Source organism: Periophthalmus magnuspinnatus, chromosome 2 (assembly GCF_009829125.3).
Source record: "Periophthalmus magnuspinnatus isolate fPerMag1 chromosome 2, fPerMag1.2.pri, whole genome shotgun sequence".
Classification (NCBI taxonomy): domain Eukaryota; kingdom Metazoa; phylum Chordata; class Actinopteri; order Gobiiformes; family Gobiidae; genus Periophthalmus; species Periophthalmus magnuspinnatus.
The window spans coordinates 15,190,500-15,303,512 of NC_047127.1; the positions used below are offsets into that span (position 1 = coordinate 15,190,500).

The 113,013-nt window shown below is 41.5% G+C and overlaps 7 protein-coding genes across 9 annotated transcripts; 4 read left to right on the forward strand and 3 right to left on the reverse strand.

The window, feature by feature from the left end:
• The first annotated feature begins 10,297 nt into the window (after nt 1-10,297).
• Nucleotides 10,298-16,186, forward strand: LOC117381999 (tubulin alpha-1A chain-like). The gene is made up of 5 exons (XM_033979069.2): nt 10,298-10,363; nt 12,258-12,480; nt 14,147-14,295; nt 15,069-15,221; nt 15,301-16,186. The coding sequence occupies exons 1-5, from the start codon at nt 10,361-10,363 to the stop codon at nt 16,126-16,128; spliced, it is 1,356 nt and encodes a 451-aa protein (XP_033834960.2). The 5' UTR covers nt 10,298-10,360; the 3' UTR covers nt 16,129-16,186.
• A 1,726-nt stretch (nt 16,187-17,912) lies between these two features.
• On the forward strand, nt 17,913-20,714 carry LOC117381991 (tubulin alpha chain-like). Of its 2 annotated transcripts, XM_033979057.2 has the most exons (5): nt 17,913-17,998; nt 18,874-19,096; nt 19,252-19,400; nt 19,476-19,628; nt 19,741-20,714. In XM_033979057.2, exons 1-5 carry the CDS (start codon nt 17,996-17,998, stop codon nt 20,560-20,562), a joined length of 1,350 nt encoding a protein of 449 aa, XP_033834948.1. In that variant the 5' UTR covers nt 17,913-17,995; the 3' UTR covers nt 20,563-20,714. The 2 variants fall into 2 exon arrangements, with proteins under 2 accessions (XP_033834948.1, XP_055083158.1); XM_055227183.1 differs by having other exon boundaries at nt 19,252-19,628; nt 19,741-20,645.
• A 380-nt stretch (nt 20,715-21,094) lies between these two features.
• On the forward strand, nt 21,095-43,140 carry rpgrb (retinitis pigmentosa GTPase regulator b). Its single transcript, XM_055227152.1, has 18 exons — nt 21,095-21,211; nt 21,456-21,581; nt 21,681-21,773; nt 22,270-22,332; nt 28,177-28,332; nt 28,659-28,808; nt 29,560-29,718; nt 29,866-30,021; nt 30,381-30,505; nt 30,872-31,063; nt 31,270-31,450; nt 32,000-32,082; nt 32,675-32,734; nt 40,756-40,818; nt 41,100-41,210; nt 42,238-42,280; nt 42,339-42,457; nt 42,889-43,140. The coding sequence occupies exons 1-18, from the start codon at nt 21,181-21,183 to the stop codon at nt 43,120-43,122; spliced, it is 2,145 nt and encodes a 714-aa protein (XP_055083127.1). The 5' UTR covers nt 21,095-21,180; the 3' UTR covers nt 43,123-43,140.
• Nucleotides 43,141-47,031: 3,891 nt separating this feature from the next.
• Nucleotides 47,032-68,988, reverse strand: LOC117382781 (transmembrane protein 198-B-like). Of its 2 annotated transcripts, XR_008648965.1 has the most exons (7): nt 68,880-68,988; nt 55,369-55,647; nt 52,065-52,345; nt 50,747-51,047; nt 49,929-50,122; nt 49,141-49,511; nt 49,052-49,107 (listed from the first exon to the last, which is right to left on the reverse strand). XR_008648965.1 is itself a non-coding variant. In XM_055227219.1 (6 exons), the coding sequence occupies exons 2-6, from the start codon at nt 55,526-55,528 to the stop codon at nt 49,377-49,379; spliced, it is 1,071 nt and encodes a 356-aa protein (XP_055083194.1). In that variant the 5' UTR covers nt 55,529-55,647; nt 68,880-68,988; the 3' UTR covers nt 47,032-49,376. The 2 variants fall into 2 exon arrangements, 1 of the variants encoding a protein (XP_055083194.1); XM_055227219.1 differs by having other exon boundaries at nt 47,032-49,511.
• A 1,018-nt stretch (nt 68,989-70,006) lies between these two features.
• On the reverse strand, nt 70,007-91,600 carry LOC117382545 (sterol 26-hydroxylase, mitochondrial). The gene is made up of 10 exons (XM_033979757.2): nt 91,139-91,600; nt 88,633-88,725; nt 88,449-88,546; nt 88,029-88,228; nt 87,005-87,202; nt 82,577-82,740; nt 79,374-79,540; nt 78,622-78,703; nt 76,756-76,995; nt 70,007-71,190 (listed from the first exon to the last, which is right to left on the reverse strand). The coding sequence occupies exons 1-10, from the start codon at nt 91,370-91,372 to the stop codon at nt 71,074-71,076; spliced, it is 1,593 nt and encodes a 530-aa protein (XP_033835648.1). The 5' UTR covers nt 91,373-91,600; the 3' UTR covers nt 70,007-71,073.
• A 1,832-nt stretch (nt 91,601-93,432) lies between these two features.
• On the reverse strand, nt 93,433-108,701 carry map3k2 (mitogen-activated protein kinase kinase kinase 2). The gene is made up of 17 exons (XM_033981042.2): nt 108,306-108,701; nt 107,100-107,171; nt 106,904-107,022; nt 106,336-106,376; nt 106,149-106,248; nt 105,702-105,809; nt 105,524-105,617; nt 104,925-105,052; nt 104,763-104,842; nt 104,617-104,681; nt 104,120-104,212; nt 103,412-103,639; nt 102,943-103,091; nt 101,568-101,699; nt 100,259-100,388; nt 99,470-99,647; nt 93,433-98,441 (listed from the first exon to the last, which is right to left on the reverse strand). The coding sequence occupies exons 2-17, from the start codon at nt 107,152-107,154 to the stop codon at nt 98,222-98,224; spliced, it is 1,920 nt and encodes a 639-aa protein (XP_033836933.1). The 5' UTR covers nt 107,155-107,171; nt 108,306-108,701; the 3' UTR covers nt 93,433-98,221.
• A 454-nt stretch (nt 108,702-109,155) lies between these two features.
• sumo1 (small ubiquitin like modifier 1) lies at nt 109,156-112,551 on the forward strand. The gene is made up of 5 exons (XM_033979424.2): nt 109,156-109,274; nt 109,798-109,875; nt 109,970-110,047; nt 110,883-110,954; nt 111,127-112,551. Exons 1-5 carry the CDS (start codon nt 109,263-109,265, stop codon nt 111,193-111,195), a joined length of 309 nt encoding a protein of 102 aa, XP_033835315.1. The 5' UTR covers nt 109,156-109,262; the 3' UTR covers nt 111,196-112,551.
• The last annotated feature ends 462 nt before the right edge of the window (nt 112,552-113,013 follow it).

A 113,013-nucleotide genomic window follows, 5' to 3' on the forward strand; every position in this document is an offset into this window, starting at 1 on the left:
GAGCTGACCTTTGATCAAACTGATTACATGATTAAGTCCATTTATTCTTCAGGTAATGATCCGAGTGTTTCTCTGAAACTTGCAGTAATGATGAAGGAGAGCGACAATTTTGGTATTTTTCTCCTCTGTGTGTCTTAATTAGGAGAGTGGACCACACAGATGAACTGACTTTTAGTTGTGGTCTCGCTGATTACTGTGCTCTGATTATCTATCCATTATCTGTTTGAACAGCCACTGTATTAAAGCAATGGAAAAGCAGTAACTTCAGTGTTAATGGAGAGGCTTATAAAAAAAAATAAAAGTTGAATTAGACATTGTATAATTTTTTATTTATTTTTTAATAGTAGTTTTTCAAGCTTTGCAACAAGTTTCTTATTTTTTCATATTACAGAATCCTTTGGTTGCAGGTTTGTGCATGTTTAGACATGAAATAGACCAGATGCCTGTCTGTCTGACTCATGTCCCCTAAGGTTCCCTGGTGGCCTCAGATGGAACTGCGTGGGACAATCAAGTCCTAAATCCGAGACAAAAAACTGTAACACTAAAAGCAGTCCTTTATGTCAAGAGGAAAAGAAGCTTTCAAGCTTTTTAGCTGTTAGCCATGTGTATCCTCATCAAAACCATACCTGGAGCTGTATTTTTAAACCCATAAGCCATCTCTATCTCACAACGCCTCCTAGATGCTAAAAAGCATTCACGGGGGACAGAGGACCCCTAAGGTGTGAGTGGGACATCCACCACTTATGGATACCAATACCACAAATGTTTATATGAGATCAATAAACATACTAGTATTTAATAGGAGGCGGGGTTTACAGTGCATCACGTGATGTTACACAGAGAAGGCAGGGTTTACAGTGAATCACATGTTACACTCAGAGGAGGCGGGGTTTACAGTGAATCACATGATGTTACACAGAGAGGAGGCGGGGTTTACAGTGAGTCACGTGTTACACATAGAGGAGGCGGGGTTTACAGTGAATCACATGATGTTACACAGAGAGGAGGAGGGGTTTACAGTGAATCACATGATGTTACACTCAGAGGAGGCGGGTTTACAGTGCATCACATGTTACACTCAGAGGAGGCGGACTTTACAGTTAATCACATGATGTTACACTCAGAGGAGGCGGGGTTTACAGTGCATCACATGTTACACTCAGAGGAGGCGGGGTTTACAGTGAATCACATGATGTTACACTCAGAGGAGGAGGGGTTTACAGTGAATCACATGATGTTACACTCAGAGGAGGAGGGGTTTACAGTGAATCACATGTTGCACTCAGAGGAGACTTTACAGTAAATCACATGATGTTACACTCAGAGGAGGCGGGTTTACAGTGCATCACATGTTACACTCAGAGGAGGCGGACTTTACAGTTAATCACATGATGTTACACTCAGAGGAGGCGGGGTTTACAGTGCATCACATGTTACACTCAGAGGAGGCGGGGTTTACAGTGAATCACATGATGTTACACTCAGAGGAGGAGGGGTTTACAGTGAATCACATGATGTTACACTCAGAGGAGGAGGGGTTTACAGTGAATCACATGTTGCACTCAGAGGAGACTTTACAGTAAATCACATGATGTTACACTCAGAGGAGGCAGGGTTTACAGTGCATCACATGTTACACTCAGAGGAGGCGGGGTTTACAGTGCATCACATGATATTACACATAGAGGAGGCGGGTTTACAGTGAATCACGTTACACTCAGAGGAGGCGGACTTTACAGTGAATCACATGATGTTATACAGAGAGGAGGCGGGGTTTACAGTTAATTGCATGTTACACACAGAGAAGGCGGGGTTTACAGTGAATCACGTGTTACACAGAGAGGAGGCGGGGTTTACAGTGAATCACGTGTTATACTCAGAGGAGGCAGACTTTACAGTGAACCACATGATGTTACACTCAGAGGAGGCGGGGTTTACAGTGAATCACATGATGTTATACAGAGAGGAGGCGGGGTTTACAGTGAACCACATGATATTACACAGAGAGGAGGCGGGGTTTACAGTGAACCACATGATGTTACACTCAGAGGAGGCGGGGTTTACAGTGAATCACATGATGTTATACAGAGAGGAGGCGGGGTTTACAGTGAACCACATGATGTTACACAGAGAGGAGGAGGGGTTTACAGTGAATCACATGATGTTACACTCAGAGGAGGCGGGTTTACAGTGCATCACATGTTACACTCAGAGGAGGCGGACTTTACAGTTAATCACATGATGTTACACTCAGAGGAGGCGGGGTTTACAGTGCATCACATGTTACACTCAGAGGAGGCGGGGTTTACAGTGAATCACATGATGTTACACTCAGAGGAGGAGGGGTTTACAGTGAATCACATGATGTTACACTCAGAGGAGGAGGGGTTTACAGTGAATCACATGATGTTACACAGAGAGGAGGCGGGGTTTACAGTGAACCACATGATGTTACACTCAGAGGAGGCGGGGTTTACAGTGAATCACATGATGTTATACAGAGAGGAGGCGGGGTTTACAGTGAACCACATGATGTTACACAGAGAGGAGGCGGGGTTTACAGTGAATCACGTGTTATACTCAGAGGAGGCGGGGTTTACAGTGAACCACATGATGTTACACTCAGAGGAGGCGGGGTTTACAGTGAACCACATGATGTTACACTCAGAGGAGGCGGACTTTACAGTGAATCACATGATGTTATACAGAGAGGAGGCTGGGTTTACAGTGCATCACATGATGTTACACAGAGAAGGCGGGGTTTACAGTGAATCACGTGTTATACTCAGAGGAGGCGGACTTTACAGTGAATCACATGATGTTATACAGAGAGGAGGCGGGGTTTACAGTGAATTGCATGTTACACACAGAGAAGGCGGGGTTTACAGTGAATCACGTGTTATACTCAGAGGAGGCAGACTTTACAGTGAACCACATGATGTTACACACAGAGGAGGCGGGGTTTACAGTGAATCACATGATGTTATACAGAGAGGAGGCGGGGTTTACAGTGAACCACATGATGTTACACAGAGAGGAGGCGGGGTTTACAGTGAATCACGTGTTATACTCAGAGGAGGCGGGGTTTACAGTGAACCACATGATGTTACACTCAGAGGAGGCGGGGTTTACAGTGAACCACATGATGTTACACTCAGAGGAGGTGGGGTTTACAGTGAACCACATGATGTTACACTCAGAGGAGGCGGGTTTACAGTGAATCACATGATGTTATACGGAGAGGAGGCGGGGTTTACAGTGAATTGCATGTTACACACAGAGAAGGCGGGGTTTACAGTGAATCACGTGTTACACAGAGAGGAGGCGGGGTTTACAGTGAATCACGTGTTATACTCAGAAGAGGCGGACTTTACAGTGAATCACATGATGTTACACTCAGAGGAGGCGGGGTTTACAGTGAACCACATGATGTTACACTCAGAGGAGGCGGGTTTACAGTGAACCACATGATGTTACACTCAGAGGAGGCGGGGTTTACAGTGAACCACATGATGTTACACTCAGAGGAGGCGGGGTTTACAGTGAATCACATGAATGCTATAGAGGGTTCTGGGTTTATAGTCAATAAAGAATGTTACACAAAGTTTTTACAATGGAACACATGTTACAAAATGTTACAGACAGAACAGGTTTACAGTGAATGATAAAGCAGTGCATGTTTAGACACTATGCAAACCGACAAATTAAAACATGAATAAATTAAAATTACTGTTGGTGAGTAGTTGAAATTAGAGTAATAAACTTGCTGAAATCATCAAATAAGACTAAGCAGTGCTTTATCAAGTATTTAGTATTTAGGGCTATGTAAATTTGTTAGATTTTTGTTACCAGTAAATGGCAGATGTGAAACATGTTCCACCCTCTTCTCCCCTTGTTCAGACTCACCCGTGCTCTTGGTCTTCTTCTGTCACACCAAACCTGGAACGTTATCAGACAAATGTATCCAGTCATGGCCATCACATAACTTAATTGCAGATCAAATTAATATTACACAAGGACACAGAGGAGGTGGGTTTTGCAGCAAATTCTGTTGTACAAAGCTAAATGTGCATTTAAATTAATCTGCCAACTGAATCTGCCAACACTGCTTGGTTGTCACACTTTAGCAAAGGATAACAATTTTGTGGTTCTTGTAGATTCTTGTGACCTGTGAACCTGCCTTAACCCTAATATGACACATACACAGAAGAAAAATATCACCGGTCTCCATATGTGCTCTAGATAAAAAATCTCTAAATTATTATGTAAATACCAGCACAAGTACAGGAAGGAGGTTAGCTAAGTCACATGGATGCGTACAGAATTCAGAGTTTTATAGAGAATCAAATGAATGTGTTATAACGCTCAGCAGAGGTAGGACCAAGAGGGCAAGACTCGGGGGAAGATGAACAGTGTTTATTTACAATATGTGAATTTAAGTTCAAACATAGAAATAGATCCGGCGGGGAACAGGGCCCAGAGACAGGATCCAGGAACAGAGCGGGCGGTGCGGTGGAGCCGACGACGCGGGCAGGAGCAGGGTCGGAGGCGGGGAAATGGAGCAGGTCCAGGAGACAGAGGCGCAGAGAACAGTGCGTGGTAGGAGATGAAGCGGCTGTTACTGGCAGGGTGGAGCTGGAACAATGGCGAGAGAGCAGAGCTGGTTCAGGAGGCGGGAGCGGGATCTGTTAGGAGCAAAAATATCCAGTTTAAGTAAAATGAGCATGAGGCAAAAACGAGAACAGAGCCAAGCGTAACTACCACAAAGGTACGAGGACGACCTGGTGCTGAGTGTCAGGTCCAGGCTCTTCTTATGCCTCCCATGTCCCCCAGGTGGAGCTGATTGCCAATCCGCCACAGGTGCGCACGGGAGGAGACAGCTCTCCGCCCCAGCTCCAAACTCCGCCACGTGACCCACAGACAGGGAGGGGTAACAAAAGGTGACAGCACCAGCAGGATTATGACAGAGGCCGTGTCCCAATTCGCCAAACTGGCCTTAGAATCACCATTCGAAGTGTGCATCGAAGGGCAGTTACGTAATTTCCGCCGCGACAAGGGCTGTCCCATTTCAACGCACCCTACTGAATGCGGCCGACAAACCTGCCCTTCCCTTTGCACCGTTTCCATGGAGATCGAACGTAACCGAAGCGTGCATCCGTGCACACTTCACGCACTTCTATATCCCATCATGCACCGCAGCTACGCAAAAAAGAGAAGAAAATGGAGTCCGTTGCACAATACACGTTCAAATGTTCGTACTGGTTTACCTCATCAGTGCGACATGAATCTGTTAAATCTGAATAAAGATCTGTACAGTGTGTTTTAATGATTAAAAAGGAGGGGAGTTACATGGAATAAAGGAATGTGGAGTTAACAATAAGGACAATAAGAAGACATTATTATCATAAAAAAAATATTCTTACATTATTCTTGTTGCAGTAATGTTTGTTTCTATTGTAAGCGTCAAAGAAACATGAGTCAGAAGGTTTAATGAGTTGCACACAGGTAATGTGAACAATGAAGCAACGGACTCTGAGGAAAGGACAGAAGAGAGTCCAGAGACGTGCACAAAATCTTCATGAGTTCTGGTACATTCCATAGGTCTGCGCCCCTCGTGGGCACGTGTTATTTACCTTAGTGTTAGTAAATCAAGACACTAGCTTGATGTAGCGCTGCACTGCTAGAAAATACCTTATAATAATAAGATGGAAAGAACTGGCACGGTATAGAAGGGAAACAGTGCCCTCTACTGTTATTAAAGTGGTGTAGCCACTGGCCAAAATACCAAACCATTAAACTGCAATATCCCACTATATGTACACCTAATCATTGTTCTCTGGTTTATAGACTATGAATGTCAAAATGATATTGTTACCTCTGTCTCTGTTATTACGTTTTCACAAGGTATATTTTGTTATATTAAGTTATAGTTATTTAGTTAAGTAGCTACAATTGAGTAAAAAAATCACCTCGAACGTTGTAATTGCCTATTGATACTCAATCTAAACAGAAAGAAACGGCTGCGACGACGACATCTTGACTTTTCTTCTATTAAATAATACATCATTAAAAATAACGTACGTAATGTATGTATCGTACGCTCAAAGACAGTGGTGGAAGTGCGGTCCGTGGTGTAGGCCTGTCCCACTTCAGCAAGATGGCGGCTACACTGAGGAGGGCAGATTCTCTTCCAGAACCTTCACACTACACTTTGAAGAGTACTTCGAAGGGCACCTTCAAAAGTTGCATTTGGCGAATTGGGACACGGCCAGAATGTTAGACACAAAAAAGAGGCAGGTTTTACACCAAAGCAACCCTCTCCATTTGTCCAGACTGGGGACTGGCACAAAGGGGACACACAGCACCCCTTTGTCACTGGATTAAACATACAGACCTATGATTATTCAGGGTTAGTGTTAGTAGTTCAATCGTACACATGCACAAAGAAACTGCAGTCACAAAACTTGAAAATCCAACAGTCACACATTATCATACACAACCTGAAAATTAAAAGTATTAGTCACTGCAATCCACACAATTTGAGAGTTCTGCAAAGCTTAAAAGCAACTCTCACAAGACATTATGAGCAGCACGGTGCTACCAATACAACTACTCCTTCCAGACAACCCCAGTCCATTTTGTAGACCCCCATCCATCTTGACACCCCCCTTCACTTGTGAACCTGTCTGAACCTACCCCTTACCCTACCTTGTGTTTGTGCATGTGCCAGGTTTAAGCAACTGGGGGAAAAGCATGCATCACACACTGCAAACACTGAAACAGGGTTAGTCGATGTAAGAGTTGCATTTGACCTCCAACATGAACAGCATGTGAGCGCGATGGCATTCTCCATCTTGAAGCCCCCTCAACCTGCCTGACCCTTCCCTCATACTCTATAATTCTAATACTACTACAACTACTGCTGCTGCTGCTGCTAGTACTAATATTGACCTTAATCCTACTATACAATATACTGTCGTAACCAGCAAGACGGAGGGACCAAAAGTGCGCGACTCAGGAAGGTTTAACAAAGTTTTATTCACAAAATATGCAAAGTCAAAATTCATAAATCCACAAGGACGGGGAACGAGGATGCTTCACAGGATACTGCAACAGGTTTACATAGTTCGTGGATCCAGAGGTGCTGGGGAGCGTGGGTGCGGGTACGTGACCAGGAAGAGACACGAGGGCTAGACGAGGACAACGTGAGACGATACCAGGGTAGACGTGCAGGTGCAGGAGCGGGGGTTCTGGAGCTGGTACTCGGGCAGAGGTCTTGGGAAGAGCAAAAATTCCAATAAGTCAAAAGTTCACAAGAATACCAAGATACAAGGCCAGGCAGTAGTAGTATTCACATGCGACACGCGGACATTCCGTCCCCGAGTGTCTGGTCCTCACTCCACTCCTCTTATCCGCAGCAGGTGGTGTTGATTGCGTAGATGGGCTGCAGGTGCGCGCAGGAGGAGCAGGACTCCGCCCACCTCGGTAGACAGGCAGGTGAGGGAGGGGGAAACACAGCACGGGAGGACAGCGAACAGGGATCACGACATATACTCATCCATCTTAAAGACCCCATGCATCTTAAAGTCCACTCTCCTCTGCAATTTAGCTATTTCCTGAATTTAAAGTAAATAGTATCCATTGAATTTTGTCCTACTTTGGCTTAGTCCTACTCTGGAGACCTTGTTTACATTATACTGTGCAAAATGACATTGAAAAACATGCATTCTTTCTTTGAGCAGGCTCACCTCTTCACAGATCTGGCCTGTAACTTAACCTTGTGGCACCATCTGCTTGTATTTATGTAGATGGATACGCCCTACTATGAAACATTCCAGCCAATGCAATAGCATCTCCATGGAGTCAAGCAGTTGGAGTGCCCGCCACTATAAGCGTAAGCACCTGATGTGGATAGAGTTCAGTTTGTGTTTGCAGAAATGTAATATGAAGAAAGAGCAAAAGTTAAAGATATGTGGTTATTCCACCTCAACAGGCTTGTGTCTCCCTCGTGGTGAGGGACCCAGACTGAAGTTAAAACAGTAGGAGGAGGTGTGTGTGGAGAAGTATGGGCATCCCTGCTTTTAAACTTCTTCCCCGGATAAAGTAGAAGAAAATGGATAGATAGTTTCAGAACATGACATATTATTACAAGTACAACTATGTCCTAGGGCCTTTTCTTAACTTCTTGTTTATTTCACATTTCCCTGACAGATCAGATACACACTGGGTATTGAGTATGAGTTTTGTCATTCTTTGAGTGACTTCTCGCTTGCAGTTCCTTCAAGAACTATCTGCACCTCAGCCAGACCGACGCAGCCAGTACCAGTAAGTACCAGTAGAAGCTTTTTGTTTCACAGTATTTTTTTCTCAACTATTGGGTCTGTCAACATTTTCTGAGAGCACTGTAGATAACAGGGAGATAAACTATTGTAATTACAACATTATGAGATGCATTCAAATGCACATTTTTATACTAGTGATTTTGGCCAGAGAAAAGTGTGTGTGTTTTACTTTAAGCCCAGGTAGGCCTAGAGTGTGCAGTGTATATACATCACTGTAACATTAGAGCTCTGTCTATGTGTTTGCAGTGTAACTGTAAAAAGAGACAGTAAGTGCAGCTCAGATTGCTCTGGACATGTTTGTGCTGCTGAACAGAGCTTTTCACTAGACATCCAGGCATCAAATCAACAGTTTTGCAGCACACAGGCTGCAAACACAAGCAGGTGAGACAAATAAAACAACCATATGTTCATATTTCAATTACACATTTGGAGTAACTATATTTGGGTACTCTTTCAAACTTCATGGTATTATTAAGAGAAAAGGGGGATAAGATTACTTTCTTTGAAATGTCACGCTGGTCAAGGGTAGTGCTCGACCAGGACATACACCATCACAGTTGTAAGGGGCGTGGTTTGTCATGCTTATTACAATTCTCTAAAGACAACTGACATAAATGGGCCCAAGTGTGTTTAGATGAGTGGATTTCTTGTGTTACGAGTCTGTCCATTGTTCTGTTGTCTCCATGGCATGGCAACAGGGACAATTCTTTAAACAATAATTAACTCAAACCTCCACACAGATAATTGTCAAGGTGACCACAAACAAAGATGGAGTTTTGTTCCTTTGGATTCGAATGCTGTGTTAATGTGGTCCTGGAAAGATCGAAAGATGAGGAGTCTGGGTTTCCATACATATACATATACATATATATATATATATATATATATATATATATATATATATATATATATATATATATATATATATATATATATATATATATATATATATATATATATATATATATATATATATATATATATCCTTACGCATTAATAATAGGCATTAATAATAGGCAGTTTCACCTAAAGCCACTGGTGCCCCATTGTGGCACCTGGTATTACCTGTGGTCTTCCATCCAAGTAGTAACCAGGCCCAGCCCTGCTTAGCCTCTCAGATCTGGTGAGATTGGGCATTGACAAGCAGAAATAGCACAGTAGCAGAATTTCCTTGCATTCTCTAAAAGATGAAGAATAACATGACCACTATTTTACTTTTGCATTGGTCACATTTTTATTTGCTTCTGTGAGCACAATAATCTAAAGATCCCTTCAAACCTCGACATGTTAAGTCATGTATATCACATGTTATAGATGCGTGTCTGCTCAGGTGTGTCTGAGTCTGTGTGTCTCTAATGTGCTTGCAGTACTCTGGTCTGTAACATAACTCTAACTGTGCACAGGCCTTTTCCTGTTTAAGCCTTAGGTCTTTTCTACTACTGATTCAAAGAAGTATAGCAATAGTAGTATGATTAAGTAGTATTGTGTTAACTTCCAAATAATATTAAGTACATGCTGTATAAAAGTGTGGTTTGTTACACTACCAATAATCTCAATGCAAGTGAGTAAATGTAACTAATAGCTAGTACTCTTCTCAATTAAAATACAGAAACAACTAGTACAAAATTTGACCCTCTGTGATCAACATCATATATTATTCAGTATGCAGCCCTGAATGAAAACATATCATCTACACAAGCCTACACAGCAGACTATAGAAGTAAAGATGTTATATTTGTTTGACATAGCATTGTATTGTGTAGTGAAAACACATTTTTACTTTAGTATTAAGCCTCATTTTGGCGTTAAATTGTGAGCTCTCCCTCCTCAGTTGGTTGATGAGTGAACTGTTGTTTGTTAATCAGTGGGGATCCAGTTACTAAAAACGCCGTTGCCGTAGCAATGCCCTGGTTTATAAAGCACAAGACCAATCGACCTGCACTTCCTCCACCACTCACCAGCTACAAACAAGCGGATACTACTACTACTACTACTACTATAACTATTACTACTTCAACATGGTAAGTCTTTGCTTTTACCTGTAAAATTATGTAGTGAAAAGGGCCACAATTGTGTTACAACAACTCAAAATTGTGTAATGTTACCAACTTTAATGGATGATACAAAAGTAAATACGTTGTTAAGTTATATTAAGTTATAGTTATAAGACAAATGTTCAACCAATTCAACCTCCGTCAAACTCGATCTTTGCCAATCAGGTGACAAAAGGTACCTCAGCGCCATAAAGATCCTTTTCATGGAGCCGCCCAGATACTTCAGGTTCTCTCAAAAAGTGTGGAGCCGCTCTTCTCTTTGAGGATTTAGTCTTCCAGAAATACATCAAAATTTAAATATCAGACCACAAACAGCAAGTCACAGCTGGATGATCATGCTAAGAGCTTTACAACAATGTGAGGAAACCTATGTGATTATAAAAGTAGCAAAAGGCAAAGTTGAATCTGTCAACTGGACAAACATTTGTAGGAGTGAAGATGTTTTCACTGCTCATCCAAGTCGCTTCTTCAGTTCTGGTCAGATTACTGCTGGATACTGCCTTATATCCAACTGAAGGGAAGAGCTAACTACACTGAAACTGTAAACAGCTTTTGTTCACAGCCAAAAATAAAAGTAAGGTATTTGTCTTAGAGGTAATGCTAACCTAATCTAGATCTCAAAATAGAACACAAAACTGCTTTACGAAAATACATCTAATGACAAGTCCATAGTTTTTCTGTGCAAAATCAGTACCATTAGTTGTAGCACGATTTTAACACCACTAATTCATTTTAATTTCAGTTAGATTAGCTTCAAGACATAAACACCTGCATTTTTAAACACAGACCCTTCCTCCTGTGAAGTGATTATCTGTCCACTGCCTGGTATTTAAATTTTAGCAGAACTCAGCTAATTTCCAAAGCACAATGAAATGGAGCAGGAAGTGCATTTAGAGAACCAGAACTACCCAGGTGGCTCAGTGAAAAGAGCTGATTGAATAAGGTTTAGAGACTGGGATGACTGGTAAAAAAATCTTTGTCCTCAGACTTAACATCCATAGAGGAATATTAGATCAAACAATATTAGATCAAACAATTACACAAGAGCGTGGACAACCTCTGTAACTGCTGGGCTGAGCTGTTCAATCCAATATTTTATGGAGCTTAACAGTACCACGCACTCTGGAGTCTACACCTGGTTCTGGAAGTAAATTTTCCATTCATTTTTGTTAAAAGATCAAGGGTTCAAAGACATTACAGAGTATGACCAGCTATATGCTAACTAACATCCATAACAAGCACAAGCACATTTAAAATGCAAATTCAGTGAAATGTTTTAATAACTTAAGGTTTATAAAGTTTCAGAAATAGATTTTACATCAAATTGTAGCTCTCGTGGTCATTACCGGTAGTTACCACATAGCTGATTATGCCTGAGCTTTTAAACTTTTAGTGGCATTTTTTTTTGGGAATGTCTATGGGAAAAATTAGAAATTAACTTCTGGAGTCAGGGGGTGGGTGGTCACTGTTAAGCTCCATATCCTACATTACTGATACAAAGCGGTTTTCAAGCTGTCCAGAAAAAGGGTGCATTGTTGACTTTGTACACAAAACAGGCTGCTTAATATGTTTTAACAGCAAGATTTTCTCACTGAAATTAATGGAATTCACTCTTAATCAGAAATCAGACTCAGAAGGGAAACTGGGTATGGCTGAACAAATGAACAGAGTACTTTTGTGTGGACACTGTCTCCAGGGAGGAATTGGCTTTAGTTTGCTAAATGGCAAACAGGAAATTCACTGGGGTGTGAAATTCTAATTACATTTTTGGGATTTTGCTGTTGTTTATAGACTGTGTAGCAGCAGGGACAATTGTTTTTCCATTGATTTGGATTTGAACTTTTTTTTTTTCCTCCCACAGCGTGAATGCATCTCTGTGCACGTGGGCCAGGCCGGTTCTCAGATTGGCAATGCATGCTGGGAGTTGTATTGTCTGGAGCATGGCATCCAGCCTGACGGTCAGATGCCCAGTGACAAGACAATCGGAGGAGGAGACGACTCGTTCAATACGTTTTTCAGTGAGACGGGAGCGGGGAAACATGTGCCCAGAGCTGTGTTTGTGGACCTGGAACCAACTGTCATAGGTGAGAAGTGGAATTTATACATTCACTGCACAAAAACTCTGAGCTGTTGTCAGGTCTTTGCCAGTCATGCCATTTCAGTCTGCCGTGATTGACAGGTGGATTATCCAGTCAGGGGACACGCAAGGTCAGTCCGTATCAAAACAACTATGACTGCTTACGAGGAAAAAGTAAATGGAAAAAATAACACATTTTGCACATAACAGCCCTCTGTGTAAAAAAGAGATGTCATTCTGGATTTGCCAGGGAAGTGAATTCCAAAACATCTTCTAGCAACTGAAACATTGTTCTTTCAGATTGAAAAGTGACTTCGTTTAATACGTCTGTAAAAAGCCATGGAAAAATCAGTTCCATAGATAGCTGGCAGTATGTCGTTGACTGTCTTATGTGGCAAAAATTGATATGTTACTCATCCAGTACCAGTTTCTTCAGTAATGCTACTTGGATGAGTGGCAAAACTGTGTGCAATTGGCAGAACTCAACCCTTTTTTATAATCTGCTGCTTCTCCAAAATGCCTATCCTTTCACAATTTTTCTACACCTCAATGGTAACAGCAACTTGGCAGTCCCTTTTCAATCTAGCTGTGATGGGATTGTTAACTAGTGATGTCTGGGTCCAACCAGCAATGTCACAGATCATTTTAGCTTTGCTTTCCATCAAACAAGAGACAACTGCTTTTCAAAAATGTATATGTTTAACGTCTGTGAAATCCCTCATATTCCAGGTTTGATCCATAGCAAAAGATTAAGTTTAAATCTGTCAACTGGACAAATTGTTGTAGCAGTGAAGATGTTTCACTGCTCGTCCACTTCTTCAGTTCTGGTCAGATTGCTGGTGGACACTGCCTTATATCTATTTGAAGGGAGAGGCTAACTACACTGAAACTGGACCCCAATTGCTGTACATCTCCATCTCAAAGATGCTAACCACTCCTTTGAAGATAGTGAGGTTCAGATTTTAGCCAGAGAAAAGAAATGGTTTGAGAGAGGAGACAAAGAAGCAATTTTTTTTAGGAAAGAAAATCCTTTCTTAAACAGGAATGGAGGCCTGAGAAATAATCTCTCACAGATCTATGATTCCATCTTCAGACCCAAAGCAAACAAAAAGAAACAAGAGAACAATATGAGGAAATTAAAAGTTGAATAGGGTCGTTAAGGCTGAAACTGGAGACAATAGCTGTTTACAGTTTCAATGTGTAGCTCCTCCCTTCAGATAGATATAAGGCAGTGGCCACCAGCAATCTGACCAGAACTGAAGAAGTGGCTTGGACGAGGAGCAAAATGTCTTCACTCCCACAGCAATTTGTCCAGTTGACAGATTTAAACTTCATCTTTTGCTATGTATATGTGATAAATAAAAAATATATAAAAAATATATATGTGTAAATAATGCAGCCTAGTGATAATTATAACCATAAAATAGTATTACCAGTGTATCTCACTAACTGCTGGTCACCACTAACGTTAGCTTAGCCTAGCCTAGGTTCTTACCTCAACCTTGTAGCGACTGCCTTTTTAACGTGAGATGTGTAGTTGTTAAAAAAGAGTAAATTGTAAATATGTATGTTTTCAATCAGATGATGCATCACACTTCCCAATCCTACTGCACTACACTTACAGTATTTTTAAACTGTTAAACTGTTAATCTGTGGTTCCACTTATCTGACAGATGAGGTGCGCACTGGGACGTACCGGCAGCTGTTCCACCCTGAGCAACTCATAACGGGGAAAGAGGATGCAGCGAATAACTACGCCCGCGGACACTACACCATCGGCAAAGAGATCATTGACCTGGTTTTGGACCGCATCCGGAAACTGGTCAGTCACTTTCACCAGTGTGGGAGACAAATGTGGTGTCAAGTTCTCACCTAAAATGTGTCTAACAGTGAACAAGCAATCTTCTTTGTAATAAATTGCCAATCCTTCCAATACCTTTCTGTAGTCATTAAGCCCAATTGGCTGTTTGGATTCTAGGGTTATTCCATAAAGAACCGTATTTTTGAACATATACTTGCGTTTTTATAAACCTCCAGCCATACCAACTTCCCACTTTCCACTCAGTGCTTGGATATTCTAGATATTCAGATGAGACTTTGTCAAGTTGTATATTGGATAGTGAGTGTCATGCTTCTTTTTTTGATACCGCAATGAGTTTCTCCACCAGAGAAAATGCCACCACCTAAAATCAAAACCGGACAGTAAAGATGACAAAAATAAAAAATGGCATGTCTGGGGTACCAGCCTGCCTCCAAGCCAGGTCAATCACTTCCACACTGCTCGTCACCCTCCAATGGGACTGCACGGGAATTGGCCAAACCATAGTCAATACCAAAACATAACCTACGCACAAAAACAGCCCCAAGCTCCTTCATACAAGTCCCTTGATTCTAAGAAAAAAAAGCAAGCAAAAGTGGGCTATGATTGCATCTTTGGCAAGTTGACCTCACAAGTAGAATTTTTCCCAAAAGTATGAGCCATAATTGTTAAAATTTTGTTTCAGTGTTTCTGTGGCATCATCATCATTGAAGTAACATCAACCGTTCATGTGGGTATTATTGTTTAATGTCTAATAGTTTTATTTGTGTCAACAGGCTGACCAGTGCACAGGGCTGCAGGGCTTCCTGATCTTCCACTCATTTGGAGGAGGCACTGGCTCTGGCTTCACCTCTCTGCTGATGGAGCGTCTCTCAGTTGACTACGGCAAAAAGTCCAAATTGGAGTTTGCGATTTACCCAGCTCCACAGGTACAACTAATCTAAAAAACAGATTTAGTGCCCTGACCACTGTTGTAGTTGTGTTAGTATTGATGCATTCCTCTCCCAGGTGTCCACTGCTGTGGTGGAGCCCTACAACTCCATCCTGACCACCCACACCACTCTGGAGCACTCCGACTGCGCCTTCATGGTGGACAATGAGGCCATCTATGACATCTGCCGCAGGAACCTGGACATTGAGCGTCCAACTTACACCAACCTCAACAGGCTGATCGGGCAGATTGTGTCCTCCATCACTGCCTCTCTGCGCTTCGATGGTGCTCTGAATGTGGATCTGACAGAATTTCAGACCAACCTGGTGCCCTACCCTCGTATCCACTTCCCTCTTGCCACCTACGCTCCAGTCATCTCTGCAGAGAAGGCCTACCATGAGCAGCTGTCTGTGGCTGAGATAACCAACGCCTGCTTTGAACCAGCCAATCAGATGGTCAAGTGTGATCCCCGTCATGGTAAATACATGGCCTGCTGTTTGTTATTTCGTGGAGATGTCGTTCCCAAAGATGTCAACTCTGCCATTGCCACTATCAAAACCAAGCGCACCATCCAGTTCGTAGACTGGTGTCCCACTGGGTTCAAGGTTGGCATCAACTACCAGCCACCCACAGTGGTGCCAGGAGGAGACCTGGCTAAAGTGCAGCGTGCAGTCTGCATGTTGAGCAACACCACAGCCATCGCTGAGGCCTGGGCACGTCTGGATCACAAGTTTGACCTGATGTACGCTAAGAGGGCCTTTGTGCACTGGTACGTGGGAGAGGGCATGGAGGAGGGCGAGTTCTCTGAGGCCAGAGAGGATATGGCTGCTCTGGAGAAGGATTATGAAGAGGTGGGCTTGGACAGCATTGAGGGAGAAGGGGAGGAGGAGGGAGAAGAGTTTTAGTGTATCAGTGATGTGTTGGGGTAGCATAAACTTTTAAAGATGTACAATGTATAACACCAAAATAAATATAATAAAGTAAGTGTGGTCTCTATGTCCCTCATTGTCCCTTTAATGTGATAAGCATAAGCATGTAAATGCGATGCAGTGTGGATATTGTAGTCACTACGTTACATGCACAGCTAACTCTGAGTACGATCTGTTTTTTCATTAGCAATAAGACTTTGAAGCTATAATTGCTAATAAAGTTATCAGTAATTGATTGGTAGGTATGCAAGAATTGTGTTGTTCACAGGTTGCTTTCCGGAGCACATTGAATACACCATGACACCAGTAGTTTTTTACTTTCTTTAAAAAAAATGCTGTACCTGATTTTTTCTTGGTTATCAATAAAAGCTTTATAATTAGATGCAAACAGCACACAAGGGGACATATTTTGACCTCAAGCGCTGCCTCAGTGTCTGTACTGGGGCAAAACAAGTTTTTTTAACAGACAAAAACTGAAACAACAACCAACAAAGAAACAACACAAATGAGTACACATAATTTGTCCAAGCACAAATTATAAGTGATCCTTGCTCTGCGCAGTTGAATGCCTCTCCTAGTTGTATACATGCAGTGTTAAGACTACCTTCTTAGTTCCATGTTTTCATGAATTTCAAAAATCCTGTTCAAATCGGAGTTGGTCAGAGATTGTTTTCTTGGTTGACTACCTAAAGTAATGAAGTAAAAAATATCTACTATGAAATTTACTGAAGTCAAGCACAGACACCTACATGACTTACTAAAGTAAAGGACTGTTACATTCCACTACTGTTTTTAACAAAGAGTAAGGTTATGAGTTACCTCTTTAGACTGTCCTGTCTTGCAGGATTTTCTTGCTAGACAGAATTACAAAAGTCATAAGACTAAAAAACATGTGTGCCCCCCTGTAAGCCTCCTACAGAAAAGAGATTCTTAACTAGGGTGACCAGATTTTCAAACTTAAAAACTGGGATACCTGGGTTGCGATGGTTGATATGCATAAAACTGAAAAGAGCATGTAATAATGTCCATCCTCGACTCACTTGTGGGTCAGCATATAAGCAACTTCTTATATACTGACCCACCCGTCTTATCCTCATTTTCAAGCAGTTTTCAGTATTTTGGCTACACAAATGACAATATACCCCCCTCTTTACTGGTGGCAGGTATCAAATCGATCAAAAATAGGTACACCTGCGAAATTAGAAAATGTTTTTAGATAAATCTGTTGGGTCAGGGGACACAGAGCTCAAAACTGGCACTGTCCCAGGTAAACAGGGAGGTCCTGTCACCCTATTCTTAACCTCAGGGGACTTTGGTTAATTAAAAGCAAATAATAAAAAGCCGGGTAACCTCCAAAATGCATAAGTCAGTGACTGAACAGACTTTTGCTTACATTGGAGTGAAAAGGAAACCACACAGACATAGGACCACTGCAGGGGATCTCCACTATGACCACGTGGCATCTCTAGGTGAACACTGTCATCTTCATCACTTTTTAATATTAAAAACTGTTGGCCTTGGATCTATGTCAACACTGTGCTACTGTATGTTTGGCTGTATGTTTGCCAAGTCCAATATTGTTTTAAATTAAGATTCTGTACATTACAATGAATATGTTAAATATCATGACTTCAAATTAACTTGTTTTTTTTATACGAGCATGGATCCACGAGACACAGATGACGTCATCAAGATTCGCTCCCGCAGCGGCGCGTACGTCTGACGCATTGGCCACACCCACTGCCCCAAATGTATAAATAAAAGGCGTCGCCCCACTCCGCCAGAGTGAGCTGCCTTTACCAGAGACTCTTTGACGTCGGTGTAGAGGAGAACAGTCATAAAAATGGTATGTACTAATGACCTATTTACAGCATACATGTGAGCAGAACACGGTCCTCTTTTCTCAATTATCGTCCAAATAACATTTATTTAACCTACGTATTTAGCAGGAAGGTTGTTGCGCAAGTTGAGACTGACGCAGTTCAGGAAGTGCGCGGTAATCCGTGAAAAACGCGCTACTGTTCATGATTCTTGTACATCTATGGCTCTAACCAAGCATTGGTTTGTGCAAATGTATAGTTTTATGTGCCCAAGTATTTAAGCTATTTGTTTAGCCAAGAAAAATGCTGGACTTGTAACTGACGCAGTGTAATTTGTATAGTGTCATGACGCAAGGTTGTTGTTCCGAGCTTCAGGGTGGCCTAAAGTGACCATGTCAACTGCTCCAATCCTAAAAGCCTTAAAATCCCTGGGAGTATTCGGCCTCAAAGTTTTAAGCCTAAACCAGAGGCGCCATCAGATAAAGAGGCCGTGCTGTTCGCTGCAATGGGGGAGGGAGGCACCTTTTCCGGCCTGTGTGGGCTCCTCCTTCCCTCCCGGGTGGTGTGGTACGGATTTGCTGGGCCTCTGTTTGGGGAGGGAGTACTACAGGCTCAAACCGGTCTGCTAAACCTTACGTGACGCACGTAATGGCGCCACAGACCTGACTACATGGCATGCCAACAAACTTCCCGCCAAAACTGCCATACTTCGGTGGATTATCAGAGACTACCAAAAATTTAGACTTGGCTTTTTTTTTTATCTCAACACATCACAAATTAATCACACCTCAAGAGTTTTGTTTAAAGTTTGTACATGGTCAGTGGATTGATGTGACTGTATCCTGTATCAAATGTGATAAAATGTTTTGAGTATTAACAACCTTTGTCCTGGTCTTTCCAGCGTGAGTGTATTTCAATGCATGTGGGCCAGGCTGGAGTCCAGATGGGCAATGCCTGCTGGGAGTTGTATTGTCTGGAGCATGGTATCCAGCCTGATGGTCAGATGCCCAGTGGCAAGACGCTTGGAGGAGGAGATGACTCCTTCAATACGTTTTTCAGTGAGACAGGAGCAGGGAAACATGTGCCCAGAGCTGTGTTTGTGGACCTGGAACCAACTGTCATAGGTAAACTATGTAACATGTAAAGACACTACCAAGGGTAGTATTTAAAGTAATATAGTCTGTAATCTGAAAGGCATTTTGTTTACTGGTAACCTCATTTAGATAAACTGAATATGTATGAACTGGTAATTTAATGATTGCTTGATGTTTGCCTTCAGATGAGGTGCGCACTGGGATTTACAGACAGCTATTTCACCCTGAACAGCTGATCTCTGGGAAGGAGGATGCTGCCAATAACTATGCTCGTGGGCACTACACAGTTGGGAAAGAGATCATTGATGTCGTCCTTGACAGAACTCGTAAACTTGTGAGTACGAGTCAGACTATCTGTCGTATTAAACAAAGTGCTTTCATTAAGTTAACTTGTTTCCTCATTCTCCAGGCTGACCAGTGCACAGGGCTGCAGGGCTTCCTGATCTTCCACTCATTTGGAGGAGGCACCGGCTCTGGCTTCACCTCTCTGCTGATGGAGCGTCTCTCAGTCGACTACGGCAAGAAGTCCAAATTGGAATTTGCAGTTTATCCAGCTCCACAGGTGAGGAGCCTTGAAGCCTTTTAAAGTTGTAGGCTCAAACGTGAATCTAGAATGTATAAATTAATGCCTGTGTCCTCTCTGGCACTTCCTAAACAATCCATTGTTTTCCCAGGTGTCCACTGCTGTGGTGGAGCCCTACAACTCCATCCTGACCACCCACACCACTCTGGAGCACTCCGACTGCGCCTTCATGGTGGACAATGAGGCCATCTACGACATCTGCCGCAGGAACCTGGACATTGAGCGTCCAACTTACACCAACCTCAACAGGTTGATCGGGCAGATTGTGTCCTCCATCACTGCCTCTCTGCGCTTCGATGGTGCTTTGAATGTGGATCTGACAGAATTTCAGACCAACCTGGTGCCCTACCCTCGTATCCACTTCCCTCTAGCCACTTATGCTCCAGTCATCTCTGCAGAGAAGGCCTACCATGAGCAGCTAACTGTTGCTGACATCACAAATGCTTGCTTTGAGCCAGCCAATCAGATGGTCAAGTGTGATCCCCGCCACGGCAAATACATGGCTTGCTGTCTTTTGTATCGTGGAGATGTTGTTCCTAAAGATGTCAACTCTGCCATTGCCACCATTAAAACCAAGCGCTCCATCCAGTTCGTAGACTGGTGTCCCACTGGGTTCAAGGTTGGCATCAACTACCAGCCACCCACAGTGGTGCCAGGAGGAGACCTGGCTAAAGTGCAGCGTGCAGTCTGCATGTTGAGCAACACCACAGCCATCGCTGAGGCCTGGGCACGTCTGGATCACAAGTTTGACCTGATGTACGCTAAGAGGGCCTTTGTGCACTGGTACGTGGGAGAGGGCATGGAGGAGGGTGAGTTCTCTGAGGCCAGAGAGGATATGGCTGCCCTGGAGAAAGATTATGAAGAGGTGGGCTTGGACAGCGTTGACGGAGAGGAAGAGGGAGAAGAGTATTAAAACATGAAAACAGTTCAGCGTCATTTGCAGACACATTCCGAAGTTATGTCCAGTTTTCAAACTGAATAAACGAGTCTAAACAAATGTCATGGCTGTCAGTTCTTGTATTAACTCAAAATTACAATACCCAACATAAAATGCTAATTTTAGCTGGCTACAGTGTTAAACTCATGGTGCACATTTTAAGTAACTAAATCGCTAAAATGCTAATCAGAAGTTTGGGCAGGGTTAAAGGAGGAAAAAATCTTGATACTCAAGAAGACGAGCTATGTCCCTGACCTCGCTTTGGGTTTTTTTTCCCCCCAATTTAATGCTTCTTAAATTACCTGACGCCTGGATAGAAATGTGTGGTTGGTGCCCGTAGGTCTACCTATGGGAATAAAGGTCTTACTGTAGATTGTATAGGTCGTCTTGTAGCTCTTATTTCCCACTAACCTACACGTACACTGTATGGGCCTAGCACGGCACACCCCATGAGGCCGCCATGTGCCTTAGAATGTCACGTGACGCGGCCGTTGCCTAGGAGACTGATTGTATTCTTCCGGGTTGGGATCCAGCGACAACAACACGTTCCCGAGTCGAGGAAAAGCGGATTAAAGTCCCTCTGAGAGGCGAGAGATGGCGGGGGAGGTGGAAGACGACATTCCCGGTAAATCTAATTATTTACTCTTTTTACCACAACACATTTTCAACCGCGTCGTTTGTAGTTGTGTAAAGTCGGTTTAACTAGCGTTAGCTTTAGCCACAGCTGCCGCTGCATCTCAGTTATACTTCAACATAGACCTGAACGGTATGAGCAGATTTGATTTTTATTACACTTTTTTTTTTAGCACTTCAGTAACACGTTGTTCCAGCATGTTGTATTAGGTACAAATTATGTTTGTTTTATTTAGAATCGGGAGCAGTTTTCACTTTCGGAAAAAGCAAATTTTCAGACAACGTTCCCAGTAAGTTTTGGTTAAAAAATGACGTCCCGCTGAAACTGTCCTGTGGAGATGAGCACACCGCCTTCATCACAGGTAAACTACTTTATAATCAATGATTTATGTATGAGAACCAATAAAGTCCCATAGCCCAGTTTACTTATCTCAGATGTGTGGTTTTCATGTTCCAAACAGAGAATGGGAAGCTGTTTGTGTTCGGCAGTAATAACTGGGGCCAGCTGGGTTTGGGCTCCAAAGCCACTGTGAACAAACCCACTTGTGTCAAAGGTCTGTTTTAAATAACATTCTGTTGTTTTTATTCGCACCTCAAATACTCTGCCAGGAGGTGTCATTAGCAGCTGATTTTAGACAGGGCTCTCAGATATAGGCTTAATGCTTAATAGAAGCAAATGCAACACATGATACCATTCTTCATATTGACTGCTGGCTGCTGCTGGCAAAGGACAGATTTCCCTACAAGGATAATAAAGTAAACCTTAACCATAAAGATCAGATGTATATTCTGTTAAAATTCTTTATTGAATGAATTTTATGCTTTATCAAGCAATAATAAAAGTGTTTAAACATTACATGACCTAATTAAAATAAAACTTACTGTGAAGAAATAGATGAAATAAATGCAATAGCTACATGGTTTATTAAGATTAGAGTTTGGGTTCGAGGCAACTAACTGGAAGTGGAGCTAGTGGATTCTCTCCATCACTGCAACAATCAGACCTTTTTCTATGAAGTTGGCAAAGCTGTCTAATTTGTATTTTTCCAGCTCTGAAATCGGAAAGAATCCACCTAGTGGCTTGTGGGAGGAATCACACACTTGTGTGCACAGGTCAGTCTGCCTGCTTTGTATTTTTAATATAATCCATTTTAATCTTTGATGAATGCATAACTTATTATTATATATTGATAGCATATCTATAACAGTGTTTCACTGAATTCAGAGCTAACTAGATTGTGTAATCAGATTTTGTGGTATTATAATAGGAACTCTGACAAGGTTACTGCATTTAATACAGTAATATGGAATGTAAATCTGGGCGCTTCCGGGTCACCACCAGTGATGGCAGCGTGAAAAGTCCGCAGCGACAAATTGATTAAAAAAATCCCCTAAACGAACTTATGAAGCGTGTTCTGCCACACTAGGAATGTGTTAAAAGGGGAAGAAAATGACATCCAAGAAAAGTCAAAGGAGGAACGCTCCACTACACGAGAAAAACTTTGAAGATGAAGACGCTAACTCTGTTAGCCAAGATGAGGGCAGCGGTGAGGCCGGCGGCGAGGATAAACTGTCATTAATCCTGAAGGAAATTAGAGAGATGCGAGAGGAGAATAAAAAACAATTTGGCGACTTAAAACAAGATATTGCACAGACAAATGTGAGATTGGACGAAGTGGAGCAAAGGTTTGTAACTATCGATGATCGTGTGCAGGGGGCGGAGGACATCATTACTGAATTAGTGAAGCAACAAGTGCAACTTCAACTAAAAGTATCTGACTTAGAGGGACGCTCCCGTAGGAAGAACATAAGAATTGACGGTGTCCCGGAGGGGGCTGAGGGGTCCACGGCTCTATCAGTTATCCCGTTTGTGGAGCAGTTACTGCGTGAAAACCTGGATCTCCCAACTACTAAAGATTTGCTAATCGAGAGAGCGCATCGAGCCTTGGCGCCGCGACCCCCGGTGGACAGCCAGCCCAGATCTATAATCATCAGATTCCAAAGTTACCGGATCAAAGACAAAGTGCTCAGAGCGGCCTGGCAAAGGAAAGGCTTCACATGGAAGGGGAGCAAAATCAACCTGGATCACGACTATGCGCCAGATGTTTTGGCAAGAAGAAAGGAATACGGAGAGATCAGGAGGGTCCTTAAAGCAAGCAGCATAAGATTTCAAACGCTGTATCCAGCTCGACTTAAGGTCTTCCTGAAGGATGAGACGAAGATATATGATTCAGTAGAGGAGGCTGCGTCAGATCTGGCTGATAAAGGTTTACCTGTAACGAGGGTGGAGCGCCCGGTTTCCTCTCTGGAGAAACTACAGCGGTACAGTTGGATGCCAGCGCCAGGACGACGTAAACGGGGTTTTAAAGAAAAGCTACAGGTGTTCAGGCGGGAAGTATCTGAAGGTACCAGCAATTGAAGGAGCAATAATGGACAGGTATGGAGTGGATATATTTTGAGAAGGACTTAAGAACTTGGATGCAGGACGTGAAATATTTAATGTCGGGGACAATAGTAAAATGACTGTTTCAGAGGGCCCTCGACGCCAAGCAGGCCAAAGAGGATATCCCCTGGAGCCGAGGTCCAATAGAGTTGGGACCTCATCCTTGGAAGTGGGTATGAATGTTCGCGGTTTAATTGTTTTAACTACTACAAGGTTTAGTTGTAGTTTTTATGTTCGTGTTTGTTGTTTCGTTAAAAGGGGTAGCTACACAATAGTTCTGATTGGAGTTGTTTACTTTACTAGACTAAGGAAATATGCATAGTGATGTACTGAAATGCATTTCTTTTAACGTGAATGGAGTATTAAATCCAATTAAGCGATCTAAAATTCTTTCTAAACTTAAAAAAGAAAAGGCCCAAATAGCTTTTCTCCAGGAAACACATATGTCTGGGTTAGAGCACGCTAAGCTTCAGAGGCAAGGTTTTAAATATGTATTTGCCTCATCATACAAACAGGCTCATAAAAGAGGAGTTGCCACATTAATATCTAGTGAACTGACATATGAACATGGGTCCGAGATTATAGATGAGGGAGGACGATTTATTAAAATTACTGGTAGATTAGAGGGCATTGATATAACTTTGATAAATGTATACGCTCCACCAGGGAGTGATTGGCCCTTCTATAAAAGCATCTTTGAGCTGATGGCCACGTCCCATGGTCTGGTGATTTGTGGCGGAGATTTTAATATCAGGCTAGACCCAAACCTGGACTCATCACGGAGGAGCACCCAGAGTAACCCACTAACAAAAAAAGTTAGATCCTTGATGGAGGAGCTGGGTGTTATAGATGTATGGAGAGATATGCACCCAACAACTAGAGATTATACACATTTTTCAAGCCCACACTCAGTTTACTCAAGGATTGATTATTACTTTGTCTTTAGTTCTGATAGACTTAAGATAAAGGATTCTCAAATATTAACGATCGACATATCAGACCATAGCCCAATAATCCTGCTGCTAGATTTAAAAAAAGATACAAAGAGAACCTCGTGGAAACTTAATTCAAATATTCTCAATGACTCCACAACAGTAGAGAAACTTAAAAAAGATATTAAAGAATATCTGGAATTTAATGATGATGGTATAATTAAGCCCACAATCTTATGGGATGCATTAAAAGCAGTTTTAAGAGGGAAACTTATCTCCCTAACAGCGTTCATGAAAAAAACTAGGGGTCAAAGTCTGGCAGATCTACAGGCAAAATTGAAACGGATGCAAAACAGGGACAGCCAAAACATCAATGTCCAGTTGAGAGCTGAAATAAAGAAAGTACAGAAACAAATAGATGAGATTTATAATTTAGAAGTGCAAAAAAAGTTGACGTTTTTGAAACAGAAACACTATGAGGTTGGAGCAAGATCGGCAAAAATTTTGGCCTATAAACTGCGAAAACAACAAAGGGAGAATACAATTTATAAGATAAAAAATCCTACTACTGGTCAGGTGATAGATTCGAGGGAGAAAATTAAAGAATGTTTTGGGAAATTCTATCAAGAATTATATACTCAACCACCAGCAGCTAATGAGAAGAGTATTGATAGGTTTTTGAGTGGCCTTGAGCTGCCCAAAATCCAAGATTCACAAAATGAGATGTTAGTGAAACCAATCACAATCAAAGAAGTTAACCTTGCCATAACAAAGTTGAAGTCTGGTAAATCCCCAGGCTCTGATGGGTACACAGGAGAGTGGTATAAATGCCTGAGGGCAAATCTAACACCACTGTTGCTGCGGACATTTAACTGGGTATTACAAACAGGTGAAATTCCTCCCTCATGGTGCGAAGCCATTATATCACTGATCCCAAAAGAAAATAAAGACAAACAAGAATGTGGAAACTATAGACCTATAAGTGTCCTCAATGTGGATTATAAATTATTTACTTCCATATTGGCACGTCGATTAGAAAATATTCTGCCAGAGATAATTAATCTAGACCAGACAGGATTTATTCATCAAAGACAAACATTGGACAACATCAGGAAGTCACTACATATTATAGATCACGTAACACGTCAAAAAACTGAAGCATTAATAGTGGGGCTAGATGCAGAAAAGGCCTTTGACTCTGTAAGGTGGCTTTTTCTCTATAAAGTAATGGACAGATTTGCTTTTCATGGCAAATTTACCAGAGTGATCCAATCTCTATATTCAAAACCAACTGCACAGGTAAAAATTAATGGTGATCTCTCAGACTCATTTCAGTTGGAAAGGGGAAGTAGACAGGGCTGCCCAATTTCTCCGCTGTTATTTTCTTTATTTATTGAGCCTCTTGGACAATGGATAAGACAAAGCTCCCAGATTAAAGGGGTGACAATGGCAGGGGTCGAACATAAGGTGGCAATGTTCGCAGACGATGTACTAGTTTACATGGAGGATCCTGAGAAGTCATTTAATGAGCTGATGATTATGTTGAAAGAATTTGGGAATTTATCTGGTTACAGGCTTAATATTGCCAAAACACAGGTGATGGCCATAAACTTCACTGCTTCAGTAAAGCTACAGGAAGGATATAATTTGAACTGGGAAGCAACGGGAATGAAATATTTGGGTATCACAATGACTAAAGATCTTTCAAATCTGTTTCAAATAAACTATGAACCGCTGTCATTAGCAATCAAAGAGGATTTGTATAGATGGAGTCTCATCCCTTTTTTAAGTTTGACCTCCAGAGTGAACTCCATCAAAATGTCCGTACTTCCTAAATTGCTATACTTGTTCAGAACACTCCCAGTGGAAGTACCGGACAATTATTTCAGGGAGTGGGACAAACAGATATCACGTTTTATCTGGGAAGGTAAGAAACCTAGGGTGCGGTATAGTACAATGCAATTAAGAAGAGAAAAAGGAGGCATGGCCCTTCCCTGCTTAAGACATTATTACTATGCATCTCAGTTGGTTCCGCTTCTTTATTGGTGCAATGATGATTACAAAGCAAAGTGGAAGGAAATGGAGTTTAAAATGATAAAAAAGTTCCCTTTGCAGGCCTTTATAGGGGATAAAAATCTATGGTCACAGGTGGGTGAAATGGGCAACTGTTGCATGGGTTTAACTTTGAAGATCTGGCAAAAGGTGGTAAATTTAACTCAAATTCAGAAAATGATAACTCTATTTAGATGGTGTGCTTATGACACAGAGTTTCCCCCGAACAGAAGTGATTGTGTTTTCAAAGCTTGGATAGACAGGGGTCTGACCACCTACTTGTCATACACAGAGAGAAACACTTTTCTCAGCTTTCAGGCAATGCAAAGTGGATACAATCTGCGGGCAAATGACTTTTACAGATACTTACAAATCAGACATTATTTTAACTCAAATTGCAGTTTAACAAACTTTACACAATCTGAAGAAGCTTTTTTTAAAATATTGAAATCGGCATATGGGCTATCTACCCAAAAAATGATTTCTAAAGTATACAATGCACTTTATGTGACTGACAAGTGTAATACGCTATATGTGAAACAGAAATGGGAAAAGGAGGCAACAATTAAAATGACTGAGGAGGATTGGGACAGCATCTGGTCATTCCAGTGGTCATCGACGGCATCCCTGTCCTGGAGAGAACACTGCTGGAAGAACATTATTAGATATTTTAGAACTCCTGCACAGGGGAGCAATAAGTCGGCATGCTGGAGACAGTGTGGTTCTGAGGAGGGGAATCACTACCACATATTTTGGGCTTGCTCCAAATTAAAACTGTATTGGAGGGAGATCCATGTGCGGTTAAACTTAGTTTTTGGAGTGAACATGCCATTCAACTTTGAAACTTTGTACTTAGGTAGGGTTGCTCTTTTGGAACGGAGAAGTGATAAAAAGCTGTTGCAAGCCCTCCTGGCAGCAAGTAAAAAGAACATCACTAAAAAATGGCTAAATTCTGCTCCGCCTTCAGTGGATGGCTGGATTGATATAGTAAATGAAATATTTAAGATGGAAAGGCTAACGTACACAATAAACATTCAAAGGAACAAATTTTATTGTATTTGGAACAAGTGGATTAAGTATATCGCTCCAATTAGAACAGACTTTTTGTGACTTCTCCATTTTGGGTGAAGATTTATATTTTTACGGTATAATGCATATATAAATGTTGGACTACACTTTATTTTTCCATGTAAGCTCCCCAATTCTTGTAAATAGTTTTTGGTGTGTTTTTGTTTTTTGTTGTTTTTGTTTTTTTTGTTTTGTTTTGTTTTTTGTTTTTTGTCTTTTTCCTTTCTACTCCTTTATTATATTAAAATGGGATGGGACTAACCGACCACGGTATAGTTTTGACAAGCACTTTTCTTAGGGGCTTTGATCAATAATGTTTTATACAATACTTGTACTGGAAAAATGTGCCTGTGATATGTGTTCTTCCTGAAATAAAATATTCATTAAAAAAAAAAAGGAATGTAAATCTGTGATGGAAGTGCTAGGGTTTCTTGGATGTAAATATTGTGTATTTTCTTGTAGTCGATGGGAAACTTTTTGCAAGTGGTGGAAACGGTGAGGGGCAACTCGGGATCGGAGACTGCGAAGAACGCTCCACTTTCCATAGAATCAACTTCCCCTCCCATGGACCAATCAGATCGCTTGCTGCTGGCTCCAATACTTCCGCCGCACTCACAGGTAAACACCTCTGTCCTTCAGTCTATTGGAAAATATCATGCTTTATTATTATAGAATAGAATAGTGCTGTACTCTTTATAATAATAATACACTCAAATTTACTTTACAGTTTTGTGCATTAAAGTCTGGATTTTTTTCATTCATTTATTTTTTTCAAATACAAAATTCCTATCCCTATGACTGTCAACTTGTTCAAAAGGTCAAAACCTGATCTAAACTAGGACTAAACTATGTCTTTAAGAATAACTACAAACTCAGGACCAAACTCAGGAGCAAACCTGCTCTAATATTTTACATCTCATGTATTCTGTGTTCTTGATTGACAGAAAATGGGAAGCTGTTCATGTGGGGCGATAACTCGGAGGGTCAGATTGGGCTGGGCAAACAGAGCCACGCCTCCACCCCTCAGGAGGTGTGTGTGGGACGACGTGTGAGCGACGTGTCCTGTGGCTACTACCACTCCGCCCTCATCACAGGTGAAAAACTCCCAAGCGCCGATTTATGCACAATTTTGAAAAAAAAATTGCTTTTTTTTTTTTTTTTAGATAAGATTTGTAGTTTGTTTAAAAGAAGCATTCAGGTCAGAGGGCCCATTTTAAACAACTGAGAGAAGACTCGAAAACTAACTAATAATAAATATATACAACAATCTCATGCATTTCAGAAACTGGTCTAAATCACAGATACAACTAGATATGGGTTATTTTGTTCTTTGGATAGGACATTATATTATCAAATTATTGCAACCTTTGTGATTGTGCCAATTCAAATTGCAATTTTTATTAAATTACATTATAATCTACTAAAATGTGCCCACAATGCTTCAAATACAAAATCTGGACCCAAAGAATGTTGATGACATCATTTGACATCAGCTATTTATTAGATTGGGGACAACAAGCATGTTCTCAATCATTTCCTCCAAATAATTTGATTTCTTTTCCTGTTCTGCGGGGCATTTTGAAGACTTTGCATCATTCATAAGATAGAAAAGCAAGGTTGTGAATTTTTTACTGTTATGGCAGTGGCTTTTCCTTTTTATTTATTGAAACTCATGCATCTCAAGTCTAAACTAGTACCACTCTGAAGTAATGAAGACAAAGAAGAGCAAAGTTTAAACATGAACTTGTCTTCTTGACTTGAACAGAACAAACTAAAAACAACAAATATCTGAATACATCCACAAATATAAATCATTAACATAAATGGGTCTTTTTTCTTCCACAGATGACGGGGGCCTGTACATGTTTGGGGAGAGAGACTGTGGTAAGCTGGGTCTAAGCACAGATCAGCTGGCAGGACACAGACTCCCCCAGAGAGTCAAAGCCATCACAGACCCAGTGAGACAAGTGTGCTGCGGAGGAGGCCATACTGTAGCACTAACAGGTAACTACGACATCACCACATGGACAGAGGAGGGAGACGGAACAGAGGAGGGAGAGTGAATATATGATACAGAAGAGGAAGGAGAGTGAACAAAAAAAAATCAAATATTGTCATTGGTTCCTTGTATGTTTTGGGGTTTTTTGTCAGATGAGGATGTGTACACTTTCGGCCTGGGTCAGTACGGGCAACTGGGACACGGTACTTTTATATTCGAGTCTCGACTTCCTCGTCATGTGGAACATTTTAAAAAAGGACGAGTCTGTGACGTGAGCTGCGGCGAGAACCACACGGCTCTCATCACAGGTACTGATACTGCAGTCTTCATGTACTTTAATTCAATTTACTGTGAATACTGTATATACTTATCACCTTCTTAATGTCAGATCTTGCCCTATCTCTGAGGTTACGTAGAATGGCAGATTTCACAGTGGAGTAGCAGTGGCTGGTGTTGTGTCCTTAGGCAAGACACTTTACCCACCTTATACAAATGTTGTGTGAGAATAAGTGATTGATGGTGGCCGCAGGAGCGATTATATATGATTATAAACTCCTTGCAGTGAATAATTAGGATGTTAGGATAGCTGCAGACTGTTTTGAAAAAGTAAAAAACAGATCTAGATCATTCTAAGACATTTTTAATCTCTATTCTTTTGTCTCGTCAGACAGTGGTTTGCTGTACACTTTTGGAGATGGCCGACACGGGAAGCTGGCTCTTGGAGAGGAGCACTTCACAAACCAGTTCAAGCCCACACTGTGTCCGCGCTTCCTCAAGTTCAATGTCCGAGCAGTGAGTTTTTATCAAATGTTTTTGCAGGCGAGAAAAGAGAGTATGAAACTGGTTGAATGTGGTGTGTGGATGATGCTTTGACTACAACAACATTATATAGTAAAAATATCCAAACAAAAAAATCCAAAAACATTGTAACTTATTGTTTTATTTGAATAGGCCCAATAATTACAAAGGTATCGACCATAAACCAGGTAAAAAAAAATCTGTAATTGTACAAATAAACAGCAAATTCCACTGTTTTTGAATTCTGACGTGTCTCCAGTTCAATTTTAAACTATATCCAGATTAACCATAGTAAGTTTAACCAAACCTATGCATTTACCATGTCTTGGTCTAAACATATTCTGTGTTTTTCTCCCATAGGTGTCGTGTGGTGGATGTCACATGGTGGTTTTAGCACGACCCAGGCAGGACTCTGAGATGGAGCTGAGTTTGGAGGAAGACGACAGCACAGAGGAGTTTTTGGAGAAGCCCTACGTGGAGCTGTTAGGCCACACCACGGACTCCTCCTGCCTGAACAAAAGCCTCTCTGCTCGGGTGCGCCGTCGCGATAGGGTGGGTCTGCTCTGGAGGTCAGACCGGGGGACTGGACCGGGGGACTGGACCGGGGGACTGGACCGGGGGACTGGACCGGGGGACTGGACCGGGGGACTGGACCGGGGGACTGGACCGGGGGACTGGACCGGGGGACTGGACCGGGGGACTGGACCGGGGGACTACCTCTCTACTTTACCTATGGTTGGTTGTTATTTTTGTTACAGGAGAAATCCCCAGATCAGTTTGGATCTATTTTTCGAAGTCTTCCCATGTCTGTGACCACAACCGGGCTCCTACCTCCTCCCTCGACCAATCAGACGTTTCTCCAGCCTCCGTCAGCCAATCAGAGGCACCGATCGTCCGCAGAAGAAAAGAGAAAGGTGCAGAGCGGCACACGGCAGCAGGGTACAAGCTTCACCACACTTCACAAAACAATCATAAAATAAATTAAAATAACGGGAAACCCCCAAAATACTGGTGTCAGTCTAAAGTTGGAATAAAGTTGGACTCAAATGCACATAAATCAGTCTAGTATAGGTCCAAAGAAGGACTAAACACACAATGATTAAATTATAGTTTTAAATTATTTATAATTTATGTGTTTATATTTTTAAATTATAGTATACATTTTGTCAGTAATGGATTAAGTTGGTAAATTATTAGTAGGTTGCATTCATGGTATAGAATTTCAGATTACGGTACGGACTCTAATGGGGGAAATGTTGAACCTTATCATTTGTTAGAAATTGGATCCACAAATTTACCATATTATACTTGGGGCTTAAAGTATTGATTATGCCACCACTTAAAACTACATCATGTCCGAATTCGCTCTAAACAGGGACTAAAACGGGTCTAAATATTAAGTCTGAACCATAACTAAACCAGGACTAAATCGAGTCTAAACTTATTCTTGCCAAGTCTCACTAAAGACTACTAACTCTTTTGTTTCAGCTGAGACAGCCAGTATTGCCGAGAGCTTTATGGACACAGAGAGCGTGGCTGGTTTGGGGGAAACCACAGACTTCCTCAACATGGTGAGAGACAAAGAACAACTTTGTTAGTGTTATTTTACATTCTGTGTTGGTAATGTCTCAAACTCAGATGATTGGTTTAGTTTCAGGGCCTCAAAAATACAGCAATATCTATTTATCTGTAGTTGTGCGCACTTTGGTAACATCTTTGATTTTCTAATTTGTGACAATTATTATATTATCTCAATATATTAAAGTTACACTTTTCTGTTGGAGGGTCCATCATGTGTTTGTCTCCTTGGAGATTTTATTGCTTTGAAAGTATGACATTAAACTTATCTATCTCTGGAGAGGTATCAGGTGATGCTGTCGGGCCAAGTTACATGTCAGATTTATGGAGAGGCGACCCCATTCACAGTAATGATGCAGGCATTTTCTTTGTGATAAAACACTTTAAATTAATGCAGGATGATATTTAATGCCATGCTGTGGAACATTCTAAGCAAAGCAACAGTATTTTCACAGAGACAATCGGGTAGCATGCCCTCCACCACAAAAGTCTCATTATGGACCTGTAATCTATGAGGCTTCTACAACACATGAATATATAATCTTTCTGTTTTGAAAATGCTTTTTTTTAATCCTTTTTCCTCAGACTCATGTGATGGCAATGGATGCTAGTGATAAAACGCTCACCCTGTCTCCAGTTCAGAAGGTGAACACACTTTTAGCTTATTTGACTTTTTTCATTTTTATAATCCAATACAAATACTACAATACAACACACTGTAATCCATACTTTTGGCAAACATTCATTTAAAATGTCGTCATAACGTTCCAGTTAACATTACCTTTTTGACCTGTACTATGTGCCAGAAAAAGTAATAGATAACTTTATAGAAACACTAGCCACACCAATTATTCCCTTACATGTAGAAAGGTGTCAAAGGTGAGTTAAAGTGGCTTTAAAGGAGCTGTACCTGATTTTTACTGTGGTGAAAAACAGAAATATTTCATTTTAAACAGTTTGCAGTTATTTCTCATTTACCTTATGCTTCCCACATCCTAATGAGTCAGCGTGATGAGTTTATAAGTGCTTTTCACTACTTTCAGAGACCAGTGCAGAGTTTAGCCGTGACAGTAAAGTTAACAACAACTAGCATGCTACTAATTATTGGACGATAAAACACTTTTTAATTAGTAGTAAAAGAAAAACTGCAGCATACCTTGACAACTTGAGAATTAAATGCACATCAGACTTTTGACCTTCAGAGCTCCTTATGCAATATGTCTGTACTGGAGCAAGACATATTTTGCCAAAATACATGAAAACAATCTTTATTTTAGAGTATTGCTTCTTATTTATTATAATTTCCCAATGAAAATGGCCATTTCTTCATTCATCCATTTATTTTCATGTTTTAAGCTATCAGAAATGTACAAGAAATTAAATTGTCTAGTTTAGTCTGCTCCATTTAAACATACTATATATTTTTAAGTATTTACTTTTGAATTTCCTCTTTTGTTTTCATTTTGTTGCAGTGTGCATTGTTTTGTGTGCTATTTCCTGTTGCATTTCCTCTAATGCATGCACCTCTTTCTATTCCTGCTCTCTGCCGTTGGACAGAGGAGAGTTAAAACTGGTAAGGAAGCGAAACTTCAGAAAGACCAACTTCGAAATGAGAAAAACTCCACTTCTACCACTTCTAATGTAGCCAATAAACCACAGAGACTCAAACGGACCAATCAGAGCTCACCTGGGCCAAAGACAGCCAATCAGAAGCAAGATAAAGAGAATAGGCATGTCTTGGGGAAAAGTCAAAATGCCAAAGAGAAAATAAATAATAAACAAGAGGCCAGAGATAGAGTTTTGAATGTGCGTTCTGAATCTAAAAAAGAGTTGGAGCCTGCGAGCGTAAAGCAACAGTTAAGTTCTGAAAGTAGTGTGACGGAGTCGGCTCATTTAAAACGCCAAAGAATGAAAACAAAAGTTAGAAAAGTAACTTCTGAGGATAGCAGCACAAGGACAGAATCTCCGTTTAAAGATGTGTCAATCACTCCCCCAAAGGTCTCCAAAAAACAAGCAGCTAAAGATAATAAAAACAGTAGCAAAAAGGTGGAGGTGTCAAAGAAGTCAGAAAAGGTGAAAAAATCCAAAAATGAGAAAAACGATTTGAACGAAGCGCAGACCAGCCAATCAGAGAGCACTACTGGTTTGGGTTTGTTGGCCGGAGCAGCCACGTTGGCTGCAGGAGCCACTTTAATGCACGAAATCATGTCAAGAAGCGAATCTCTGACTCAATCCCAGAGCCCTAAACGCACCGCGGTGAGTTCACAGTCAGATGGAGAGGCCAGTTTAAGCCACAAGTCCACTGTGAGTATAAACGTCATCCCAGAGACTCCAGATGTGAAAAAGAAACGTGGAAAAAAGCAAAAGAGCGAAGAGAGTGAGAGAGAGGAGGATGACCAGAGAACGAGTGCAGATGTCAGTGAAGTGGAGGAAGAAGAGGAGGAAGAGAAGAGTGAATCTACAGCTAAGAAATCAGATGGAGAGGAAGGGGAGGAGGAGGAGGAAGAGGGGAGTGAAAGTACAGTTAAAGAAAAAGCAAGTGAAGATGAAGGGAGTGCATCTACTGTTAAGAAATCAGATGAAGCAGAGGAAAGTGAGGAAGAGGACGAAGAAGAGGAGGAGGAAGAAGGAGAGAGTGAATCTACAGTTAAGAAATCAGATGAAGGAGAGGAAAGTGAAGGAGAGGAGGAGGAAGAGGGGAGTGAAAGTACAGTTATTAAGAAAGAAGAAAGCGAGGAACAGGGGAGTGAATCCACTGTTAAGAAATCAGATGGAGAGGAAAGCGAGGAAGAGGAGGAGGAAGAAGAAGAGAGTAGCAATGACAAAAGTGGAGAGGAGGAGAGTGAAGCGGTTAGCGAAAGCACTGCAGGTAAAAGCGTAGACGAGGAGAGTGAGGAAGAGGACGAGGAAGAAGGGAGTGACAGCACTAATGATAGAAGTGTAGAAGAAGAGAGTGAGGAGGAGAGTAGCGAAGAAAGCGAATCTGAAGAGAAAAGTGGAAGTAGTGATATAGAGGAGGGGGAAGAGGAGGAGGAAGAGGAAGAGACAGGGAGTGATGAAGAGGAGGAAGAAGGGAGTGAGGAAGAGGAGGGGGAGAGCAGTGAAGAGGAGGAATCAGAGGAGGAGAGCAGCGAAGAGGAAGAATCAGAGGAGGAGAGCAGCGAAGAGGAGGAGACAGCGAGTGGAGAGGAGGATGAAGAAGAGAGTGATGAAGAAGAAGAGGAGGAGGAGAGCAGTGATGAAGAAGAGCAGCAGAGGAAGAAGAGGTCGCGGAGGTCAGGGGTCAGAGGTCAGGCCGCGGATGAGGCAGAGGAGTTTTGGGACGACGTGTTACCGCAGTATCTCACGCTCAGATAAACCCGAAACTTACCTTTTAAGGAAAGAAGGATTCAAAAAAAGTGAAGCGGTTTAAAATCAGGCTGTGAACAATAGCTGCCAGTTTCAAGGTTGAGTTGTCCTCATTTATAATCAAAATTTAAGTTTAGCTAAATATTGGCCCTGCTGCAAAAAAAAACCTTTCCATTTCAGCCTTCGTTCACCACAACTTTGCTTTTCTCAAATTTTGCTGTTTTTTCATAGTAATTTTTGTGTTTTTCTATTTTCCATCTAATCTCTTGTCTCGTTTTCAAACTTCTGCCTCGGCATTTTTACAATAAAAGCCTTTCATTGATTTTACATATCATTATTTCACTGTCTGCTCATTTTTCTGGACATTTCTAAAACCACATTTGTCAGTCACATGTCTGGATAAACTTAAAAAGCTTAAAATAACATGTCATATCAATCTTAACATTTTAACCTTTGTTGTGGAAAAATTACAGTTCTAGATGAAAAGTAATCCATTTACGAAGCTCGGTGAGTTTTGCAATACAGGAAAAAAAGGTTTATTGTTTGTTGCAGCAGATACAGACAGGACAGGGCCCAGGCCTGCCCTGGCCACAGACTGGTAGCCTCCCAACCTCTCCCCCAGTTCCCCTCTCCATCTAAGTCCAAGTCTCAACCAACCCAACCAACCACCCACCTCCACCAGCCACCTCCCCGAGCCTCTGAGCTCTGACTATTTTATACCAGAATAACAATGCTACATACATTTCAAAGCAGAGTGACTTTTGTTTCACACCCATATGATAATGAACTTTTACACTTAGACAGGTAGCGAGTTTCTTGTGGGATGGAGACAGAGCTTCACACATGTTAATGTCTCGTCTGGGTCTGGCAGACTGACACAGATCAAATGCTTTTTAAATACACAACATGACTATACTTAAATTTCTATCACGCTTTCTCCCTTTTGATTATTCATTAATCATACTTCATAAACAATCATCACAAACAGAACATGCACAAAAACATTCATTATTGTGGATCCAAAACAGATCCATTATTGTTGACTGAGATGGAGGGAAATTCAACAGTTCATTGTTGTGTTCAGTTCAGTTTGTCCTTACCCAATATGATTTGTAGTCAGACAGTGAATGCTGTTTTAACATGATGGTGGCGGTGTTCAGTTAAATCTTTCCCATCACCTGTCCTCTGTCCCTTTGTCCTCCCTCTGACCACACATGTCTGTTCTCTCCGTCCACACGCAGCTCGGCGTCTCTCTGGCCGCAGCTCGTCTCTGGAGTTGTCCTTTAGCCGATGTGTCGATTTCAGGGCTGTGGTTGGGGACACGAGGAACAAGTCGAGTTCTTCTGAGTCACATGAAAAGAAGTGAATAGCTGAATTTTTCTGAAGTTTTTTTTCTGGTGACATTGAAACAGAAGAATGGTTTTAATGATGTAGGTCTGATTCAGTCCAGGGGAAGACCATGTGTCCTCCAGCTCAGGAGAAGACCATGTGTCCTCCTGCCCAGGAGAAGACCATGTGTCCTCCTGCCCAGGAGAAGACCATGTGTCCTCCTGCCCAGGAGAAGACCATGTGTCCTCCAGCTCAGGAGAAGACCATGTGTCCTCCTGCCCAGGAGAAGACCATGTGTCCTCCTGCCCAGGAGAAGACCATGTGTCCTCCTGCCCAGGAGAAGACCATGTGTCCTCCAGCTCAAGAGATGTTTTTGTTTCAAGTCCAGGTGGAAACTTATCCCCGGCTTCAGATGTTGTCAGGTTACAGGTCTTATAGTTAATGGAACATTCTCTAAATGATAACATCTTTTTTCACACAATCCAGTTTTGAAAACTAAAATTAAATTTGTAATATCCCCCTTTGACACATTTATATATCTATATATGCATGTGTCAATTTTTGGCTTAGCTGTCTTCTGCTGCAAGAGAACAGTCAAATTACTGTTGCTGAAATAACCATTTTGTGAAGCCCAAAACTATTATTGGTTAGTTGTTAGTGTTGTTAGTGTTGCTAGTGTGTGATTATTTCATAGGAACATGTAAAGAAAAAAGAAGAGAAATTATGCAGCATCTGCATCTCCTGTAACAAAAAAAATTATTAACGAAATCGCAGGCGCTTAGTCTTCAAGGATGGTCAAGTCAGTTTGGATTTGTGATCACTATTAGCTTTGATTAGGCCTTCATTTTGTTTTTAAGAGAGCTTTTTAAGATTTTTGGGAATTCATGGAAGAATTTGGTTTCTTCTTCCTAATTACCATTGAGGAGGGTTTTTTGGTATCAGCTGGACTTTTCTTAGGACATGCATGTCATTAAACTCACTGCAGTGATGATGCAAAAAACACCAAAAAAATACAACATTTTTCAAAAAGGAAATATAAAGAAACAAAGAAATGTAGAAAATGAGTGGATCAGTTGAAACTGCATCCTGTCATTTTCTTGTTGACACGGTTTACAATGGTTTAGCTGTTACACACATATTTTCTGATGTCGCATAATTCACACCACACAGTTTGGCTGATCAGGTCTAAGGACACACAAATGTACAGTTCACTTCTTGTGTCACGCTCTGTACTTAACCATTTTCTTTCTTTTCTTTTTTTTCAGATTTTTTTGTTCATTTTTTTGTTTTTCTTTTTGTTTTTCATTTTTTCTCTTTTGTTTCTTTACTGTTTTTTTTTCTTTTTTTCACACTTAACATTGCGAGTGAATTAGAGCATACTGTTGACATTACGTTAATTTACATTTGTCTGCATTTTGCTATCACATATCTTCATTCTTCTGAATTTACTCTCCCTCATGGAAAAAGTTTATCTGTCCTTACACTCAACTACACAGGGATTGTCACCCTTTTGCCTTTTACCAGTTAGTAACCCTAGATAGGAGTTTCACCTAGTGACTGTTCGCTAAGTAGCAGGGACTTTCACCCGTTTGACTGTTTACTAGCTAGTTACAACTAGAGGGGAATTTCACCCATGACTGTTTGGTACTTTACTGTAATGACTCCTAAACCTCACTCTGGAGAATAAATTCAAGTATGTCCCAATACTAGATATTATACAAAGCAAAAAGTAGCACAACTAAACCCATGCACCTTTAAAATGCAGAGGGCTTATGGCGTAGAGGGCACTCCCGTCTCCAATGTCCAGCTTGACAACAGATGAAACAAGGTTCATTGGAAAATCTTCTCTTGTTTTTTCGATGGGCTGTCCTCCCATATTTGCTGTGCTTATGTGTTGGCTGATGAGTCTGTAGTTGTCTATGTAATTGTGAATTCACTCTGTGATTTTCATGTTGTTGGGTCTTATTGTACATAGTCACTGCTGCCATATGCAGTTCTTTCTGAATTCTTTCTTGCTTCATTATTTTCTTTCTGTTTAGCTGTTCATATGCATGTGTGGCGTGTCTTTTCAGTTCAGTTAGGCGAGCAGCTTTCCAGCCAATGCAGGTTTTCTTCACAGCTGAAGAAATGTCTGTTTTTAGTCCATTAATGAAATAGTTACACAAATATGTTTCCCAAACATCACGAGTTACACCTATGTGATCAGGTCTTGTAAATCCACTGTGCGTGTTATATACTTCTGTTAAACGTGTGAGAAACTCTTCAGGGTCCTCAGTGTCTCTTTGCAGGATTGGATTGTGTCAGTATCGATAGCGGCAGGAAAGGCTTTTGTGATAGCTGTGCAGATGTTGAGATGCTGCAGATATTTCAGAAGAAATTCAAGGGCGGAAAACTAATGTTGAACCTTGTGGACCAAAGACTTCAACCATTGGCATAGAGTACATTGTGTCTTCTTCAGCACAGCTCACTTTGCTTGTTTCCATCTGTACCTGCACGTGTCCATTACTGTCCTGCATTGTAGAGTTATTTGGTGAAGGATCAGACAGACAGGTTGGAAGGGGGTTGTTCAGATCTGGGTCAAACTTTAGTACAGTCAACTGTTGAGACAGAGTTCTGCGAGTGGGGCAATTTCAGCTCACACATTTCAGTTGCATCTTCAAAGAGAAGAGGCTTGTGCATAGTTTTTCTGATTTTGACTTCAGCTTTGTCTTTCCACATTTTTAAACATTCCTTGTAATTTTCGATGTTTTCAAATTTTTTTTATCAAAAAAGTTATTTTTTCTCTCATGTCGACTTCAATTTCACATAATTTGTTTTCCAATGCATGAACATTTTTTAAACTGAATGCACCAAATTCTGAAGACATGTTTCTTCATGTTTTCTTCTAATAAAATCAACAACGGGGCGTCCTGGAGGGGAATACTCCCTTGATGTTTTGCTCCCCATTTTAGATGTTTTAGCACTCGTAACTTCCAGTAGTCCCAAAAGTGAGGAAATCAGGAGTGGTGGAGAGCCATTGTTGCTTGGATTGTATTAGCAGCACGTTGTTAGGGCAAAGACTGAAAAAGTTGTGAGATGAATCAAAAATGGCATAGGATCAGAACTATGCCCGTTGGGTATGTTTAGTTAAGCATTTTGCATTTCCAAAATACATTCTCCTTTGATTTACCAGTCTTTGTAGATGAAGATTTTCTTTTCAAATGGAAAGAAGTCTGTATTGGGAAAGCTCACCAAGTAAACCTTGTTCGAATCCAGCGGTGGTGATCCAGGACAGAAACCAATGTCCATCCATGTTCTTCTTTGAAAGATCTGTGCATCAGGACAGAAACCAAAAGGAAGACAAAATCCGATCTTCACTGTGTTCTGGACGACCACTCGTGGATCCCACTTCTGACACCATTATTGTTGTGGAAAAATTACAGTTCTAGATGAAAAGTAATCCATTTACAAAGCTCGGTGAGTTTTGCAATACAGGAAAAAAAGGTTTATTGTTTGTTGCAGCAGATACAGACAGGACAGGGCCCAGGCCTGCCCTGGCCACAGACTGGTAGCCTCCCGACCTCTCCCCCAGTTCCCCTCTCCATCTAAGTCCAAGTCTCAACCAACCCAACCACAGATCAAATGCTTTTTAAATACACAACATGACTATACTTAAATTTCTATCACACCTTTAAACAAAGAATCAGTCTGAACCATGATTAGATCTTCTTGAATTTAAGGTGAGATTTTTGTGAGCCCTGTCACCCTAAATCCCTGTAGATACTATATTTTTAGCCCTGAAATACAAATAAAAACATGTCACCTGTAATATTCCCCTCTGACCCTAGTATCGTGCTGTGTTCACTTCCCGAAAGACGCCTTTAATCCCCTTGAAACTCTTACAGTCTAGTAGTCACAACAACAGTAGTCATAGTTACACACTACAGGGATCCAGGAGGACGGGAGGGCATCTGACACAAGAATTTGCTGTTGATACATGTGTTTGACAGAGGTGGCGCCAGAGGGATTCAGAAGAGCAGGGGGGAACAAGAGAAGAGCAAGAGGAGAATGAGGTTTGTTAAAGCCCTGCTGTGGAACCTTTTAGCCAAAAAAATTGATGTAGACATAGATAAGATTGTACTCCTCCATCTCCACAGAGTATGTTCTTAAGAATGGTTTTAAGTTTCTTGACGACTCCTGAAAGTTACACACTGTAGCTTTAAATAAATGCCTAAATGTTCTGTTGTTCCATGCATTCTTTTCATTTATGCTGGTTGTTATTTGTGTGTTTGTGTTATTTCTTTTGAATAACAGTAATCATAATTGTGTGTTTTATTTTTGTTTTTGATTACAGGATGGAGAAGAAGAGGAGGAAGAGGAGGAGGAGGAGGAGGAGAGAGATGAAGAGGAGCCCAGAACAGACGAGAGCTTGGACGAATCAGGGCAAACTCCCGTTCAGGAAGCAGTGGGTTTAACCTTCACATTCAAAATATTACATTTACTCTACATATGTATGGTTTTTTTCCGGACTATAAGTTGCACATTTTTTTTCTTTTCATAGTTTGTCCAGGGGTGCAACTTCTACTCAGATGTGACTTATATGTGAAATATAAGTTGCCTCTGAGTATATAATTTCACATCTTTGTTACGGTCACACTGACAATGTTTTTTCTTCATTATTATGCATTTTTGGACTTATACTCCAGAGCGATTTATTGTCCAGAAAATGCAGTATTTACATTTATTAACATTTAGTACACATTTAGTTTACTATTTAATACAGATTTTACCAGGGCAAGTAAAATGAATATTGTTCAAATGCACATTTTTATTGTCATATAGTGAGTTCTTGGGGCTAGTCATTAATAGAAATGATCAGGCACATTTGTGTATAACTTTTAATATTTCAACTCAAAGCACATTATAATCAAGAGGAAAAATCTGGCTCTTGCGCCCCCATCTGGGAGTATGATGTCATCACATCCTAGAGTCTGAAAAACACCAGTATATCACCTGTATTGTACTGCTGTAGTCCCTGTTTGAGTACTAACGTTTTGAAGTAACAATGCATACAGCTGTTGGTTACTCTGCCTTACTTTTACACTAGTTTATTTAAGTTTTAGCTCTGTGTTTTAACCAAAATTCTGTCTAGTTTTAGTTGTTGGTTAATAGACATTTTGAAAACATATCGACTACACAGCCCTGTTCACATGTACAGTGACCAAAAGTTTTCTGTCAGCAGTGAGTTGGTCTGTGCTCTGGTCAAAAAGAATACATTTCATAAATTCAGTGGGAACTTACTTGACTTAAAGATGCTCTATGTAACATTTCTCCTCGTCTCCAGGGAGATGTTAAACGTATCTACCTTGTATGTTTCATTACTGGAGTTTTTACTGCTCAAAAATACCTTAAAAACATGTATTTTTACTCACTGAATCAGTAGTTTTTCAGTAACTTTTAAATAAATATTGATGACTTTGTTGTTCCTGCAGAAATCTGACGAGGAAGAGTCTACTACAGAGGAAGAGCAGCAAGGTAAAATTATTATTATTAGAAATATAAATTATACTTTAAAGTTCATGTTGTATTTTAGAAACGGATGCGCCTGAAGAAGTAAAACCCAAAGAGGAAGAGCAAAGCGATGAGATCGTCCAACCGACCAATGAGACGACAGAGGGCACTGCTAACAGCCAATCAGGACTCTCCAAAAAGGTAGTGTCAAAGTTCAGTATGTTGAAATGTTGTTGCTTATAGACGGGTAAAGCAATGACATCTCCATAGCAACAAGAGAGCTGTCATTGCTTTACCCAGAATGTCACTCTTGCTGTAAGTAGACTCGCCTCCCCACAGATCAGACATGTAGCTTGGGCTGATAGTAGCGTCACCTGCTTCTAGACAGGTAAGTTTAATGCAAAACTGTGGAACATTACAGGCAAAGTTTTAACATCATCATGGTTTTACGCCATATTAATGTTTTAGTTGTTTTTAATGAAAAGATGTAGTTACTTAAATATTTAATGAAATTTGTAGAAAAAAAGATTTCTTAAGGAGTGCACAAAATGGCACATTAAGATTGATTACAAACCATTTTAGCACTAAATTTACAAGCTAATTCTATTTTATTTAAACCTCTTTCTATCCAGCTGTCTCTGTTCAGAAAGCTGTCCTTCTCTCGCTCGAAGCAGTCCAGTGATAAGGACCAGCCTGCTACTCCAGACCTCCCTCCTGCTCCTGTGTCTAGCTCAGCAGCGAGCGCTTTCAGTGGGGACATGCCGCCAGCACAGGCCCCTGATGCTGGAGACAGAGAGAGCAAGGGCACAGCGAACAGAGCTCTGCCCAGGAGGAACACCACATCTGGGGCTTGTGCGCTGCTCTGAGCCTCTGGACGTGTCTGGAGAGGGACAGATGGTAAACAGTACAGCTCTGTTAGAGCTGGGTCTGGAATCTGCACCTGCAAAAATATTATGTTGTTTTCATGGCAAACAGAATTCACATTTGAGAGACTGAAATCTGAACTTTAAACTAATCCAAGAATCCCATGCATTTTAGAACATGTTTGTAGATGTCTAAACTACAGAGTTAGCAGCTTTTACACAGAAGGTCCCATGGACATGATTACAAGTTTCCTAAACACTGGTACTTTGAGATTCAGACTGTTCTTCGTTTTAGAAGGATCACTTGTTAAACTCAAATAGCATTGCAGATCTGCAGATTTAGGCACTGGCAACCCAGGTTCAGATGTGACTGCAGTACCTTTATAAAAAGAGAGCAGACTACATACTGTTCCATTTAAAGCAGGGGTCACCAACCTTTTTTAACCTGAGAGCTACTTTATGGGCACTGAGTCATACGAAGGGCTACCAGTTTGAGAAAATTTGTTATTTCAGAAGAGCGTCTCAGTTTGCCTTTAGTTATACATTATTAATAACGATAAATGATACTCATCTATGTGAACACACTGATCACGTTGCAAGACACTGATCACATTAATGATTTCTCAAAATAATTATCAACAATGAGCAAGGAGGGAAACAGATATCAGTATTCAGCACTTTAACTTTACTAATCTTAGTAATTGTTAAATTTCCAGATGACACTTACATCACTACATCTCATAGGAAAAGTGTCCCATTTTCACTATCCATTGACAAACCTTTTTAACAAAACATAAATAAAATACATTGCACCATGTTTCATAAAGTTATCAATTATGTAATGTTAAAGAAAAATAAGCTTACATATTTTTAAATAAATCTCGGTTGCGTTGTGTGACTTTTTCACCGGTGTCGTGGAAAAAGCCTGTTGTTTACCCAAAGCTGCGTTTAGCTCTGGGCTTGTTCTGCCCATAGTGTGCGCCCCCGTGGGGAGTGTGCGTCCCCGTGGGTAGTTAGTGTGGAGCTTTGTGAGACGTAGTGAAATGTCCCTCCACATTGTGCCGCTTTGCCGTCACCACAGTCGCTCCGCAGATGAGATACGCGCAGGTTTCTTTTACGGTCTTAAATCGTTGTGAAAGTGATCTCTTTATTTTCTTCCATGTTTTGGAGTAAGAAACTGCATTCAGCGCATCCTCACAGCGCTCGTGAGAGGAGCACTGGTTTTGTCACGCGCACAATACTGACCTTTGAAGTGAGTAGGTCAAAGTTCGCGGGCATAGGGTTGGTGACCCCTGCTTTAAAGGATGTTTGAGGTTTCTAATGTCATGTTTGTTTGTATTGTTTTTATATTAAAGATTTTATACGTTTTCACATCTATGTTGGTGATTTAGTGTGTGTGTGTGTATGTATATATATATATATATATATATATATATATTTCCATCCATTTTCTTCCACTTATCCGGGGCCGGATCGCGGGGGCAGCAGTCTAAGCAGGGACTCCCAGACTTCCCTCACCCCAGACACGTCCTCCAGCTCCTCCGGTGGGACCCCAAGGCGTTCCCAGGCCAGCCGAGAGACATAGTCCCTCCAGCGTGTCCTGGGTCTGTCTCTCTCTCTCTCTCTCACAGACAGACAGACAGAGAGACAGACAGACAGACACACACACAGACACCCCGACAGACACACACACAGACACACAGACACACAGACACACAGACACACAGACAGCCACACAGCCACACAGCCACACAGCCACACAGCCACACAGCCACACAGCCACACAGACACACAGACACACAGACACACAGACACACAGACACACAGACACACAGACACACTGACACACTGACACACTGACACACTGACACACTGACACACTGACACACTGACACACTGACACACTGACACACTGACACACTGACACACTGACACACTGACACACTGACACACTACTATTTTTAATCAAAGAAACTGGCGGACAAAGACGTGCCTTTGTGGATGTGTGCCGTTCTTCCTTTTGTCCACACGATGGCGCCAAATTACGCTGAACAAAATTTTAGGAAATTAAACCAATTTAAGACCTGTTAAAAAGCTATATATATATATATTTTATAATTTCACTATTTTAAAAATTCTATTTTTATTTTTTGCAAGTTAAATAGTATGAAAAATGTATAATAGACAAAACAAACTAAATCATGAATGAATACTAGTATAACTTATTTTATTATATAAACATTAGGTTGTAATTATTTTCATATGTATTTAATATGTTCTATTTCTGTAAAATATGCATGTTGTAAAAGGCATTATAAGGACAACAGCATAAATGAGCCCGGGTTATACGAGGACACAAAAAGCCTTTACCTTAGAGCACGCGGACAGAAGCGCGAGCTCTCATTAACTGCAGGTTCTTCAACAGCAACACGAACACGTATATTAAGCGTTCAATGGCAAAAACATATCTTCTTTTCTGAAAAAATGTTTTTTGTTTTTTTTTTTACCATCTTCTAGAGATATAATCCAGTCCAGTGTATTTTTTTATCAAGAAAAGAATAATGATATTTTGCAGTAAAAATACATTTGGCTTTTGAAGATATTACTATGTTAGGAGTACACTACAAGCCTTTTTCAAATGGCACTTATCACAAAAATTCACCACTTTGGGACAAGATGGATCATTAGTGAACGTTCAACAAAACGGTGAAGAACTACAGCCTGTATTTTCCGCACTGACTGATCTATTTATCTGAAAATAATTGATTTATGTTGTAGCCATGCACAGTGAATGTTTGTAGCACATGTAGCAATATACTTTTGTACACAGGAGGGCGCCAAACTGCACATAGGACACGGGCCTCTAACCTTTTCTTCCGGTGAGTTTCCTTTACAAAACTAAAACATCACGACCAATTTTAGTGTTTGCAAGAAATTGGGGCTATTTTAATAAAATAAAAGACACCACAAAATAAAAACTAAATATTTTTCAGTTTTAGCCACAATTGCTGCAGATAACACTTTTATCAGATCTATCAGTGCGCGCTCCCGTTGTCATGACAACAGTAGAAGCTCTAGGGAAAGTCCCATAGTCTGGATGTGAGGGGGTAGTGTGAAAGGTCTAAGTCTGGATCTTGACGTGGACTTTCTGGTGTAAATCAGCCCTTTTATGATCAGCCTAAATAACTTCACGTGCAAATACTTTCCTATTGTAGAAACATTGATTTGTATTTTTTGACACGCTGCAGTTGCTCCCTCTGAAGGTCCCATATGTGCAGTAGGAGGTGTGAGGAGGACACTGAGCTCTGCTTCAGAGGAGCTCACTCTAGAGGAGTGCTACACAGTGCTCTATGGAGGACAGATCCTGGGGATTAAGAGCATCCATAGAACATCCATAGAGCATCTATAGAGTATCTGTAGAGTATCCATAAAGTATCTATAGAGCCTTAGTAAGTCTTAGATAGAGAACAGTTAGATGAATATAAAACATAAACCATTATCTATTTATTAGGACAGAAAGGTAGGCTGCAAAATGATACATTTATTATGGTGATATGCAGTTAATTCAACAAGTCAGATATTCAGCACAATACACAGAATTCAAAAATCTCTGAACTACTGTGAAGTGTGTAGAGACCCCAACATACAACATCCAGTTATGTCACAGCTTCTTTGTTTTACTTTGTTTTAATTTATATTATTTTTTCTTAAATTCTCACAAAATGCTCTCAATCAGATTTCAGTCCAACTCATTATATTAATATAAAAATATTTATATTATATTTAATAGTTCAGAAGCATTTTAGCCAATATTTACATGATACTTAGCACATTTTTGTGTTAAATCAATGGGAAAAGGGGTTTTCTTTAGAATTTCTCATTAGAATAATCCTGAAAAAACAAGACCTGTTTGGAGACACATGCTTTGATTTATTTAATGTTGAAAAGCACGGCCGACAGTGAAGACAACGCACCAAAAATGAAACTTAAATTAAATAAATACAGACAGACACTGGAGGAAGGTCCCAGACATAGACTGTATATGTTTACACAGTCTAAGGTCCCAAACAAATCTAGAATAACATGTTTAAATACAAATGAGTCAAAGATACAAAAGTTAGTGTTTTATACAGAGTTCACATTATGGTTTCACACAAAGGGAAACGCCACAGGACGCCTACACAGGACGCCACCCAAATATAATCATCATTACGTCTTTACATTTTAAAATTGAAAGGTTAGGTTTTCGTAGCACTTTGAAGTTATATTTTTTAACATACAAATTGCATTTCTTTTAGGTCCAGAAATATTTAGATATCTGTTTATCAAACCCATAGACTGTATATATAAATGGACATAGATAACCTGTTAAAATGTCCATATTAACTTGTTTTTATATCACAATTTTGTCTGTAAAAGCTGCTAACCCTGTACTAGACGTCTACAAACATGTTCTGAAATGCAGGGGATTCTTCTATCAGTTTAAAGTTCAGATTCCAGCCTCTCAGATGTTTTAAATTCTCCTGGACGGGTTTAAAACGTGACTGAATCTTAAAAAGTCCAAATATTTCTGGCCCTTGTGGTAGGATCTCTGCAGTACCTCAAGTGTCCACAGCATGGCGCCTGTGAGTGGGGGCGTGGAGGAGGTGGCTCATGCAGTTTGTTATAAATAAAAAAAAAGACAATATTCACATTTCATTTGTGATTTCTGTTTCTGGTTTAAAAAGTGACACGTTGACCTGATAGAAACGCAGATGTTTGGCCTCAGTTTGCGATTTAAAAATATTTATATCGATATCTCGGTCTTGTTTCTTAAAAAGTGTCGGTAATAATCTCATTCCGCGTCATCTCATCTTTTTAAAGCTATTGGGTCAAATCTTAAAGCTGTACTGTGGAACTGTTCTGGAAAAGAGTACGCCACGTGCTGACCTCCATGGAATCGTATTGTTTCTATCTGGAATATTTCACGGTATAGGATTAAAAGTGTCTATCGCCATGGAGATAGAAAGGCGATGCTACCGGGACGAGTTACGGGACGGATGTGTTACAAAGCGGCGACATGTCCACACGTCCCGAGCACACGCTTCGAAACTTTATGAAGTTGTGAGTCTGGTCCAAGAGGAATCTCCCAGAGTTCAGTTGGGCGTGATTGACAGGTGGATTAGCCAATCAGGGACATACTTGGTCTGACGGTATTGAAAAAATAAAAAAGGTCGATCGTGTTTGGGTTTGACTTGGTGCGTAACAGAGGGAGTGGAAACCAGAGGTAGAGTGGCATACCCTCAACCAGAAAAGTTACACAGCGCTGCTTTAAATCTATATTAAATCAGTACAAATGTTATTAGTTGTAGAGTGAGATGTCGGTATAAATATTCTGTCTTCCGTTTCAGCCACAAATGTATTTAAACTGTCTGTTACCCTGTGAGTTTTATTGTTTTCACATTGTTTGAAAAAAATCGATCCACTTCTGCTGGTTTTGATGCTGGCAAGGCACCGAGACCGCCCCTTTAAGAGTATGAGCAGCACCGACACCACCCCTTTAAGAGGATGAGGAGCACCGACACCGCCCCATTAAGAGAACGGGAGCACCGACACCGCCTCGTTAATGCTGCGTTCAAACCGGGGCGCCAGGAGCGTTAGTTTACACGCAAAGTCTATGGTGGACGTGTGTCTAGACCGCCCTGCGTTTCTGTGGCGAGTTTTCAAGCGTCAAGTGTGTATCTGACGTTGGATGCTCTGCCACCACCGAGTCAATCCCCTTCATTGATCCTGGTCTGCCATCGTTCATAAAGACACCAGGAAAACAAAACAACCAAAGGCACTCGCTGAGACCGCAACGGACGCTTTCGATGCACGGGAGCCGTCTGCCTCAAATGCAAAGGCGTCCAACCAGAGGCCCACGCATTTTTGACGATGCGGTCTGAACACAGCATATGAGACCGAGCAGCACCAACACCTCCCCTTTAAGAGAACGAGCAGCACCGACACCTCCCCTTTAAGAAAAACGAGCGGCACTGACACCGCCCCTTTCAAGGCGAGATCACATGGCACGCGAGATAAAGGCTTATATTACACAATCCGAGATGTCCCCTGCGCTCCTCCTCAAAAACCGTGAGTACTTTTGTGTTTTAAGTGCATCATGCATCTGTGTGCCTCCACCCAATGTCCAGTGGTGTTGCATCGTGGGTAATGTAGTCTCTTTCAGCCTGGTTTTACAGTATTAAAGTCTTTTGGGGAGTTTTTGTTGGTCCTTGTGGTTAGACTCGGAGCTGGGGTCCAGAGGCTCCAGTGAGGGGGGTGTTGGAGCTGCAGTCGTATCCCAGGTCCACCACCAGGCGACTAGGGAAGGGCTGGGCCTGCACCTGCCTGTCCCGGAAACTCTGGATGTAACTCTGGAAGAGACAGAAAGAAGAGAGATAATTTAGTTAATAGTAATAGTTTAAGCAAGTAACATTTATTTATTCTGAACCTGATCTTGTGCTGAAGTAATAGAAGAAGTAGTTTTAAAGGTGCACTATGTAACTTTTCTGGTAGAAGGTCTTTACCTGTTTAGATCTGTGGAGAGGCGACAGCACTCACTGTAAGAATTTACAATGTGTTTTTGAGCAATAAAAACACTTAAAATTGGATAAATGCGAGATTGACATGTTTAATGCCATGCTGTGGAACATTCCAGGCAAAGAACTAACTAACCTTTATGTTTTTTTAATGATACTGTAACTTTTTGTGTATTTTTGGATTGTGTCAGTGGATTAAAGTAGTTTCAATATTGTAATAATCATAATAATTTAAGTGTGTGGGGGTCTTACAGGTGACAGCACGTCAGTGTCATAGCGACGGATTGGGTTGGGCTTCCTCCTGTACACGGGCTCGGCGGTGGCGGCCATCTTGGACTGACCCGACCCCCCGCTCGGCGCCTTCTTCTTCTTCTTGTGTCGATAACGGTCGTCTCTCTGCCTGATCCGCATCACCTGCATCCTCCTCTGCTGCCGGCTGATTATCACTGATGTAGAAAGAACAGAGAACTGTTAAACCAGGACTAAACCAGGACTAAACCAGGGCTAAACCAGGACTGAACCAGAACTAAACCGGGACTAAACCAGGCCTAAACCAGGACTGAGCTAGGACTGAATCAGGACTAAACCAGGACCGAACCAGGACTGAATCAGGACTAAACTAGGACGAAACTAGGACTAAACCAGGACTAAACCAGGACTGAATCAGGACTAAACCAGGACCGAACCAGGACTGAACCAGGACTAAACTAGGACTTAACCAGGACTGAAACAGGACTAAACCAGGACTAAACTAGGACTAAACCAGGACCGAACCAGGACTGAACCAGGACTAAACTAGGACTGAATCAGAACTAAACCAGCACCGAACCAGGACTGAACCAGGACTAAATTAGGACTGAACCATGACTAAACTAGGACCGAACCAGGACCAAACCAGGACTGAACCAGGACCAAACCAGGACGGAACCAGGACTAAACCAGGACTAAACCAGGACTGGACCAGGACTAAACCAAGACTAAAGCAAGACTAAACCAAGACTAAACCAGGATTGAAGCAGCAGTAATAGTCGTAGTATTAGCAGTAGTATAATAATGAAATATGACCTGACCTTTAGTGTGTGAGTATCCCTCTGCTGTGACCTTCCACTGCACCAGGACCCCGAGCACGGTGAGCGCAGGCCACACCCCCAGAACCACCCATGTGACCCAGCACACAGGTTGCCCCGGCGACGCCTTCAACCGCTCAAACATGTACAGCACCAACGCAAACAGTTCGACGAAGTAATCTGTCGCCACGGTGATCACGGCCGCCCCGAACGCCGCCGTGGAGAGCGTGGTGAAGAGACGCTGCCACTGGAGGGTCAGGACGGCAAAGAGCATGCCCAGACCGAGAAGCACACCCAACGGGATCTGAGAGAGAGAGGGGAGAGGGGGGGGGGGGGAGAGGGTGAGAGGAGGAAAGAGAGAGGGGAAGGGAGGAGAGGGGAAAAAGGAGGGAGAAGGAAGGGAGGGTATAAGAGAAGAAGAAGAGAGGGAGGGAGGAAGGAGGGAGAGACAGAGAAGGGAGAGAGGAGGAAAGAGGAGGGAGAGAGGAAAAAGAGAGTCGAGAGGAGAAAAGGAGGGAGAGAGAAAGAAGGGGGGTAAGAGAGAAGAAGAGAGGGAGAGAGGAGGAATGAGGGAGGGAGAGGAAGGAGAGGAAAAAGGGAGTAGGGAGGGAAAGAAAGGGGAGAGAGAAGGAAGGGGGGTAAGAGAGAAGAAGAAGAGAGGGAGAGAGGAGGAATGAGGGAGGGAGAGGAGGGAGAGGAGGGAGAGAGAAGGAAGTAATGGTAAGAGAAGAAGAAGAGAAGGAGAGAGGAGGAAAGAGGGAGAGAAAGGAGGAAGAGGGGAAAAAGGAGGGAGAGAGAAGGAAAAAGGGAGGGAGAGGAGGGAGAGAGAAGGAAGGGGGCATAAGAGAAAAGAAGAGAGTGAAAGAGGAGGAAAGAGGGAGAGAGAAAAGTGAGAGAGGAGGAGAGAGAGAAAGGGAGAGAGAAGGGGAAAGAGGAAAAAGGGAGTAGGGAGGGAAAGAAAGGGGAGAGGAAAGGAAGGGGGTATTAGATGAAGAGAGGGAGAGCAGGAGGGAGGAGAGAAAAAAATTTCAAGGAGAAGTACTTCAAATTTTCATCTGATAACAAGTTTTGAGCAAATGTCTAGAAATCAAAAAATACTCAAACTAAAAAGGTAGGGAGTAGGGGATAGTATGAAACCTTTAAAAATATAAATAAGAGTACTGCTACACTGTACAGTATATTACTCAGGTAAGAGTAAAAGTATGTGGTCTGTAAACCAGAATACTCAAGTAAATGTAACTCAGCCCATCTCTAACTGAAACCATATTTTGACTTGTGGTAATTGTAAAACTATGGTATGAATGTAAAGGTGAACAGTTACCCAAACAGATCTGGGCGGGGCGTTGGACAGCTCCTCCATGCCCACCAGCGTTGCGACAGCGACGAGCAGCCCAAGCAGCAGCCCGACCATGAAGAGCCCGACAGAGCGCACCAGCATAGTGACCAACCCACAGAGGGTCCCTATGCCCAGCCCGATGCCCACCGCCGCCTCCACGCTCAACTGAGTGTCCAGGACCCGCTCCTTATAACACAGCATGAAGATGACCACGGAGCCGAACATGAGGCCAGTCAGAAACATCACGGCCTTAAAGCAACGATAACCTGCACAAAATACAGCAATATGATGTAAAAGTACAGAATATAAGAGGATGTACTATGCTCTGACGTGTTATATCATTGTTCTCTCATCAAAAACATGTCTGAAGAGGTTTTAAATGTCATCTAAGCATGTTTGAGCAATCTAAACGATCTCTCCTGGGCCTCCTTAGATCAGTACAAGGCTCCGCCCACAAGCCTACATCACCCACACTCATCCATCTGTCCAGCCATTTTCTTCCGCTTATCCGGGGCCGGGTCGCGGGGGCACCAGTCTAAGCAGGGACTCCCAGACTTCCCTCACTCCGGACATGTCCTCCAGCTCCTCCGGTGGGACCCCAAGGCGTTCCCAGGCCAGCCGAGAGACATAGTCCCTCCAGCGTGTCCTGGGTCTTCCCCGGGGCCTCCTCCCGGTGGAACATGCCCAGAACTAGGGAGGCGTCCAGGAGGCATCCTGAGCAGATGCCCGAGCCACCTCAACTGGTTCCTCTCGATGTGTAGGAGCAGCGGCTCTACTCCGAGCTCCTCCCGTGTGGCCGAGCTCCTCACCCTATCCCTAAGGGTGCGCCCAGCCACCCTAAGGAGGAAACCCATTTCAGCCGCTTGTATCCGCGACCTTGTCCTTTCGGTCATTACCCAGAGCTCATGACCATAGGTGAGGGCAGGAACGTAGATTGACCGGTAAATCAAGAGCTTTGCCTTTGGGCTCAGCTCCTTCTTTACCACAACGGACCGATACAGCAACCGCATCATTGCAGACGCTGCACCGATGCACCTGTCAATCTCACGCTCCATCCTTCCCTCACTCGTGAACAAGACCACGAGATACTTGAACTCCTCCACTTGAAGCAGAGACTCACCACCCACCCAGAGAGGGCAAACCACCTTTTTCCGGTCGAGAACCATGGCCTCGGATTTGGAGGAGCTGATTCTCATCCCAGCCGCTTCACACTCGGCTGCAAACCGCCCCAGTGCCTGCTGCAGGTCCTGGCTCGAAGAAGTCATCAGGACAACATCATCTGCAAACAGCAGAGATGAAATCCTGTGGTTCCCAAACCAGACCCCCTCTGGCCCCTGGCTGCGCCTAGAAATTCTGTCCATAAATATAATGAACAGAACCGGTGACAAAGGGCAGCCCTGGCGGAGTCCAACATGCAACGGGAAAAGGTCTGACTTACTGCCGGCAATGCGAACACAGCTCCTGCTCCGGTCATACAGGGACCGGACAGCCCTTAGCAAAGAGCCCCAGACCCCATACTCCCAGAGCACCCCCCAAAGGACACCACGAGGTACACGGTCGAATGCCTTCTCCAGATCCACAAAACACATGTGGACTGGTTGGGCAAACTCCCATGAACCCTCAAGGACCCGATGGAGAGTATAGAGCTGGTCCAGTGTTCCGCGACCAGGACGAAAACCACACTGCTCCTCTTGAATCCGAGCCACCACCCGATGTTGCAGAGACGTGTCAGCCAAGACAGTCCCACAACATCCAGAGCCCGAGGCCACCGAGGAGCTTGTCAACCACCTCGGTGACTTCAGCCAGGGTGATGGATGAGTCCGCCTCCGAGTCCCCAGTTTCTGCTTCCTCTTCGGAAGACGTGACAATGGGATTGAGGAGATCCTCAAAGTATTCCTTCCACCACCCGACGACATCCCCACTTGAGGTCAGTAGCTCTCCACCCGCACTGTAAACAGTGTTGGTGAAGCACTGCTTCCCCCTCCTGAGGCGTCGGACGGTTTGCTAGAATCTCTTTGAGGCCGTCCGATAGTCCTCCTCCATGGCCTCCCCGAACTCCTCCCAACCCCTAGTTTTTGCCTCTGCGACTGCCCGAGCCGTGGCACGCTTGGCCCGCCGGTACTCGTCAGCTGCCTCAGGAGTCCCACGAGCCAACAAGGCTCGATAGGACTCCCTCTTCAGCCTGACGGCATCCCTTACTTCCGGTGTCCACCACCGGGTTCAGGGATTGCCGCCGCGACAAGCACCGCAGACCTTACGACCACAACTACGAGCAGCCGCATCGACAATAGAGATATAGAGATGGAGAACATGGCCCACTCAGAGTCCGTGTCCCCAGCCTCCCCCGGGATCAGGGAGAAGCTCTCCCAGAGGTGTGAGTTGAAGACCCCTCTGACAGAGGGCTCTGCCTGGCGTTCCCAGCAGACCCTCACAATGCGCTTGGGCCTGCCAGGTCTGTCCGGCTTCCTCCTCCGCCAGTGGATCCAACTCACCACCAGGTGGTGATCAGTTGACAGCTCAGCCCCTCTCTTCACCCGAGTGTCCAAGACACGCGGTCGGAGGTCAGATGACACGACAACAAACTCAATCATCGACCTCCGACCTAGAGTGTCCTGGTGCCACGTACACCGATGGACACCCTTGTGCTCGAACATGGTGTTTGTTATGGACAAACTGTGACTAGCACAGAAGTCCAATAACAAAACACCACTCGGGTTCAGATCGGGGAGGCCATTCTTCCCAAGCCTACACTCCCACATGACAATTCTCCATAAGTATACAAAAGCAAGACACAAAATAATACTGTACACTACAACTTCACAAACCTGATGCAACGGGCAGCAGTTTTAACAGTGGGATGCAGCTGACTGTGTTGTGATAGCGCTCTGAAAGGGGAGTGACTTAGCGCAGAGAGCAAAGGGAGGGGGTTATCAGAATAAAACTGAAACTTATCAATGCTATACAGTAATCCGTTCTTTTGGGCAAATATAGCCTTCTCTAAGCAATAAAAGATAATGTGGTGACCTAAATATGTTGTGACCTAAATATGTCTGTGTTATACGGTCGATTTAAAGCAACAGTAAACTGAAAAATACAACAATACAACATAAAAATACTGTATGTTAACAAGGTGCATCAATATACCACAAAAATACAGTACTAGACCCATTATGATCTTAAAGCAACGGTAAAGAAATCAGGATGAAACCAGGACAAAACCAGACACGACTAATTAAGGACTAAACCAGGACTAAACCAGGACTAAACCAGGACTAAGTCCAAAACTGACCAAAGAAGCAGTAGATGATCCCGAAGAGGCAGCACATGGAGCAGACCACAGATGGGACCACCTTGTAGCGCCCCCTAGAGTCCAGACACGGGTCCAGAGCGTCTGGCCTCACCACGGGGTTCACCAGCGCCGGGTCCAGGGGCTCCAGGGTCGTCTCCATGGCAACGGCACTGGCAGAGGGTCAAAGGCCGGGAGGGGAGGAGAACCAGGAAGTGCAGATCAGGTGGGAGGAGACGGACAGGGGGCGCCGTAGAGCTCCAGCCACAAATACACAGACACCTGAGAGAGAAAGAAGGAATTTATCATGGTAAACGTCATCACTTTGCCTTCTATTGATCGCTGCAATGGCTACGTGACACTGTCGAATTCTACATGTATCACGGATTAAGAACATAAGATTGGAGAATGAACAAGTACAGAGCAGTGGGTGGGGATAGGGGGTAGGTGAAAACAAGGATTTTCTGAGCCCGCAAATCTCAGATGCAGGACAATACATGACTGAAACATGCAGAAACTGAATGTAAACTAATGAGGGAACACTGTTATAGCATGTTTAAAGCTCATGAAAGTTGATTTTACAGAATATGGCCCCTTTAATGACCTCCTTCATTCATAAACTGTCCTTAAATCAGACTTATTCTGCAAAATTGCCTTTTTTTTTAGAGCTTTCAATCATGTTATAGTTATTTTTCCTTCCTACTTACCCTCTTGAAGTTGTATTTGAAGTGATTTGTGCATGTTTGTGCAATCTTTAATTGCTTATTTTCAAGATGCCATACTGCTCGCTAGCATGATGTGCAGCTATCCATAAGGCCACGACAGTATACCACGCTTCATTGTGATGATGTTTAGGGCGATGTCGGCTCCCGCTGGACACCGCAGTTTTCAAGTCAGCGGATTTTGCATCTTTAATTAGCGTAAGTTGTTTTAAATCAATATTGTGTTTTAAAATGTCCAAATTATCATCGATTACAGATGATCATAGAGTCATAGATTATAACTACACAGCAAACACCAGCACAGTCTGTCCACTTTAACCTCCATCACCCTGGTCACCGGGTTCATTCATAAACTGTCCTTAACACAGTCTGTGTCTGGAGCAGGAGGCTTTAGGTCGCGGTTCGCTGGTTCATTGGTTTGTTGGTTTTTTTATGTAACTCATGTCTGAGCTTTTGTCTTATTCATGAGTCTCTGTGTTTCCTCGTGTCCTGCATCGACCTCTGAAGATTCACCTCATCACAAACAAATATACAACACACTCAAGGTACAATGTTTAAAATGTACTTTTTCTGTTCAGGGTTGACACATTTTAGGGGTAGTAGTAGTTGTAGTAGTTTGTAGCAGTAGTAGTAGTTAGTAGCAGTAGTAGTAATTGTAGTAGTAGTAGTTTGTAGCAGTAGTAGTTAGTAGCAGTATTAGTAGTTATAGTAGTAGTAGTAGTAGTAGTTAGTAGCAGTAATAATAATTGTAGTAGTAGTAGTAGTTATAGTAGTTATAGTAGTTATAGTAGTTATAGTAGTTGTAGTAGTAGTTAGTAGCAGTAATACGAGTTGTAATAGTAGTAGTAGTTGTAGTAGTAGCAGTAGTAGTTAGTAATAGTACTAGTAGTTATAGTAGTTGTAGTAGTAGTTAGTAGCAGTAGTAGAAGTTGTGGTAGTTAATAGCAGTGGTAGTTGTAGTAGTTAGTAGCAGTAGTAGTAGTGGTAGTAGTTGTAGTAGTTAGTAGCAGTAGTAGAAGTTGTGGTAGTTAGTAGCAATAGTAGTAGTTGCAGTAGTAGTAGTAGTTATAGTAGTAGTGGTAGTAGTTGTAGTAGTAGTGACAGGAGTTGTAGTAGTTAGTAGCAGCTGTAGAAGTAGTAATAGTAGTAGCAGAAGAAGTTAATAGTAGCAGTAATAGTAGTAGTAATAATAACACATTTGATTTACATTTTAAGAAAATCTCAAAGTGCTACAGCAGGTAGATTTAGTAGTTGTAGCAGTACTAACAGCAGCAGTAGTCATAGCATTAGTAGCACTAGTACTAACAGCAGTAGTAGTAGCAGCATGTCCTGATAAGTCCTTTCTGCTTTAGTTCATAGAGTTGTCCGGGTGAAACCAGGACTTGGGGATTTTCAGGACAATAGTCAGGGATACATTTTGTTTGTGTTACTATAGCAACGCTCTGATCCCCAACAGCAACAGCAAAAAGTTCACGAGAGGAAAACTTCCACATCTCACTCTACAGACAAAGAAGCAGAAAGCAGAAAGAGGCTGTCTGGGCTTGTTCCAGCACACACAACCAGGAAAATCTTTAACAAACCAACTATCAGGGGTTTGAAGTAGATACAAAAGTAAAAGTACTTTCCTTTAGTATAATTTGAGCTATCTATACTTTCTACTCCACTACAACTTATGCTAGTTGTTTTTAATTCTCCAGTTCATTCATTTTGAAGAAAAACTAAGACAAACAGACTCGGCATTTAAAGGGATGTTTTGGAACATTTCTGATAAATTGCAAAAAAAATACAATTATTTGTAATTTTTCTCTTGTTCCAAACCTTCATAATAATCAAAACCATGTCTGCTCCTCTGTCTCGTCTCCACTTCCTGTCTGGATGCTGGATACAGGAACGCATGAGGACACGGAGAGCCAATCAGAACACAGCTCACAACCCCATAGCAACAGCCTCCTCTCGGCATCAAGAGCCAATCAGAGAGCAGCCTTCAGGTCATGTGACAGGAACAGGACATCAACAAGTGAAGGAGGGAAAAGCTAGGATGGGGTTTGATTTTTGTGGTGATGTTTTTGTAGGAAGTAAAGAATTTGAATATATATATTTTTGCACAAAAGTGGCAAATTTGAAAGTCTATTTATTGCTGATGTATTGTAACAATATGGAGAAAGAGAGAGACATATTTATTTTTGTCAATATTACCCAGCCACATATAGATCTAATAGTAGCAGTAGAAGTAGTAGTAGAAGTAGCATTAGTAGTAGTGATGGTAGTAGTAGAAGTAATGGCAGTAGCAGAAGTACTTCCATCTAAATGCTGTGCTAATGCAACTTGTAGCCTGGAGACTTGAGTTGGCATTTGAGGGAAAAACAACTCTCCCAGCAACAGAGAAGGAGGAGAGAAAGAGAGGGGAGGGGGAGAGACAGAGAGAAAGAGAGGGGTTAGGGACAGAGAGAGAGGGGGAAGGAGGAGAGAAAGGGAGGGAGAGACAGAGGGGGAAGGAGGAGACTGGGGGATATAGAAAAGGCATGAGAGAAAGAGAGGGCGGGGAGACTGAGAGAAAGAGGGGGGGTTAGGGACAGAGAGGGAGGAGGAGAGAAGGAGTAGACTGGAGGATATAGAGAAGGAGTGAGAGAGGGAGAAGAGAGAAAAAGAGAGGGGAAAGGAGGGGCGAGAGAAGGGGGAGAAAGAGGAGACTGAAGGATACAGAGAAGGTGTGAGAGAGGAAGGAGAGAGAGGGATTGAAGGAGGAGGCTGGGGGATATAGAGAAATGAGCGAGGGAGGGAGAGAAAGGGAAGGGGGGGGGAGACAGGGGGAGAGAGAAACAGATAGGGCCTGAGAGGGAGGGAGCTAAAGGGTGTGAGCGGGAAGGAGAAGACTGGGGATATAGAGAAGGGGTGAAAGAGGGAGGAGAGACAGAGAGAAAGAGAGGGGAGGGGGGGTTAGGGACAGATAGAGAGGGGAAGAGAAGAAGGAGAGAAAGAGAGGGGAGAGAGAGAAAGAGGGGAGAAAGAGAAAGAGAGGGGAGAGAGAGGGATAGGGGGAGAAGGAGAGTGAGGGAGAAAGACAGAGAAATACAGAGAAAGAGTGAGAGAGGGAGGAGAGAGCGATGGATAGAAATAACAGGAGATGGTTGAGGGAGAAAAAGGGGAGAGGGGGAGTACAGAATATTTCACTGAAAAACAACTCTCCTAGCAACGGGGAAAGAGAGAATACACAGAAAACACAGTACCGGAGAGAGGAGAGAGAAAGAAATGGGAAGAGAGAGGGCCAGGTATGGAGAGAATACAGAGGAGTGAAAGGGGGAGGCAAAGAGGTGAAGAGAGAGAGACAAGAGGAACAGAGAGAAAAGGGATGTGATGTAAGGACAAAAAAGTGATAAAAGAATAGAGGGAGCGTGAGAAAGGAAAGAAGAGGAAAGGAGATGTAGAAAAGGATAGAGAAGAGACAGAGGAGAGAGAAATACAAAAGAAGAGAAAGGGATAGAGAGAGAATGAAAGGAGGAGGTGATGTGAGGTTCAATTCAATTCAATGCATTTTATTTTTGTAATGTCCAAAATCACAACAACAGTTGTCTCGAAGGGCGTTCATGTTTTGGTTGATGGGGGAAACCGGAGTACCCGGAGGAAACCCATCCAGACACGGGGAGAAACATGAAAAACTCCACACAGAAAGGCTTGGTGACCCGGGATCGAACCAAACCCTCTTGCTATGAGGCATGAGTGGCAGAGTCAGAGGAGCAGAGCCAGAGGAGCAGTTTAGCCAGTTTAGAAAAAGAGCTGCATTTTCCCCAGTACAGATATTATATTATTGCATAAGCAGCTCTTGAGGTCAAAAGAAATTAAAATAAATAATTAGAAAGCATTTTATTGTTCAAGAATCAGGGAGCGCATGTTATGCTAGTAGCATGCTAGTTGTTGTTAGCTTTACTGTCATGGTAAAACTCCGCTCTGGTTTCTGAGCTCTAAAAAGAACTGAACGCAGTGAGTGGATTTCCGCGACAGCAGGTGACACAGTTTGTCCGGAGGTAAACTCAGGGACCTGATCATGTCCAGCTCCTCCTCCACAGCCAGCGCTCCCTTTCTTTATCTCTTTTTCCCTCTCTCTCCCTCTCTTTCTCTCTCCTCCCTCTCAGACTGCAGAGGAGTGTAGCCTATATATAAATGCTAACAGACTTAAGTGAGTCAGGATTATGAAACTCGGGGTTGGCGTGTGCGTTCGGGACAGGAGGAGAGCAGGAGGGGAGCAGGAGGAGGCCTTACTCATTCACAACATCACGACAGGAGCACAGCCGCATGACACGGAGGACATTAAAACTTCAGACTAGTGTTGCTAACGTTTCAAACTCATTTTCGATACTAAGGAATAGACTCAATACTCAATACTGATGCAAATACCACGATGATAATAAAAACACTCTTTTTTTAGACAATAGAATGTGATTTTCAATATTACATAATAGTACTTTGTTTTCTTTTCCCGTGTGGCCTTATATCTGTGTAATCTCTCAGAGTCCAGGTAGGTTCCATAGGTGTATACTAGTCTATGTGTCTTATACTTGTAAATCTATTCAGGAAAGGTTCATTTTTATCCTGTGATTGTGACTTTTTTTGTATTGATACCTGTGAAAAATTTGTATCTAGTTTTGATACTAGTTTTAGTGTGTGTTTTTTGATAGTTTTGACACCACTACCAAAGACACGCTGAACATTCACTAAACTACTAAACTGGGACTAAACATGGATCTAAACCTAGACTAGATCAGATCTTTGCATGGCCATAGCACGAAGGAGGGCCGATCTCATCTGGAGATAAGCAGGGATGGGCCTGATTAGTGTTTGGATGGGAGACCGCTGGGAGCCACAAGTGAATTATACGTATTGGGACTATATCAGGATCTAACCAGGACTATACCAGAACTGAATAGGACCAAATAAATTTCCCCATATTTCAACCTTTATTTGGTTAAAAATGTTTCCAAAATCTCAGTGTACAATAGAAATAATAATTTGACAAGTCGAATAATGTAAACTCTCTGTACCGCAATGTCGTGTTATCAAAAGAATCGAAAATCAAAACTAGATACTCCTTTGAGCAGGTGTCGATACTAAAAATTCGTATTCAAGTACTGCTATTTAATGTTGAAAATCACAGTATATTGACTAAATAAAATAAAGAGTGGTATCGGAATCGGTATTGAGTATCAAGTCTACTCCTTAGAATCAAAATGTTAGTATCGTGACAACACTAGCTCCACTAAACCTGTTATTAGCAGCAGCTCTCGTGTGAAGGCTCTGTACTACAATGAAAAACAAAGTAACAGAAATAGGAGGTGTGATCAAACACAAGATGCCCACTTTTTCACTGTAATATCAAACATGACCAAAAGGAAGAGCTGCTGGTGAAAGGTGAAGAGGAGGAGGGACAGCTGCTCCTCTTTTACATAACAGCGCCGAGGTCTGACTCACGGTTCACACTGAGTTACATCCAAAACCTGCCATCTCTTTGACTCCGAGACACGACACATGACAAGAACAAGACATGAGATTCTTAATATATAAATAAATCCAGACTCCAATTTGGGCTTTGTAGTTTTTATTTCAATTTTTTGTAGAAATTCTAGCACTGTTTTTGGTTGTATAGGAGATGTAACTCACCAACACATAAACCCAATCCAGTCCAAAAGTGTTTTAATGAATAAATAACGGGAAAGTGTATGAACTAAAGTCTTTATAAATAACTGAAATAAAAATAATGTCATGTTTTCTATGCAAATAAATAACTGCCACTGTATGGGACACCAAACCTGAGTGATTGAGAGGATTCAGAGGAAGTTAAGTTTAACGTTTTTTTTGTAATATTTATGTTAAATCAGACCTATTCTGCAAAATTGACTTTTCAGAGCTTTTAACCATGTTCTAGTATAGTATATTCTTCTCATTGACCCTCTGAAGTTGTTTTTGGAGTGATTCATGCATGTTTGAGCAAGCTTTAATCGCTTATTTTCAAGACGCCATTTTGCTGATCAATCCCCATTTTCACGTCCACCGGTACACACCAACTGTGACGTACGCACTTCGTTTATTTTCTTAATCGGTGATACATGTAGGGTTCGGCAGCGTTGGTACAAATGAAACAAATCTGCTGCTCACTAGTGTGATCTGCAGCTACATGGCTCTTTGTTGTGACAATGTTTACGGCGACGTCAGCTTCTTGTTTCTTTTATTACCGTATTTTCGGGACTAAGTTGCACTTTTTTTCATAGTTTGGCCGGGGGTGTGACTTATACTCAGATGCGACTTATATGTGAAATATATGTTTTTTTTTCTTCATTATTATGCATTTTTTTGGCGGGAGCGACTTATACTCCGGGAAATACAGTAAGTTATTTTAGATCAGGGGTGTCCAAACCTTTCTCATTAAGAGCCACATATAAAAACCACAGACAAAGCTGAGGGCCAATTGAGGGCTATAGACTGGTCACCAGTACAGTGAATACTTCAAATCTGTGATATTATTACAAGTTAAACTGAACCACTAGGCCTTTAATCATGCTTACATCCTCAGTGGGACACATTAAATATTTGACTTGTTTGGCTTGTTAAAGTAGATTTTCAGAAATGTACAGTAAAAAGTACTGTTTAAGGTAATATGGGCCAATTTACCCGGAAGCTTGAGGGCCAAGAAAAATTGGTCTGAGGGCCGCATTTGTACTCAGTAGTTAGTCCCTTTTGTTCGATCTGAGCTGATTCTTCTAGGTGATTTGAACTGGGACATGCTAAAACCACCTGAAAATGTCCTTTTACAGTTTGACTCATTAAACCTCACACAAATGATTTCTCAGCCAACTCGCTATGACTCTAAAAATCCAGATAAACAACATTAATTGATGTAATTCTTACTAACTCCCCCCACATGTATACTTCTGGTACCTTTTGCAGTGACATTAGTGATCACTGTTTCATTGCTTGTATCCTTAAGAGTCACTTTATCAAATTGCCAGGTCTTGTTAGTCAGAGGCGTGTTCTAATGAATTTCAATACACAAGCTTTTTTACATGATCTATCAGAAATATGTTGGGAAAGATTAGTACTTATCCCAACAGTCCATGAAGCATGGACTGCATTCAAAAATAATTTCAGTACAATTATCAATAAGCATGCCCCATTAAAAAACATGCGTATTACGAATCGCATTAGTCCTTGGTTCTCTAATGATTTAGCCTTGCTGCTCAGGGAAAAAAAATGCTGCCTGGCGCAAAGCTAAAAAATCAGGTTTAGAAAAAGACAGACTAGTATTTTGTCAAATTCGTAACAAGGCCACACAATCAACCCGCCAGGCAAAGACAAGCTATTTTAAAGAGAAATTAACAGATACCTCAAACTCACACTTATTTTGGAAAACAGTAAAACAGTTGGAAAATAAATCAGTTGGTACACCTGTGTCTATTACATCAGATAATATTGTGGTTACAGATAAACTCAGTATGGCTAATTTATTTAACCACCACTTTACAAAGTTAACCCCTTTTGATGTAAACATAGGCTCTGTTGTCTCCCCAAGTGTAAAACCTGTTGGAACTCAAAAACTCTCTTTTAAACCATTGACTTTTAAAGAAGTGAAACAAGAGCTGTTAGCTCTAGATTCAAAAAAGCCAGCTGGAATAGATGGAGGTGCACCATTTTTTTTAAAAACAGCCGCCCCTATTATTGCAGCTCCACTTGCTAGCATTTTTAATTTGTCTCTTCAAACTGGTGAAATACCTACAGAGTGGAAATCTGCATTGGTTCTCCCACTTTTTAAAAGTGGTGATCGATCTGACTTGAACAATTACAGGCCTATTTCTATATTACCATGTGCATCTAAAATTATGGAAAAACTTGTCAATCAACAATTGTTAAGTTATATTGAGAATGCTAACATTCTGACTCACGCACAGTCTGGTTTTCGTTCAGGTCATGGACTGTAGACTGGACTTGACTTGACACTAAATACAAAAAAAACAAGGGCAATCTGGTTTAGTCGTATTAAAACTGCAAATTCTCATAAACTTTTTCTTAGCACAGCAGTTGGAACCACCCTTGAGCAGGTTACAGAATATAAATATCTGGGAATCTGGCTAGATAGTACGTTAGCTTTCCATCATCGCATCGCTGTCTTACAGGCAAAGGTAAAGGCTAAACTGTTTTTTTTTTACAGAAACCGCTCCTGTTTTACAATCCCAGCTAAACGTGCCATTGTTGAGATGTCCATTCTTCCACAATTTGACTATGGCGACATCATTTATTGACATGCTTCCAAAAGTAACCTTGTAAAATTAGATACCATTTATCATTCTGCGATCCGTTTTGTTACAAATGCCCCCTTTAGGACACATCACTGTCTGCTGTACACTCAGGTGAGTTGGCCCTCACTGCAGTCTCGCCGGAATATGCATTGGCTTATGTTTGTCTATAAAACCATGCTAGGGCTCACACCTTCCTATCTAAGTCAGCTGCTTGTACAAGAGTCTCCCTCCAGATACAACACTCAGTCCTCACAGCGCATCAAACTGAAAGTTCCTAAGTCTAGGTCTTCTCTTGGCCTCATGTCATTTCGATGTGCCCCTGCTAATGATTGGAATTTGGCTCAAAGCTCACTTAAACTGGACTCCTTCATTTCTCTGTCTGCTTTTAAATGTAAACTGAAGGTAATTTTTAAAGACATATGTAAATGTTTTACTAATGATACAAAAGGAGATTTTTAGAGACAGATGTAAATGTTTGTTTTATGTTTTAATGAAATGATGTTGAGTGTCTAATTGTGTTAACTCCCCTTCCCCTTCCCTTGGCTGCTCTGGCATGCCCAGGCCAACATTGTAAATAAGAAATTGTTCTTAATGATTTGCCTGGTAAAATAAAGGTTAAATAAATAAATAAATAAATTTGGCTCCCGGGCCACAGTTTGGGCATGCCTGTTTTAGATTAATATTGAGATTTAAAATGTGCAAATTCTAACATAATGAAAAACTCAAACTCAAATTCACAGAGGGCCAAAATTAAAAACTGTGACTAAGTCGCGGGTCAAACTAAATATTTATTGAAAAATCTTCAACATCTGCATGTTTTTCAGAAGGGGTGGATTAAATTTGAGAAAGGCAACAGGTAGCAGATGCTAATGAGTGTCAACAGAAGTGGTGGGGGCCGGCGCCAACACATTTGCAAAGAATTCTGGGATTTGTAGTATTAGAGGTGCATGCGCTATACTGATGCGGCGGCTGGCGGGCCAACTCTTATACTTATTTGATATGATCTCATGGGCCAAATATATTTATACCAAGGGCCAAATCTGGCCCACGGGCCTGAGCCTGACATGTCTGGATTATAACTAGAGCAGACACAGCACAGCAGGTCTGCTTTATTATAATATTGTCATATTACTATTTTCATGATGTTATTTAAGTAATTAATTTATTATTTATTTTCTTTGAAACTTCCTTTCGAATAAAGTGATGTACTAATATAATTGAACAATATCAGGCCAAAGTCTTTTTTTTTTTTACACAAATGTAAAAGTGAGTTAAGTTTACTGAAATTTTTGATGACATTTTCAAAACAAAAATTTTTCCCCACTCCCTCTGTCACGTCTCGAACCAAAACCAAACACACAAACACAAGAGTCCAATCAGATTTGTCTGTCAGTGATGCATGTGAAACAAAGGAGCTCATTGGTTATCTATCATTTTGAACAAAAAGCATGAGTGTCCTTGATACTCAAATATATCTCACATCAAATCAACAGCTTAAAGCTTTGCTCATTGATTTTCAAAAAATCTGCCATGTTTTTCTGCCCCTTGCGATATTTTTTCCTTAATTTTTTCGATACAGACAGACTATGTGTGTCCCAGGCTAATCCACCTGTCAATCATGCCCATATGTGACCACACCCACATAATACTACATAAAGTACTGTAGAAGTGTGTATTCATGACCCCACGCTGATAAATGCTCACTGTCAAAAAAAATCCAAAGACCAGTTAATTTATGTGAAGGAAATGTTTTAACAAGTGTCTGAATCTGAATCATAAAACGCCAAACGCTGCTTCAGTCATTCAGAATCACGTCACATTACAGTGAGAGTGATAATGAAAACACAACAACGCGTTTGATCGATACAAACGTGTGGGCTCCATGTGCTCGACGGCACGAGGGAAAAATCAAACACATGGATCGATTGGAATACAAAGTCAAATGTATTTCAGGTTCAGATCAGAGAAGCAGAGGTCGGACCATAAAGGGCCAATTAAAGCACCAGAGGGAACATTACAACAGACACAATGGCCAAATATGTACACAAGATATTGAGGGAATTGCCAAGACATAGCAGTAGTACTAGCAGTAGTAGTAGAAGCAGAGGCAGCAGTAGCAGTAGTTAGTTATCTTTATATGTAGACTTGTAAATACAAATATAACTTTTCAATTACCTCATACATTCTGAACATCGTAATTATTCACCACAGCAAGTTTATAAGCTCGTTTCACAACTCTCAGCGTTTTCTTGTGACTGTAAAGATAGCAACTAGCATGCTAACAATACACTTCGAGATTCTCAGACAATGAACGCTTTATAATTAGCTGCAGACAGTACACAGTGAACTTATTTTGACCTCTGTACTTCATGTTTTACTCAAATACATGGGGGAAAAAGCGGGTGCGTTGTCTTTAATATTCACATTTTCAAACAATACTTTTGATTATTATTGATTACTGATTGACTGACGGCCCTGGACAATACACGGTCCACTTCTATCCTCGCTCTCTCATGTTAATTCTCTATGGACCTGTAGCTGGTGCAGTTCACCTGTGCAGTAGTGACAGTACTCCTCTTATACACTCGGCTTTTGTAGTAGAAATACACAGTGGGTAAAAGGCGCTTAATCCGGAGCGAGGCGGGATTAAATCTCATTATTTTTGTGTCGTTTCACAGATTGGGATTAACCGCTGCTCACAGACACACACTTACCATCATTGAAATGTACCACTAAAGTACTACTACTACTACTACTACAACCTATTACTATTACTACCACTACTACAACCACTGCTACTACTACTACTACCACCACCACTACTACCACTACCACTGCTACTACCACTACCACTGCTACTACTACTACTACTACTACCACTGCTACTTCTACTACCACCGCTACTACTACTATTACTACTACCCCTATTACTACCACCACCACTACTACTACTACTACTACCAACGGTACTACTACTACTATTACCACCACTCCTGTCTATAACTACACAGTACATTGTGGTGTGTTCCTCTCTCAAATGAAGCAGGAGTCAGTCATGTATCAGACTGTATCTGTAAGACTTTAATACCAAATCTCCAAAAGTCAAATCCACAAATGATCATTTCTATTAGTGACGAGCTTCATTCTGCTGCTATATTTATCCAACACACCACAACATCTGCAGATTAACTAGAGACATATGACCTGTCCCCATCTCAGTCTAATACTACAGGGATATAAGAGGATGGGAGGGCATCTGACACATCTAAGCATGGGGCCTTAAGTATCTTGCACATTTATTCAATAACATTTTTCATTGATTAGATTTCAATCTTTCTTCTAATAGAGTTACTGCTGGAGTCAGTCTGAGCCTCAGTGTGTTCAGGTCTTTAGAGAGAAACACTCAGAGGAATATCAATGAGCCACCATTATAACACCGGTATAGTCCTGGTTTAGTCCTGGTTTAGTCCTAGTTTAGTCCTGGATTAATCCTGTTCTAGTCCTGGTTTAGTCTTGGTTTAGTCCTGATTTAGTCCTGATTTGGTTGGGGTGGTTTAGTCCTGGTATATTCCTGGTTTAGTCCTGATTTAGTCCTGGTTAGCCCTGGATTAGTCGTGGTTTAGCCGTGGTTTAGTCTTGGTTTAGCCCCGGTTTAGCCCCGGTTTAGTACTGGTTTAGTCCTGGTTTAACTCTGGTTTACCACTGGTTTAGCTCTGATTTAGTCCTGGTTTAGCCCTGGTTTAGATCCGGTTTAGTCCTGGTTTTATCCCTGGCTTAGCCCTGATTTAGCCCTAGTTGAAGCCTTTCATCTTAACCAAACAACTTGTTATGGAAATAATAAGACAATTAGTAAAGCAGGCTTCATAAATGATTCAGGTCAGGACTCAGAAGGCCGTACAAGTACTACACTTACACCAAGGATAAGTACTGTATATCGTCCATATTTATTATTATTGCTTTAATATAGAGGATTCATACTGTATTTTTTTTTAATATAGAGGATTCATACTGTATTTTTTGGATATAATAAATAATCTTTATCGCTCACTCTCATTTCATATGTATGCAATTAATAATAGGCTAAAAGTACATGTAGTAGCACTTGTACCTCAGTGTGCCTCTGAACCAAAACAGTATATTTCCCAGGAGAAGAGCAGATATATGTGGAATTATGACTAAGTCACTTACATTATAATTTATTGATGGTGTGGCCATTTTGTCAGCCTGCATGACTACTTATCCTTAATCCCCTCCAATAGACCCATAATAACAGGTTTTTCCATTGGCTCACAGCCTCCTGACCCTCAGGCCTGACTCGTTCTGGACAGCACCGTTCACAAAGCCTCAATCCGGGCCTCATCACGCGCTCATGACCCCGACACATCCACTGCGCGTGTCCAAAAACAGGCCTTTTACCCATAAACCCCGAGTGTCCGCGCGCCCCACAGCAGGTGCCCAGACAAAAGAACTGATAGGTGTGCGCGTGCGTGTGTACAGCGCGTGCACTCACCTCCATCTTCATCTTTGATTCACATGATGGTGATGATGATGATGATGCCAGCGGTGGAACATCCAAACGGACACCGGGAGCACCGTGCGTAACAGCGGAGCGGTTTGGTGCGTTCTACACGCTCCACGGTGCGCTCATGTCGGCCAAGAGGTGCTAAGAGGAGGCGCTGAGAGTGGAGCCGGACTGGGCGGTGGATCCTATCGCTGCAATGCCGTGTCCATGGAGGAGAACCGGACGGAGGGATGCACGTTGTGAGCGGTTACATGGCGCGGTTATAAAGGCCCACGGGGAAGCGCGTGGGGAGGAGGCGCGTGGGGAGAAGTCGCGTGGGGAGTGCGGAAAAATGACACTTGTCTGAAGCTGCTCCTACACGCGCCGCGGCCTGTGGATCCGAGCATCTGATGGAATGAAAAACACCAACTGCAAACGCACACAGCTCCATCTGGTGGACGCATGTGAGAATGCTGGATAGAAAAAAAAGATCCTGGAACAAAAACATAATTGACCATATCTACCAAAATCCAATTGATTCTTAGTGATATAATTAACATCCCGGTCTGAATTTAACAGATATCTAAAAAAAAAAAAAAAAAAAAAAAAAAAACAACAACACCCACACCACAAACAATATGTATTTATCTGTGTAATAGCTCTTTTTAGTCCTGTTTTAGTCTTGTTTTCGTCACGGTCTAGTCTTAATTTAGTCTTGGTTTAATCCTGATTTAATCTTTATATACTCTTGGTTTAGTCCTCATTATGTCCTGGTTTACTCCTGGTTTAATCTTGGTTTAATTCGGCTTCAGTCCTATAATCTTAATTTAGTTCTGGTTTAATCTTGATTTAGTCCTGGTTAAATTCTGGTTTAGTCCTCATTTAGTCCTGGTTTAGTCCTCATTTAGTTCTGGTTTTATTCTAGTTAAATTCTGGTTTAGTCCTTATTTAGTCTTGGTTTAGTCCTGTTTTAGTCCTCATTTAGTCCTGGTTTAGTTCTGGTTTAGTCCTGGTTTGATTCTGGTTAAATTCTGGTTTAGTCCTGGTGGTTTAGTTCTGGTTAATTTTCAAACTATAAGTGTTCCATTTCAGTCATTGTTTTGTTCCTTATTAAAACACACACCTTCTGGGTTGAGTTAGCATGATTTTTCATTTAGTAATATACAAACTTTAGTAATAAATGTGTGGATTAAAGTGCAGGAAGTGCAAAACATCAGCATTTGGCAGAAAAGCAATAGTCAGACTCAGAGCAGATATTATGAGATACGAGAAATATACAGTTAGACTTCCATATAGCTTCCCTTTCTCCATTACTCTTAAAGCCATGTCACTTTTTAGCCAAAAATTTGACTAAAATAAAAACAACTGGCACAAAGTTCAGCGTCTTCTCTGTCAGTATAAATAAACAAAAGTCAAATGATTTTTTCACAGAAGTTTCAGAAAGTGGAGTGATTGTTCAACCTCAAAGTCGTGATCGTTGCCAGATAAAAGGACTTTAAACCATAAGATTAATATGACAAGTTTGTGGAGCCGATCGCAAAGAAATTCGCAAAGGAAAGGAATTTGTGGATCATTAAGATATATAAATATTTCTCTGAACATGAACGCAGCTTAATTGATACTTTGCAGTGACATCATACTGAGGATGTTCTGCATGTATGTCTGTGACGGAATGTTCAGCAGTTACCATGGTGACACGATGCACATATCAGCAAACACTGCCAAAAAAAGCTTTAAGATTGTCTGAAAACTCAAGAAAAACCCAAAATGTATCTAAACAGCACATTTTCAGGAGCCTGTGAAATCGACGTTCACGGTCCTGTTTAAGTGTTTAGTTTTCAACAAAAAAAGGTGAGTGTTGAGTAACTGAAAAACTGTTAGTTACTGAAAAACAACAGATACTTGTTTAACAGCCAAAATCAGCTCACCTGTTGCAGTTCAGCTAAGTCTGTTATTTATTTCCTGATTATTTTCAGATTAAAGTCCAATGATTAAAGTCTAACTTCAGTAACAGAGCTTCAGACAAAGCAGTGCCTACAGTTAGTGTCACACCCCCCAGGGAATGATGCAGCTGCAAAGTATCAGTTGCTATTAGCTGACATTTATTTCCATAATCTGATTAGTTGTTTCAGGAATATGTGAAAGTATAAACAGTTTTGATCTGATGCTGCGGGCTCAGTGCCTCTGGTGTGCAGCGCCCTCTTCAGGCCCGGTGCAGGAAGCGCAGATTGACTGGGGTCCCGGGGATCATCAGGATTCTGGTTTTGGCTGCTATCAGAGGAGCGCCATCTTCAGGACGCACCTCGTACTTCTGCATCAACTGGAATACAGTACAACAGCTTGTTAAGCAAAAATCATATATTTTTACATGGGCATAAAATAAAGTAAAAAATACCTGGAAGCTCCCACTTTCTATAAAACAAATGTTCATTATTCCTTTAAACTAGATTACAGCAAATGACTATAGACTGTCCTGTCACTGTCTTAAAGGTGTTAAAGGTGGGCTATGTAACTTTTTTGGTGGAGGTTATGGCAACTTCTTCTTGATTCCACAGAGATGTTATTGTTTTGCTTATTGCTAGATGTGGACTAAGTGAGTGTGTGAGTGACATTACCCGTAACATTCCGCTCTAGTCCTATGAGGCTCAGCGACGCTAACGGTTATGGGGTGAATTTAGAGCCAGGATTCATATTTGGAATTCTGACCGAGAGCATCATAGCAACCAAAGAATCTGGAGCGATGCTCCTGAAGGTAACGCCCCTTCTCAGGTTTGATTGACAGCGCTGTTAAGCACCTGCCCCCTGCTAAACCAGCTTTGCAGGAGCTTAGCAACGCTGTCAATCAAACCTGTTGCTAACGTTAGCAGGAGCGGCCTCTGGGGAAGAAGGCTCCTGATTTGTCTCTTATTATTGTTCATATCTTTTAAGACCAAAATGAGGAGTCTGACAGCAGCAGTTGCAGAGAGAGGGGCCACAATTTTCTAATGTAAAGTGAAATAGAGCCAGAGACGATAAAGCCAGAAGTGCATCTATGAATGTAACCCAGTAACAGGTGAGATCTGTGGAAAGGAGATCCTGCTCACAGTAAGAATGCATGTTTAGCAAAGTAGATCAAAAACCTGGAATTGAATAATGCGAGATGGATATATGTATCAGAATTATGTGGAACATTCCAGGCAAAGCTTGGTTTATCCCGGATGTAGCCCTCATTTCCCTTTTGGCATTCCTACTTAAAGGCACTGTACCCGATTTTACTGTCTGGAATGTGAAACGTGAAAAACAGAACTAGTTCATTTTAAACAGTTTGCCATTGTCATGATGCCTATTTGTTCCTGTCCTTCTGTGCTCTCTCCCCCTCCCCTACCTGTCTGCCTGGAGCTGGGCGGAGTTCCTGACTCCTCCTGCACGCACCTGGAGCGCATCAGCGCAATCACCGTCACCTGCTGCTGAGTATATGAGGGCTCGGCAGACTACACTCGGAGCCAGACCGTCCGCGTGTAAACGTGAATGCTCCAGCTCAGTTTTTGCATCTTTGTTACTCGTCTGCATGTTCTCATTTGGAATTTTTGCCACCTTCCAGATTCCTGCCCTCGCTCGTTCCTGCTTCTGCCTCTGTGCTCCAACTCCGGTACAGTCATCCCTCTGCCTTGCCACCTGTCCTGTCTTGGTCTCCGGCGTCCCGCCTGCTTCTTGCTCTGGGTCCCGCTCTTTGGACTACGCCGGCCCTGCCTGTCCTGGTCTTGTCCCCACTCCGGTCCTGGCTTCCCGTCCTCGACCTGCTCTACGCCCGCCCCGCCTGCCTCCCGCTTCCTGGTTCCTCGTGTGTGTTGAATGAACTATTAAAGACTGAAATTCACTATCCTGTAAATAAACACTGTCAACTTACCCTGAGTCTGCACTCTTTGGTCCTTCCCGCACCGTTACGACAGAACGGTCTGGCCACGATGGACCAAGCGGACTCGGACTCGGACCAGGCGCGCCAGCAAGCGCGCTCCCACCCTGAGGTGGTCTTAGGACAACACGAACAATCTATACGGAGTCTGTTGGAGCTTAACCAGACGTCCCAACAAGTGGCGCAGCTCACTCACCAAGTGGCCGTGCTCCTTGTCACCCCGCCCGCTGCAGCTGGGGGGCCGCCATGCCCTCCGGAGCCGAGAGGCACGGACCCGGAGCCATATTCTGGTCAGCCTCACCTCTGTCTGGGATTCTTGTTCTAGTGCGAGTTCGTTTTTCAACAGTGCCCCACTCGTTTTAATTCTGGGGCCGCTAAAATTCGTTATATGTGTGGATTACTTCGGGGAAGGGCTCTCCAGCGGGCTGAGGCTCGACTAATAAACACACCTGTGGACAATTTGGATTTTAATGACTTTGTCTCCACTTTTAAGCTGGTGTTCGGCGACCCGCACTACCAGGACAATGCGGCTTCCCGCCTACTGACTCTCACCCAGGGCTCCAGGACGGTAGCGGATTATACGATTGAGTTCTGGACGCATGCGGCTGAGGTGGACTGGATGGACAGCGCGCTGCAGGCCGTTTTCATGCGGGGTCTGAACGAGCATCTGAAAGACAACTGGTGTCCCGCGACGAACCCTCTGACCTACGGGCCCTTATCACCCTCACGAATCTGATAGACAACCGGCTACGGACGCGTCGGAGAGAGAGACGCAGATCACCAGCCCCGCCGGAGCCACGCGCTGCCCCGCCACCTCCGGAGGAGCCCATGCAGGTCGACAGGACCCTCGTTTCGGCCGAGGAGCGTCAGTGGAGGCGCTGCCTGGCCGGAGCCTGCCTCTACTGCGGCTCAGTGCCAACCTGTGTGTACGTTCAGAGACTTTACCTGTTTTAGCCCTTGTCGATTCCGGGGCCGAGAGGGACTTTATTGATGCCCTAGTCGCGGAGCAGCTCGGCGTCCACCTGGAACCCCTCGAACGCCCCCTCAATGCCCAGGGGCTCAACGGACGTTTTCTGGGCCGTGTGACTCACGTCACGGAACCGGTCACCGTGTTTCTGTCCAGCAACCACCGTGAGACCCGGCAGTTTCATGTTCTGTCCTCCTCCGCCTCTCCGCTAGTTTTAGGCTACCCCTGGTTATGAACTCACAACCCCGTCTTTGATTGGGCCAGGGGTGGAGTCTCAGGGTGGAGTCCCGAGTGCCACACCAAGTGCCTCCAGTCCGCCCCATCATCGGCCCGTCCCCGGACGCCCGGAATTTGTCTTCGGTTCCGGCAGAGTATCACGACCTCGGGGAGGTGTTCAGCAAGAGTAGGGCACTCTCCTTACCTCTCCACCGGCCGTATGACTGTGCCATAGACCTCCTGCCGGGTGCTCCATTACAGTCTAGCCGACTATACAACCTGTCAAGACCTGAACAAGAGTCCATGGAGGAGTATATCCCTGGGTCCCTGGCCGCTGGAATCATCCGTCCGTCTACTTCTCTGGTGGGAGCGGGCTTTTTCTTCGTGGCCAAAAAGGACAAGTCCCTGCGGCCCTGCATCGACTATCGGGGGTTGAACAATATTACCGTCAAAAATAAATACCCGCTCCCCCTACTGGACTCAGCCTTTACGCCCCTCCACGGAGCCACCATTTTCTTGAAGTTGGATCTGCGAAACGCGTACCACCTGGTGCGCATAAGGGAGGGGGATGAGTGGAAGATGGCTTTTAAGACCCCCTAGGCCCATTTTGAATACTTGGTCATGCCCTTTGGCCTTACCAATGCCCCTGCTGTGTTCCAGGCCCTGATAAATGATGTGCTTCGGGATTTTTTGAACCGTTTTGTTTCCGTATACCTGGACGATATTTTGATTTTCTCTCAGTCCCCACAGGAGCATCGCCATTATGTCCACCAGGTTCTTCAGCGCCTCCTAGAAAATAAACTATTCGTCAAAGCCGAGAAATGCAAGTTTCATGCTGAGGTCAGTTTTTTGGGCTTCATTGTGGGGCGGGGACAAGTAAAAGCCGATCCGGAGAAGATCCAGGCCATCACAGATTGGCCCGTCCCGACCTGCCGCAAACGACTCCAGAGATTCATCGGCTTCGCTAATTTTTATAGACGGTTTATACGGGATTTTAGTAGGGTTATCTCGCCCCTTACTAAACTTACCTCTCCCTCTTTGCAGTTTTCCTGGTCCCCCGAGGCGCAAGCAGCTGTTCACCTCCGCTCCCATCCTGCACCAGCCCGACCCTCTGTGCCAATTCATCGTGGAGGTGGACGCCTCCGACTCGGGAGTGGGGGCCGTGCTGTCTCAGAGGTTTGAGCCCCACAATCGCCTCTGCCCCTGTGCCTTCTTCTCCCGTCGGTTGTCCTCGGCCGAGGCTAATTATGACGTGGGGGACCGGGAACTCCTAGCCGTCAAACTCGCCCTGGAGGAGTGGCGCCACTGGTTAGAAGGAGCTGAGCAGCCGTTCGTAGTTTGGACCGACCATAAAAACTTGGAGTATATCCAGTCCGCCAAGCGACTCAACTCCCGTCAGGCTCGTTGGTCCCTGTTCTTCAACCGCTTCAACTTCATCATCACCTACCGTCCTGGCTCCCGGAACATTAAACCAGATGCCCTTTCCCGCCAGTTCACCCTGGAGGACAGCCCGGGCCCTGTGGAGACTATCATTTCCCCCTCTTGCGTGGTCGCCGCGGTCCACTGGGAGATCGAGGACACCATCCGAGAGGCCCAGATCAACGATCCCGACCCAGGTAACGGCCCACCTGGTAAATTGTTTGTTCCAGACTCTGTCCGATCCCAGGTGCTCCAGATTCGCCTGCCATCCCAGGGCTAGCCGCACTGTCCCTGCTCAAGAGACACTTCTGGTGGCCCACAATGGATATGGACACTCACCCCCTGCTGGTCTCTTGTATCCCCTCGCAGTTCCTCGTCGGCCTTGGTCCCATATCGCTGTGGATTTCGTGACGGGCCTTCCCCCCTCCCAGGGGAACACGGTAATCCTCACAGTGGTGGGCCGCTTCTCCAAAGCCGCCCACTTTGTCGCCCTGCCCAAGCTTCCTACAGCCAAGGAGACCGCCGACCAGCTCACTAGCCATGTCTTCCGCCTACACGGCATCCTGGTGGACATTGTCTCCGACAGAGGAACTCAGTTCACGTCCCACGTCCCCTTCTGCGACAGTTTGGGAGCCACGGTCAGTCTCACGTCCGGCTTTCACCCGCAATCTAATGGACAGACGGAGCGGGCCAACCAGGACTTAGAGTCAGCCCTAAGATGCACAGTCTCCGCCAACCCCGCAACCTGGAGTTATCACCTGCCTTGGATCGAGTACGCACATAACTCCCTTGTGTGCTCAGCCACCGGGTTGTCTCCCTTCCAGGCGTCCCTGGGATACCAGCCTCCGCTCTTCCCCACGGAGGAGAAGGACCTCGCCGTTCCCTGAGTTCCAACAGCCATGTTCCAAAGTTATTCCTCTGTTATCTTAGGCATTCAGAGCATCCTAATTATTCACCAAGATGAGTTTGACAACTTTCAGTGACCACAGTGGAATGTTATCATGACATGTTAAATGACAATAATATTTAATACAGACAGGGGCAGCTAACATCAATTTTGTTCTAATGTCTAATAGTCAGTAATAGAAACGTTCAGGTTCAACATTTCTGCATTTACTTTTTAGATATACCTTAAAGTACAATGTAATCAATAGAATAAAATAGCTCTTGGCCCCTATCTGGGAGTATGACATCACATTCTAGGATCTGAAAACAACCAGTTGGTCATGAAATATCCAAAAGGTGAATTCACAGATGTTGAACGTGATCATTTCTATTAGTGACTAGATTTTAATGCATTTTGATATTCATTTTAGCTGTCCCCATCTGTACTCATTATTATTGGCCTACAGATACAGTGATATCTTTGCCTCATTCTTTGTGTGACTGACCCTGCTTAGAGCGAGGTACATCTCCATCTCCGCGACACGTTTTCCGACACATGCTCGCACTCCGACCCCGAACGGGATGTAGCTGTAGGGATGGTGCTCCTGGACCGAGGGCAGGGAGCGGCTGTAGGCTCCATCCGTGTTCAGCCCAGGACGCAGCCAACGCTCAGGGATAAAACGCTCCGGCTCCGGGAATTCCTCAGCGCTGTGGGACACCGCGTAGTGACACAGGTGGAACAGAGTCTACACAACACAAATCAGACGCTTTCATTTGGGGAAACATTTAGGACTACCAAAATAATTCCTGTTAGGGCTGTAGCACTTTAATTATTTAGTCCAGTGTTTCTCAAACTGTGGCTTGTTTAGGTGGTACATGGACAGCTCTTTGATTTGGGGGTTTTGGTCATTTCTTGTTTAGAACTACAGTGGAAATATGGAGTCCACTTTTAGACCTGGTTTAGCCCTAGATTAAACCTGGAATATTTTCTTTGATAGTACTTGGTGTGAAAAGCTTGAGAGCCACTGGTTTAGTCTGAGTCAGTCAATGATGTTTTTATTATTATATTTAGATTTTAAAGGATGATGAAGTTTATCTGCATTTTTTCATATAATTACACAATTTCAGTCTTTGTACACAATGCATTAGGGCTGCAGTCCACTAAATAAATTCTCATTGGAGTAAAGTCATGTCCTGCCGATCGATTAGTCTACTAAAAGGGGATGTGGCAAAAGCTATCAAAATTATAATGTATCTCTGTATCTGGCACAAACTGCACTCACAATACTACACCTGCAGGGGGAGTTCATGCAAAAACTACTATTTATTCTGAAAAAAGCACTAGGAAGCAATGGCCGTTATTTAGTAACATATCTGTGAAAAGAGTGTATATTTGTGTGCATATGAACCTATGCGCACAGCCCTAGACACGACAGCTGGTGATAAATACGGTGTCAGAAAACCAGCATCATCTGAATGAAACGTGCCAAAAAATTCACGTTTGAAGTGGCCTCACCTCTGGTATTTATGGCATGAAGGTGCGGAATACAATAAAATGCTGAGTTTATCTGAAGTGGAAATCATATTCATATATTCATATTATATTTATGTAAAAAAAAAAAAAACAGATTAAACTTGTAAATCAGGAGTTCAATCTGTCTGTTTACATAAATACCAAACAATACCAACTCTTCAGCTCAATTCTCTTTTTTGCAGTTGTCCCATAGAAATCCTTTTAGGACTACAGCCTGGCACTGAATAAATAGTTGTATTTGCATGAACTCCATTCAAATCATGGATATATTTAATAGTTTTGAGTGCTTTTGCCACGCCCCCCTTTTTAATGGACTTATTGATCGCCAAGAATTATTCACTTGACTACTATATCGTTCAATAAATGATAGATGGAATAATAGTGTTTGGAACCCACTATTATTATTTAACATGCATGAATCACTCTAAATACAACTTCAAGAGGATATTTGAGAAGTGAAACCATTATAACATGGTCCTTGTGGGATTCTTGGGGCAACAGGAAGTGGAAAATATATAATATGCACTGTTTATGTGAGTTAAATTACATAAGACAGGTTCAATTACTAATTTCACTAAAACATACCAGTAGTTAACATTATTTTAACTAAGATTTCACAAAAAATCGTGTCTAGTTTTAAAGAATTTTACAACTCAGTGCTACTTCCTATATTTTTTAACTTTTTAAAACCTTTTCCCACACACTGCCACTTAACTGCAATGAATCTATGATAAATATTTAGCAGAGGTACTATCCCACCAAAGCAAGTCATAATTAGACAAACATGAAAACCTGTCATATGCACTTTAACTGTTTGGAGCAAGAAAAGTGTGGTCACCCCTTTAGGAAACCAGTATTCGCCCACAATCAGGTCATTCTCCGTCACATATCTGGCATTTCCTGGCACCACCGGATATAACCTGCAATTTAAATGTTTAGAAAGTTAAATGTAATTGTATTATCAATATTGTTAACAGTTTTCCAAACTCATTTTTCACTTTAAGGTCCTGTACTCGACTTGTTCTCATGTATTTGAGCAAAGCCTGTCTTGTCCCAGTACAGATACATGGTATAAGCAGCATTTGAGGTCAAAATAAGTCCACTGTGTACTGTCTCCCATCAAATTATAAAGCGTTTTATTGTCTGGGAATCAGGAAATGCATGTTAGCATGCTAGTTATTGTTGTTAGCTTTACTGTGATAACTCTGTGTCTACTGCCTTCGAACACACCACATTTACACAAAAGCCTGCATCTGTGGAGTGCCTTGCTAAAAGACACAAAGTCAAACCACCAAGCTTTAGGTTCTTTACTGAAGGACCAGTAACAAATTTTATGCAAGCATTAGATTAAATTTCATAAACTTGACCAACCATTTCCCCAGATACGAGGCAAACATGTTCAAATCAAATATAGATTCTACTGATAATTATAATTCGGATTTACTGTTAATTCTTTATTTGAGTGATACTACTTTAAAATATGAGCATTCAGGTTGGCTACTTTGGCTACTACACCTCGGTTAAAATGTTCTTAAAATAAACTAACTTATTGCTTCAATTTGTGTACAGACCTGAATAGCACAGACATACCTCAGTGCCTCCTTGATGACGGCCTTCAGGTAGGGCATCTGGCTTATATCGTCCATGGAGGGCTGTTTCAGATTAGGACATACGTCCTGCACTTCTTTTGACAGTAGATCCTGAGCCCGCTGGTCCCGGGAGAGATGGTACAAAGCCCACGTAAGAGTGTTAGAAGTCTGGAGAGAGAGGGAACTAAATTAATTAGTCCAGTTTAGGCCCTGTTTTTGTCCTGGTTCAGTCCTGGTTTAGACCTGGTTTAGCTTTGGTTTAGCCCTGGTTTAGTCCTGCTTTCGTCAGGGTTCAGTGCTCTTTTAGTCCCAGTTTAGTCCTGTTTTCGTCCTGTTTTCGTCCTGTTTTCGTCCTGTTTTCGTCCTGTTTTAGTCCTGTTTTAGTCCTGGTTTAGTCCTGGTTTAGTCCTGTGTTAGACCTGGATTGAATGTAACTTTTCTGGAGGAAGGTCTGTCAACTGCTTGTCTCAATGTAGACACTTGTTTTTTCCTAGAATGATCCTCAGTATAGCCTTACATGCATCGATCTTAAATTTAATAAATGAACTATTTTTGTTGCTGAAACCCATCCACCCATCTATATTCTTCCGCTTATCCGAAACCAGGTCACGGAGGCAGCAGTCTAAGCAGGGACTCCCAGACTTCCGTCACCTCAGACACGTCTTCCAGCTCCTCCGGTGGGACCTCAAGGTGTTCCTAAGCCAGCAGAGAAACATAGTCCCTCCAGCGTGTCCTGGGTCTTCTCCGGGGCCTCCTCCTGGTGGGACATGCCTGGAACACATTCCCAGGGAGGCATCCAGGGGGAATCCGGAATAGATGCCTGAGCCACCTCACCTGGCTCCTCTCAATGTGGATCTCTAAGGGAGCGCTCAGCCACCCTGTGGAGGAAACCCATTTCGGCCGCTTATATCCATGATCTTGTCCCTTCAGTCATTACCCAGAGCTCATGACCATAGCTGAGAGTAGGAACATAGATCAACCAGTAAATCGTGAGCTTCGCCTTTCGATTCAGCTCCTTCTTTACCACAACAGAACGATACAGCGACCGCATCACTGCAGACGCTGCACCAATGAAGCCATCAGGACGTCATCTACATCTTGTCTGGCCCTACTTTTTAAATGGAGGAAGATTACATATTAAAGCTCAAGCAGTTTTCTAAACTGGACTTTCGGTCATTTCATACAGACTTTGGAACTTTTATTTTGAAATTCTTTTTTATTCTGGCCCCAACTTACTTACTATGAGAGAAATTAGCCCAGGGACAAATGTACTTGCCGACACCTGGTTTACATGTTTGTAAATCTCATTGTGATGACATCAGTGCCTCACCAGCCATGAACCTCACCGCATATCACTGCAAGCATCACAGACCTTACGACCATAGCTACAAGTAGCCGCATAGACAACAGAGGTGGAGAACATGGCCCACTTCGAGTCCATGTCCCCCTGCCTCCCCCGGAACCAGGGAGAAGCTCTTCTGGAGGTGTGAGATGAAAACCCTCCTTACAGAGGGCTCCACCAGACGTTCCCAACAGACCCTCTCAATATGCTTGTGCCTGCCAGGTCTGTCCGGCTTCCCCCTCCGCCAGCGGATGCAACTCACTATTAGGTGGTGATCGGTTGACAGCTCTGCCCCTCTCTACACCCGAGTGTCCAAGACACATGGCTGGTTCAGATGACACAACAAAGTTGATCATTGACCTCGGAGCTAGAGTGTCCTGGTGCCACGTGCACTGATGGACACCCTTGTGCTCAAACATGGTGTTCGTTATGGACAAACAGTGACTAGTACAGAAGTCAAATAACACCAAACTGTTACTGTATTTTATGTTGTCTGTTACTTATTATCATCTTTTCAGAATTTTGTTACATTTTTAATATAACAAACCACATTTTCAATAAGTCGGTGACCTTTTGGAGTGTTCTAGTTGGCTAGGTTATTTTTGTAATTATGGTCATATTTTTATTTCATATAGATTTGTTGTGGGGAACCACCTCTGCTCGTGATCACACAGAGACTAAAGTCATGAATTGCACTTTTTAAGTGCAATTTTTTGCATTGTTTTTACTATAGTAAAAGAATAATTAAAATCTGTCAACTGGACAAAAAGTTATTGTGCTGTTTTCACAGTGAGTAACTGTGTAACAAATGAGGAGATCATTCAGATCTTTGTTCTGCACCAAGAGTCTCATTCACACCTGGGGCTATTTGGCAAAGGGGCCTGGGCCGATTATAATGGAAGTGCTCCAGTGAGAGTGCTCTCCTCTAACTGGCCCGCACCAAGGCAGGCTGAAGCAAATAGTGCTAGTACACCTCTAAATCAATGTCTCCTCAAGGTGGGTTTAGTCAGTCATTAAAAGAATATATTCAGACCTGTTTTAGTCCTGGTTTAGTCCTGGTTTCATGAGTTACTACATGTCTGTTGTGTGAAACATTAAAGTACCAGCTGTACTTCAACTAATCTGCTTTCCCCTCATCAACAGGAGGTTGCTGCACTGTTTTTACTTTATGTTTACCGCAAAATTGTTGGCCAACCCTGTACCAAGACTCTTAAACCTCAAAAATATTTTCCCAAAATGCTTATTTAAGAGTTAACCAAGTTCTGGTTTAGGTCTAGTGTTTCTTTAGTTAGTCCTGATTAAGCCCTGGTTAAACAGTTATTACTACATTTATTCTAGCTTTCTGGATTTTTTTTTTTTTTATGTTAGATGGGGTCCAATCCATTTTACATTTCCATCTTGGTTTAATTCTGATTTGATCAAGGCCATGTATAGTCCCTTGTGTTTATGACACTTTAAATCTGAGACAAGTCCTGGCACACCAAGAATGCAGATAAACCTGTGCAGCGACCCACATTATAATGCACTCTCCTCTGAGAGGGATCAGGAGTCTAACCCACAACCTCCTCACTGAGAAGAGACAGGATAACCACTCTGCCACAGTCACACAGGGAGAACATGCACATTTCACTCTGAGTCAAACTCACTATCTTATTATTTTTACCAACATGTTACAAATTAATTTAATGTCAATATGTGCCTTTAAATAAGTCTAATATTTAATCTAGCTCTGGGTCATTCTAACATTTATAGTCCTGGCTCAGTCCTGGTTCAGTCCTGATTCAGTCCTGGTTCAGTCCTGGTTCAGTGCTGGTTCAGTCCTGGTTCAGTCCTGGTTCAGTCCTGGTTCAGTCCTGGCTTACCGTGTCTACTCCTCCCAGCAGTAGCTCGGTGATGCTGGTGTAGATCTCAGCTTTGGTTATTTTGTCGTTGCTCAGGAGATATGTCAGATACAAACCATCTATGGAGGAGCCACTGTCCACCCGCTGCTCTAACTCTCTCATTCTGCGCTCCACCAACCCCTGAGCTGAAAACATTCACACAAATGGAGTTAGTGTCATCATTGCTTTGCTGGGTTTCAAATAACATCACAACATTCTACAGGCCAATAATACTTAAAGGTCCTATATTGCACAAAATCGACTCTTCAAAACAAAATCGATTTAAGTGAGCTTTAATTCGCCCAAAACTCCCACTTCTTCACAAATCGATAAAAGAGCCATACCAAACTGCTCGGCTTGCATCTGTATAATCTCAGAAGGACAGATGACCCAGTAAATGCCTTCTGAGAGTGAAAAATCACCCCTTACTAATATTGTTATCACCATCTCCATTTGTTTCGGTATCTTGCATATGGGATGTAGAGACTCCCGTATTCCCAGAGAAGCTTACCCAAAGGCCAATCATTGAGGCACCCGGAGCGGTGCTCCCACACTCTACATTCTGAGATAGTGAGAGCCCAGTGACTGTCAGTTTACAGAACCTGGCAAAGGTATGACCCATAGCCCAGCTTACCATTGCACAAATCTCCCCATCAAGGTGACCTGGAAAATTAGCCAAGATGTAGCCATGGTAATAGCCCCCACTATCCAGTGAGAAAAACGATGTTTAGAGGGCTACCTTGATGGGGTGGAGCCCATGTCACAAACAACTGCTCAGTTCCTTGAAATTAAGTAGTTCTGTCCACATAAATGTGTAGTCCGGGAACAGAGTAGAGCGCATGGAGCCACTGATGCTCTTCTGAGGTAGACAGAGGAGAAAACCCAGACAATTCAATAGGGAGGCATGAGAAAGTCAGATTAAAGACTTTTGGTATAAAGGTAGGGTGAGGTTATACCAAAACCTAAGAATTCCCCTTCAAAAACTGCACGCATGACACGTTGACAGACAGTGCATGTATGTCACGCACAAGCTTAATAGCCACCAACTCCGTCTTAAAAGAGAGCCATTTCAGCTCCACCTGATGTAGCGGCTCGAACGATGGGTGAGTCATGGCATACAGCACTGTGACAGTAGGTGAGAGTCCAAACATTAGATTGTGCCAAAGAGCAGAGCATACGCTGTCCTTTTATAAAGGGCAGAAAGTGACACAGGCCCAAAGTTCCACTGTGACCTAAAATGTGCAGAGTATGTGCATATACACTCACCTAAAGGATTATTAGGAACACCTGTTCAGTTTCTCCTTAATGCAATTATCTAATCAACCAATCACATGGCAGTTGCTTCAATGCATTTAGGGGTGTGGTCCTGGTCAAGACAATCTCCTGAACTCCAAACTGAATGTCAGAATGGGAAAGAAAGGTGATTTAAGCAATTTTGAGCGTGGCATGGTTGTTGGTGCCAGATGGGCCGGTCTGAGTATTTCACAATCTGCTCAGTTACTGGGATTTTCACGCACAACCATTTCTAGGGTTTACAAAGAATGGTGTGAAAAGGGAAAAACATCCAGTATGCGGCAGTCCTGTGGGCGAAAATGGCTTGTTGATGCTAGAGGTCAGAGGAGAATGGGCCGAGTGATTCAAGCTGATAGAAGAGCAACGTTGACTGAAATAACCACTCGTTACAACCGAGGAATGCAGCAAAGCATTTGTGAAGCCACAACACGCACAACCTTGAGGCGGATGGGCTACAACAGCAGAAGACCTCACTGGGTACCACTCATCTCCACTACAAATAGGAAAAAGAGGCTACAATTTGCACGAGCTCACCAAAATTGGACAGTTGAAGACTGGAAAAATGTTGCCTGGTCTGACAGTCTCGATTTCTGTTGAGACATTCAAATGGTAGAGTCAGAATTTGGCGTAAACAGAATGAGAACATGGATCCATCATGCCTTGTTACCACTGTGCAGGCTGGTGGTGGTGGTGTAATGGTGTGGGGGACGTTTTCTTGGCACACTTTAGGTCCCCTTTGTGCATCCCACAAATCTCCATCAACTGCAAGATGCTCCTATCAATATGGGCCAACATTTCTAAAGAATGCTTTCAGCACCTTGTTGGATCAATGCCACGTAGAATTAAGGCAGTTCTGAAGGCGAAAGGGGGTCAAACACCGTATTAGTATGGTGTTCCTAATAATCCTTCAGGTGAGTGTATGTCCAGGAACATTTTTTGTTCATTATTATCATATGTAACTTTCTTTGGGCTTATTCTTTTTAGACACTTCTGGTCTACATTTTGATATAACATATTTTGATACGATTTATGATTTTAACCCTTTAAATGCCTTTTTAAATCACAAAAGTATCAAATTTTGTGTTAACAAAAACACACATTTCCATATTTTTCCACTGTAAGTACAGAGCACATGATGTTCTTCCTGGGGCAGGTCAATCATTGGCACTGACATTAGCTTTGGTTCATTATTCTCTTCTGTATGAAATAGTCACATTTGTTTATCTTCTACTTTCTTTGGGTTCATTCTTTTCAGATACCTCTGCTCTAAATATTGATATAAAAAATGTTTATCCTTTTTAATACTTTAACCCCTTAAGAGCCATTTTTGCACATATGTTTGAAAAGGCGGCACTTGCTTGGGGCACACTGTTGTGAGTCAGGGCTGGGTAGCCGTAATTTTTGTTGACCGCAAGCTTTGTCTCCATTTAGTCATAACCTTATGCCATAACCTGTTACATTCATCCATGTCAATCCATGTCCATTCTCTCTGCTGCGCTGCTGATAGCTCTGTGTGTCTGTGTTCGCCAAAATAAATCACCAACAAACGCATATCGGATCTCAGCGTATTTGTCCTCAATAAACTCCCAGCGCGTCTCAAGTTTGAAGTTTGAAACTCAGCTTCTGACTCAAAAGCGATGATGCTGAAACTTTGTTGATTATGTTCCATGGAAGAAGGTCTGAGTCCATCAGATATCAAAAAACTAATAAGATGAAAGAAGTTTCTTTTGAAATAATCCATAATCTCTATCCAGTTATGTGTTAAGAGTTAAGAGAATAACAGTTAAGATAATAAGATTGAATGTAGTTTTTGTATAAATTCTCCTGAAACAACTGTCCATTTTTCTGTCTATGTTTATGTGTAAATGTGATTTCATTCAGAACAACACTGAGATTGTATTATACTGGAAGAATGTATTGTTCGGCTTAATTTATCTGCTAAATCTTTTGATCTTGATCTTTAAATTCCACATTCATTATTGTACATTTTCAAGGAAAAAGCCATACTTCACTGCTTTTTATAAACGTTTAAAACACTACATTCTTTCAATTGAAGAGTCCGAATATAAAAAGGCACAAAAAACTATAGAGCTCTGCAATGAATTAAATGTACTCACATGAGCTGTATGGCCCACTCATGTTTAATCTGTTTAACCCCAAGCAAAGGAATGCAATATATCCTTTCCCATCCTGTCCGCTTGTGTTTTCCCGCTTTCTTTTCTCTGTGTGAGAATGACTGTGACATGTACATTTCACTTTGTACTTTATCAACAAAACCCATAATTTATAGTATACTACTGGACCTATTGTCAAGTGTAATAAAAGTATATATATATTTTAAAAAAAGCTCATCGAATCCAAACTGCCCCTCAGCTGCTGGGTCTGCAGTAATGACCTGCAGCTGGCAGGATGGTCATACCCTGGGGCCTATCCTCTTGTATCTGGGGCCAGATGCGTAACTACAACACAAACGCATGATTATAAAACCTGTTCCTAACTCTACTAGGAACAAGGGCGCCTGATTTGTCTGTTATTGATGTTCATATCTTGATTAACAGACAAAATAACAAAATAAAAATACCAGGATCATGGTCCAGGTGCAGATGATGCATAGTGGTCCATGGGTGTATACTAGTCTATGTGTCTTATACTTGTTCTGATACGGCTCAAGATCATTCTAAACATACTCAGGAAAGGTTCATTTCTGTCCTGTGAATGGGACTGTTTTAGTATTGATACTTGCTTATATGAGTCTCTAGTTTTGATACTAGTTTTAGTATCAATTAGTATCTGATTTTCGATACTTTTACCAACAGTAATACAGATGGGGACAGTTAAAATGAAGATTGTTAAATGCTGATTGTTGTTCACATATAGCAAGTCCTTGGTAGAGATTCGATTTGCGGATTCTGTTCAAAGTTTACATCTGAATCATTCAAATCTTCAAATGTTTACTTACAGTTACTTTTGTAAATCATTCAAAATCATCCAAAACAATAGAGAAAAACTGTAATAGTTATCGTCGCCCACAGCCCTAAAATCCATTTCTATTTGTTTTTAATAAGACAAAAAAAAAAATCTAAGTTCAGTGGCCGATCAAAGTGGCGTTTTTCTCACCCACATCGGAGAGGTCGTCCCAGGCCTCTACGAAGCGTTTCCAGTGCGGCAGGAAGAGGCGGGTCCAGCGGGGAGACATGGCCACTATGTCGGACATGAGGAACATGTTATTCACCGCACGAATGAACCGGAGCGTGTCTTTGGGAACGTCCTCCTGGAGACAACCCAACCGAGTCTCAAACAGGATCGCTGAGACACCTGCAACAAAGTCCTGGTTAAGTTCGGGTTTAGTCCTAGTTTGGTTCAGTCAGATTTAAGTCATGCTGTAAAACTGGTTTCATACTGATTTAGTTAACTCCAAGTTTACTCCAAGTTTACTCCAAGTTTAGTCCTGGTTAAGGCCTGGTTAAGTCCCAGCTTCAATGCCAGCCTAACTGTTTTTATTGTTTGTTTGTTTTATTTTTATTGTGAAAAAATGACAGGTTAGATATTTCACTGGGAGTGGTGTCTGCAGCTGCTGAGGTTTGTCTTGGCCTGGAGGGTTGGCGTCTCGGCCTCAACTCTCTCGTGGGCCCTGTGTCCTGGTGGAGGGTGGGTGTCTCATCACTTCACTGTGTCCTGGTGGAAGGTGGGTGTCTCATCTCTCCCCTGTGTCCTGGTGGAGGGTGGATGTCTCATCTCTCCTCTGGGACCTGTGTTGGTGTCCTGGTGGCTGAGTGTGCTATGTGAGTGTGTGCATGTGACTGTGAGGGGTTTGGGCAGTTGTGGGGATAAAGTGGTTGGCTGGAGGGGCATGTGGGACTGTTTTTAAAATACACTTTGTGTAATTTTTTTGTATGAAAAGCACTTTATAAATAAAGTTTGATTTGACAATCAGGTGTCAGCCAAGTTATAGGTCAGATCCAGGGACAGGTGACCTCACTAAATTAATGCCATACTGTGGAACATTCCAGGTAAAGATATAACATCTCCATAGAGGCAAGCAGATGATGTATACTCCAGCATAAAGGTTACGCAGTGCATCTTTAAATATCTCAATTATAAAACAAAAAAAATCTGAACTGTGCAAATGTTGACCTCTGACCTTCAAAACCAAACTTGTAGAGTTCGGAGGCGATGTCGGGCACAGTGGTCCTGTCCGGGCTCCGATCGCGCAGGAACTGGATTCGCTGCAGCAGATCGTCCACGACCTGATGAATGACCGGAGCATACGCCCTGACCTCCCGCGGCTTTAGCATCTTTTGGTTCAGAACACTGCGTATACGGTACCAATTCGGACCTGTCCTGAAAGAGAAAGAGGCCCTGGTTCAGTCCTGGTTTAGTACTGGTTTTAGTCATGGTTTGGTCTAAATTCAGCCTTCGTTTATTTTTGTGTCCTGTATTTTGTCCTGTTTTTAGTTATAGTTTAGTCTACATTCAGCCTTGGTTTAGTCCTGGTTCAGTCCGGGTTCAGTCCTGGTTCAGTCCGGGTTCAGTCCTGGTTCAGTCCTGGTTCAGTACTCACTCTACATGCAGCCCATAGGCCTGTCCCCTTAATTCCCTGTACTCTTTCCAGTGGGGCAGGAGCACTCGTACCGGATACTGCCCCTCCTGTTTGATCACCTGAGAGAACCAGTGGCATAGACTTTACATTTTAAAGATTTGAAAAATAAATATTTACTGACATCATGTTCATTTTGACTACATACCTGCGAAATTAACTCAGCTGACGCAACATTCACTAAATCATAGGGCCCAAACCGCGAGCGCCAAATCGGACCGTACAGGTTTTTCTGAAAATCCTGCAACCAGAAAAAAACAAACAAATGCACTTGAAATGTGAAAAAGCACATTTTCGATATTCAAGAGTGCCGATATCAGTCTAGTTAATTTGCACTGTTCTGTTTTCATAGTAAAAACGTGCACATAATGATTTTTAGACTGTAGGAAACAATGTACTGGACATGGTGACATTTTATTGCATTTTACTGCTAATGTTAATGATGAACTGTTTGTCTTATAATGTTATTGTAATGAAATGTTTATTTTTAATGTGTGTTCACTGCCCAGATTCTGTAAGTGGAAAGTAGCAGTAGCTAAATCTGGCACAAATCATCTTTTCTTTAGTAAGATGAATTAATTTGTACATGGTTCCTGACAAATAAAAATGCTGAACCTGTTGTAATGTCAGCTGAAACCCAGCAATATTTAACGCTGCATTATTTAACTTGTCTGGTTGATTGTGTAGTATCACAGATTGACCGAAGAAACTGTGAGAAGCACCCAACTCACCCACCTCACTGACCACGGTACTGGAACTTTAAAAGGGAAATGTTCAACAAAGTAGTTTCGGGCTACATGCGACGTTCTACGACTGCCCAGGCTGATATTAATCATGATCATACTCTTAGTTGTATGATCATGATCTGGAGGACCAAAGAGGACTTTTTTTTTGCCCAGGAAGTGTATTTTCTGTTTTATAACGTAAATATTATAAAATATCTGTATCTTCTTCTTCCATCACTGTTGCTCAAGGGCTGCGTATACATAGTGTATATGAAAATCATTTAAATCCGTAATTAGAATGGCTGCAATTACCAAATCACAAACACTGTAATTTTTAAGTAGCATGATTTCCAATGTACACAACAAAATTTGCCTAAAACGCCTGCTTACTCTGCAGTTGAGACCTTTAGATTCTGAATGCATGGACTAGTTCAAATTACTCTTATATCAGTTTATATTTCTTCTCTCCAATGTTAATGCTCCTAAATATTTAAAATGTATTATATTTTAGTATGATACACTGCCTGGCCAAAAAAAAGCTGCCAACTGGATTTAACTCAGCAAATATGTTGTGGTTGCTGCAGTTAGTCAGGTCTAGGTTCAGCAACAGTCTGTGCTCAAAGAATGAGGTCAGCTGACACCTGAATATACTGAATGACACGCAAGTCCTGCTTCAGCTCACAACGAAATGTAATCCAATTCTTCATATCAACTACCCCTTTAACATCACTCTACAACTGTCTTCCACAATATGACACGAAACCTATCCATCTTATATTTAATTCATTACATGTGTTTTTATTGCATTCTCCGTCTTGTTAGGCAAGACACTTCACCCTAGTATGAAAGTGGTGTGTGTGCGCGAATGATAGGTGGTGGTCTGCCCCAGGTATGTGGCTACAATAGTAACTTACCATCACCAAGTGTGGAAATGAATGCTTTGACAAGCTTGTAAAGCGCATTACAAGTGTACGCCATTACTATTATTAAATCTGACCTATACCTTGGTGCGTTGGTGTTACCCATTATCTCAGGAATATTTCAGTCAAAGCAGTAACAAGCAGTAAATAAGAGCATGTTTGTTTTTTATTCAGTTTGATTGTATTTATTGTAAGTAAAAAAAGGTCCATCTTTACTGTGGGTGGGCTTGCATCTCCACAAACTTGACTCTTAGATTAAATTATAACTGAAATGTATTGTGAAAGTGGATTTTTGTCCCAGTTCTTCAAATCCTTCAAAACTGTTACTGTGTTTTTATGTATTTAATACTTTATCACTTTAATACATTACTTTATCACTTTAATACATTACTTTCTTGCTTTAATACGTTACCTTATAATTTTAATACTTTATTTTATCACTTTATTACATCACTTAATCACTTTAATGCATTACTTTATCTCTTTAATCTCTCTTTAATCTCTCTTTTCCCTGGTTCATTTATGTCAGAAATGGTTTTAACCCTGAGTCCTCTGTTCATCAGACTCATTTAACCTAAAGCCTCATTTTAGCTGCGCACTGTTTAAAGTCTTGGTGAGGCTTGGTCACTTTTATTACATAAAAACGTGTAAATGTATAGTGTGGGTCTTATAGTCCTGTTAAAAGTGCCTGTGGAAAACCCCTGAGTTGTTTTTGTTTTATTTTTGAGTTTTGTCCTGGATTGACCGGGAACGGAACCGACCCAAAAAAAATAAAAGATTGGCTCGTGTTACAAATGAAAATATAAGATCAGACCTGACGCTCTAATGTCCATGTGGACAATGATGAGACCAAAAAAGATCGAAATTATTAAAACAACAAGATATTGGAGCGGCTACCATCCTGAGCTGTGTGTACCCTGGCACACACCTTCTGTCGCACTTATATTATCACTTTAATACTTTACTTACGTACTTAGGTATTATAAAATCAACACTTTTTGGCGCTCACCTGCATTAAATGTCCTTTCTGCGCAAATCCTTTAAATAAAATCCAGTACAGACTTTTGGCGAAGCTTGGTCCGGGGAGATCATCAATGGTTTTCATCTTGCCCGTGGTGTCAGACGTGGCCGCCTGCGCGCTCACGCTCCTGGAGCAGCACAGCCCGGGCCGGACCGGGGCCAGGACACGGACCCCGAGCGCGGAGAGGCGTACAGAGCGCGCTGCTGCTGCCGCTGGACGCATTTTGTTTTGGGTGAAGGCACGCTCTGATCGATGGGGCGCCAAAGTCAGTAAAAATGTCACGCCCAGTGGGCTTGTTTGTACGGACACGTAGAGCTGACAAACGCGCTGTCATGAATTCCGGGCCTGCCTTTTAGACTCGGCTGTGTGCGTGGAGCCTGGAGCCTAGAGTCTTGAGCCACATCCAGAACGCGCACCCTGAGGTTACGTGCGTCTGTGCGTAACCAAAGGCACAGGTACAGGCTTTACAGGCCCTGGGCTGCTGTGGTATGTTCAGGGGCACCACAGCAGCGTGCCAAGGGGCGTCATCCATAGCCCCTCCCATGGCCTTTGGCTGCAAAAGAAAGGACATGGCTAACTCAGAGTCAGGGACAGAACAAACTCTCTGAGGTTGTATAGACAATGCCCTTCCATTAAATGTCTTTTTTTTTTTTTTTTTTTTACCTGCCTGGTTGTTTTGCACCGCTGTAGCTCTGGGTCTGGGCTCAGTGAACAGGCACTGGAGTCTGGACAAAGCTACAGGTCAAAGCTGCAGGTGGATTCATATGATCACAGAGGATCTGACAGATGCCATGCCTGAACAAACATCTCCATGTGGGTAAAGGTACGTGCGCTCTTGGGAATTAGGATGACGCTGGGAGGGCATCAGTGGCAGTATGGGACATCTTCAGATTGGGGCGTCCAAGCACATAAGTGCACTGCAAACAGAGGAAATGTGGCTGGTTACTTTACTGTACCAACACAGATCACACTTTATGATCAGAGCCACCATTGGGTAAAGTGCACATCGACATGAACAACAGCCCAGAGCCTAGAAAGGTCCACACCGACATGAACACCATGTAAAAGTGTATATGTGCTTTTGGGTACACAGACAGACGCGCTCTGGGTTCACTCTCTGGGTGCACTCTCTTGGTGCACGCTCTGGGTGCACTCTGGTTTCCAGGCGCACTGGCTCGTCTAAAAGGCAGACCCAGAGCTTATTACAGCAGGCCTATGTTTACAAGTCGCTGGACTCGTTGTGTCATGCAGTCTATCCTGTCATTAAACATAAGCAAAAGGATAAGCTCTTGGCTCCTCCCCTGCACACTGCTGCAGTTCATACAGATCACGTGCTCAAACCTGCTTAAAGTGACTGACCTCTACTCTGTGCATTGGATCTGAGTTTAATATGTTCTGAAACTGATGTCAATAAAACGTGAGATTGAAGTTGTTAAAACCTGCAATGATCATGTTTTAACAAATAACTTTCTATTTTTAACATAATAATTTCTCATAATAATGAAAACGCTGATAAAAATGTTTTACCCACGTTTATCAGTTTTAATCTCTTATGTTTGAGATGACCTACAACTACAGACTTTATACAGTCTATGGTACAAATGCACAGATCTGATCGGTCCTGATCGACCTTGACTTGAACGCGGTGCTGTAAACAGCTATTGTTTACAGTTTCAGCCTTAATGGGCCTACTAGCTAGCTCTATTGTTCTCTTTGTTTCTTTTTGTTTGCTTTGGGTCTGCAGATGGAATCATAGATCTGTGAGAGATTATGTCTCAGGCCTCCATTCCTGTTTAAGGAAGGATTGTCTTTCCTAACAAAAAAAACTTCTTTAACTCCCCTCTCAAACCATTTCTTTTCTCTGGCTCAGATCTGAACCTCACTATTGTCAAAGGAATGTTTATATAAATGAATAGTAAAAGAGCCAGTCCTTTGAACAGCTCTTTGAAGTTAACAGATCCAGAAATTTGAATTTGGATCTGTCAACTGGAAATTTGGATTTACCATAGACTGTATATATAAACCCTTCTTTATACAGTCTGCAGTATTATTTTACAATTTTAAGAATCAAAATAGGTTTCTTTTACAAGTTATTATTTTATTGAAAATGTAACATTTTTGGGTGCACCCTAAAAATGCTAGGTAATTTTTTTTCTACCCACTTGCTGGGTTAGGGCTGTTGTCTCAGTGTTGTGGGTGTTGTTGTAAAAAACAAATTAGTGTTAATATTTTGTACTCCATTTAAGTCCCTTTAACTTTATCTCACCAAACAACATAAGAACTTATTTGCAAATAAATATATTTATTGTTTCCATTGTAATCGTCATTTTGGACACATAGCAATCCTCCAGACTTCTGCCAAAACGGAAAACAAAAAACAGCATTTAACCGTTAAATGCCACCTCTGCATCGTGTCGTGCATAAACCTCCCGTTTAAAAAAAGAAAATAAAAATATATATTAAAAAATTATGCGTACCACTGATATACAGATCATATAAACAGGTGCATTGGTCACAAACCAATCAGAATTATAAATGGCTTCTCATACAAGACACAACATCAGATTTATACTTTTCTTTAAAAAACAAAAGAGGGTACAATTTGTCTTTTTACATCTGTACAGATTTTTTTTTTTTTTTTTTTTTTTAATAATTACTTTTCATAATTTCAGTTCCTACAGATAAAATGCATTCACATGCCATAGACTGTTTAGAATTCCTTATAGCCTAATTCCTTATAGTGGTCTAGTCCTGGTCTAGTCCTGATTCAGTCTTGTCGTCTGAGTTAATTCCAAGGTTTAATCTTTGTTTAGTCATGGTTTAGTCCCAGTGAAATCCTGGAGTAGTTTCAGTGCAGTCCCGGTTCTGTTCTGGCTTAGTCACCATCTCTTTGTTTTAAACAGCCTATGGGACACACTCATTCACAAAAAAACATTTGAGAACTTGAACCAACAGTTTTGTCATGGCAATTTTCAGAATCAGGCAATTGTATGGTGAAATTAACACTATACATTCATAAAATCCATCTTTTCTTGAGGACAATATTGTTATAAAAGGCAAGATCTAGCCTAAACAAGTGATGCAATTGAATTTAAAAGTTAATACATCGTACATACAACTCATCCGTACCAAAAAATAAAAAAATGTGCAAAGGAAAAGTGGAGGAATCAAAGCATTATAGTGATAGTGCATAATGGTATCGAGGTTTAACCAGTGCCAACAGAGGGCGCTATCCTCTGCAATATAAAAAACTCAATACAGTTTTATGAACGCGAGCTGTGACAGAGGGGTGCATAGGTGAATCAGCTTAAAATAAAGGAGTGTTCACGGTTTAAGTCATTTTTGGAGCGATTTTGTTAAAAGTAGCTGACAGAGTAGGGCTGGGCAAGCTGGTGTATATTACTATTTAAGAGCAGCTTTTTTCTGACAGTTATATTACTATTGCAAAATCCAACTTGTTGCATATTTTTGGACAATTAGACTGAACCATTAAAGCTACCATGTGTAATTAGATTGGCCCTGTCTCACATATCACCACTAGATGCTGTCTGATATGTGCCAGCTTTGGTCTGACAGAAGAAAAGTAGAGAGCACAGGTGAGCCGGAACAAAGGCCAGGAGAGAGGAGGGGGGAGGAGCCAGGCGATGGGAGGGGAACAGGTTTCACATCAGACATATTAATGGTAAAAAAAAACAACAAATAAACTTGTCTGTGTAATCACTCAGTCGTACAGGTATGATCCATACTAAAAGAAAAATATAAAATCTGTCAACTGGATAAAACGTAGGAGTGAAGACGTTTCGCTGCTCCTCCAAGCCGCTTCTTCAGATTACTGGTGGACACTGCCTTATATCTATTTGAAGGGAGGAGCTAACTGTGCCCGAGTCCTACTTAGCGTAATCATTCAAACCCCTAATGAGTGATTTCACACCTATCAGCATCCTGGCTAGCCCCATCATTTTCTTTGTTTTTGTCAAATAAACTTACAGATGGTAGCTTTAACTTGGCCATTATTAGTTGATTACATTTAATAAGTGCACAAAACAGGTCCAAATGTAAGGAGGATGGAGCTTCTTTGAGACTGCCCAGCCCTATGTCAAAATAAAGACAATTTGAACAGTCGTAGCGTGTAGTACCTTGTATATCATTCAATACAGGGTTCTTATTGGACAAAAGCGTCACGCAGCCAGAAAAAAAACGGCCAATCAGCTTTCAACTTCCTGTCCACTGATGTGTTTAAAATTGTTTTGTACAGTTATTAAGATATGATCAAGTTTAAAATGAACTGTTTCCTTCCAAGTATCGCAAAAGGCAAAGTGTTATTGGTATATTTTGTTTTGAAGGCAGAAGTAGCAGTTTTAAGCTGAGTGGAGGTCAGCTGTAACCGGGCAAAACGGTGCGAAGGCAGTTGTTTTTATTAAAGACACACTATGTAACTTTTCTGGCAGCAGATCCATCAGCTGCTTGTTTCCATGGAAATGTTACTGCTATGCCTGGAATGTTCCACAGTAGGACGTTAATCATCCATCTTGCATTTAGTCAATTACAGGTGTGTTAATTGTTGACAAATACCTTAAAAACACATTATAAAAGATTAATTCTACACTGCAAAACATTCTAGACAAAATAATGACATCTCTATGGAGACTAGCATTTGGGGCACCATCCACCAGAAAAGTTACACAGTGCAACTTTAAATCCAGGAGGCAAAACTGTAGACGCATTCTTACATTTGAACACTGCATTTGAAATAACAGAAAAAGGCACAAAGAAAGAGTGCGAGGAAGAAGAAGCAGGAAGTGGAGAGGAAGGAGGGATGGTAACTAGAACTGGAGCGGATCCAAGATGGCCGACAACACTTTTCAGTACGTCTAGAGCTGAGGCATTACTTTTTGATCAAGATTTCTTCAAGTACCATTGCATAATATTTATTTGAGTCACCAGAGGTCATGTTTTAAGCATATTTTACAATTGTGAGATAATAGCCTCCTCAAAGACATAATTTCAGTTGTGTTTTGTTTCATTCAAACTTTTAGATTTGACCAATTTCTTCTTTTATGGTTTGAAAATCAGGTTCTGTAGCTTTAATAGCAAGATAGTGACCTTGGTTTAGATTTGCGCTCGTACATTGCTTAGTTCTTAGTTTCTTTAGTAGTAACCTTTTTACAAATGGGTATCTAGCATTATCAAGTACCTTATAGTAAACAAAACCAAAGTACAGTACCTATTTAAAAAAAGCTGTACCTGATTGAAATGTGAAAACAGAACTAGTTCATTTTTAACTATTTGCAGTGGTTCAAAGATATTCCTCACTGCCTGTGCCTCAAGTCGGCATTAATATTAGTTGTGGCCAAAACCTTGTGAACATTTTTTTTTACTTATATATATATATATAAAATACATTTCTAGTAATGCAAATATTCACCCAGGCAACCATTCCAGTTCTAGTAACGCGTCCATCAAAAGTGATAAGCTTAAAACAGTGATTTGTGATTTCTACAGGAGTGCTTGGGGCATATTAAACAGGGAATCCTATTTGTGGGCATCTAAAAGTACCAATATGTAGAGGTCCTTTATTACACAAAATTGACTCTTGAGAGCTTTAAGCCATGTTATAATGCCTCAAAAACATACCCGGAGTTGTGTTTTGTTTCATTCACACATGTTTGAGTACTCCTTCATCATTTGTCTGTCTCTCCAAAGCTCAAAATGCTGTGTTCCACCTTGTGAGGTCATGGTAGTGGTAGTTTTCAAATTAGCAGCTACCTTTTACCTTTTGTTCAGTAGAGATTGACAATTCCAAGTCTGAAGTCATCCAAATGATTATAGTGAAGAGGTATGGAGTTTAAAAAGACATTGGAACACTTCCTGTATCACCACATATGACATCACAAGGTGGAACAGAGTGTTTTCAGTCTGAGAGAAGAACTCAGCTTAAATATGCAGGATTTGTGTGTTAAACATGTGTGAATGAAACAAAAACACAACTCCAGGAAACAACATTATAACATAGATCAGAAAATAGTGTAATATGGGCCCTTTAATGTTCCGACACCAACAAAGAGTTTTCCTTCTATAATACCCCCTTATTTCCTATCTGGTCGACTCCTTTTTAGCAGCTATAGATTTTTAAGGAGTTTACATTCTGGATTTAACGGCCACACAAACTGTAGGTCCGCAACGACGAGAGAGGAAAGACAAAATACAAAACAAACATTTAGGAGATTCTGATTTTTCTGGAGAAGTGTGAAACTCCTCCAGGTCTAAAATTAAGGTGCGAAGAAAGTCAAAAATATCTTAAAATATCTTCTCTATGGCGGTCTCAGACAAACAGAGACGAGGGAATACAGGCCTGTCACAATCATACCAGTCACTAGGGGGCAACAGAGACACATTAGTTGGTTTTATGAGCATTTGGCCCTAAACGTGTTGTAGTCCGTAGATAACTGCAGGATAGGGACAGAGGGTGCATATACATGGCCAGTAAAAATCTGGTATCTAGAGTAATCAGATAACCCAATACTTAGATCTGATTTTGGTGTTTACAGCACAAGAGACATCTGATCATCAAAAACACCTGATGACACATGCCAGTGGATCAGTAACTGTTGAATTTGGAAGACAAACTACCATGAATTTAAATAGTTCTTTCAATCTTGAACATTTCCTCTTTCAGTTTTGTTTTTACCGCATGGGTTTACCGATTTTTTGCATAATTTTCCTCATCAAAACCTGCACAGTGTGTACGCTCAAAGAAATCAGATAACTCACATAAGATAGAACTTAAATGGCAACTCCAGAAATTATGATTGGATTTTTGGTGTGCGTGTAAACGTAGCCAACATCTTTAAAGATGTCTGTCCCAACCCACAACTTTTTTAACGGATTATTTCTTTGGGGTATAAAGACTTAAAGTTTATTGGATAATTATCATTGTTAGTCGAATTGTGACAGGCCTGTAGCAGAGGCACCTCCTCCTGACAGTAGCGACTCCTAGTCCATAGGGGGCGCTGTGGGAGTAAGGCGGCTCGGGGCAGGCTGCAGGTCAAAGGTCAAAGGTCAAAGTCAATGTTAATGTACAAAGATGTGGCGCAACAGGTCATCAGCAGAGGGCCTCAGTTTGGTCTCCACAAAGATCCTCCGGAGGAACTCCCTGCAGTGATCGGACACGTGCGGAGGGAGCACCGGGTTCGTTGGCTGAGTTGCGATTTTAAAGATGGCTGCCATTGCCTCGAACTCTGCCCACGGGGGGCGCTGTGTGAGCATCTCCACCACGGTGCAGCCCACGCTCCTGTAGCAGAAGGGTAGTTAGGGTTTTAAACTATGGTGGCCCTCCATAGTCTAAAAGTCTCCACCTTAGTCTAAAAACAACCTGGATTATACATTTGCATTTTAAAATCACACTTTGTTGACCAATGCATCATAATAAACATTTAAAAGTAACAATACTGGAAAAAAGGACTGTGCAAATTAAATATAGGCAATAAACACATCTTATCTTTGTATCCTTTGTGATTTTATACCTGTGTGCAATTTGTGTTGTGTCTCTGTTTTGCTGCTAGACAGCAAAATCTATCAATCAAAATGTATCAGACTAAATTACTCAAATCAAAATGAGAAGTGCTACCATAGTCTTCCCAAAATCTATGGGAAACACTGGGTACACATATATCGGTGTAATCCCTCAGGCGTCCAGATGGGGTCGATAGCAGAAGAAAGCTAAATTCTGTAACTGGACTAAAGCATTTAGGAGTGAATGTTGGGCTCATCTGCTCCAGTCAGAACTGAAGAAGTCACTACCTCCAACAATGACAATGGCAATGACGGTCACTCATCCAAGAGGCTTCTTCAGTTCTGACAAACTGTGTTCAATCACAAAAGAAATTTTTGTTCTGTCAACTGGACAAAAGTTTTTAGGACTGAACACTTACATCTTGTTTCTAAAAGTAGTATTTATTTAAAGGCTTAAAATCTTTAAGCCCTTTACAAACAGTGCACCCAGGTGATCTCTGGGGCATTTGAGCTAACAGAGCTCGAAGCTAACAGAGGAAATAAACTAGTTCTAGCAGTGCAATAAGAACTGTGCTTTGTTTACTGTGTAATTATTTGTGTCCAATGTGAAAAAGGATAATGTTTTTTTTTTATTTTCTGTGGATTGTGTAGCTCTTTGAGGAACAGATGTAAGGAACTGTATTATGCGTGAAACTATCCACGAGTGGGCGTGACTTCTGATCAGGCATGGATCCCTCTGAAGTGCATGTTTGTAAAGGGCTTGATATGAGCCGCAGTACGTATAACAGTATATTAGAGTGTCAGTACCAGATGTCTGCTTTGCGGCCATAGCCTTCTCCGCTGATCACCTCCGGGCTCATCCAATATGGCGTCCCGGTGACCGACTTCATCCCTGTTCCCGACAGACAGATGGTCTGAAGACGACGACTCGCCCCAAAGTCGCCCAGCTTCACGTTCCCCACAGAGTCTCGCAGGATGTTCGCTCCTACAAAATATACACATGTTAGCACTGTGCATAGGTCTGTCACAGTAACAAACTGAAAGTATAGAAAATAATAATACTGAAACTAGCATGCTAGCTGTTGTTGGCTTTACTTTAATAACTTTGGACCACTGCAAAGTGTTAAAAAATGTGGAAAAACAGAACTAGTTCATTTTAAAGATGATGACAAATCAGGTAGAGCAAGAAGTTAGACTGTATTGTGGTTTGATTAAAAACTAAAACTATGAAATTTTATCAGATTCAGTCGCTTATAATGGTGATAAACTTGGGTGTTTTAAAAGGTACAGTATGTAACTTTTTGGTAGGTGGCACGTCACCTTCATGATTCCATTAAAATAGAAAAAACATACTTTGGAACATTCTTCATAGATATAGATATAATATACTATGCTACACTGTGGGAGATTATAGCCAAAGGAACAATATTTCCACAAAAACAAACAGGAAGAGTCCCTCCTCCAGGTTAAATAAGAGTGTGGTTTGTGGAGATGCAAGAGGGCATAGAGTAAGGAAGGACATGAGTCATAGTGCAAAAAAAAACCCAAAACAAAACAAAATTATAATTAATTATGTTGTCCTTTTGTGTTTCAAACCTTTGATGTCCCTGTGCACGATCATGTTGCTGTGGAGATACGACACCCCCTCCAGGATCTGTCGGGTATAGCGCCGTGTCACGTTTTCTGTCAGTGCACCGTATGACTTCAGCTGGTCCTTTATCGAGCCCTGAAAATGGACACACAAATATTAAAACACATATTCTTTACATCAGTGTTAACCATTTTGATTTTGTTTTAGTCTTTTATCTGAAATGTCTCATGAACACTTTATAATATTTGCACAAAACTGGACACTTTATAACACCGGTCACTTTAATAAGTCATTTTCGCACTGTTGTTGTATATATTTTCTACCTTTAAGTATTTGATTTGATTTTTTAAGCATATCTTTTTAACTTTGTGCATGCTCTTATTTGTATTTGTATTTATTCAGTGTGTTTTATGTTGCACTTTATCACCGAAGTAAGTTCCTAGTTTGTGAACTGTGTTCACAAACGATGGCAATAAAAGGATTCTGATTTTTGATTCTGAAATGATTTAGTCAAAATTTTGTCAATTAATTCTTTCTGGTTTTGCCAACATAAATAATGTCATGACCACCCACCCTCCTATAGTCTGTGCTCAGTCTGTGCTTAGTCCGTGGTCAGTCGACTAATAGCTAGTCAACCACATTCATTCATTTATGTTTACTTTTCATTTATTAAATTATTCAAGTTATTTATTAAATTATTCATTTATTCAAGTTCTTTTAACTGACAAAACTATCCACCAGTTTTCAGCAAAAATTATGTTTTTTTTCCCCAATTCAATTCGTGTTTTTTATACAGCACATTGAAAACAAGCTGACCAAAATGTTTCCAAATGTTTTTTAGTCATTTATCTTTTGTTTTTATTTAGTTTTTGTCAGCCAAAATATTCACTTTAATTATACTGCACAATTTACAATGCTGCACAGAAAACTAGGGCTGTAGCAATTAATTGACTGGTCGACTATAAAACCTAATCTTATACAAAAATTAATTATTCACATTATTAAAACTCCCACAAACAACGACTCATTTTAGATGTACATTATTCGTAAATATTGTGTATTTAGAAGTCAGCATATTTAAATCTTTATTTTGTTACAAATTTTGATTTTCAAAAGATATTTCTAATAGAAATAATCATTTGACTAGTCGACAAGTAAAATAAACTCTAAACATTAAAAAGTAAGTAAGCTGTACCAGTGCTCATAAAAATAATAACATTAACATACAACAACATAACACATTGTTAACATAACAACAAATCTATGAATCAACGAGATTAACTTTGTGTTTGTTATAAAGAGTTGAGCACTGACCCCCGGCATGTACTCCATGAAGATAGAGAGAGTGCGCTCCATGGAGTCACGCAGGCAGCCGTAGTACTGCACTATCCGCTCATGGCACAAGTTCTTCAGCAGCTGGATCTCACACTCCAGAGCACTCACCTCCTGAAGGAAAACACAGTAACATTAATGTTATCAGACCTAACTTTGCTGATACTACTGCTACTACTAACACTACTATTGTTACTACCAACACTACTAGAATAGAATGCATTTATTGTCACTATACCTATGTACAACACCATACACATGCACAGCGAGATTAAAAACAACCCTCCAATACAGACATGGGACACTTACAACACAGTATAACTAAAATAAATAAGTAAGTGCTAGTGCCAGACATTAAAACATTAAAACACCCCAGACTACAACTCTCAGTCAAACAAAATTTACAATTACCCGGTAGTAAATACTGCAGAGTCACATACTGCACTTGATCAATTATTGCACTGTGATAAATATTGCACTGTGTTAAATATTGCACTGCATTAAATATTGCACTCAGTCAAACATATTGCACTGTATTAAATATTACACTCAGTCAAACATATTGCACTCAATGAAAAATATTGCACTATATTAAATATTGCGCAAGTCAGAGGTCAGTGCATACGTGAATTAAAAAAGGTTATGGCACTAGCGAAAAAACTTTTTTTGAGTCTGGTGGTCCTTGCTTTGATGGATCTGTAGTGCCTCCCCGAGGGCTACTACTGCTACTACTGATAGTACATTTCCCTAAAGAACAAAATATCCTTTCTTCTTATACAAAAATCTTGTTGTGTCTGTAGTTTAGATTGCTACACACGTTTTGAACACTTATTAGAAAAATGTTGGGGTTTTTTTTGCAAAACTGTGCACCTGAATCCCCAACCACATAATGATACCAGTGCAATAATCTGCTGAAGAAAATTTAGACAGTAAACGATAATATTTAAACTACCCAATACAACTCCCTGACACAATAACCTTAAAGCAGGATTATCACAAAAATCCAGTCCCAAATGTACATAACTGTGTTGCAGTAAATAAAATGAAAAAAATGAAAGATTTAAAACTTTAAAACTACAACTTTCTAGAGGTGGCACGTCCTCTGCATGATTCCATGAAGTTAGAAAGTTTTTCAGTACAATAAAAACATCCAAATGCTTTATTTGGTCTAAGTTTTTGTCTAAAAAGTTACATACTGTGGCTTTAAGTAGTTTGGATCTATGATAAGTTATGGAAGTTATTTATTCAACCTTTTCCCACTCACAAAGCAAACACAAGCACAAAGAGAAAGTACCCAGAACAATTGAATAAGTCAATATGGTATTTTGATACCCTGATTGTGTCTCTTGCTTCTCACCTTGCTGGTCTCGGGGCTGTCAGGGTCAAACTGCACCTGCTTCACAGCGAGCTCTCTCCCGGTGTCTGCGTCGTAGCAGAGGTAAACACGACCGAATGCTCCCTGACCCAACAGCTTCCCCAGGCGCCAGTTTGTGGGTGCGCGAGGAGCTGAAAACAGAGAGGACAGTCACGACTTGTGACAGTGTCTAACCTTTATGATGCCACAAATATTTTCCTTGCTGCTGTGTCTGGTTGGTTTTCATTTGGGAATGATGATTGTTTTATTTTCTCAACTGGGACAGAAGTTGCTCATTCTCTTATTCCCATCCTCTACGTGTCAGATGCCCTTCTGTCCTCTTGTATGCCTGTGTCAGATGCCCTCCCGTCCTGGTTTAGTCTTTGTTCTTGTTATTGGTGGTCTAAGTTACCACCAAAGTGTCTCAGTGAACAAAACTTTTCAAATTTGTCAGTTTGTATAGGACACTCACAGCGGCTGGGTGGGCTGATGTCCATGACTGACAGTGTGGGGGCGGCGCTTGTATTGGGTTCAATGTCACTTCCTCTGCGTGTCCTGCGGGAGGCGCCGTCCTCCGCGTCGGGGCTGAACACGCTGCTTCCGCTGCTGGTGCTCGGGGACTGGTCTGTGGGGCTGAAACTCACTGGAGACCTGAAGCCATGAACCTGTGTCCTCCGAGCTCGAGGAAACGTCTTCCTCCCTGAGACACAAAACATAATTTTATTGAATAGTTCATGTTCTATAATTATATCATGTCATAATTTCAGATGGAGGGCGGGGCCTATATAACTCTGAGTGAGTCACTTTTTTTTTTAAAGAAATCTCCAAACTTATGATCCACAAATGCTGAACCTTATTATTTGTTTGGGATTGGCTCCACAATCTTGCAATATTAATCTTATGGCCTAAAGTTCTTTTAACAGTTGGGGTTGAATAATGACACCACTTCCTGAAGCCATTAGTTTATGTTGAACGTAAAAAATTATATTTTTGTCAGGTGGAGAACCTCAGTGTTTTAGTTTGTTGCTTTGGCCAATATTGCTAAGGCAGCTGTGATCAAAATACACACACAACTGTATTATTTCCTAAAAACACCTGGAACATTTCAATCTTTTGAATTCTGCAAACCAAAAAGTAGCTAAAACTAGCTATAGCTCACATTAGCAGAGCGTAAACTTACCGTCACTGTAGTCTTGAGGGCTAAAGGGAACACCGTAGCGCCGTGGATACGTGCCTCCTTTCCCTGATTTCTCAAACACCGGGATGTCGTACTCTGAAGTAGAAAAATAAACTAAACAGCATAAATTTTAGGCTCCAACAATTTTAAATGCAAGATTGAAAAATGAACTGCTAAACTAATCCAAAAATCCCAAGCATTTCAGAAGGTCTGAACTACAGGGTTATCAGCTTTTACACAGAATAAGACCCCAAGGAGACACAGGGACATTTAGTGACCAAAGACAAACATGATGACCACTCCGTCATGTCTTATTTACCCAAACTCATTTCGCTATGTTTAGTGCAAATTTCATGTAACATTATTCTACCATATATCCTTATATTAGATAGATTAGATAGATTAGATAGATTAGATAGATAAATAAATAAATACTTTATTAATCCCCAGCCAGGGAAATTCACCATTTATTATTATTATGATTTTTGTAGAAAACATACCTGGGAAATCTTGATGGTTGTCTGGGTAACTCTGTGCTCGTGGCATCCTTGACTTTGGGTAATCACTGAATGAAATAAAATATAGTTTATAATACGAGTAAATTTGTATTCTTATGTTTATACAGTGAGTTGTAAAAAGTTCTGACCTGTCGAGTGGACTGTCTAGTGATGGACAGCTTCCAGACGCAGAGTTCTCCGGACTGCTCATCGAGAGAGGATCCAACATCTGAGACACAAAACAGAAATTCAATAACAATATATCCATAATATCCTTGAGACTATTCATGCCTATAACATCATAAATGTACCTGGTCCATGCTCTCAGGGATGAACTCTCCTTCACTGTTGATGCTGGTGAAAGAGCCATTTCTCGCCACCTGCTGGAGAGCATCGGGAATGTAACCGGGAGGAGGAGAGCTGCGGTCTGACTGGGAACCTGCAGGGAAGTACAAAGAAAATAGTTTGAGTCATTATTAGTGATGTAAAGAGGACTTGATATGGCAATGAGTTTTCAAACTGTAAAATATATCTGATTTATTCTGTAATCCAAAGGGAACACACTATGTAAAATAGCCTTAAATAAGCTTTTACCAATGTTGCAACAGTGTTTCTGTAGTAGTCTGTACTTATTTGCAATTATTCAAAAAAATACTAGGTTTCAAAAATGTCATAGCATTTTTCCTAATATAAAAAACAGTTATCCATCTACCCATCTATCTATCAATCAAACTGGAACTTATTTGTAAAAGAAACAAAACTACTGATACAATTGTACACAATTTATAAGCAGAAATTATAACTCATAAAATTGCAAACTTAGCAATATGTTTCGGCATTTATACATTATGGGCTTTTGGCAATGTTTGACATTCATCCAGGTGTTAGAATAAAGTCCTGTATTTCTCACCGATGAGCGCGAGCATGTTTTTGTCTGTGCCTCTGAAGCCAGTGTTGTCCAGCTCCTCTTGAGACGGCAGCAGCTCCATGTTTGACAAGGAATTCTGGAGAAAAAAGCAAAAACAAGATTTATGTTTTGTTGAGTGATTTTTACTAACGTTTTCTTTCAGATATATTTATCTCAAGACCTGGGAGTGCAGCACTAGGAGAATCTTCAGGCTCTTCATGTGAACGCTTCGGTCCAGCAGCTCCACAGCTTTGTCCAGGTCGTCCTGCGTCGTCAGTGGGATCACCAACTGCAACAGAAAACAGGATACTTACAATTACATACATGAATAATATCATTTCTACAACTTTGTCCAGAAATAAATAAAATAAACTCAATAAGGCTACAAGAGTAACTGCAGAGAATACTGCATTTCAATAGTTAAAATAAGAAAGTACTGTCCACTTCGAGACCTAAATGTCCATGTGTCTTCACAGGGTCTTATTCTGTGTAAAAACTGCTAACCCTGTAATTTAGATCCTCTGTACCATATATTCACTGTCCCTCCTCTGTACCGTATCTTCACTGTCCCTCCTCTGCACCACATAGTCACTGTCTCTCCTGTGAATGCTTAATAACATCATAATACCTCATTGTTGGTGTAGTGAAGGTCCATGTTTTGACCAAAAGCCACTTTCGCTTTGTCTCGGAGTTCGTCCAGTTTGACCGGTCGAGGAAACTGTAGAATCCTGCATAAACAGAGGTCAAAGTTTAAAGGTTAAAAGGTCAAAGAGACAGCCCTGACCCCACAAGCTTTAAATGTTAGAAAATCTTACCTCTTCTCCCCTTTGAACTCAAACTTTACCCGAACGTCATTCTGTAAAAAATGCACATAAAACAATGTATGTAATGTGTGTAATAGTTTGTAGCATGGTTCATTATTGCCCCAGTCATAATACAATTACATTTTTTAAAGTATCTGAATTTGTCCATTATTTTATTGATACATTATTTGGGTGGTTGATTTTAAAGCAACACTATGTAACTTTCTGAGGGTGGCACATCATCTGCAAGATTCCATGGAAATAAAGAGTTAAAACTATACTTCAAAAATGGAGATATGTTTTATGTCATACTGTGAAAGATTAGAGCAAAATAGGAATGACATTTCAATGGAAATAAGCCATGTTTGTGGAGACGTACTCTGCTCAGAGTAAGAATGCATGTTTAAAAAAAATGAAAAAGCATGTTTTTACTTTTTAAGTAAAAAGTTACATCCTGGGGCTTTAACCTTTACTTGAGCAACTGTGCGGATGAATTACTTCCACAGCAATAATATTATTTTGAAAAATTTGTTTTAACCTGATTCATTGTCATTTTGTCATCCCGTCATTTTTTGCTGACCTGGTTTTTGGGCGACGAGGCCTTGGGTTTGCCCAGGTCTGATAGGAACATGGCAGGTCGGCTGGAGCGGTGCAGTTCAGCCAAGTCCTGCATGATTGACTTCAGCACCTCCTGCTCATCTGCAATTATAAAAAGGTAATCACATCAATAACAGAGATTCAAACAGAGATAGAGCAGTAAAATCTGTGGGCCTTACCCATCATTGTGGAACGGCGGTTGACCCAGGACTCCAGGACAGAGGAGTCTCCCATCAACGGGATCCTGTCTCCTGAAAAACACAAAAACAGTGAACCTCCAACAACAACCGCAGCTGTAACCATAACATTCTACATTTAATTCACTAAAAAAATACAAGCACTGAAATAAGGCATTTTAGTCATTTAGTCGATTAACTGGTAAATGGTGTCAGTTGACCAAAATATAGGCCACATTAGTCGACTAATCAGAAAGTTAGAGAGTGAGTGAGGTAGCCAAAGATTTGGGATTTTTGGGGGATTTGTGTAAAAAGGCAGATTAAACTTAATCTGTGCTTGTATAAATGCATTGTTTCTTAGCAGTACATTGGCATGAAAACCCACCTATTTGTAGTCTTTTGCGTGAAGTTTGGGTAAGATACCGAAAGGTAATACTTGATCTTTTGCCACGCCCCCTTTTTAGTCGACTTATCGATTAGCAGGACATGTCTTTAGTCGACCAATAATTTATTTATATAGACAACTACAGCCATATACAGGAAGGTATTCAAGTAGAAAAAATGGTTTCCACACTGCATCAAAATTTTGTTAGAATTATAAGTAATACCAGTGTAAAATCTACCCATAAGATGATATTGGTGAAATAAATAAAGCTGACATATTATTCTCTTAACATGTCAGTCAGTGCAGATAGTTAATAATTATGCGCGTTTTATGACAATACCAGAATGCTGACACAAATGCGGATTGGAGTAAACTATAAACAAATATCTCCAAGTGACATGTATCCATATGACATCGTATTAGATGTTTTTGTTTTGCTGCAGAGCGAGTTTGAGAGGCCGGAGTGTGACCCGCAGCGGCCCGTCACTCACAGCGGACTGACAGCCACAACACTGCACTTGTTATGGCCTCATTAGCGCCTAATTACCGCTCAATGACGCGTTTGTACTCGCTCACAACACCCCACAACCACTAAACAGCGTATTTCACCTTCAATATTCACGTACATGTTTAGTAAATAACGTATAGTTTAGAAATATGACCAAAAACACAGCAAATGCGCCGAGCTAAGAGGCTAATCTGAGTTCCGTATACAGGGAAGTTGTCAAGCTAAGCTAATGCTAACGACACTCAAACGGCAGTAAAAGCACCAGAACGAATGCTTTGGATAATCTGGTGAATGTGAGGACTCTTCGTGCATTTACCTGGATGTTGTGTGGGTTTGCGTGTTAATCCCTCATCCACAGGGCCGGTGACAGAGGCCCCGGGCCCCGCGGACAGAGGCGCACACAGCCGCACACAGAAGCAGAAGTTTGGCCCCGAACTTCACTCGAGTCCCGCTGGGCCACGACGAAGAGGCCCAGCCGTGGACGCTCAGACCCGGCTATAATCCTCCAGGACAGAGCCGCAGCGGGGTCCCGACAAGTCCAGCCGAGTGTCAGGGGTTTGTGGGGCTGCAGTGGGACCTAAGCGCTCATTTGGATGCACTTTTGTGCCTTGTTTGTGACTGTGGAGCTTCGCTGCGCGCTGGCTCCAGCTGCGTCAAGCTGACATGACATTTACGACTGGAAGAAGTAACACCAAAATAAGAGCATAAAAGTCATCATTACCAGAGACTACAGTCATTACCCAGGTGCAATAGTCGGTTATAAACAAATTTTCTGCCGAAAAGTACACAAGCTGGCGCAATTTCTGAACTAATTTATTAAAACAGAAATGCTTGCTCTAAGACCTAAAATCTTGACAAAATCTTGAACCTCAGAAACAAATGCAAATGCTTAACCAAAAATACACGTGACTAAAAAAAAGTGCTGGAATGTATTAACCCTATCACAAGACCATAGAAATGACCCCAAACCATCTGTTGCCATGGCAACGGAATATAGACAAGTTCAAAAGGAGATCATGTTAAACGTTTTGTTTGAAAGAAAATATGTTTTAAAATCGTATAATCAACTCTATGAATGTTAGATACACTCGACCAAAATGTATATTTATTTCTTTTTATTTTGTGTTGCCAAATCTCTGCGCCGTTTTGACCTGTTTACGTCCTTGCGTCACTTCCGGTTAGTGTAGAATTTTCATAACATCAGAGCAGAGCAGCTCAGGCTAACGCTGCGGCTTTTGTGAATAAATCCTCTCCAAACGGACACAGAAACACAATGTCAGATACGGTAAGATCCGCTTTTACACCGTCCCAGACGCTTTACTATACGATCAAGCCTGTAATTACTCACCATTTTCCGTTAGATCGTGTTGGACGTGCTATCGGCTAGCTTCAGGCCTAGCGTTGTATTATTAGCTTAGCAGCATGTTTACAGCAGTTTCTGGTAAATTTGTAATGACAGACTATTTTATTGTTATTAGAAAGGAACCTTTGTAGTGTCCTAGATGATATATAAAATGTAGTAGTACATTTTCTGTTATTTGCTGATCGTTGCCCAGTGTTAAATAGATGTGAAGGCTTGTGTAGCTACTTTCCGTTCATCAGACCATTTGCTATTATTCAACAATGTGGTAGTATTCTTTAGCCTTTTATGGTGTTGTATTCATGTTTTTATGTTAAAGTCCAGCTAGGGACGGACATAGAGAATTAGCCTTGGCTGAAATGTTGTAGCGTGAAACATGCTTGTTAAATAGACCTAAATAAATAAATAAAAATGTTACAGTGCCTCTTCTGTATATTTATTCCGACAGGAGGAGACTAAACCATCCAGCCAAGACGGAGGGGACAAGAAAGATGGAGAGTACATTAAATTAAAAGTGATCGGTCAGGTACGACATGTTTATGACTAAGGCTTGGGTGTGCACTTATGTTTTTTGTCACATTCACTTGACAAAGACTTTGCTCTCTCTAATTCTCTTATAGGACAGCAGCGAAATCCACTTTAAGGTGAAAATGACAACACATCTAAAGAAGTTGAAGGAGTCGTATAGCCAGAGACAGGTAATGATTAACCGAAATCTGACAATTGCAACCATGTGCTGTACTTCTTATAAACATATATACATATACATATATGTAAAGCTGGAGGATATGGCAGGATAAGGTAAACGAAGAGATCTGAAGCAGTTATTTTTTATTTCTTAATGCCAACTCATCTTCATCATCACGTGCGTCTTCATCATCATGTGCGTCTTCATCATCACATGCCTAGATGACGATGCACCTCAAAGCGCATTGGTTTTAAGAACTATAAAATAAGTAAGCATATCGGAGTGCATCAGAGCTCTTCTTTCACCTAGAAAGTTTATATGCCCACTCAGGATCTCTGAATAGCACCTGATTGTCATGTCACTTAGCGGTGATCCAGCGAGTGCCCCAACTATATATTCCCAGTAAAACATTATTCAGTTTTTTATCTCCACTTGACTGATCAAGGGTATTGATTGTATGTATTTTGTCTTATTAAAAGTGCATATAAATGCCTTCAACAATTATTCCCTAAATGCCATAAAAATGTTTTCCTCCAAAGTCTGAACTCCAAACCACATGCTTTTATTGACAGAGGATTGGCTGTTGTCCCAAAATGATCATTGACCAATAGAAATGACTAAATGTCAATCTTGATTAAATTTGATTATTGATTGCATACCCTTACCTATACTGTTACTACTAAACTTAAATTATCGGAGGATGGAGGAAGATAGATTTCTTTTGGCATTAAAAAAAAGTTAAGAATCCAAAGTTTCCCATTACACATACTCTATTAAATGTTAAAAAAAAAATTTTTTTGTAATACATTTGTTATAGCCTAACTGACCCATGTGTTCTGTCTTAGGGCGTTGCAGCAAGCGCATTAAGATTTTTGTTTGAGGGGCAAAGAATCGCAGATAACCAAACTCCAAAAGAGGTAAGCATCCGTTATAATTTTAGTAGTATCATAATTTGGTAGTCTAGTATGTAGTTATTTTCTATTTCATTTTGTAAATCTTTGGGTCAGATAGAGCAGAGGATGCAGGGGAGAGGGTCTGATGGAGCAGAGGATGCAGAGGTTTAAACGTGTTGCTTGTATCTTGTTGCAGTTGGGGATGGAGGATGAAGATGTGATCGAGGTTTATCAGGAACAGACTGGCGGACTCTGGAACAATTAATTTTCCCCATCACCTTTTCCCACCTTTTTTCTTAATTTTGTATTTTATTTTGTATGTATTATGATGTACCTTTTGTTTATTTTCAAACCATCTGCATCAGCGTATCTCCAATCAGGGCTTTGGAGAGAGACATCAAAGGAATGAATCAAGCAATACATTGTTTTTTCTCTACAAATTTTCCAGACTATTCCTCACCTAAAGGACTGTAGACTTGGACTGGAATAGAGCTGCTTTGCTGGGTTGCTTTTTCAAACTTGCTGGAAGAAAATTGACAATAATTATTACCAGATTGTTACATTGTGTTTAGTTAGAATATTTACTTTTTTTTAAATTGGCTGTTAACGTTTTGAAGGAGAAGTATAGATTTCCATCTTTTCCGTTGAATCTGCCCAAGAACATGCAAATTAGAACTCATCAACTTTAAACAGTTTGCAGTGTTCCGAAGTTATTCCTCACTTACCTTATGAGCATTCAGAGCATCCTAATTATTCACCACAGTGAGGTTATAAGAGCAGAATTTGCTGTCATAGTAAAGCTAACAACAAGCATGCATTGTTGCACTTCCTGATTAGATGCAGACGGTACACGGCAGACTTATTTTGACCTCAAGAGCTGCTTATAAAATATATCTGTACTGGGGCAAGACACATTTTGCTCAAATACGTGAGACAAATTAGGTACAGGGTCCATAATTTCTGTAATCTAGTCATTTTTATGATAATTTTGTTCAAATAATGTAAAGTACTTCTCCTTTAAAATTATTTTTATAGCTCATTTTCAAAATAAAAGCCCGCATTTCTGTTCTGCCGTACCTCTGTGTTTCTTATAAACGGGTAAATTGGCTGCTATAGTTAATGTTTGGGCTTTGCTTTTCAACATCTATTAAAATAACATTGTGATGGTTGTGTCCATAATATTCCTTCTGTAGTTTGCTGCTAGATGTTATAAGTTGTCACCTGTTTATATTTGCTTTGTTTTAAAATTCGGGACACGTGTTTTGCATACAGCTTGAATAAGTTATCTTGAAGTTATCCAGAAATGGTATAATCTACATGTTTCAGGGTGTAATTTAATTTCTGTTTTGGCTGCAAAGTTGACTTATTGTTCTGAAAAAATGTGATAAAGTTTACAAAAAATTCAAAAACAAAATCTTTTATATTATTTTTCTCACAATATCAACAGTGGATTTTCTGAGAGGCTTTGTACATTGTAATGTCCCATCTCGCTCCAGTTCAACACTGCATTCATCTACTTGTACAAATCCATGTATTTATCATGTCTGTTCAACTCTTTGGTCGCTTTTTAACTGTGTTACTTGTATATGTGTGATACTATTAGACAGAATTTCTCATGTAACTTTGTATCTTGTCATTTATATTTAAAAATAGAAATTCATTTTGGAGAAAAACTAACCTCAATGCCCATCAGCTTACAGATTTGTGTTGGACCAATCAAAACTTCTGTATCAATCTAGCGACAGGCAAATTGATTGACAGTCTATTCTGTTTAGTCTGCTAATGCTATTATGCTAACCCAATTTTAGCCACTAATTAAATCTTAACAGACAAATTTAGAGGCGTATGGATGGATTTCGTAGTAAAATTGGCTGAGACCGAATTTGCTAAAATACATAATTATTCCATATTTCATAGGCGTTTGACGTAAACCACAAGGATGACACATTTTTGATCGTAGAAAGTTGTTTGGGAATTGAATAATAATCCAATTCATTAATGGATAAAATGTTCTAAAAGGTCGTAGTCTTTAACAGTATAATAAGAGCTTGTTTTAAGTCTAAACATCTCCAATAATATTTAA

What these genes read in the sequence shown, in the direction of transcription:
- LOC117381999 (XM_033979069.2), top strand. An exon ending in CCTGGAACCAACTGTCATAG is followed by an intron (nt 12,481 to 14,146) that starts GTGAGAAGTGGA and finishes CTTATCTGACAG; the next exon opens with ATGAGGTGCGCACTGGGACG. An exon ending in TGGACCGCATCCGGAAACTG is followed by an intron (nt 14,296 to 15,068) that starts GTCAGTCACTTT and finishes TTGTGTCAACAG; the next exon opens with GCTGACCAGTGCACAGGGCT.
- LOC117381991 (XM_055227183.1), top strand. An exon ending in CCTGGAACCAACTGTCATAG is followed by an intron (nt 19,097 to 19,251) that starts GTAAACTATGTA and finishes GTTTGCCTTCAG; the next exon opens with ATGAGGTGCGCACTGGGATT. An exon ending in CAGTTTATCCAGCTCCACAG is followed by an intron (nt 19,629 to 19,740) that starts GTGAGGAGCCTT and finishes TTGTTTTCCCAG; the next exon opens with GTGTCCACTGCTGTGGTGGA.
- rpgrb (XM_055227152.1), top strand. Translation starts at nt 21,181, where the DNA reads ATGGCGGGGGAGGTGGAAGACGACATTCCCG. An exon ending in CCATACTGTAGCACTAACAG is followed by an intron (nt 29,719 to 29,865) that starts GTAACTACGACA and finishes GTTTTTTGTCAG; the next exon opens with ATGAGGATGTGTACACTTTC. An exon ending in CCACACGGCTCTCATCACAG is followed by an intron (nt 30,022 to 30,380) that starts GTACTGATACTG and finishes TTGTCTCGTCAG; the next exon opens with ACAGTGGTTTGCTGTACACT.
- LOC117382781 (XM_055227219.1), bottom strand. Translation starts at nt 55,528, where the DNA reads ATGGAGACGACCCTGGAGCCCCTGGACCCGGCGCTGGTGAACCCCGTG. An exon ending in GATCATCTACTGCTTCTTTG is followed by an intron (nt 52,346 to 55,368) that starts GTCAGTTTTGGA and finishes TATTTTGTGCAG; the next exon opens with GTTATCGTTGCTTTAAGGCC. An exon ending in GGGATACTCACACACTAAAG is followed by an intron (nt 50,123 to 50,746) that starts GTCAGGTCATAT and finishes TTTCTACATCAG; the next exon opens with TGATAATCAGCCGGCAGCAG.
- LOC117382545 (XM_033979757.2), bottom strand. Translation starts at nt 91,372, where the DNA reads ATGCGTCCAGCGGCAGCAGCAGCGCGCTCTGTACGCCTCTCCGCGCTC. An exon ending in AATACTGGTTTCCTAAAGGG is followed by an intron (nt 76,996 to 78,621) that starts GTGACCACACTT and finishes TGTGTTGTGTAG; the next exon opens with ACTCTGTTCCACCTGTGTCA. An exon ending in TGTACCTCGCTCTAAGCAGG is followed by an intron (nt 71,191 to 76,755) that starts GTCAGTCACACA and finishes ACTGTATTCCAG; the next exon opens with TTGATGCAGAAGTACGAGGT.
- map3k2 (XM_033981042.2), bottom strand. Translation starts at nt 107,154, where the DNA reads ATGGGAGACTCCTCTGTCCTGGAGTCCTGGGTCAACCGCCGTTCCACA. An exon ending in ACAGCCCCGAGACCAGCAAG is followed by an intron (nt 101,700 to 102,942) that starts GTGAGAAGCAAG and finishes GTTTTCCTTCAG; the next exon opens with GAGGTGAGTGCTCTGGAGTG. An exon ending in CGTGCACAGGGACATCAAAG is followed by an intron (nt 99,648 to 100,258) that starts GTTTGAAACACA and finishes TATATTTTGTAG; the next exon opens with GAGCGAACATCCTGCGAGAC.
- sumo1 (XM_033979424.2), top strand. An exon ending in AGTCGTATAGCCAGAGACAG is followed by an intron (nt 110,048 to 110,882) that starts GTAATGATTAAC and finishes GTTCTGTCTTAG; the next exon opens with GGCGTTGCAGCAAGCGCATT. An exon ending in ATAACCAAACTCCAAAAGAG is followed by an intron (nt 110,955 to 111,126) that starts GTAAGCATCCGT and finishes ATCTTGTTGCAG; the next exon opens with TTGGGGATGGAGGATGAAGA.